Source organism: Punica granatum, chromosome 6 (assembly GCF_007655135.1).
Source record: "Punica granatum isolate Tunisia-2019 chromosome 6, ASM765513v2, whole genome shotgun sequence".
NCBI lineage: Eukaryota > Viridiplantae > Streptophyta > Magnoliopsida > Myrtales > Lythraceae > Punica > Punica granatum.
In genome coordinates, this window is record NC_045132.1 from 15,847,377 (window position 1) to 15,983,135 (window position 135,759).

Genomic DNA, 135,759 nt, shown 5'->3' on the forward strand with positions numbered 1-135,759 from the left:
TTTCTGCCATTTGGAGGTCATTCGGGAAACTAAAAGAGATATTGCAGTCTGATTTGCCCAATTGCGTATGTCCGCTGTAGTTTTTGGGGCAATACATGACTAACTTGGCTTGCCGATGCTCTGTCAAACCAGTCTCCAGATAATTTTTCGTTGAAAGGTATATTTGTTCTGCCGCTCGGGAGCCATTCGAGAAGTCTGTGTGACTTTCGAGAGACGATTCGAAGCAATGCTCATGCTCTGTGTAATTGTTGGATGTGACTGCATCTGACAGCGGGCATTAACTTTTCTCTGGTGAATTGACGTTTTTGAACTCCCACGGAAAAGTTATCTGTATGCAGAAAGTTGTTATGTATAGAGCAGATGATCTGCGAAATGTGTTCAGAGACACTTTTCATCTATTTGGTGCAGTGAGGGATTTTTGGAGTCCAATATTGGATATTTTCTGATGATCGAGCGAATCAGCAGAAAATAACACTGTCGGCGATGTATTCTGAAAACACCGGTTTGGATACCTTTTAGGCTCCCTGTTTGCTCTGTATGTTGTTAGAATATTCTGTATACTCTTCTGTCGTATGCTTGAATCATCTGCCTGTTTTTGTTGACTTGAGGATGAAGAGCAATTTGCTGCTCTATCGAACGCTTTTCTGCATCAATGCTCAAGTCAGGGCCTGAATCATTGCTCATATGCATTGCTTGAATTGGTGAGCTAAAATGAGGTGCTAACAGGAGGCCACCATCTGCACCATGCTTCAATCCTTCCAAAGAGGTTCCATTGCCATCGTATACGCATTTAATGGAATCAACCACATCTCCGTACCTGATAATGATTTGCCTTAAACCGATATGCTGCCCATCATCCCAAGGGCTTCCACCGTTACCTCCGAAAGGTCCGACAGTTCTCATAGGATGTTTGTGAGAAACTGGTTCAAGATACGCTCCAATGGAATCAAGATGGCCATTGCAGCTTCCGTAGAATCCCACAATCTTGCCACCGGTTGAAGGACCACTGAATGGTATCCCAACCTCTCGACCAAATGGTCCATACTTTCTCGTGTTACTGTTGAATGAGATTGACTGTAGAATGAGTTTGCCAAGATGTTCTCTCAGGTAGCCCGAGATCAATCTTAAGTACTCATACGGATAGGCCAACCTAACCTAGGAAAAGCATGAAACATACATCTAAGTCATTTACGTCACATTATTCCTTATTATTAGCAGTTTATAAGCGCAAATCAACATTAGTATACAGATGGAAAAGTGAGCAGCTCATCTAATATGCACTAAGACAACATACCGAGTAGAATTTGCCTCCACCATTTTCACCGTGTGCGAAGGGAATTGTGTGGTGACCATGATTGTCGTAAATGATGCTGATAGACTCAACTTCTGTATCAAAGACCACATCGATCTGCCTTATGTCTGGATGCTTTCCGTCGTCCCAAGAATTTCGATCCCGGTTACCAAATGGACCTATGGTTTTGAATGGGTGTGGAAGTGAAATTGGCCCAATATATGCTCCGATAGAATTGACATAGGAGCCACACTTCTCGAAGAATCCGAGTATCTTTCCGTCCTTAATTTGTTTATCACGAAAAGAGAAAGGATTCCCATTTTCATGGCCAAATATTACGGGATATGCCATGATTTCCGAGATATTTCCACATATATGATTTCCGAGATATTTCCACATATTCTCCGAGATTTGTTACATTAGAATCTTCTTGTATTCTTAGGATATTCTAGGATATTCTTAGGATATTCTTTGTATAGTTTATACAGTATCCTTTTTGATTTACTTACCGTAGGTATCAATGAGTTATTTTGTATATATACGGTTGTCACATCAATAAAGATTATCACCTTCAATTCAATCGATTCTCCTCTTTTCACATGGTATCAGAGATTCAAAGCCTTGAAACCGATCAAATCCTTGTTGATATTCGTTTCTTATTCTCCAATTATCCCATGGAAGCAAACACTGGAGTAGGAATGGGATCCATCATCGCTGTTTCACCTTATACTGTCACCTCATCCGATGCGCTAGGAATCAAGATCATCGCCTGCACTTTGAATGGTGAGAATTATCTCACTTGGTCCAGGCTAATGACTAATGCACTTCGAGCAAAGAATAAGCTTGGGTTCATCGATGGCTCAGTACAAAAACCAGCTGAGGGAGATGCCAATGAATTGCAATGGATCATGTGCAATTCGATGGTCGTGGCGTGGATAACCAATACTCTCGATCAAGATTTGCAATCGAGTGTCGCATGTATCGAAAATGCGAAGACTCTCTGGGATGACCTCAAAGAGAGGTTTTCGGAAGGTAACGAAGCAAGGATATATGAATTGAAATCTCGTTTATGTCTGATGAGACAGGAAGGTGAAACCGTCGCAAAGTATTATTCCAATCTCAAAGTCTTGTGGGATGAGCTAGAGAATTTTCTCACGGCTCCTACTTGTACTTGTGCGGCGGCAGCATTCGTGACTTCACATCGCGAGAAAGAAAAAGCATATCAATTTCTCATGGGGCTCAACCCGGAGTTCGGTATGGTGCGCTCCAATATCCTGAGTCTTGATACACTTCCTTCTCTTAACAAAATTTATTACATGGTGATTCATGAGGAGCGACAAAAGATTGTGGCTCGTGGACATGAGTCGGGACCAGAGGCAGCAGTTTATTATGTCAAGGAGGGAGCTGGAACAAATCAACCCAACGCACGATCGGGAGGACGACCTTACTGTGATCACTGTGACCGAATGGGCCACACTCGCAGCACATGCTGGAAACTTCACGGAAAGCCCACGGATTGGGAGCCCAGGAGCAAAGGCAAAGGCGGGTCCAAGCAGCAAAAGAAACATGGGCCGAGTTATGCAGCGACTGGGCAGAGTAATCTGCAGGCCCGTTCAAATGCAGTCCAGGCCGCCAGCTCTGGTCCGAAGCCCAGCAAAATTTCAGAGCTGTCCACAGCCCAGTTCGAGAAGCTTCTTGACATAGTCGGAAGAGATAATCACTCAGCTGAGCCTCTTGTCGGTAATAAATTAATTTCCATTAATCCAGATGATCAATGGATTATTGACACGGGTGCTTCGCGCCACATGACAGGAAGGGTTGACTTATTTAATTCTAGTCGACTTATTGAGAATTTCAGGGTTCGATTTCCTAATGGCAATTCTATTCTTGCCACTAAGGAAGGAAACATTCATATCGCTGGGGATCTCAATTTATCGAATGTCATACTAGTTCCATCTTTTGAGTGCAATTTAATATCAGTTGCTCAATTATCCACTGATTCTAATTGTCGGGTGATTTTTCATGGTGACATGTGCTTATTACAGGACCTCACCACGAGGAAGACGTTTGGAGTGGGTGAAATGGTCGGGGGGGTCTACTATTTACGGCGTGTGTCATCATCGTCAGTCATAGCTTCCGCAGTCACATTTGAAAATAATGAGCTTTGGCACAACCGTTTGGGGCACCCGTCACGTCGTCTTATTTTTAAGGGTATTACATCTAATTCCAGTTGTCATAAGGACTGTGATGTTTGCTATAGGTCAAAGCAAACTCGTTCTCCATTTCCAATAAGTCTCAATAAAGCGAGCTATTTATTCCAATTAGTTCATTGTGATTTATGGGGGCCATACAAAATTAAATCACTTTCTGGGGCTTATTACTTCATGACGATTGTTGATGATTATAGTCGAGCTATTTGGATATACCCTTTACGTGATAAAGCCGAGGCCAGATATAACCTAATTGGATTCCTCAATCTGGTACAAAATCAGTTTGAAAGATCAGTGAAAATTCTTCGGACTGATAATGGGTCGGAATTTCTCTCCAAAGAAATACAAAATTTCTTCTCACAACGTGGCATCATACATCAGACTTCCTGTTCCTATACTCCACAACAGAATGGGCGAGTAGAAAGGAAACATCGCCACATATTAAACGTGGCACGGGCACTCTTATTTCAGGCAAGTCTTCCAACACGATTTTGGGGAGAATGTGTAACCACTGCTGCATACCTCATCAATATAACGCCATCATCGATTTTATCGGGTAAAACTCCGTTTGAGATGTTATTCAATAAACCACCTGATTATTCTCACCTACGAGTATTTGGTTGTCTTTGCTACGCACATAATAGGTCAAGCGTAACAGACAAATTTGGAGAAAGATCACGTAAGTGTATTTTCGTGGGATACCCATACGGTAAGAAGGGTTGGCGCTTATATGATTTGAAAACACGAGAAATATTTGTCTCTAGGGATGTGAAATTTTTTGAGGACACATTTCCTTTTTCTCAAGAGAGGTTGGACAATAGAATTATTGACAAGAATGACACACCCTTGTTCTTGGATTTTGTGCCCGGTTCAGATTATGGAAGCAAGGGGGAGAATTATGAGCTAGAAAATAAATTCATATCAGTTCAGCCCAATGATGAATCAGGACATGCCCAGCCCGAAGTTAATTCAGCAGTCCAGCCCGTTTCTTCTGATCATCGGCCCGCAGAACTGGAGAATATTCCAGCTCGGCCTGCAGTCCAGCTCCCTTCCTCTGAGGCCCAATTCTCTTCCTCCGAGGCCCGGATCACTTCCTCCGAGGCCCAGCTTCTTCCTTCTGCGGCCCAGCTTCCTTTCTCTGTACACAGTCCACTGATTCAGCCCATGGATTTTGGGCCTCTTTCTCCTACCCATGCTGATAGTACTCCAGCTAATCAGAATATTCAGTTACGAAGATCAGACAGAAATCGACATCCTCCCAGTTGGCACAAGGATTTTCTTTGCCATACAGTTGAAATTCAGCCCCCCCTCTCCAATTCGAGCACACCCACTTCATCGACTTTCTCGGGTAAGTCTTATTCAATTGAGCCATGTCTATCATATTCGAAATTTACTGATTATCATTTTGCATATACTGCGGCATTGGACCATGAGGTTGAACCTCGATCCTACCAAGAAGCAGTACAAGATTCTCGATGGCGTAATGCTATGCAGGCTGAAATACGAGCTTTGGAATCTAACAATACTTGGCGAATAGAACCAGTTCCCGAAGGCAAGAAACCCATTGGTTGCAAATGGGTTTTCAAAATTAAACGTCATGCGGATGGCAGCATTGAACGTTTCAAGGCTCGTCTTGTAGCAAAAGGATTCACACAAATAGAGGGTGTGGATTTTCATGAAACTTTTGCACCCGTCGCCAAGCTCGTTACGGTACGTGTTCTGCTTTCTCTCGCAGTAACTAATAATTGGGAAATGCATCAACTAGATGTCCATAATGCATTTCTTCATGGGGAACTTGAAGAGGAAGTATATATGAAGTTACCCCCGGGATTTTCTCATCGACGCCCAGGTTATGCGTGTCGTCTTCAGAAATCTCTTTATGGTCTTCGCCAAGCGTCTCGCAATTGGTTCTCTAAGTTTACGAGTGCCCTACGCAATTATGGTTTCTCTCAGTCTGAAGCCGATCATTCTCTCTTTACACTACAGCGGGATAAGAAATTTCTTGCGGTACTAGTCTATGTGGATGATATGATTGTCGTTGGGAATAGTTCTGAAGACTGTACATCTCTTAAGAGATATCTTGATACTCATTTTCGCATTAAAGACCTGGGGTCTTTAAGATACTTTCTCGGGATAGAAGTAACCCGCATGGAGAAGGGCTTATTTCTTAATCAAAGGAAATATGCACTCGACATCATCAATGAGTGCGGCTTACTTGGATCGAAGCCCTCCTACTTTCCTATGGAACAACGTCATGGTCTATCATCGGACTCGGGCTCTCCAATATCAGAACCGACTAGATACCGTCGTCTGATCGGTCGTCTAATTTATTTGACCATAACTCGTCCTGAGTTGTCTTACTCGGTTCACATCCTCTCCCAGTTCATGCAGGACCCACGAAAGGATCACTGGGATGCAGCATTAAGGATCATTCGTTACCTCAAATGCTCACCGGGACAGGGAATATTCTTACGACCTGCTTCCATGGATTTAGTAGCATATTGTGATTCCGATTGGGCTAGCTGTCCAATGACTAGACGATCAGTCACCGGATATTTTATCACACTTGGTGGTAGTCCAGTATCATGGAAAACAAAGAAGCAAACCACAGTCTCCAGATCATATGCAGAAGCTGAGTACCGAGCTATGGCAGCAACTGTTAGTGAGGTCATATGGTTACGTAGTCTTTTATCTTCTTTGGGCGTCACAATACCTGGACCTACACTCTTGTATTGCGATAATCAAGCCGCTCTACATATTGCGGCAAATCCTGTATTCCATGAACGAACCAAGCATATTGAGATCGATTGCCATTTTATCCGGGATCATATACTGTCAGGCATTATTTCTACAGCTTATTTATCGACACATTCACAGTTGGCAGATTTGTTCACTAAAGCTCTCGGTCGAGATCGCTTTCATTTACTCCTTCGCAAGTTGGGAATTCGGGATCCTCATTCTCCAACTTGAGGGGGAGTATTACGGGATATGCCATGATTTCCGAGATATTTCCACATATATGATTTCCGAGATATTTCCACATATTCTCCGAGATTTGTTACATTAGAATCTTCTTGTATTCTTAGGATATTCTAGGATATTCTTAGGATATTCTTTGTATAGTTTATACAGTATCCTTTTTGATTTACTTACCGTAGGTATCAATGAGTTATTTTGTATATATACGGTTGTCACATCAATAAAGATTATCACCTTCAATTCAATCGATTCTCCTCTTTTCACACCAAATGGTCCATATTTCCTCCGGTTACTATGGATCGAGAGTGACTAAATAATGCTGATATCAGTGTTTGTACAGCCGGAGATTGAAGTCAAATATTCGTCTGGGTAATCTAGTGTAACCTGCAAGAAGTTCCCATACGTTCATCAATATCATCAGCTCCCGGCTCGCTCGAGAGCGCAGCATGATAACAGAGTCTCATCTCGTGTATTAGAAAAATTGACAAGTAGCAAAGTAAAAAAATTCGCCTGAATCTATTGATTCAGATTTAGATCGCATGAAGTCACGAAGATGAACCGATTCTAAAATGCTGGATAAAGATAACAACACAATCAATCCAAATATTAAAGAGAAAAGAATGAATAATAATAAAGAAATAATGGTTTACCCTTACCCCAAAAAAAAAAAATAGAAATAATGGTTTACCTTAAACTTCCAATTCATTCTTCTCATAAGATATTGTTGATCTCGGATTGATCTATTTCAAAAATTAGATTTTGACATATTTCCTTAGGATTTCCATCTCTCGATCATTTAGTTAATCCTAGGTTGAATCGGATAGTAAGTGCAATGTATTATTGGTATCTACTGAAATCGACTAAGATAAAGCCCTAATGGTCAGTGCAAGTAAATGGGATGTGTGTGTGGATAGTCCATGAGGCCATAGGCTCCAATCCCATTTGCCCGCATAGCCCTTGGCCCGCCACTTATCAAAGAAAAAAAGATGAGGGGAATAAAATAGCTCTGAGACGATCGAAAATAAAAGGATTCAAAGATGTCAAATTTTTTTTCTTTAAGTAAAGCGATGCCGAGGCCAATGTCAAAAGTTGTTATAGGGACCAATTTTACCAAATGGAAAAGTGGTGTCTAAACTATGACTAAAATTCCAGTGTTCTATATTAGAAATTCTGAAATTTCAGGAATCCTTCAAAAATAAAAAAGACAAAATACTTTGAAAGATATTCTTTTTTCCAAATTATAAGGGAGATTTAGAAGCTAGGAGAGGAAAATGTACGTAAAAGAGTATAAATAGTTCTACTGGCAAGAATTTAACATGAAACCTCTTGATTTTAGGCAAGCAATACCACTCTTCTCAAACGATATTTCTCATTTGTCATGGTCTTTATAGACGTGTTTTCAATGTTCGGACATATTATATTGGGACTTTTATACCCTACATTGCCTGCAAATATCGACTTTCCACTGGCGGGATGATCTCTAATCAGGACAAGTATCTCCGTTAAACCTCAATGCTATCTTGGGTATTTCCAATTTCAAACTTTAGCCACGTAGTCAAAATTGTAGAAGTTGCGTTAAAAATAACATTAGTTTCCTAAACCAATTATATAGTCCACAGGACGTATATGATATAAAAATCCGGAATGAATTATATAACCTACCGAATATATAGATAGATAGACACATGTTTCTATCAACTCCCACTGCCTTGAGTAAAGGAATTAACAATGCCAGAGTATCTAATGAACTAACCGTAGAAGTTTGGCCCTCATGGGATTCACCCTGCCTGCATGAACGTACGAGACATCCGTTATGATCATAGCCGATGCGGATAGATCCAACAACCGGCCTGAGCACGGCAATCTCCATCTGCCTTATGCCACTATAAGCTTTATTGTCGAAGGAAGACCCACCATGCTTTCCACATGGCCCAACCACGGATTCAGAAGGATGGAGAAATGAGTCCACATTTTCTAAACATTCTCCGGTATAGTCTAAAATAGGATTTCGTTCTAACCGCTGCAACAACTTGTTCCATTGATCTTTCTTCATCTCGAAAAGCCAAGTGCCGAGAGTTATAATGGCTGATGGGAGCCCTCCTGCATAGTGAACAAGATTCCTGGACAATTTTTCACAACCTTCTTGGTCACCATCTTCGTCGTCGAACGGATAATGACCGAAGAGCTGGAGTGATTCTGTTTCGCCGAGTCCTGAGACCATGCACTTGCAGTCCACTTTAAGATCATCCAGCAACGACTCATCTTTTGTGGTCATTAAGATTCAACTTCCATGAGCAAGCAATCCTCCTCATCCACCCGCAAGTAATGTCACTATATTCTTCTCGTTCACGTCATCCAGTACAAGAAGTACCTTCCTGTTGCACAACTTATCCCTCATCAGACCAAGGTTGCGGTTCGAATATTGCTCGTCCAATGCCAAGTGTTTTACCTTCAAGACATCATTGAGGAGCCTCTACTGGAACTTAATAATATCTCCTTTTTTTGCATCTCCGATGTTTTCCAGGAAACTCACACCTTCAAATTTGCTGTAAACACGGCTGCATACAAGTCTTACCAAGGTTGTCTTGCCTATCCCTTTGGTCCCATATAAACCGATGACGCGCACATCGTGAGATGAGCTGATGTCTAACAAGGAAATCACAGCGGTCGCATTGTCATCTATTCCGACTTTGTCTTTTATGAACTAAGGTGAATTCCTAAAGGCAGACTTGCTAAAGATTTGCCCCACAATTTTCTCAATGAGCAATGATTCATCCCTGATGATGTTGATGCGACAAAAGGATTAGCTGATAGTTGCACAGTAGAAATATTCATACTACTAAATGCGTGGCTGTATCATAGCATATATCATGTGCACAAGAAATAGGAATTAGTGCACTCAAGGATGAAATTGGAAAGACAATAAAAGCTCAATGACCAAATCCAGATCTTATAAATTAATAATAAGCCCCCTTTTTTTTTTTACAAATGCCTGTTTTGTTTTTTTTAGTTCGGGGGTATCAACAAACTACACTAACTTTATTCGGGTGGAGATATTTTAGTGTGACCCTAAGCCACTTTTGGGGCAGATTAGGAAAACTACTTTGATTTTCAACCTTACGATTTTTTTCACTTTCGCCGTACATAAACTCTTCCATTAAAAAAAAGAAAAGAAAATTAATTTCACATTTTCTTCATATAAGATTTAATTTTTGGAGAGAGGGGTTGGGCAATTGGAATGGCCAGCACGACCCCTATCCGAATTCACTGGCTTTTTTCTTCCCCTAATAGAATAGTATAAGACTAAAGTAAACAAACATTGTAACATTGAGGACAAGGTTAATCGAAAATATAATCTAGGATTAAAGTAAAAAAAAACAGCCAAAGGTTGAGGAATATGAAGTGATTTGTTTTCTTCCCCGTAATTTTCAGAAGTAATGGAATTTATTAGGCCAAAAAAAAGGCCAAGAAATTTGACAGAGTGGGAATATTTGCATATTGCAATTTACCCAAAATATGAATATATACGAGTTGGAGGAGGTTAAAGGTGCCCGATCGGTTCCCTTCCTCATCGACCACAGCCCGCCAGGCAGCCGCCTTGGCCTCCCCTTGCTCGGCCGCACTGCTCTCTAACCCTCTCCCGACCTCCCCTTGCTGCCTCCGGACGTCCGTTGGCTCCACGTCAAAGAAGATCGGGACCACCATGTGGCCGTGGTCTCTATACAGCTGCCCATCACAGTTCACTATCTCGACGAGCTCGTTGAGGCACCGCCTAGAGTTGGAGTTATGGGTGGCGAAGAGAACAAGGGCAATCCTTGAGACGCGGATCGCTTCCAAGAGCATCGGCCCCACGATGCGACCACATTGGTCCCAGTCGACGTCATGGTAGCAACTGATCTCGGCATGCTCAAAGGCACGGAAGAGGTGGGACATGAAGCTCTTCCTCTTGTCCTCACCCCTGAAGCTCACGAACACATCATACTTCCATTCGGACAGGGCTGAAGCCGGCGGAGGTTGAGTAGAGGTTTCCCCGGCCATGGCTAAGGCTTAAGGATGTGTGCGTGAAGTGAATTTTGGGATTGCGATGAAATTGTACGGGGGGCTTTGAGTCCTTTGATAATGGAGGAGGACTATTCAATTGGGAGATGAAGACTGTGACAAGGACTTTTAAGGCATGAATTTATATGTGGACATCGTTTGAGAGTCCCATCTCATAAGTAGGTTGGTCTCTGGCAGAGGTTGGCGCCTTAAGTGTAAAGCCAATGATCGGATACGATTGTCTCAACTAACAGGCTGAGATTATCTATGCTATCTGCGAAAAAATTTCAATTGAATCGGTCAAGTGGTTTAGTTAGAATTTCCTATAATATTATTTAAAACCTCTATCTTATTAAATTTTCATTCGACTTATATAAACTTTGATACATTTTAACTTAAAAGATCAATCTGATAATTGATAGCACTCAAAGTCTCATATAAATCCATTGATATTCATTCATTTTTTTCCACGTAGGATTAACAGCCTCAACATATCTAACTCAAAATAACACAAAAATTTACTACGCATTCTTATTATTCTAGATCAAGGGTTTTTCTTTTAATATATCCTGATATGGGACCACTGCTCTAAATGCCCATCGTCACGTGTCAGCATGGATCGTCAAACTGGGTCTCGGATAACATGTGCCCGTATATATACCTGCTCTTACTGACTAGCTACGACGTGGGAAAACTAATTACACTCTTCCTCTTCGGATTAGCCCGCAAGGTAATTAAGCAAACAGGGGCACTCGAATGAGGCGTAATTTTGCACCGACGAATTTAGTCTGAGCATCAATGTGGTCGGTATTATCACCTCATGTTAGTCCATCTAGCTCGAAAATAATGATTGATCCAACAAATCTACATCTATATATTTTAAAAATTAAAAATTTTGATTTTTAAAGAAAAATTAAAAATTCGAGAAAATTTCATTTAACAATCCGGATGTTTTGAAACCATATGACCGAGTCCACCACAACTCCACTTTATATAATATTATAGATTTAGATATAGATATAGATATTTTGCTATAACCGGAAGACTTCTGAATTTGATAGGGGAAAAGGAATGGAAAATAGAAAATAGAGAGGTACAAAAAATCATATTACGAAGTCAACTTTAAATCTGAATCAAAATCAAAACTCTTTAAGCAAGATCATGAGTTCGAATCTCGTGAAGGGAGAAAATTCATGCTGGAAAAACTTGACCCCTCAATGAATAGATACGACTTTGGATTAGTTGGGATCCGTTATACTTTCGAATACTAAGGTAAAAAAGAAAAAAAAAACCCTTGATTACAGGGGAGCAACCTTTCACTGCATCTTAACCCCTTTTTCCTTGAATACATATTTCAGCTAACAAAAACGACTGGTTCATCCAACAATTAATGATGGGACGTGACTTCAATACAAATCATAATTATCATTGAGATCCATTTCAACTTTTGATTTTTTGGTGCAATTTGCACCCCAAATGTTGATATTTGCAATCGGCCTTCTTCTTGCTCCAAGTGATTTTGGCAAATTACCATCTATATCTGTATCTTTATTATTCCTTATGATGGTATACTTTTAAGCCATCGGGCCCCCCTTTGTTGTAAGACTCAATAAAAGCACAATTTACAAGACTGATATCTTTTAATTGAAAGCATGCTTTTTCTCTCCAGTGAACTTAATTGAAATATACTTTTATTTTATTATATCCTTACCTATTAATACAAGATTTATTTCAGGATGTTTTGCATTTGCACTTTTTTTTTTTATCCTCATGTAGGATATTAGCTCTATGGTGACGCAAAATTGGAGTCGGAAAAAAGATCACCAGCTAGCTTTATGGTCTTATAGCTAAAATACCAAATGGAAGCATATACAAAAGAAATTGTGACAGAATTTAATAGAAAAACATGAAAAAGGAATTAGTAGCAGGAAATATAATATACAAATATATATTGATTAAAAACATGTATAGTCTCTTTAAAACTAAACGGAGTTAGTCTAGAACAATAACTTGCTAAAGGAGGCTAATTGTAAATTTTAGGAGAAAATGAGTAATTTGGTGGCGCACGCTCTCGAAGAGATAAGTTGCCTAATAATTAAGGATAAATTGCAACTAGGGATACGTTGCTAAAATTTAAAGGGGAAAATAAACACGGAAGTCCTAAAACTATGCGAAAAGTTAAACTTAAGTCATAAATGTATAGATTTGGCTCAAGAAGTCCTAAACCTTTAGTCCGTTGGATACTTTAAATTTTCGGTTATGATTTAGGACTGAAAGTATCCAATAAATTAAAGGTTTAGGACTTCTTGAGCCAAATTGATACATTTAAGACTTAAGTTTAACTTTTCACATAGTTTTAGGACTTTTTGAGCCAAATTTATAGATTTAGAATTTAAATTTAACTTTTCGCATAGTTTTAAGGCTTCCGTGTTCATATAGCCTTCATATAGCCAATTTGAAAGTCTGGGGAGCCGTTGCACATGATTTAAAGTAAATGGGGACATTTCCAACTTCCTTTCATTCTCTGAATCACCAAAAAGGAAAGCAGAAGTTTTATTTTTCCCTTTTAGCTCGGTAAAAGGGAGTCATGTTGATGCTGAAACTTTGTGGTTAATACTTAATAGAACTATATTCCTCTAATTAGAACTGTAATGATTTATTTCATTTACTAAAAAAGTCACTTTTATTTTTCACTTTTGTTCTAAACTTTTTTCTTTTAATATTACGCGATTTATCCGTCGGTTAACTTCCCCATTCACGAAATTGATATGACATTTTATTTATATAGAAGGTAAAAATTTAATAATTTATAAATGAAAAATCGAAAATGGAAGAGGGAAAAGAGGGAAAGGGCACGCCAATGGCCACCCCGACCCCATGCGATGCCTTTGCTACGATGGTAGTGGGGCCTAATGGCTGTTATCATGCCCCGCTGCTTCCTTCTGCTCTACTTATACTCTCAGCTCCAGTTATCCCCTTTCTCTTTTTTTCCTTTCTCAGTTTTTAACTTAGACAAAGCAAAGACGGTGGGCTATCAAGACTGTACAAAAGGTAGGATGGGGCAGTTGGTAATTTTATTATTGTTTCCAAACTAAAAATATGCTTTTCACAGAAAATGTGATAGTAGCTAGGAATAGAGAGGACAAAACGCATAACATTGACTATATTAAGCCAAAAAAAAAAGACAAAGAACAATTTGTAAGAATATAAACATGGAAAAACAAACATTTAGTCCTACAACTTTAATTGCTTTTCTGTTTTGATCCAAAAATCTTTTATTACATTTTCAGATGATAAACTTTCAACTCCAAAAGATTATGACCGAGTAGTTCAGGCTGAAATCCCTCCGCATGCAAAGAATACTCAGCTTCATTGTGATGTTCTTAAGCATATGATTCATGGACCATGTGATGGCTACAATCACGCAACTCCATGAATGAAAGATGGTCACTGCAAACATGGCTTTCCAAAGCCATTTGTTGAGGGTACGGTGCGGGGATATGCCTCCTATGCCATCTATCGAAGAAGAGACTACGGTTGTCGATTTAATTCATGTGTAATTATCTTTGTCCATATCGCAGTTTTGTGTCAGCTTGTTAACAAAATCTAAATGCTAATTTTCCTTCTCATATACTAATAACAACCTATTAACTTGCAGCCATAAAGTGATTGGGTAATTTCCTCATAAACTGATAATAAGTTAATAATCGGTTGTCAGCAGCACAAATTATTTGTTCTCATGAACTGACAACTTGTTAATAACCTGTCATCAGTGGCCAGAATATACGTATGTATGCCAAGCCTGAGACCGCCCTTGAAAAGGGAGGCAAAGACAAGGCTTTGTCGACTCAAAGTTTGGGTTGGCCAAACCGTGGCTTTGCCAACCCAAATGTAGGTTGGCCCAAGTACGCCTTGGCCAACCTATTTTTTCCCGACCCTTCATTATAGGTAGCCTTAGGTCGAGCTTAAGGCGACCCTTTTCGGAAAGAGTCACCAGGTCTATCCTAACCTGACCTAGGGCGGCGACCACAAAAAAGGGTCGCCCCATGTTGTTTTTTAGGTTGCCCCAGATTCCTTCTATTGTAGTGTATCGATTAAGTGGATTTACCATGTAAATTTGAGATCGATCTTCTCTTTTCTCTCTTTTTCTTGTCTATTGAGTCATTTTCCTACAAATCTAGCAGGAAATTGCACCAGCTTGTCATTGAAAATTGCAGAATGTGCCTCTTCTTAGTCTACTTTGTCCGGAAAATGGAAGAGTCCGTTCACATCGTTGTCCGTTGTCAACCGTGTGAATTTCTAAGAGCACGTATATATTTTATGTGATCACAAGTATATCGAGTCAGTCAATTTTTGTATCAGAACGTTGATGAGCAAAATTTGGATAAACAAAATAATCTGGCTCTCATGTTATAATGTATTAATCTTTTGGATTGCACATAACAAACTTATTTCCATGCTGAGCAGAAGTTTTACATAATTCAGTAAGGATTGTTGCATGTTGGATGGTGTGAAATTTGGATCAATCCAACTTATTATTCATTATGTCGATCAACCAATAAATAGCCCGATTGATATTACAAGAAAAAGAAACCAAGAAATATTCTAGGCCTAATATATGTGACTACCTAAAATATCGAATAGCAATTATACAAGATTCCTAATATATACGTATACAATCTGAAATATCTGTAATACTCCCCCTCAAGTTGGAGCATGAAGATTGTGAATGCCCAACTTGGAAAGGATGAAACGGAAGCGATCTCGACCCAATGCCTTTGTGAAGATATCTGCTAGTTGAAGTCTTGTAGGCACATAGTCTGTAGTCATGACGCCTGACTTGAGATGTTCACGAACGAAGTGACATTCTATCTCAATGTGCTTTGTCCGTTCATGAAATACAGGATTGGCTGCAATATGCAACGCTGCTTAATTGTCGCAGAATAACCGAGTTGGTGAGGTCATACGTACTCCAAGAGAAGAAAGAAGACTCCGTAACCAAATGACTTCACTAACAGTTGCCGCCATAGCTCGATACTCTGCTTCAGCGGATGAGCGTGAAACTGTGGTTTGCTTCTTCATTTTCCATGAGACTGGGCAGCCTCCAAGCATAATGAAATAACCCGTAATTGAGCGATAGGTCAAAAGACAACTTGCTCAATCTGAATCACAAAAAACTTCAAGCTCCAGTGAAGTAGGCCACAGAAAAATTCCCTGACCAGGAGATTGTTTCAAGTATCGAAAAACCCAAATAGCAACATCCCAATGGTCTTGGCGCGGTTCCTGCATATATTGTTCCAAAATATGGAGAGAATAACTAATTTCTGGCCTTGTGATAGTCAGATAAATAAGTCTCACAATCAGACGTCTGTATTTGGCGGGATCTGACAATAAGTCACTCGAACTCGTGGATAGTCGATGATGCTGCTCCATAGGAAAATGTGATGGACGCGATGCCAACATACCACATTCATTCAAAATATCAAGAACATATTTCCGTTGACTTAGAAAAAGTCTTGAGTTCATTTTGGTGACTTCAATGCCAAGAAAATATTTCAAGGGCCCCAAGTCTTTTATACGAAAGCACTTATCCAGATAGCCCTTGAATGTATCACAGTGGCTAGAACTGTTGCCTACTATGATTAAATCATCCACATAAACTAGTACGCCAAGAAAGATGGTACCTCTAGTAAAAGTGAAAAGTGAATGATCCGCACCAAACTGAATGAACCCATAATGTCGGAGTGCATCAGCAAACTTCGAGAACCAAATCCTTGATGCTTGACGTAGCCCATATAAAGATTTGCGAAGCCTACAGACATTTTCGCTCCTTGACGTGGAAAAACCCGGAGGTAATTCCATGTAAACTTCTTCATCTAGTTCTCCTTTTTGTTCTCCATGTAAAAAGGCATTATTAATGTCCATCTGATGGATTTGCCACCCCCTTGCCGCTGCAACCGTCAATAAGCATCGCACGGTCGCCAGCTTGGCCACTGGTGCAAATGTCTCATGATAGTCTACTCCTTCCACCTGTGTAAAGCCCTTCGCAACTAATCGAGCCTTATAGCGTTCTACGCTTCCATCAGTTCAGCGCTTCACCTTATACACCCACTCGCACCCGATAGGACGTTTACCGTGTGGAAGTTGTTCGATTGTCCATGTCTTATTTAATTCTAGCGCGCGGATTTCATCCGCCATTGCCATTCTCCATCTTTGATCTTTGATGGCCTCTTGGTATGACGCGGGCTCTATGTTAGAATCAATTGCAGCTAGAAATACTTTGTGTTGGTCAGAGACACCCGAATAATTAATATACTTCTCAATGGGATAGGACATACCTGAGGAGCTCTTGGAGATGAGTAAATCGGGGGAGGGGGGGTTCATGGCGAGCAGTATGAACGATGAAATCTTTGAATCGTTTGGGGAGTCTAGAAGTTCGCTCAGATCGCCGCAAATTTACTTCTGGCACGACATCCTTCTTATCCATACTCAAAGCTTGCTTTTCCTCGTCACTACTCTCTTGATTCAAATTTGAATTTTCCAAAAAAGAATCCATTTTAAGTGATTCTTCCAATATTGGCCGACTCCCCTTTTCCTCCAAATTTCGACCCAATATTTCTGCTGAGCCACTCCCCCTTATTTCCAGCGAACGGCCCAAAGTCTTCTATGTTCGGCCTGTCTCTGAAATCTTGTGATCTGGACTGGCCCCATTTTTGGGCCTTGGACTCTTTCTTCCTTTATGGTGGCCCGTATGTGCCCCAGTCCGCCCAATTTCAAAAGACTCTTGGACTGAACTCGGTCCACTTCCATCATTGGGCCTTCCTTCCTTTTCCAGGCTTGTCTGCTTCTGCCCATTATCATTTGGGTTGCTCTGCCAACTATTTTTTGTGGGCTTGCCGTGATTGGGCCTTTCAACTTTCTCCAAGGGTTGCTGCCCTTCTAGAGAGCTATTTGAGCTGCTCTGCAGCCCATCATTTCCGAGCTTGTTGAGCTGCCATAGCCCGAGTTCGGGCCCTTCATATGTGTTGGTTGGCAAGGCCTCACTTAGGAACAATGGCCCACCTTGTCTCCCCTGCTTCGGTTCTGCATTTTCCGTGGCAAAGGGAAAATTGGTCTCGCAAAAATGAACATCTCTCGACACAAACGTTTGTCGATTCTTTAAGTCATAAAGCCGCCAACCCTTCTTTTCATGTGGATACCCAATAAAAATGCATTTTCGAGACCTCGGTTCGAATTTATCCTTGGTCCGTGTGTGAGCATAACACAATGATCCAAAAACTCGTAAATTCGAGTAGTTAGGTGGTTTACCGAATAATACCTCGTGTGGACTTTTATTACCAAGCAATGATGATGGGGTGACATTTATTAAGTGAACAGCAGTCGAGACATATTCACCCCAGAACCTTGTTGGCAATAAGGCTTGAAACATGAGTATCCGAGAAACATTGAGGATGTGGTGATGCTTCCTTTCAACCCTGCCATTCTGCTGCGGCGTATCTGTACAAGACGTTTGATGCACAATGCCATGTGCAGAGAAAAAGTCTCGTAGTTCCTTTGACAAAAACTCCATCCCATTGTCACTTCTTAGGATCTTAATTGTGCGACCAAATTGATTTTTAATTAAATTATAAAAATCAATAATAAACCGCCGAGCTTCAATTTTTTCTCGTAACAGATATAACCACACTCCTCGACTAAAATCATCAACAATTGTTAAGAAGTAATTGGCTTCACAACTAGCCTTAATTTTATATGGCCCCCATAAATCACAGTGTATCAACTGAAACGAATACTCGGCTTTATTCATACTCAAGTGAAATTGTGAGCGTGTCTACTTCGCTCTAAGGCATACATCACACTCCTTATTACTTCTTTCACTAAAATCCAAATTAATACCATTTAATTTCATCGTGCGAGATGGATGACCGAGCCTCCAATGCCATATCTCCGTAGATCCTTCTATGACTGTCTGACATACTTGCGGTGCAGTGGCCACTCGCCTCAGATGATAGACCCCTCCTCAAAGTTCACCCACTCCAAGCGTCCTCCTCAAGATGCGGTCCTAAATAACACATAAATTGCAGCAGAATGTCACGAGGCAGTTCATCTCTTTTGATAATTGTGCAATAGAAATTAAATTGCAATTGAAAGTGGGCACATAGAGCATGTCAGTAATTTCCATCAAGTTTGCAATCATCACATTTCCCATTCGGGTGGCTTGTACTATGCCCCCGTTCGGTATAAATACTGGTGCTCCGCCCTTTAGTGGAACTGATTTCGTGAAATTCTCAAGACACCCCGTCATGTGTCTCGAAGCTCTTGTGTCCAAAATCCATTCATCCTGCAAGTCTGCAAAAATAAATTCATTACCAACAAGCCGGTTCGGATCCATATTGTCTTGTGAAAGCATGGACGGCAATCGTTGAAATTGCTCATCGGGAAGGGCCTCTAAACGTTCAGCCCGCGAGCCATTTCCTAGGCCCATCTGGACTGCATTTGCCTGGTCTGGGCCCCGCTGGAATTGGGCTCTCCCTCGCGGCCCACCGCTCTACTTTGTCTGTCCTGTCCAGGCCCTTTCCTTCCATTGGGCTTGGATTTTGAGTGCCAAGATGGGTATCCAATGAGGGCCCAGCAAGAATTCCTCATGTGGCCCACTTTTCCACAGTTGCTGCAAATCGTCTTCTCCCCTGAAAAACCCTGCAACTCTCTGCTAGTTCCTCCTCGCCTCCGTTCCAGGTCTTCTTTGGCGAGAAATGCAGCCGATTCAGGAGTCGACTCTCGTGCACGCGAGACCAGCTTATGCCATTCTTTGTTCACCACCATTTTATACACCTTGTTCAAGTTCAGCATCGACTCAATACTGAGGATGGTGGATCGAATCGTGCTAAAATCCGAGGTGAGTCCCATCAGAAACTGAAAACATTTTTCCGTATCTCGTTGCGCAGCAATCACGGCACCCGCTCCACTTCTATAACCCGGGTGTTCTAAATAGAACTCTAACTCATCCCACAACAACTTCAATTTACCATAGTAATCCCGAACACTCAGCCCGTCATGCTTGAGAAGACAAATTTCGATTTTGATTTGGAAAACTCTAGATTGATTTCCCTCGGAATATCTCTCCTTGAGATCATCCCGTAAGCTTTTAGCATCCACGGCGTATGCAACGGTGGCCTGAACACTGCCTTCCATGGTGTTAAACATCCACGCCAAGATCGTGGAGTTACACCGTTCCCATCTTTCTCTGAGGGGACTGTCATCTCCCGGTTGCTCGAGAGACTCGTCTATGAAGGGCAGTTTGTTCCTTACCCGTAACGCGATCAACATGGCCCGTGACCATGTCAAATAGTTGTCGGCGTTGAGGGTGCACTCGATTATTTAGGCTCCCGTGCTATCTGACGACGTAAGGCGATATACCGGCGGGACCTCAACACTCCTCATTGAGCCATCCCCTGCCTCTCTGCCCTTTGATGAGTTAGAATCCATTCTCGGACTCTTCTCATCATCACTAACATAAGACATATTGAAGTCGAAAAATTTCAATCGGTTCAGGAGCGTAGGCGCTCTGATACCATGTGAAATTTGGATTAATCCAACTTATTATTCATTATGTTGATCAACCAATAAATAGCCCAACTGATATTACAAGAAAAGGAAACCAAGAAATATTCTAGGCCTAATATCTGTGACTACCTAAAATATCGAATAGCAATTATACAAGATTCCTAATATATACGTATACAATCTGAAATATCTGTAATGGATGGCATCCGAGTATTTATATATATTGTTCATGTCAAATTCGGATTGAGTCTAAGGTTCTCGTCATAAAAATAAAATGGGTACATTGGACTCAAAGGGAAGTTTAGATTATGTTGATTAGGTGAGATTTTTCATATACAACGTACAATATAGTCATAAAATGTATCATGGGAACATATATATAAGACTTATTAATCAAAATTAGGTTTCACGTAATTGAAAACCCACTGAAAGCATCTCATTGTTAAGACTAAGTCGATCCCCGAATGGAATTAATCTCAACTGATAGGCGAAAATTACTCATGGTTTCATCGAAAAAAAAATTAGGTTTCCTCATTTGATTGTTCACTATGATTACTAACAGATGCATCCAAAGGTGTGCAAAGAAATGGAAATTGCACCTTCATGAAAAAACCATTCCATACTGAATTGATAAGACCAAATAAAAAAAATGAATATTTTTCCGGGATGATTTTACTATTTCGATTTGGTCTTTATAATGATAATGGTTTTGCAAAATTTTAATCTAGAAAATTAAGAACGGTTAGGTTCAAGCTCAAAATTGTTTCGTCGCATTTCATGTCCACCCCAGATGCGTCTATCACTGGATGGGACCTCTGTGGCTCTCATAAACAAATACGGGAGACATCCTTATCTCAAAAATGTCATTAATTTCAACCAATTGACGACTATTCTGGCGAGTTAACAAAAGAATAACAAAGAATTTTTGAAAATTTGTCTATATAAAAATGGGTGATTGTGGTGGCCCATATTCTTAGTTAAAAATAGAAAATATTGAATTCAATTATGCGAATAGAGTTTTCTATGCTTGTTCATATAATTATTCCCCTTCTTAAGTTCTCTTTCTCCCCTTTTTTGCCCCCTTAATCTTGTATTGATACTTCAAAGCGCATTGGAGACGGCGCCATTTAAAAACTCTTAGCTCATCATTGATTGTCTCTTCGCCTCGAGAATAATCAAAACGATTTGTGTATCCATCGAGCGATCAGATATTTTCCCTTTCTAAGTAGATTGCATGTCTTTATTTTCAAGTTTCCCGCCTTTCATGTTCTTCCCGTACAAGACGCTGGCTTCTTTGCATAGACACCCAAGCATTCATGCATTGCGCAGCTATACAGCACCCAATCTTTGCTTTGTTTCCACCTTTTCCTTATCTCTGCAGCTCCTCTTATCCCCAAAACACCCAACGTTTAGTGTGTTCAGTACCACAACATCAAAGCTTCGGCCTGCTTCGTCCCTTCACCAGTTCCGCCGTTCAATCCATTTCCAAAGTTCATAATCAGCAAAATTGTTGTCTTCTTCACCTATTGCAAGGTAAAACTTTCGTTGCTCCTTCTCCCACAAACTTGGCCATTCAATCAGGTTTCTTTAGTTCATTATAATCAAATTTGTTGTCTTCTTCTCTTATTAGCAGGACAAGCTTTCATAAACTCGCTTTGTCCTCCTCTATCCTTCACGAATTCAGCCATTTAATCCATTTCCATAGCTCAAAATCATCAGCTCTGCATGGTTCTTTAGTTATTTTTGCAGGTAAATTTTTGTTGTTAGCCATGTATGTGGTTTATGGTTAACGCTTAACCAGATAGACATGATCGTTGAACCTACTGCTGAATTCGTAGAGGAAGGAAGCTCAAGTTGGATGATGAAATTTGTGTGTGCTAATATTGTAATTTCTTCTCTTATATTATCTGCCACAACCCCTGCCCCTCTCCATCTCTCCGCTGTATCTTTGAAATCTATGCATCTATGCTTGTGTTGGTCTGTTTTCTTGCACCCTATTCGATTATTCCCCTAGTGTCTTTGATTTAATGGTTTTTTTTTCATTTCAGAGTTTTCAAAACAGAGAGTACCAAAATCTTTCATCAAGACAAAAAGATAGACCACAAAAGACTCAACCTTCTATACTGCACATCATTTCCATTTCAAAATAAATACTCCTCTCTAAGAATTTTATGACTTACTTATCATAACCATTATTAGGAAAATATTCTTTTATTTTTTGGGTAAACAATCATTCATGGATGCTGTAGAGGATTGAAGAAAGGCCTCAACTGACCTTTTACTAGATTTGTTGTTTCTTACGCAGCCTCCTCACAGCTTAGCACCTCTTTTTTGTATACGCAGACCAGAATTCTGGAACCGTATCATGCAATTTCACTTCAATTCGCACATGTCAATAAACTTTGTTTAAGAATTTAAGATAACTTAAGGGCCCGTTTGAAACGTAAGAGTGATTTTAGAATCGCGATTCTGATTTTAACTCAACACACTATACAACAAAAATACACGTTTTCCAAGTTAAATTTATAATACTATCTCATTTGTCTTTTTCCACAATCAAAATCAAAATCAAAATAAAAAATTAAAATCATGATTCTAAAATCACACTAACAATTCAAACGCAACCTTATTATCCTACACTTCTGCCCAAAGTGCGAGACAACATCTAGTTTTAATCAAATCTTCAGATCGACCCTCTCTCTCTCTCTCCCCCCATGTTTCTTTCAATCTACTCTGTTCACGGGTTTCTTAGCCCCTTCTCCCCACCTCCCTTTCCCCTCATTGGCGACCTCGGGTCTTCGACATCGTGTGGGTGTCCGAAGCCTAAGATGAGCCTACTCAATACACACCTCACGCCTCACTCAGCCCACTCGCCCCACCTCCCTACCTGCAGTTTGATATTTCCAAGAATTCAAGTCAATATTAATTTATATTAGAAGTTGGAGAGGATCCATTACAGTGGATTGAATTGTAAATCATTCCACACATTGCATTGGGGATGAGGGATAGAGCTCTGACGACCTGTTCTGAATGAGATATGTTATGCTCAAGCGGTTAGAGCAATCCTCGAATAAATATGGAGTTGATTGCAATGACCTACTCATCGCATTGGCTTGTACACCCTCAGTAGCTTCTCTCTTATGACTCAGTAATTCGTGTAACGAATATTGTTCTTAATTGTACAATACATTCGAGAAATGGTTGTGGCTAACTATGCGGGGCTAGTCCTATTGATCGATTATAGGTAAGAAATGCTGTCTCAGGGCTTCCACAATAGACCAATTTTTGAAGAATGAGCCTCAATCCGCTCCACCTCAACTAGGAACATGATCCACTTGGCTCAGAGTATGTGGCTTACGGCTTTGGCACTAGTCGAATACTCTGTCTTTTATTTTCAAATAATTGAATCTATGTAATTTCTTGTCTCGGTGATGAATCTTTGTTTTGATTGGGAGGGTCCGGAGAATGGCCAAGTACAATTATGGGAGCTTGGGCTTCACCGTGATGCATTAGAGGGTGGCAGTGCCCTTGGCCTATAACTTGTCCAACAATCCCTCAGGACCTGCTGATTTTCATCGGGTATATGGCGAAAGGGATGCGCTCTTCAACACGCGTGATGTGCAGACATATCTCGATAGCCTCAAGCTTTAATGATGTGGGCAGGCACTCCGTGCAGTGCATCAAGAGCTATTTTTATGCCAACTTCATCATGGGCGTAAATGCCAAGGATGTTGTGTATGGTTAAGTCCTCTCTTTCACCAATTTGCTTTAATGAGGAATTTGGTCCAATGTCAGTTTACGATCCATAGCATTTTCTAAGCACCAGTTGAAATGCAAACAGCAAACAACAAAGAACCTGATCGATCACCAGAAAAATAGAGGCACAATATACATGGTTCGACCCCTCTGGCCTTACTCAACAAGCTGTGAAATAGAATCTGTGAGTCCACTAATGTTATTGCAACATTTAGAGAATTTTTGGTCAGCCAATTCATATTGAAAGTTGGGGCCATTCGGATCTACTGAGTCTTGCTGAAGAAACAAGCCCACTCAACCCTGTATTTTGATGTGAGTTACCCGGGTTCTTAGCATTTCAAAGATCTAAGTTTGAGCTCGTTATCATACGTAATAATCAAGTAAGATATGTGATTTCGAAAAGATATGTGAATCACTGAATACAAAAATATAGGATCACTTCGGCAAATTCAAAAATAAGAGTTGGTCGATTGGATCAAGAGAAGTAAAAAAGATATTTAATGGGATACTGGGGATTGGATCTTCTCCCTCATCTTCCATTCTAGCATCCTTGAGATGACGATCCGCATTAGTTGGTTTTGATGGTCGAGGCTTCTTGACAGACACAAATGCCACCATTTTCTGTTTCTATCTTCGGGTCATTAAGCAAAGCAGGAGAATCATCTTTTGCCTCTTGAAATCTTTAACATGCTCACCATTCGAGAAGTCTGACAACGATCGATCTTGTCTTCAGCCATCAACACGTTTGGTGTTAATCAGGTTGCTCATCTGCAGCGACGCGATTACATGACTACCTTTTTCGAATGAAAAACAGTCTGCTAGGATGTCAAAGAACAAAGAAACAGAACCACTATGTGTGATAAATATGCAGTGAGTGGCCCTATCTTCCAGGAAAGCCTCGATGCTTTCATAGCACGGGGATACATCTCGTCCAAAGAATCATCCCAGTCATGGTCTTGAACTCGACTTGTAATATCACTCGTATGAAAACTCAAGATGACAAAAAGAGAGAACAACATTGCAATTTCGCCCGTAGAATTCAATCACGTGAATGAACGTGACTGGACCACACACGCATAGGAGAATTCTTCAAAAGATTCCGTCAAGACATCATCAGACATTGGCATGCATAAATATTTAACTCACTGAGGATTGATAATTCAATTCAAAACAAAAATTGTTCCACATAATCATAAAATGATCAAGGCCCAGAAATATACGGTAATTTTATCTAGAATTTCGAAATTGCAATTGTTTTTGCACAATACCTTCCAGCCACGAATGAAGAATACCGCCTATTTTCCCTAATAACATCTTCCTAGTAATTTAGAAGAGAATTATTTCATATAAAATATTCTCTTCTAAATTCTGAAGAGATTGTGAGAAAAATTAGGCGATTTTCATCACTCGGGTTGGTGGAATTACGCAGAAGATGTTGCAAATTCAAAATATAGTAGTCATCTATTGCTTTCTTTTTTATTATTATTATTATTAATTATTCCCAGTCAATTATTTCCTTCATACACTTGAAGAAGAATGAGTTTGTTTTATTGTATTCGCCGAAAGTTCGAGAAAGTTTCACATGATAATCGGTCCATATCTGCAGGGGGGAACGCAGCATGACATTAGGCAAATAGAAAGATAATAGAAAAGAGCCAAGAGAGCATACTTCACAGAGAGAGTAGACAATGGATGCATACATGTATCTTCTTCTCACCGGAAATTCAACACCATATTGCAGAGCGTCGTTCCGATATTTCGAAACTGTGTGCCTTCATCGATGAACCCATCAGGTCGGTGGCAGAGGATGATAACCCGCTTAATAATTCCCAGCTTAATTAGCTATTACATAGCTAGCCCGTGGCGGTGGGAACCAATATAGAAAAATAATAAAATCCAATATATTTTCCTCTTTTGGGTGAAAAAATCCAATATATATTCTTATGTATCTAAGACCTGAACAACTATATCTCTTTGCAATTTGAATAATAATGAGTCATTCATGGAAGATATTTATATTTATATCCTTTTGCTTTGCGTGATCTCTTGGTCCTTAATTCGCTATTTTAAGTTCAAAATTTCAATAGTTTTCTATAATATTTAACTCTGTTTTTATACAATCTCGATTTTTGATTTTATGAACATTATGATTTAATTTGTGGATATTTGGTAACTATAATTAATTAAGTAAAGTTGTTATTTTTTTCACAAAAATAGGAGAATAAGTAGGAGCAGAGTTTTATAATAAGATCAGATTATAGAAAAATAAAAATGGTTATGAGGTCTCTTTCTTAAATAATAATATAAGATTAGATAAGATGAATAAAGTTAGTGATTTTCATTGATGGAGATTCTACGGTTGTTGTATCCTATATTTTCTACCCTTCATGCCTTTATTTCAGCTTGGTCTCAGTAGGCTTTTGCTATTCACAGAGTTACCCCATCTTTATTTGATTTGTGTACTTAATTAGGTCCCTTTTCTTCCCTTTTCTTCTTTGTTCTGTTTTTCTTTCAGTTCATTTATGATGAGATGCTTTGTATATCTCCCGTGTACTTTGTTCTTCACTCATAAATTATCATCCATCACCAAAAAAAAAAAAGACTCATATATTCTTTGTCCCGCACTGCGCGAGCGTTTCTTCCAATTGACTGATATATAAAACAAGAACACTACAACTCTCCTTGGCATTCTGAAAAGATAGAAAGCGTATGATGCTCAACTAATAAAAAGGATAACGTTTGTTGAACAATAATCCTCCATGATCCGCAATCCAAATAAGCTAGAGGATGGTTGAAGTGGAAAGTGAGGGAGCAAGACGCGAAAAGATCACAAAACAAATAGACATACAAACTTTTGCCGCCTCGTATTCAGTTTCCTGGCTATTCACCAAAAAGGAAAACAAATTCAAAAGAAATTGAAGAGAAATGTTGGGAAGAAAATAACTGAACAAGAGAAGCCTTCTGGAAGCCAATTTTTTTTGGAAGGTTACTGGCCTTAGAAGTGATCAACATGCGCTCCAATTGAATTAATGTATCTGCCACTTAGTCCATAAAATCCAACTAGTTTCCCGGTACTAGTTGTGAACGAAAAAGGTGTTCCTCCACCGTGGCCGAATGGCCCATGCGTCTTTTTATTGCTCTGAAATGTGAGCGATCTGACGACTGTATTACCTCGGAAGTTTCCAGTATATCCTGAGATTGATGTCAAGTATTCATTTGGGCAGTCCAGCTCAATCTACAACGTCATGATACCAAATAACCGTGTTAGTACTGTGTTGGACAATAAACCGAAGATCAATAAAGAATATGTGTCAATATTGTACTGCAAAATTTGTGCTTATATATGCGTGTAAACGTAAAAGCTATGCAACAAGATCAATTTGTACTTTGCTTGTTTCCTCATGCAACACTGGAAAATTAGAATGTTTTGAATGAAGAATGAAGTTGCTTTACACTTTCCATATATACCATCAATTTTTTCGACCAATATTCTTCATAATTATTTGTCAACCAATTCGATGAAGACCTAGAAATGTCATACATACCGTATATGAACATCCACCTCTATCGCCATGGTGTGCTGATTTCTTGCCTTTGTCGTAAACACAACATATGCCATCAATGATTACTCCGTAAGAAAGAAAGATTTGTTGCACATCTGTATGTTTTCCATCGTCCCAGGGATCTCCACTTCCACCTCCAAATGGTCCAACAGTGTTGGCTGGGTTCAGATGATCAAAAACTGGTGCAAAATATGCCCCAATGCAATCGAGATGTGAGTCAGATCTTCCATACAATCCAACTATCTTTCCGATATTTGGCGGGGATGAAAAGTATGAGCCTTTCTCTTGACCATATGGACCATACACTCTTTTGTTGCTTCGGAATGTCAATGAGTGAACAAGATACATTTCACGCAATTGACCAAGATAGCCGGAAATGGAAGTTATATACTCATTTGCACAATCCAATTCAATCTGTCAAACAAGATAACACGATGATATACAACATCAGACCTATATATATGTAGAATTGTAGACACAATGAATTAAATATCATGTCCACAGTTTAATATAAACCAACCGATACAAGTGCGAAAATTTTTATGGTACTAACCGTATGCGAATACGGGCCGCGACCTGCACCATGTTTCGATCCATCCGAAGAGGTTCCATTGTCATCGTATACGCATTTAATGGAATCCATCACGGTTCCACACCTGATAATGATTTGCCTTAAACCGGTATGTCTTCCTTCATCCCAAGGGCCTCCACCATTACCTCCGAAAGGTCCAACAATTCTCACATGATGTCTGTGAGAAACTGGTTCAAGATATGCTCCAATTGATTCGAGATGGCGATTGCAGCTTCCATAGAATCCCACGATCTTGCCACCAGTTGAAGGACCACTGAATGGTATCCCAACCTCTCGACCAAATGGTCCATACTTTCTCCTGTTACTGTTGAATGAGATTGACTGTAGAATGAGTCTGCCGAGATGTTCTCTCAGGTAGCCCGAGATCGATCTTAAGTACTCGTACGGATAGGCCAGCCTAACCTAGGAAAAGCATGAAACATACATCTAAGTCATTTAAGTCACATTATTCTTTATTTTTTTCGGTCATAACATCACAGTATTCTTTATTATTAGTAGTTTATCAGCGCAAATCAGTATATATATGGAAAAGCGAGAAGCTCATCTATTATGTGCATTAAGAGAAAATACCGAGTAGAATTTGCCGCCTCCTTTTTCACCGTGGGTGATGGGAATTGTGCCGTGACCGTCATTGTCGTAAATGATGCTGATAGACTCAACTTCTGAATCAAAGACCACATCGATCTGCCATATGTCTGCATGCTTTCCATCGTTCCAAGAATTTCCATCCTGGTTACCAAACGGGCCTATGGTTCTGAATGGATAAGGATGTGAAATTGGCCCGATATATGCTCCAATAGAATTTACATAGGGGTCACACTTCCCGAAGAATCCGAGTATCTTTTTACCCTTAATTTGTTTATCATGAAAAGAGAAACGTTTCCCATTTTCATCGCCAAATGGTCCATACGTCCTCCGATTACTGTGGATCGAGAGGGACTGGATAATGCTGAGATCTGTATTTGTACAACCTGAGATTGAAGTCAAAAATTCATCCGGGTAATCTAGTGTAACCTGCAAGAAGCTCTCGAAGTGTTGGTTCATCATTAGGTCTTGGCTAGCTCAAGAGGGCAATGATAGATAACAGAGTCTCGTGCATTAGAAAAATTGACAAGTAAGAAAAACAAAATTGTGAATCACGAGAATATAGGTTCAGATTTAGACGACATATCAAGATGACTAAGAGACATGTCTACGGAGTCATGCTGATGAACCAATTATGATTAGGAATCCAATGTTCAATAGTATGTTTGGATCAACACCCATTGCTTGAGAAAAAGGATGAAATAACAACGTCAGAGAATCTAATGAACTAACCGTAATAGTTTTGCCTTCGTGGGATCCACCATGCCTAGCTGAACGTACAAGAGACCCACCATGATCGTAGTCACTGCGGATAGAACCAATGACTGGCCCGAACACAACAATTTCCATCTGCCTTATACCCTTATAGGCTTTATCGTCATAAGGAGTCCCGCCACTTTCTCCGCATGGCTCAACCACGGATTCATGAGGTTGGAGAAATGAGTCCGTATTTTCTGAATATGCCTCAATCCAATCTAGAATAGGATTTCGTTCTAACTGCTCCAACAACTTGCCCCATTGATCTTTCTTTCTCCCGAAAAGGCAAGTGCCGAGAGTTTTAATGGCTGATGGAAGCCCTCCTGCATAGTGAACGAGATTCTTGAACAATTCTTCACAATCACAACCTTCTTCCAGGTCATCTCCTCCATCGTGGACCGCGTAACGACCAAAGAGCTGCAATGATTCTGTTGGACCAAGTCCTGAGACTATGAACTTGTGGTGTACTTTAAGACCATCCAGCAGCGACTCATCTTTCGTGGTTATTAAGATTCGACTACCGCGACCAAGCAGTCCTCCTCGTCCACCCGCAAGTAATGTAACCTGATTCTTTTGTTTCACGTCATCCAGTACGAGAAGTACCTTCTTATTGCGCAACTTATCCCTCATCAGACTAGCGTTGTGGTACCAATGATGCTCGTCCAATGCCAAGTGATTTATTTTCAAGACATCGTTGAGGAGCGTCTTCTGGAACTTAATAATTTCTTGATGTTTTGTATCTCCAATGTTTTCCAAGAAACTCACGCCTTCAAATTTGTTGTAAATGCGGCTGCATACAAGTCTTGCCAAGGTTGTCTTTCCTATCCCTTTCATCCCATATAAACCAATGACACGCACATCATCAGATGGCCCGGCATCTAACAAGGAAATCACAGCGCGTGCACTTTCATCTATTCCGACTGCATCTTTTATGAAGTAGTGTGAATTCGCGAAGGCAGTCAGGCTAGAGATTTGCCCCACAATTTTCTCAATGAGCATTGATTCATCCCTAATGATGTTGATGTGATAAAAACGATATTCAATTAATTATTTTGTAGCACATCATCAACCTATTTGAGAACCAAAATTAAGAACTTTAATTGAAATAGGATTAACAAAAGATAAACCATAGCTAAATATCAAATCTCTTATAACCAACTCTGTTAATGTAAATCATGGACGAATCTTTGTTATTCGTGAACATTTTATATAATCTATAAGTTTATGCTATAAGTGATCAGTCATCTTTTCAATACTAGTACTCGGGCCCTACATCTAGTTTTAATAATTACGCCATAGAATTTTGTGATTATAGAGAGAGCTCAGAAAGAGGTGGTAGATATCATGATATATACAAGAAAAAAATATAAAATCAAATAAGCAAATAATATCATTTCAATAGAGTAACGACAAAAAAAAGGGGAAAGTACAAAACCTCCAATGTGGTATGAACTTGAGACAAATTGAACAATGTAATTTTTTATGAACAAATAACATATTGTGATTCAATTCGCGAGACATAATGGTCCTCACTGTTAATTTTTCATCGCTTTTGGTCTTCAAAATTTTCTTTTTGTCATTATTACCCTCAAACTTTTAATTTTTTTTGCAATTTGATCCTAAAATTAGTAAAAAAAAATGGTTTGGGCCGCCGATTGGTGATCCCAACCCCACTACCGAGGTTGTCGACACCTGCAAAGGACATCGAGAATCTTGAGGATGGAGTCGAGGTCGCCGATTGGTGGCCCCAACCCCCGAACTGACCGAGATGTCAAACTTGATATCCTAATCCATTTGGGGGCAGGGCCGCAAGATAGGATCAGGGTTGCCGATTGATGGCCGTAGTCCCTGAACCGACCGGGATCTCAAACTCAAGATCTTGGTTTATTTGGGAGCGGAGGCCGCCAATCTGCGGCCCTGACCCTACCTACATGGTCGTTAGAAACCTTTATGGGTGTAAGTGACCTCGATGACATGGGGTCAGTGTTGTCAACTGGCGGCCCCAGCCCCTTTTCCTTTTTGTTTTTTGAATTTTAGAACCAAATTGAAAAAATAAAGTTGAAAGTTTGAGGGTAATAATGGCAAAAGAAAAAGTTTGAGGACCCTAAGTGATGAAAAAACTAACGGTGAGATTCATTATGTCTTACTAAGTAAACTATAATGTGTTATTTGTTCCTCAAAAAGCCACATAGTTCAATTTATCCCAAACTCAAATCACAAAAGGATATTTTTACTTTTTCCAAAGACAATTGAGGCAAATTCGAGTATTGTATATGGAAAAAAAATCACGATAAAAAGAATTTTAACCCTTAGAGGGCCAATCTGACTTGATTTGGATTTATCGGAACACATTGAACTTTTGGATATTATGATACAAACCCGAGAAAAAATGTAATAAAAATAATATTTTAATAGATAATTTTTTTAAAAAAAATGATCATGAAAAATACGGCTCGACTCGCCAGAGGAGATGGACCAGTTTCGATTGCCTTATTAGAATAAAATAAATAAATATATAGCTATACTATTGTAAAGGGAGTACTTCCGTACTTCATCTCACTTTCACTTTTCAAATTCGGCCAAGATAGATGCGCTTTAATTAACAAGAGCCATCAATTTTAGGTTAAAATGATAAAATTATCCAAACAATCACCCATTACTCAGTCTCATTCCCTATTTTTTCTCTCCTCTCCCTCTCTAGTCTCTCCTCTCTCCTCTCTCCTTATGTCTGTATGCTTCTTTCCAAAAATTCTAATTGACACCATTGTTTATTTTAAAAAAAAATTCAATTTAATAATAATTTTATTGTTTAAATAATTGTTATTTTTAAGTTAAATTACTATTACTTCCTATATTCTACCTTTTTATTTTTTATGTTACCACTCTAGAGCGGGTGAGTTTCCTCCAGTATATATGAAAAAGAAAAGGGTGGTGTTGTACCCATTGGGCTCATCCTGTAAATGCCATCTTAATCAGTTCCTTGCCTAATAGAGCGCAGCCCGATCCCTATCGGAGGTCACTGGCTCCCCCCCCCCCCCCCCCCCCCCCCCCCCCCCCCCCAACAATAGAAAGGTATAAGACTAGAGTAAACAAACATTGTAACATTGAGGACAAGGTTGAGGAATATGAAGTGATTTGTTTTCTTCCGTAAATTATTACGTGACCCAGTAGCTCATCGGGCTCAAGAGAGGAAGAATTTCAGGGGGCATTTCAGAAGTAAAGGAGTTTGTTTGGCCAAAAAAAAGCCAAGAAATTTGACAGAGTGGGAATGTTTGCATATTGCAATTTACCAACATATGAATATATACAAGTTGGAGGAGGTTAAAGGTGGATTTGTACCCGTTGGTGTCATTCTGTAAATGCCATCCCGATCGGTTCCCTGCCTCATCGAGGGCAGCCCGCCAGGCAGCCGCCTTGGCCTCCCCTTGCTCGGCCGCACTGCTCTCTAACCCTCTCCCGAACTCCCCTTTCTGCCTCCGGACGTCCGTTGGCTCCACGTCAAAGAAGATTGGGACCACCATGTGGCCATGGTCTCTATACACCTGCCCGTCACAGTTCATTATCTCGACAAGCTCGTCAAGGCACCACCTAGAGTTGGAGTAGTGGGTGGTGAAGAGAACAAAGGCAATCCTCGAGCCGCGGATCGCTTCCAAGAGCATCGGTCCCACGATGCGGCCGCGTTGGTCCCAGTCGACGTCGTGGTAGCAGCTGATCTCGGCACGCTCAAAGGCACGGAAGAGGTGGGACATGAAGCTCTTCCTCGCATCTTCACCCCTGAAGCTCACGAACACATCATACTTCCATTCGGGCAGGGCTGAAGCCGGCGGAGGTTGGGTCGAGGTTTCCCCGGCCATGGCTAAGGCTTAAGGATGTGTGTATGAAGTGAATTTTGGGAATGTGATGAAATTGTACAGGGGGTTTTGAGTCCTTTGAAAATGGGGGAAAGCTGTCGCAAGGACTTTTAATGCATTACTTTATACGGGGACATCGTTTGGGTGTCCCCCCTCACAAGTAGGTTGGGCCATAAGGGTACTTATGTCAAGTCCAAAAGTAATTACGAAAATGTAATTCAATTACAAATTGACAACTAATAGATTTAATCTATAATTAAATGGTTCAAAGTTCACATAATAGACCTCGTGAATAGAGTTAAAGCCAATGATTGGATAGGATTATCTCAACTAATAGGTTTAGATTATCTGTGATATTAACAAAAAAAAAATTAATGGATTCGCTCAAGTGATTTATTTAAGAATTTATGTGATATCATTTAAAGTATAATTCGACTTATACGGATTTTAGTAATTTTGCGCAGTCGAATTTAGGCGGCGCATCAATGTGGTCAATGTCATCACCTCAGTTAGTCAAAAATGTCACCGAAGAATTTTCAGCCGACCACCATTCTCGTGAGTGGAACTAAAAACCAAAGGCTAGTTCTTGGAATTTTCATTGGTCAGAACTGTTAGATCTACTTCTCGAAGTGATAATGGAACAGTTCATTGCAAATAGAGATAAAAGTCCACTTGTTGTTCTCCCGAGATTTCCATGGTCGGAATCTGGAAAAATCTGAGAGCTTTCTTTTGCAAATTGACTATAATTTTTTATCGGAGGCAGACAAAAGAAGAGAGAGAGAGAGAGAGAGAATCAAGAAAAAAGAAAGAAATTATGTAAAGAGTAAATTAAAAAGGCAGAAAGTAATTAAAAATTCACATGATTCTGCCAATTTTTTAAAGGGAGGCTAAAAGAAGGGTTTTTAAGCTGTCGAGGATTGGGTCGACGTAAAGAATTAGTTGAGATAAGAATTAATATAATATCAATCTTTGGAAGGGCAGTTTGTTAATTTACTCTTGTTTAAATGCCATCCTTACCGGTTCACTGCCTCACCGATCGTAGCCTGTCAGACGGCCATGTTAGCCTCCCCATGCATGGTTGCGTAGCTCTCCATCTCTCTCCCGAACTCTCCTTCCTGCTTTCGGACTTCTGATGGCTCCACATCATAGAAGATCGGAATTACCATGTGATCGTGGTCTCTTTAAACTGGCATGTCACACTTCATTATCTCGACAAGCTCGTTGAGGCACCAACTAGAGTTGGAGTAGTGGTTGGTCAAGAGAACAAGTGTGATCCTTGAGTAGCGAATTGCTTCCAAGAGCATCGGCCTCACAATGAGTCCACGTTAGTCCCAATCGATGTCGCGGTAGCAACTGATATCGACTAGCTCAAAGGCACAGAAGAGGTGGGATATGAAGCCCTTCCTTGCGTCTTCACCCCTGAAGCTCACGAACACATCGTACTTCCACTTTGGCGAGGCCAAAGCTAGCAATGGTTGGGTTGAGGTTTTGCCCATGGTTAAGAAGCTTAAGGCCTATTTGGTTTCAGAATTTGATTTTAAAATCATGATTTTTATTTTAACTCTACCCACTACACAACAAAAACACACGTTTCCCAAGTCAAATTTATAATACCATCTCATTTATCATTTTTCACGATCAAGATCAAAATCAAAATCAAAATCAAAATCAAAGTTACTTTAACTCTGAAACCAAACGCACTATAAGGATGTTTGGAATATGATGAAGACCATGGCAAGGGACATCTAAGGCCACGATTATATGTGGAAGTATATAATAGAACTCTAATAAAACCTCTCGTTCCACGCATCGCGTGTCGATCGAGTTTTGGAGTCTCCGACGTCAATATATATATATAATTTTTTAAGATTATGTAATAATAAATTTGCATTTAATTAAATGCTTACTAGTAATGCAGAACCTCCACCAAGAAATACTAAATTTTCTTTACCGAAAAGAAAAGCAAGCTAAAATATTAAACATGCATATATTGTGGATTAATTTTTTTTTTAGAAAAAAGAGTTCAACCTAAAAATCTCATAAAGAAAATATTATGTCCTTGGAATATTTTAGTACGCGCAAATTTTTGTTTCACCCCTCTAATTCTCAATCTACATAAAATATAGCTATTTTTTTACCTTATATTTAAGCAATGCACTATTATATATAGATTGGTATAAACCAGTACATTGCGGGGAAGTATAACTCGACATTTATATGAGTGTGTAATTCAACATTCTTCGAGAACACTTTGTAGAATATTCCACAAAAAGTTATATGTTTAAAGAAATTTTTTTTTTTTGCGATTTTCGATCAGTAATTATAAATTGTACTTCTTATTTTTAAGTAAATATTTGCATTTATGGGCTATGTGCAGTGTGACTATTAATGTCGCAGTTCTGATAAAACTATAATAATAAGAAACAAGGAAAATTTTTAGAATTGGGATTATTAATGGAGTTTTTATTTTATATATCTCCTAATTTTATCATTTTATCAAATTTATCTCATGTTTTAAAAATTACTCAAAAAAACTTATGATTTATTTTATGTTCCAAATCTATCACGTCGTCGATTTGTCTGTCAATGAAACGTAAGTGGCAAGACTGGGTCTACTTACGTTCCGCGTCGACATCACTGATAAATGTTAATAGAGAAATTAACGTAATGATAAATTTAGAATCATATATAAATCATGGGGCTTGCTAAGTAATTTTTAAATCATAAGATAAATTTAAAAGATGGCTGATAATATGAAATATTTGATGTAATTAGTCATTATTAATTTATTAAAGGGGAGTATGCTCGCCTCCTTCAGCTGCAAGGTATCACATGGCCTGCCAAAAAAAAATGAAAAGACAGTTTCGTGGAATTGACACCTTTGACTGGCATTGAACGACAAGAAAGCAGTCAAAGAAAGTTGACAAATAATAATAATAATAATAATAATCCACAGCATCCGACAGGTGGACCTCGGCGATAGTCCAGCACATCGTCAGAATTCTCCATGTGCGGAATAATTAGAATTTTTGATACGGTAATAAAAAAAATTTAGGGCAAATTATAAAATAAAAAAAACCTAAATTTTGTAAAAAAACTCAATTTTATCCTCAATTTTACTTTGTAACAAAAAAATCATATGTTTTGAAAATTATTTCAGATTTGACTTCCATTACTATTCTGTTAAGATTTTCGTTTATTTGCCTACGTGGATTTTATGGAATCCACCAAATTTGCACATCATTTAATCTTCTCTTTTCTTTACAAAATTAACCTAAGTTTTAATAAAAGTCTCAGTTTTATTCTATATTTTGATTTGTAATTTTAAAAAAATACATGTCAGCATTTCGTTTTGGTCCACTAGCTCTAGGAGAGAACATCAATGACATTCCTGACTACAACCCGAAAACTATTACAAAAGAAGACCTAGCAAATTCTGGGTTACTATACATAGCCGGGTCAACCATGTCAACCGAACGGTCCCAGAAATGATACATGGAGGATCGCAGCATGAGAAAAATTCGAAATCGACAACCTAGCATGATCACAAGGAGGGGTAAAATCATCATTTTTGTCATCCATCGATGGGAAGTAATCCGATTGACTCGGCTGTGAATAGTAACTCTGGATTTACTTGGTCTTCTTTTATAATGATTTTTGGATTGTAGTCAGGAATGCTATTGATGTTCTCTCCTGGAGTCGGTGGACCAAAACAGGATGTTGACATGAATTTTTAAAAAAATTACAAATCAAAATCTAAAACAAAACTGAAACTTTTATGAAAACTTAGGTTATTTTTGTAAAGAAGAAAGAAGATGATCAAATAATATGCAAATTTGGTGAGTCCCATAAAGTTCGGGTATGCAAATAGACGAAAATTTTAATAGGATAGTAACGGAGGCCGAATCTGAGACGATTATCATAATGTGTGATTTTTTTTGTTACGAAGTAGAACTTATGACAAAACTAATACTTTTTACAAAATTTAGGATTTTGTTTGTAATTTGCCCAAAATGTTAACAAACAAAATTGTAAGATAATGACTATTACATGAAAATATGGAGATTTGACCAAACAAATAAAATAAGAAAGTACTAAAAGAAACACCTAAAGTACCAAAAATTTGGTAAGTTTAGTACTTACTTTTAAAAAAAAAACATTTTCTGACTTGGGGTGTCCGTGTTTAGCTCGACTAATTCATAGCGCTCCTTAAATCCCTTGCAGCGTATGTATCGGGCAAACAAATAAAATATGAAATTCAAGAAATACTTGATTAAAATTCATTGCAACTCATTAAATACTGACCACATTGTGAAGGAAACTTTTTTACATAAAGTACTAAAAGAGCTAACTTAAATACATTCGGAAAGTTTAGTACTTTCGTTTTTTTTTTTTTTACTTTTTCTCATCCGAGGATGTCCGTCCTTAGCTTGACTAATCTCCAAGATTCCGTGAATCCCCAGCACCGTATGTACCGAGTAAACAAATAAAATAAGAAATTTGAGAAATACCCAATTAAAATTTTATTACAACTCATTAAATTACTTACCACATTGTGCATGAAACTTTTTAACAAAAAATACTAAAAAAATCGCCTAAAACACCAAATATTTAGTAAGCTTAGTACTTTTTTAAAAAAAAAACTTTTTTGAGCTGGGGTGTTAGTGCTTAGCTCCAATAATCCCTGGGTCCATGAATCCCCGACAGCATACGTACTGGACAGATATGCTCAAGAAGTGCAGGGACGTAAGAAAATTTTAGAGAGATGCTTCCCTCGTTTTTTGGAAAAGGAAAAAAATAATATATTCGAATAGCTACTAAAATTTTCTTTTCCTTTTTTCCAGTTTTTACCAAAATTTTATTTGAATAGCTAAATTTTGCTGGTCTTACCATATGATATCTACTGACCCCACAAACACAAGACAGGAAGGAAAACTTTGTCAACCAGACCATGAACAAATTCAGCATAAACTTGCCAAAAACATAGCAATGAACTATATTTTTCTCTCTCTAAAACACGAAAATAAATTCTTATAGAGTCAATATTGGTCCAAAAAATTATATAGACAGATTCCTCATATTGTAGAAAGTTACATTACTTTACGACTTATAATTTCGTTGCACGGTTTGAGAGATATCACTCTCCCAAGTTTTATGCATTATGAGTGAAAACCGAATTTCAACGAATTTTTTTAGCTTTTTTCTTCATTTTTTGTCTCGAATCTCGATCATAAGCAGTAGTTCTATGTATAAATTTTTTTATAGCCACCATAAACACGGGAATCGAAGGTCCGAGTAATGTGAACGAATGCGGCAAATTCGCCTAGAAGACGAGAGTAGTAAAACAAAGGGAGATACCAAATGGACTTTTTTGATGTCAAGAATTGATGTTGACAAGGACTAAAATGATGTGACCAAGCAATGACTGAATTGATGTGATCAAGCGGAGAAACTAAATTGATGTGATCAATGACCAAATTGACATGACCAATGACCAAATTAATGTGATCAATGACGAAATTGAAATGCTCAAGGACTAAATTAATGTGGTCATAGACGAAATTAACATGACTAGGGACGAAATTGATGTGACTTGAAACTAAATTGATGTGACATTTTTCTTGGAGATCCAATTGATGCAACTTGCATAAGTTAGAGACGAAATTGATCGTCTACTCAAATTTTAATAGATAGGATAATCATAAATTCAAGTTTAGTATCAATGAAAAAATTTACAAAGATAATGATTAAATGATGATCATGACATTATTAATATATCTAGAAAGATATATCTAGAAGCTATATATATTTGAACGAGTCATGTAAAAAGAATACATTTAAATATTTTATATATATATAATTATTAGGGGTGATCGGTTTTGGATACCATATATTTTTCACGATACCCGGACCCTATCCTATAAAGGACATGTTCCAAGATTTTGGAACCTAACCCTACTTTGTTGAATTCTGAAATCGAAACCTACCCGGAACCTATATCATACCACAGGTTATGGGTATCCTGTTGAAACCTGTAAATTTTTTTTCTCTCACTAAATAAAACCGAAAATGTCACATACATAATCAGTAATCACGTCAAATAGAATATCAATAAAATTTAGATTAATCCACAACAACAAAAAATAATATATCTCATCAATCCATCTACAAAATTAAACATTCATAATACGATCTCACACAACAAAGTGTTTTTGCTATGATTCATTAGAAGAGGCAATAACTTTACTCTTTCCTCCTTTTTTTTAAATAAACAACCGGTTCCGGGTACCCTATAGGCAGGAACCAGAATTGGAATCGATTTTCACTGGTTCCTGATTTTAATACCTGGAACCTATCATATTTTCAATACGAGTTACCCGGGTATACCCGGAACCGTGCACACCCCTAATAATTATGCGTCTTTGCATTGGAATATACAAAAAGTAAAACATAGATTGTCTCGATATGATGATTAGATTTCGTAAAAAATATACCTGCAACGAAGTGCGGGTTATCATATTCAAAATAATATCACTAGATCATATTTTTTTCGGTTGTTTTCTATATGTGATTGTTTCAAATATTTGAATTTCTATAATAAAATCAATTATAGATAATAATGATAGTTATTTTATAATGAGTTTATAATTCATGGACTTTTTTATAAATATAATTTATGGATTTATGAGTACTCTAATCACATTTTTTAAAATATTATCATTATTAATAAGTGAGTTTAAGAAATAATAATTTCTTCATAGTACATGTGTGTAATAATTATATGAGATAGTTTTTGGACCGGAGGCGAAGTGCGGTATTTTTTTTTCCTAATATTAATTCTATGAAAAGACTCAGCGATTAGTCAAATCGCAATATTATTAGCCATCTTTAGAACAAATATCATTTTTTTAAAGTGAGGAGTATGAAGGAAAACTCATTTTGAATTGTTAATGACCTCAATGCTTGGAACTTCTTCTTTTTCTTCTTCTTCTTTTCCCTCTCTCTCTGTTAATCATTAACTCACTGAAAATTGTATTAAAAAAAATCATATTGGAGCAATTATACACTATTTGAAATATACTATAACATACGATATATAGTGGGAAAGTTGGAGCTAATTGATAAACTTTAAAGAGCACTTTTGGCTGTTGTTTGATCACTGAAAGAATTCTGGAAAGTTGAAACAAATATAATCTCCAAGCATTTGAATATTATCATCAAGTAAGACATATTTATTTCAACAAATCAATGAATGAAATACTTGAAACATACTTTCCAAGTGATACCTACGTTCTGCTTAAGCATTATTATGATCAACTAGTACGTGCACTTTCTCATTTGCGGATGAAATGTTAGATCATAATAGATGAAATAACACAAGAGAGGAAGCTTTTTCATTCAAATCAAAAGATCCCTTAAAAACATTTTAAGTTTTAAGGATTTATTTGAGTAGATCATCAATTTTAGCGCTCTATTTTAAATGACACTCTGATTCGATCCAATTTGGAGAAGCAACGAATGAATTTTGGCTTTTCAGAAATTAAGAAAAAAAAAAAGAATTGAGTCAAAATATGGAAATTTCGGAAATTTAAAAAATGAGATCTCCGGTTTAGACTTTTTCGAAAATAGAAAATATTTTGGGTTCCAAATTGGACAAGTTGCACATTCGTCCGCCCGTTTGCATACCACTTCAAGAAAGTTTAAACTTTGGTAGCTGGAAAAAAAAAAAGATTTCATGAATTAGATTTTTTTCGGAAATAGAAAATATTTTGGGTTCCAAATTGGACAAGTTGCACATTCTTCCGTTTGTTTGCATGCCACTTCAAGATATTTTAAAACATTGGTAACTGGAAAAAAAAATTAAAAATTAGATTACATGAATTAGACTTTTTCGGAAATAGAAAATATTTTGGGTTCCAAATTGACCAAGTTGCACATTCTTCCGTCCGTTTGCATACCACTTCAAGAAAGTTTAAAACATTGGTAACTGGAAAAAAATTAAAAATTAGATTTCATGAATTAAACTTTTTTGGAAATAGAAAATATTTTGGGTTCCAAATTGGACAAGTTGCACAGTCTTCCGTCCGTTTGCAAACCACTTCAAGAAATTTTAAAACATTGGTAACTGAAAAAAACATTAAAAATTAGATTTCATGAATTAGATTTTTTTCGGAAATAGAAAATATTTTGGATTCCAAATTGGACAAGTTGCACATTCTTCCGTCCGTTTGCCTACCACTTCAAGAAATTCTAAAACTTTGGTAACTGAAAAACAAATTATAAATTAGATTTCATAAATTAGACTTTTTCAGAAATAGAAAATATTTTGGGTTCCAAATTGGACAAGTTGCACATTCTTCCATCCGTTTGGATACCACTTCAAGAAATTTTAGAACTTTAGTAACTGAAAAAAAATTTAAAATTAGATTTCTTAAATTTTTACAAAATATTTCTCATCTTACACGCAACAGGTTGTGAGAGAAAGAGAGAGAGAGAGAGAGACTCTCATTTTGATCTAGGTACCCTAGGAAATCCCATATAATTGAAAGGTGAGAATCCAAACAAACCCAAAGATTTTTTACGTGCGACATAAGTCTTTGAACCAATAAAACTAAATGGACTACTGACGTCTGCACAAGAGGAACTCAGATTACAATATTTGATGACACGACAAATTGTTGCACAAGAAAATGCATTACAATTATTTGAATCGAATACGAGAAACACGGTTGAATAGTAGAGAACAAATACACGGATCCAATATGGACAGAGGAAGATTCCACCCTCAGCAATTATAAAGAATCAATCATAAAATCGACAGAATTGGTAGCTTCTGCAAGACATGTTTACGGCGAACTGTCTTGGGACTTTTTGATCGATATGGTCCAAAGCAGATCAGAATCAGAATGCACAGTGACAGTCTCCCCCTTTGCAATGTTTGATGTACTAACTAACCCTCCAAACTTCATCTCTGTATCGCCTGTGATAATCAGCAAATGGACATAGGTCAGGTACACACCAAATCAGAGCTCACCCTGTGTCCATACAATTACACGAATAATACTCATTAGTCTACAACCTACTTGAATTCGATATTTACAAACAAAATTTCTTGTGGGAATGCCATGCATTTAAGCATCGAATGCAGCTGCTCCAAGGATACCCAATTGGAGAAAAGCAGTAGAAAATAGTTATAGACTACAAGAAAAGCCGTAATACTGCAATGATACTTATTAACATCCATCTCCTTCATGGTCTTGACTCATTATATCTGCAATTTGTTTATGAACTTGAGGGTTGGCATCCCCTGGGTGTGTAATTAAATTTCGATATGCATAGTCAGAAAGAAAAGGAACTCACTGAGATCCCACTGGAGACCGGTTGTTGTAGTACTTCTAGATGGCATCCCAATTGGAATAAGTCCGCAGTGTGGACCCACAACAGATGACAAAACATGGATCTCATGATTCTGGGCTTTTGGAAGCAGATGTATCAGGCAATCATCAGATATAAGGATTATTCTTGTATCCTTGAAGCGGCATAGAACATTGATATTTCCAACCTCATGGTCAAATCGTCCACCTAGTGCTCCCGCAACTAAGATACATAACTGCCAATAGTTCACAACGAATTAAGTTTAAAAATAAAGATAAGAGGTTCAAGCATCAGGAAGGTAAGGAGTTCCAATAATGAAACTCACCTTAGATTTTTCTAGGTCGGGAGTGAAATCACAGATGAAGGACACACATTTGTGCAAATCAGTGGTGTCCTGATCATGAGATGCATCTACAACTTTAGTTCCCTGCACCAATTAGCAAGAATAAAAGTGCTCAGCCTGAAGTTGGAATTGCATTAATATTGATATAGAAGAAAGAGTGATAGCACCAAAATAAATTTCGAGGCAATATTCTTGTTAAGACAGATATATTAGCTTGAAAATTTTCAAGCTATCTCAGAAAACACATAGAAGGAGCAAGATGCAGGGGGAAAGATCAGCACCGAGTTTCAAATAGGTTATAAATGAACGTCATCCCATCACTCAAGATCGTCAACAGGAAGGAAAAATACCAGTTTGATGTAAAAATCCACCACATCTGTTCTAACAGAATCCATGTCACCTTTGATAACATCTGGTTTGTACCTGAAAGAAATCTGAAAGTTAATTCAACAAACTTTACTCCCACTTTCTTTAGATACAAAGCCCCATTGAAAAAGGTGTTCTTAGACTATTTTCAGAAACTTCTAACAGTCAAATTGCATATTATGTATAATATATAACCGCAACCAGTCAAATATGATTTACTAGGCTTCAAGCCAGAAAAATGATAACATAGAGTGTTCATGTCCATAGAACCCAGAAACTGCGAGCATGGTGCAAGGCTACCTAATGTGATCTTCAGTGTCGCTGATGATGTAATAATATTAGTTAACAACTCACCATCCTCGTGAAAGGAACGTATAATCCAGATCAATTAGGGCAACGAACAAAGATAGCTCTACTAAAAACAAAACACAGGCGGGAACAGAGCGAATCAATTCCCACTCTCGAGAAAAATTAAAAAAGGAGTCAATTTGATCCGAAGATTTCGGTATGTTATGTTTTTTAAGTGGATTACTCCTAAGTAACAGAAGAAAAAAAGTATCTTCACATTTGTATTCATATTATCTCGAGCTCCTTCACAACTTCATCGCCGATTTGTTCTTGGAAGATCATACCAGAAAGCACCATGCAATCTTCCCAAATTTTGACCTAGAGCTAAAATTAGAAGGATTCAATCCCAAATTCGTCCATTAACACGGAACGAACCCACAAACGATTCACAGAGCACTCTTACGGGAGCTGAAAGTGAGCATGAGCTTGCCCGTATTCACAAAGTAAACGTCCAGGGAACAAAGGCAAAAAGCAACTCACCGGTTTCGGACGGCAACAGCGTCTTCGTGAGGGAACAAGCCGGGCATTTCGTCAAACACCCGGTTGGCGCCTCCATCAGCGCAGAGCCGCAGCTGTGCTGCTCTAAACAACAACAAAGGCAACACACGACAGTCACACACCGGCCAGCACATAACCCCGCCCGAATCTAGCGATCAGACGGAGGACGAGAAGAAGGGTGGAGGCAGGAGGAAGAAGGGAAGCAAAAAGCGTTACCGTGCTGCCAGAGGAGGGGAGTGAAGCGGGGGAGGCGCTGGTTGAGGACGATGAGGGCGTAGTTGAGGGACGGACGGTGGTCGGGGGCGACCGAGGGGAGGAGGAAGGCGGAGGAGTGGTGGACGACTTCCATGATTTAGTCGCCTCGCCCGTCGGGGATGAGAGAGAGAGAGAGAGAGAGAGAGTGGAGATCTTCAGTGGTTAGTTAAGTAAGAGAAGGGGAGGGAAAGAAACGCAAAAAGACTAAATCAATAATAATAGGATTTAACTTCCCTGCAGAGGCTCTTTTAAGTGTTTACTGTGACCAATCGGGACATGTCAGTTGAATATAGTCGATCGTAAAATAAATATTATTGAGTGTAATAAAGTGCAATTAATCATGTTACATTTTTAATCGATTATGTTTAATTAGATCGGTTATGTTCGGGAACTGAATAAAATTCCCAATAATAATGGTGGGGGGTTTTAATGGTCAAAGCGGAGAATCAGTCGGCAAGAAGGCAACGGAAGAATCCCTTCCCACTAGATTCGCGACCATTTACAGCCATTCAAGCAAACTGTATACACAATTCATTTAAATTTCTATTATTTGACATGCTAATAATATAGGGGATTATTTCTCTCTCTCTCTGTCTCTCTCTCTCTTTTTTTTTTTCTCCTCAAGGATTTTCAGATGGTGCTCCAAGCTAAATTAGGGCACCATTAAGAGAGTGACGCAAATTAACCTCAGCCATCCAATTCTAATAATTGGGTTGACATTGCGCCAAGTGCTTTTCGATATGGATTGCACTTTTCATGCCAGTGGGCCTCCCCCCAGGCGACTACCGGCTCCATAGTGGCTGCCGCAGCCCTCTGACATCAGCAACGACCTTCCCAATGGGTGTGGTCCCAGGTAAAAATGCTGGTACTAAATTTTTTTTTTGACAAAATTGACAATTTAGTCTCCTAAAAGGTACACCTCACTGCAAGTTGATCCCTTACGCATATTGTGTGTACAAGTTGGTCCGAACATTGCAAATGTTTGTACCATGTAGTCCTTCCGTTCGAAAAATGGGAGGTCCCTGTCGGGAAGTGCTCAGACGACCGTTAATTGGCAAAATTGGTCGTCCTTAAAGTCAAACCCTGCAAAACGAAAAACAAAATCATATTATCCCCAAATCGGTGCTTCCCGCGATGTCCCTGAAACCCTAATTGAACCACCTGATTCGACTCAAATCATCAAATTCGACCAAACGCCTCAATATTTCTGTAATTGAGAGTGTCGACTGTGATCTTCCGGAGTTTCATTCGTGATTGTGGTCGTTTCCTGGTGAGAAGCACCTGGGATTATTGTTGCGGGAGTTGGCAGAAAGGCTGTTGATTTGGGTGCCACATGGGGACCAGGTCAGTACATTTATCTTAATTTTTTTCAACTGCTGTGTTGATGAAAGTGATTAAGGCATTGTTTTTTATGAATGTCATCCCAAAAAGGGTCGATTTTGTCTGTGGATGGAAGAGTGCTGAATGGGATTGGTTTGAGTGTTGTAACAAATTTTATATTTGTCTGCATGAGTGTGGAATGAGCAATTCAGATCATATGTTCTATGTGCATTGGAGGAAGCAAAGTGTTCTATATGAGAGGGGAACAGAGTTTTCTGTTTTAGCTAATTCTCTTTCTGCTTCAGTTTATTGCCTGGTTATTGATGGTTATTGATGCTGTTTCTCTGTGTGGATCGATACATGCCCATATCTTTTTACCGTGGTTCAGGTTGGATATGTATGTATATATATTTCTTTAAAAATGCTTGAGACTTTTCTCCTCTAACTATATTTTTTCATGGTTTATTCTGTAACTGATGAATCTAAACTTTATTAGAGGATTGTGCTATACTGTAATGTGCAGAATTTTTCCTGTGATTGGGATGGCTAGAAACAATTGTAGAAGGATCTGAATGACTATTGTTCGTTCATTTCAAATTTTCAAACTATAAAAATATTTGAACTTTGCTCCCCACTGATTTGATTTGTTGGATCAACCAGTTATATCTTCACTGATTTGTCTTCACTGTTGCAAGCTGAATTATTAGGTTTGTACTTATTGTATTGTTTGGTTTTCTGTTAATGTTGTTGTTCTGCAGTTGGGTGCTTTGTTAATGTTGTTGTTCTGTAGTTGGGGGTTCTCGGGTCTGGTGATGCAGATGGCTTGAAGCTGCTGGGGGTTCTCTTGTTCTTGTTCTGCAGCTAAGGTCTGTTTCTTTTCTGTTTTTGCTGGGGGTTTCTGCATGTTTCTATTGTACTGGGGGTTCTGTTGTTGTTTTGCAGCTGGGGGCTCTCGGGTTTGGTGATGCCGATGGCTTGAAGCTGCTGGGGATTCTCTTGTTCTTTTTTTTGTATATGGGGTCTGTTTCTTTTCTGTTTCTGCTGGGAGATTTGTGTGTGTTCCTGCTGTTTTGGGGTTCTCGGGTTTATGTTTCTGTTGTGCTGGGGGTTGTTGGCTTTGTTGTTCTGCAGATGGGGAATACCGATTTTGGTTATCTGAAGGTTGTAGTTGAAGATCAAGCTAAGGATGTCTGTTTTTTCTGTTTCTGCTGGAGGTTCTGCATGTTTCTGTTGTGTTGGGGGTTCTCGGGTTTGGCTTTTTTGGGGTGAAATGTGTTCTTCGAGTCCAATGTGGGGGATTTGTTTTAGGGTTTTCTGTTCAAATCAGGGAAAGGAAGGAAAGAAGGAAGGAGTAAAATCAAATGTGTTTTGGGGTTTTCTCTTTGCATTTATGTTCTTCTGTCGTATAGCCAGTGAAGGAATTCAAGAGGAGGAGGTCACAGTGCCAATTAACGGCCGTCTGAGCACTTCCCGTCAGGGACTTCCCATTTTTCGAACGGAAGGACTAAATGGTACAAACGTTTGCAACATTCGGACCAATTTGTACACACAATATGCGTAAGGGATCAATTTGCAGTGAGGTGTATCTTTCAGGGACCAAATTGTCAATTTTGTCAAATTTTTTTGGGATGTTACAGTTCAATACAATTTTTTTTATAACAATTGAGTACAAAACTTCCTAAATTATTGTAAATAACTACATTTCATCAGTTATCCACCGACACCATTTGCAATTTCTGAAGTGGCAGATGAAATATTATGAGTGCGTTTGACGTGAAAAAATAATATAAGAAAAGTTATTTTAATAATTTAATAATAATAATAATTATTATTATAAACAATAAAATGAAATTAAAAGAAAAAACCTCTCACACACACACTCTCTCTTCCCCCCTCTTTCTTCTCATCTCTATCCAGACTTCCAATGCCCACTCTCATCGGAGCCCTTGTAGGAGCCATCGAGGGAGCATTCCCCTCCGTTCACTGTCTCTATCTGTTCTCTCTTTTCATCTCTGCTCTCTCCTATCTCTTCTCTCTCTTCATATCTATCTCTCCCCTCTCTCTCTTCTCTCTCTCGCTTCATCTCTGTCTTGATTGGGAGACAAAGAGGAAGGCTCCAATATGTTTGAGACCCTCATCGGCGCCGCCCTCTCCTCCGACCCTCGTTGGACCCTCTCTCTCCTTCTCCCTCTTATGTTTTTGTTTTTCCTTTTACTTTACTTGTTGTATCAAGGTGAGGGTGCCGCCCGCGAACTCTAGCTCCGTCGGGGTAGGGTCGCCGGTGATACGCTCCCACCCAGACCGAGAGTTATGTGATTTTTCCCATAACTCCAGATCGGGAGTTTCGAGGAAAAACCCAAAACTCGAGAGTTCTGGGGAAAAGCCAAGAACTTTCGATTTGGGAAGAAACCCAGATCCCTGTCGATTAGGGTGTTCATGGTGCAATTCGATTCAAAAGCCGAACCGAATCTTTTTGAACTGCAAGATGGTTCGTTGGGCTACTTGATTATCGAAGGAACCATTTGATAGTCAAAGAATTGAACCGTTTCGACCAGTTATTTGGGTTTGGTTCGAAGTGGTTTGGTTCGATGTGATTCTTTTTTAACAACCTTAATGTCACGTGTGAGTCAAAGAGAAGATAAGAAGAATAATTCTTTTTAAAGAGTTAAATGGTTTGGAAACTAATCGAACCATTCATGCCTTGCTGAATCGAATCGAAAAAGAACCAGATCAAATGGTTTGGTTCGGTTCTATGGTTCAATTATGTTTTTGGTTCATTTTGAATAGCCCTAACACCAGCGACTTGGATCGGTGAAGAAATATAAAAAAAATTTAGATTAAAAAAGCAAGAAAGGGAATGAGAGATGAAGAGGAACAACAACTCCCATGGAGGGAGAAGGGACAATAGCATCGGTGATCTCATGCCCTGCTTGCTGGAGCTCTTCCTGTGGGTGGCTTAAGGAGGGGGAAGGATGAGAGAGATAAGAGAGAGATGAGAGACAACGTGAGATAATTTTTTATTTTTAATGTTTTATTTGATTTTATAATTGATTCAAATTTAAAGAAATAAATTTTTTTATAGTATTATTTGCTGCGTTAGAAATCACTAACGACGTGAGTGAACAACTAGTTGATTGCAACATTTTAGAATGTTATTGTTAAAATAAAAAATAAAAATTTTCGTACCAAACTGTATTATCAATAAAAGGTTTTACACCACCCAACCTTTTTACCACCACCACTCTTCTTCTCCAATGTCGGAATGGAAAGCCGACGTGCATCCTAAGCGTAACGTATATCATCAAATTCCCTCTCTCTGTTTTTCTTTAATATTCTTCAGGGGTCAATTTTTGAATAGGCATAAAACTGGTGCTTATATATAAATTGAAACAAATACAGTGTTGATGATGTGGCTTTCTCTCCGCGGCTCATTTCTGTACCCGGGGTACCCAAGAAGATCCTTCTTTTTCCGTTATTATAGGTAAATAGACAATTTTTTTTTGCTTGGAAAGTAATTAGGTAAATAGGCAGTTTGATCACATATGTCATGTTTAGGATGCATGCTTGCTCCATATATTAGAACAAAATTCCTGAAACCCTAGAATCACACATGTCGAAAATGTCCATCGTAGAATCGAAAGATACTCTTTTAGTATCTACACATTAATTTTCATATTTTACTGAAATATCGTTAAGGTCCATTATCAAAACTTTAATAGATCACTTAATCGGGCTTATAAATGGAATAACATATAATACATAACGTTTAAAACATATATATCGAGCCACATCGTTGAATAAAATTTAACACCATATATTGTATGTACATATTTCAGGGCGTAAAAAACTTACCATGTATAAGTTTAGTTCCTATATTTTGTAATCCGACCTCATCAATGGAAACCGAACCGTATACAGATCATGAATTATACCACAAGTTTCTAATAACTCTGTGAACCCACGGATGAGGTTAAGTTGTACCTCCTTTAGTAAAAGTTTCCCTATTTTCCTTAATCTCCTCGACCGGCCAAACATTCCAATTAAAAAAAAATGCCTTTTTTTTTTTCCTTGTTATGGTTAATATCATTCAGGGCCCGTTTGGTTGGGCTGATTCGGGATTTATTCCGGCCCAATTCTATCAGAATCCTATCATTAGAATCTCAATTATATTCCCCTAAGATTTCATTCTCTTACAATTTTAACCCTTCTCGATTCCATTATTGTGAATCAAACGCCACGTCAGTGTTAGCCAATAATTTGGGAATGGAGTTAAATTTCATTTCAATTCATTCCACTCCATTTTTTTTTCAAATAACAAAGTAATTATTACTTATTTTGTTATTTTTTATTATTTAATAATAAATTTTCATACATATTTTATTATTATTATTATATAATTAATTTTTTAATAATATATTCTCTTTTTTCATAGAATGTTTGTATCAATTTAATAATATAATTATTACTTTTTTTCTTATTTAATAATAAATTTTTATACATAATTTTTTATAATCATCATTATTATTTCATTCAAATAAATAAATATATTTATATTTGGAATGGAGTTGAGTTGGACTCTAACTCATTACTAATCGCAATCCAATCTTATGCATCCTATTCCGATGAGACAATCCCCATTTCACGAACAACACAGCTGCCCGGCTCGGAAAAACGAAGAATTTCCCAAATTTCAGTCAAAACTGACACAGAAAAGCCAAAAGAGTGACATTCAGGAAAAAAACGACGGGGTCTGCTCACCACAAATTTAAAAGGAAATAATAATAATAATAATACGTGAAAAAGAATAAAAAATAAAAACCCACAAAATCAGGATTTTTCAAGTAAAATATTGGAAATTGGGCATTGCCAATTGCCAGTTTATCAGTTCCGTGCTCTGCTCTGCTCAGTTCTCTCCTATGGCTGTCGCTAACCTTTCACTGAACCACCAAGTCCTCTGCTTCAGAGCCTCATATTCAAGAACAGAGCCATGGCTTCCCAGCGCGGGAGCAACCCTCTTCAAGTTCCCGAAGAATGCCCGCTTCTCCTCCGCAGTCACTTGCTCTTCTTCCACTTCCCAGCCCCAAGAAGCCAACACCCAGACCGCGGAGTCTTGCGTCAACACGGGCCTCCAACTCTTCTCGAAAGGCCGGGTGAGCTCATCGATGTCTTGTGCCAATTCTCTGAATTGCATGACTCGTTGTAATTTCCTCTCTAGTGGGTGCCAGCATCTGGAATTCTGCATTTGCAAGCGTAGCTGTTGTATAAGTTTCCCTGCTGTTGGATTACATGAGTTGGTGTGATGCTACTACTTGTCTCTGCCCGGCACATTTTCAAATCATTGGATGTATTAGATATCAAAATGGTCGGCAGAAAAGTCCCTAGGACATGGTGGTGTGATCGCTGCCTTTGCAGCCACGGCCGTTCTAAATTTGAACTAAATGCTATAATGTGAGAATTCTATGGCCAGGATCACTTCAGGTTTATCCGTGTTGTGGCCCTGTAAGGGAATGATTAATTCATGTAGCCGCTGAAGTGCCCATATGATTGTGTAGCTGGGACATTTTATTCGATTTCATTTTTCGTACTGGATAACAGTCCCATCGGGTTGGCCAAACAACAAAAAAGGAAAAGGAACCCGACCTGGATTGTGCAACTTGTTTATCTTAGATAGTACTTTCGCACTGGTCATAAGAGAGGGTCAGTAATATCATTGCACCCACTAGCATTTTAAGAAATTGACCGGGATTTTTTCAAGTAGCCATTGAACCGACCGTATGACTGTCTAGCCAGGGCATTTTTTCAGTTATCATTCTCTTGCTGAATAAGACTCCAATCCGGTGGCTAAACAACAAAAAAGGAAAAAGAATGTGACCGGGATTGTGCAACTTGTATGTCTTAGTCGGTACCTTCATACTGATCAGAAGAGAGAGTCTGTAATTTCATTGCATGAAATAGCATTGTGAAAGTTGCATTGTGCCCTATCACTGAAACTTTGATGTGATACAACTTCAAATTTGCTTGGATGTGAATTCGTCTTTTACACGCTCGTCATAGATATCAATTTATCCATTCTCAGAATTCTGTAAGATGTTCTTTCTTATACGGCCCTTCATTGGATGTAATATCACAACATGAAAAATGGCAATTTTATAAATGATAGTCGTTTTTCACCAAAAAAATAAATGATAATTGTTATCTTCAAAGCCAAAAGTTCAAATCAATAAGGTTTTACCATATGGTCCCTTTCAAAAGACGTGTTCCAGAGTGGTTTTACACTTTGCACTTTATAAGGATATCATGCTATAGAGTTATATCCTTTCATTACCCAAAATAAGTTTTATCTAATATCAAGTTTTTCAATTTCCAGGTTAAAGAAGCTCTGAACCAGTTTGAAACGGCTCTCACATTGAATCCTAATTCCGTGGAGGCACAGGCGGCACTATATAACAAAGCTTGCTGCCATGCCTACAGGTAATACTTCGTTGTGACCAGCAAACTCAAATCTATGTTCTGTTTCTAGACTACTTCATCTGGTGAGATGATTTGAAATGAAACAGTTGAAGTGTCTTCATTCATTCATGAATAGAGTCCATCGTAACATAAGCAGAATGCTGTTGATAGTTTTTCTTGTGTTATCCTTCCATCGCGCGGCCTCCAGCCCCATCCTGTTGTTAAAATTAAACAGTATGATTTGAATTGAACTTTTGGGGAATTATGCCTTTCCTTATCAAACACAAATGTGTAGATTCTCCCAATATCCATCAGTTTTAATACAAGTGATTTTCTTCGAGCTTTCACCAATGCGTCTGTCCAGTTGATACAGGAAATTAGAGCCTTCAACAGAAATTTATTGGTTATTGATATTTTTGAGAGTTTTGTGAAGGTAGATATGAATACTGTCTAGTGCCAAGGTAATATTTGCAGCAGAGCAGAGTTTTCTGTGGAGATGTTATCATACCAATCCTGTCGAATTATTTACTTCACATGTCTTACCTGCAAGTCTGAAAGAACATGGCTGCAAAATTTACTTTGGGATTTTTGATGATATAAATAAGTAAATAAATTTATGCATGTGTTTTATGTCAATTTGGACGGTACGTAGACATTTTGTTCCAGCTCATTGATGATTGCTTCTGACATGTTGAAACTTTTTCACTTGAGATAGAGGGGAAGGAAAGAAAGCAGCGGATTGCTTACGTTTAGCTCTAAGGGAGTACAACCTTAAGTTTGGCACTATTCTCAATGACCCAGACTTGGCATCCTTCAGAGCACTGCCTGAATTCAAGGAACTTCAGGAAGAGGTTGTTAGCTAACTCCATTCCGCCCCATTTGATCAAACTTACCATATATTAGGTGTCCAAAAGTTAGTAGCTGTAAGTTGAGAAGGAAAAGGGGTGAACTAATATCACTTGTTGTATGAAGACTGGTCGATGCATGCATCTTATTACTTTATCTTAAAATCTACAGGCTAGATTAGGTGGAGAAGATATAGGCTACAGTTTCCGAAGAGATCTGAAGCTCATCAGTGAAGTCCAAGCACCATTCCGTGGGGTTCGAAGATTCTTTTCTGTTGCACTCTCTGCAGCTGCTGGGATTTCATTGTTTTTCACTGTACCAAGGCTAATTCGCGCAATTCAAGGTGGAGAAGGTGCTCCCGACCTCATAGAAACTGCTCAAAATGTTGCCATAAACATCGGAGGTAATAACTATGCCATTCATTCAGCTTGAATCTGATCTAAAGTGGACTTTCCATTTAATATTACATGGATTGCCTTGGCAAATGAGAGTATAGGTCCTTTTTAGGGGTGAAAGTCACTATAGAGAATTTAATGTCATCTAAAAATCATCATTCAATTTGGTAAGAGTCTATCGAAGCATGATATCTGGTTCAGGGTTCTTTGCAAGCCCTCATTCCTGTTTACCTTACACTATCATTCCTGAAGTGTTATTCCAATTCTTTCCAAATGTAGCCGAGGCTCTGCTTGGGCATAAGGGGCAGTTTTAAACCACCTTTGAGATAGCTTAAAACTTTTTGGAAAAAGTGGTTGTTAGTGTTTTGCCAAGAGATAGCTTAAACCTTTGAGATAACCGTTGTTTGATTCCAAAAAATTGTTGTTGGATCAACCTTTTTCGAAATTTCATTTTATAATATGATCAGTCGGTTAGTATGAAGAAGTTGCCTCTTAGAAATGACTAAATTTTTTGAATCAGTGACCAAACAGGTATAATTGTTCTTGTTGCGATATTTCTCTGGGACAACAAAAAGGAGGAAGAGCAGCTCGCACAAATATCCCGAGATGAGACTTTGTCGAGGTTGCCTCTGCGCCTCTCAACTAATCGAGTGGTTGAACTCGTGCAGCTCAGAGATACAGTTAGACCAGTAAGCAATAGAGCACTTCTCATCTTCTTATTTGAATTTCTCCATTTTGGTATATTCTCCTTTTCTCTTTGATTACAAAGCTTGCTTCCCTAATGCTGTAAATTAATATGCCTTTTATATCCCCAATTCAAGAATTCTCTCGGATACAATTTCTTCCTGATTTGACCAAGAAAATTAACTTTAACTGGTATATCTTCATTGTTTATTTTCCTCATCATTTGAATGTCATAAATCAAACCTAAACCTGTGGGAAATGCAGTTACTCACTTAATATTCTTTTCCTGGTTAATTGCTTTATTTTCTATGTTTGTCTAGTCTGGTCAATTTTGGCTCAGGGGTAGTCTGTTTAAGGTTATTTTGGCAGGAAAAAAAGAAACGATTGCCTTGGCAATTCAGAAAGCTGAAAAATTTCGAACTGAGCTCGTTAGACGAGGTGTTCTTCTAATTCCAGTTATATGGGGCGAAGGAAGAGAACCACAAGTCGAGAAAAAGGGCTTTGGTGCCTCTCCCATGGCAGCTACTGCTCTGCCTTCTATTGGGGTAATAATTAGCAATGCAATTTGAATTTCTTTAAAAGCTGTCAAGTGTCAAGAAATTCATTCTTACAGCAAATTCTCTTGTGCTTAATGCTGCTCTTAGTGTTTCTCTTCTCTTCTACTCAAATTTGACACCTTGGCAGGAAGATTTCGAAAAACGGGCTCAATCCATAACTGCAAAATCAAGATTGAAAGCCGAAGTAAGACTTAAGGCGGAGGTTGTGTCACCGGCCGAATGGGAAAGGTACTGCTGAACATCTTTTCTTTGTTATGTCTCTCTCTCTCTCTCTCTCTCTCTCTCTCTCTCTCTCTCTCTCTCTAAGTATGCATGAGCTTGACTTCTACAATTTTGCTTTTTTTCTTATTCTATAGTCCTCGGCAGTTTTCCTTTTTTCAGGTTTAGATTCATCTTAAACATTGCTATACAATGCTTTTTTATTTAATCTCATTCTTTATTTAATCTTAGTGATCTGTTTCACTCTGACTCTAAATATATGTAATTTTTTCCCTGAATGTATTTAATAAGGTGGATAAGAGATCAGCAAAAATCCGAAGGAGTGACTCCTGGTGAGGATGTTTACATTATACTGCGACTTGATGGCCGTGTACGGAGATCAGGCAAAGTGAGTAAAATGCATAACCCTTGTTACCTGCTCCTATGCTCTGATGGTCAATTCATGTTCAACATCGGCATCCTTTTTTGGTACTTTCAACTTCAATATGTTATGTAAAACTTTAACCGTGGAGACTTCTTGTTGCAAAGAGAGGAGACTTTGAGAATAGTTGAGAGTGATGCCATTGCCAGTCATTTGTTTGTGAATTACTGTTTTCAGTCTGAATTATTTGAGGTATCAATTTCATTTTTTTGCTTCCCCGAGTTTTCTCACTATGGGCAAACTCTCAAATAGACGATCTCGTTTTTCTCTTCTAAGATTTCAAACTCGTCTGCAGTTAAGACAGCAGAGGTCAAAAAAACCTTAGTAGAACTGGACGGAAAACATAGCTGCTTCTGCTAGTAGGCCTTTCTTCCAGTCTTCTAACAAAACTTTGACAACCCTTGTCTATTCAAAGAATTTTTTTTCTGTCCAAGTGAAAGGGAAGATTGATATATGTGAACTTTCATAACATTTGGCAACAAATTGTGAAGGAGCTGATCTGCTGAATATATTTCACGATAACTTCTTCTCCTCTACGCTAATAGGGCATGCCTGATTGGCAACAAATCGTGAAGGAGCTGCCGCCGATGGAAGCATTACTAAGCAAGCTCGAAAGGTAGACAGGTATATTTCTGCGGCCATTGTTGCTGCTGTTTAATGTAACTGATTATTATACCAAAGAAATTTTTGACGAATACATAAAGCGATTCGTGTCTTTTTAAGTCTGTCAGTGTTTTCATTCACTAAATTCATACATAGGTTGGACCTTCTGTACTAATGTTTAACCACCAGAAGAAGCTGCATGACCTGTAGAATTGCTAATGACTGGGCATTGTTTTAAAATCCTTCTATTCAATTTGCAAACAATCGGAACACATCTTGCTTTTCACTTAGCTTGGTAGACGGTTATCGGGGTTTTACTTGTTTTGGAATCCTTCCCTTTGTCATATCATCAGACGATAAATGCCGGTTAGCAAACTCTATTTCATCTTTCTTAAAAGGGAGAACCTGGCACCGATGTCTTTAGTTTGCCAGTGATTCGAGTTAGAACCATCCTCTAAATATTATCTGTTGATTCTACATGTCGTGGTTAAAAACAAGTCACCTCCATAATCTCCTTTTCTATCGGTAAGATTAGCATCTATTATTGTGAAGACTAATCTTTGTATCGATGTAGGTTTGATCTAGCTACAAGATATTTCGAGTACAAGAAGTAATTTTGCTGGTAGAATAGCTAGCCATGAAAAATTAGATTTTTACAGCAAAAGATCAATGCCAGTAAACCCATATAATACTCCAAAATAATTGCAGTGAAGAAGCGTGCCTAATATAAAAGGCTTACGATGAGTAAAGAATGAAAATTAGTCTTCCATCAGCACGGTACAAATAAAGGTCAAAAGTATAATTTAGTGAACAAATGTGTCACTAAAGTTCGTTGGATCGATGAGTCAAAAGACAAGGGGAAAATATTACCGTATAATACGGTTTTTTGCCATTTTTCACTCTGCAGCATAGGTTGAAATAATTTCATCATACAGCACGAATTTTTTTCCTACCGACATAGCACGCCATCGTATTCCATCAAAAAATGAAAAAATGCCGTCGTGGCAGCTTTTCTCAGGATTATTTTGCACAAATGACAACTTTGGGAGATAAAACAAATTAAATAAAAAGTATCATAAAATTAAAAAGAAAAAAGAAAAAAAAAAGAAAAGGTAAAATCAGGCTGGGATAGGAGAAAGTGGTGGGGGCGGTTCCGAGGGGTCCGAGGCTTCCGGGTAGTGAGAGAGTGGGGATTTGCCGAATTCCCATATGGTCGAGTGTGAGTCTTTCTCTGTTTGTCTCTCACTATGTACTTGTGAGTGTGAGTGGCATAGAAGTGATGTTAATCATCTCCATCATACAATTACATTTATTTTCATCCATCTTTTCTAGTTTTAAAAAGATTTGATGAACAATCTTTTTAGTGAAAAAAAAAATGACAAAAACAAACTCCATGGAATATCAAATATGGCATCGAATATGTACTATATGTGGCAAGAAATATAATTTCAAACTTATTTGACTCTTCAATAAAAAGCTAAGTAAGAAGGAATATGTCAATTGCTATGCAAGAAGGAATATGTCAATCGCTATGCAAGAGGACAAGGCCTGAATACCAATTATGGGAAGAGAGTAGGGAAAGGAAAAAACATTAGAAAGAGGGGAGAGAAAATTAATGCTTTTTTAATTCGAGGGTATTCTTGTGTAATCCTTATTAAATTGGGTGCATTAGCCATTAAGGGTGTGGAAATAGCCCCACCTTAACATATTTGTGGTCAAATACCGAATGTAAATTAATCTAATATTTTCGACTTTCCTAATCTAACAAATGTTGTAATACATTTGAAACAAGATACGAGCCACATGAAAGTATTCAGATGGGGGTCGATGTTTCCATGTGCGGAGCAAGATCATATTACACAAAGTCTAGGAGTGCATAACATGTTCATGTTTTATAATATAAAACAAATAATATCAAATAAGTATAAATAAAATAAAATGTAAACAATATCTATTGCTCTATAATGTCCAAACACAACACACGAATTAAAATTTTCTTTTTTAGAGGTGCTTCAAAAATAATATTGAAATTACACGTGTTCATTTATTACGTGACATAGTTTGATTTGTGCGAATTAAGTTCTGATGCAAATTTTGATACATTAATGCGATATTAAGTAATAAAGGAATGCAAAAGTCACGCCGAATAACTAATACAAACATATAAGGCAGGTGAATTTCCTTACCTTAGTAGAGATCATCCAACTTCCTAGCACTATAAAAGGCCCCCACCATCACACTAAATTTATTTACTCAATCTATCAAGCAAACTTCGTCCTCTCTTCACCCTCTCACAAAGCTCTCTTACTATCTTTTACTACATTAGCATTTCCCCTTATAGTCCTATTTTAATGGATGCTTGAAGCACCCAAAACTATATCCATTGTCCAAGACCTTCGGCTCCCTTTTGGAGCCGAGAGGTCATTGTAGGAGTCATGCTCTTCCCATCCTAGATGCAGCTTCTTAAGAAGTATCTTGCTAAGAAAAACAAGAACTAGAGAGTTGATATTGAGAATCCTATATATATATATATATATATATATATCTTTGCAAGATGTCGACGACATCTTAACATAGGCCGTCGGGGCAAACTGTCCTCTTGAATTGCTCAATGGAGCATGTTTCCATTTATGCCAAGGGAAAGCAGTAACCACTTCTACTTCTCTTTGCATGCCAAACCCGAGCGCACATGAACGCGGACTGGATTACGTGTTGAACGATGAGGAAGGACAAATTCGGATTTCGGATAAGCAAGCCTTCGATGATAATAACCACTAAAAGAGGAAGATAGTCCATTGGAACGATGACCGGTTTATTTATTTATTTTGTGGTAAAGAAATCATACTCTTTTAGGACATAGATAAAGTAGGTCCTCCTGCCAAGTGCCATTCTTCCTCTTCTAGTGGTTATTGCCATTGGAACCTTGACTTGTATCCAAAACCCAAATTTGGCCCTCCTAACTGTGCACTACTTCAGCTTCTCCGCATTAGTGTGCATCTGGCTCAACATGCATATAGAAGTACTAGTTGTTGCTACTTCCCCTTTGGCTATTAAGGAAACATGTTCCCTCGAGCATGTTTAGAGGATAGTGATCCCCAACGGTCAACTCCATCAAGATGCCATTGATGTCTTGCGGGTCTATAGGGTTCTCAAGATCACCTCTTCAGTTCTTGCTCTTCTCAAGATTCTTCCTGAGAAGCTGCTTCTCAGGTAGGAAGAATTTGAGTTCTCGAACGACCTCATGGCTTGCAAACGGAAGCCAAAAGCGTTGGATTAATTGATCAAGTGTAGGTACATGATACTTAGGGCAGTACTACATGCACATATTAATTCGTAAGTTCTGCTATAAAGAAAAACTTAATCCTTACTACTAAGATTTTTTTTTTATTTGGCTCATTAATGAGTGCGTGTGATAATGTGTGTAAGCTGAATTCGTGTTGTGTAGGATATTTAGGAGGGCAAGCTTTTTGACTAATTGGCCAATAACCCTAGCTGGTCGAACAAATATCGCCGAACAATATTTATGAGGAGCGACTGATAGTTCCATGCTCGAATTCACAAGAATAAGATTTGAATAATATATAATCTTTCTTTTACCTACCCAAGATAAAAACAAATGTGTAAATAATCATATGAGCCTCTGTCAACCATCAGCAAAGTTATCGAAATTCATTAGGAAATCGATCAGAACTAAGCAGTCAATCAACCTCAATAAACTCTAATCATAATCATCATTCGTATATCTATCGATTAATATGTTAATCTTTGTTCTTTCTCCTCTTAAGCAAGATATTGGCAAGTCCTCCAAATATGGTTTGACGGTGATCTTGGGAATAAGGTGGAGGATCAACTTACTATAAATCTTGACCTTTAAAACTCCCCGGTTGGTCTTGACCAAAAACATCGATTGAATGATCTTGTATAATTTTATTTCCAATAACAAAGCAAGTATATTTTGTCAATAATCCTATCTGTCAAATTTTGTCTAATCTTATCATCTAGTGTATGTTCTTTTTCTTAGGTCAAATCTAGTACATATTATAAAGCAAACATACAAAATATCCGGTGTATGTTCGGCCTATTAATATTCTTGTGAATCCTCAATTTCACATTTTGTGCTTGTACTGATGAATTACGATGTTGGCGCTATGTGTGGAGGCAGATGTTAAAGATTGGTGCCGTATTATCGAATGTGTATGGAAAACATTAAGCAAGTAAGGACTGGCTGGAAACATTTCTCAATACGGCTCCTGGGCCGGATATACATATTATAGACCTCAACTACCCCTTAAAATTAAAGAAAATGGGATGGTTGGTGGTGTGTCACGGGCAAAGCATTCATCATGGAGATAGGCACACAAGACTGAGAGGCATGAATCATGTTATAGTAATTAAACAATATAAGGTAAATATTTTTTTTTTTACAAGTTCTAACACAAAAAACAAAAATTGACAAAGAGATACGAGAAGTCTCGCCCACAAGTATCGAACTGAAAATCTTTTATTATTAAGTGAAAACGTGTGTCACTGTTCTACGCCTCTTTTATCAAATAACTCTTTTATTTTCGTGGGACTTTCATATAAGTAGCACTTTTCTCTCTTTTGTGCATATATAAATAATATTATATCGTGTTTTTATTATTTTTGCGTATGGAAAACAGAAGGTAATACCTTCTCAAACCCATTTTTATTAATCCAAAACATATATGTGCTTAAATGACATGGGTGGGTGAAACCGTAACAAGCAAATGCTTTGTGCATGCAAGTTTTTCATAATACTAAGCAAAAGAAGTATTTCATACGATGATGAAATTCATTCATATACAATCGTGAATGTCTGAGTAGGAAAATCTCGTAACGATGCAAAAATGATGAATTGAGCGCAAAATCGAACAAGGACAAAGCCTGTAATATATTGTAACTTAAGGGTAGCTTCAACCTTAGCTAATATCTCTCTTTATATACACATAATATAATTGCCTAAATAGGTAAGAGGGTTTGGAGATTGAAATTGCTTGTGGCTAGTCAAATTACGAATGAGTAGAAATGTCAATCCTCGTGATCTCTTGTCCTTTTGTGATGAATAAATGTAACTTTGGTTAGGTAATGAAGAAAGTAAGTCACATTTACAGTCTCCCTCTTTTTTTCTTTTAACTTTCCCCACGGCAATCCAACTTCCTTTGAATTTCCAAAGCGGTCATTGAACTGGTGACAGGGGGAGGTTCACTGGAAGAAATTGAAGCCCCGAGTCTCTCTCTCTCTCTCTTGTCCATTACAAAGCTAGTAAAAAGATGTAAAAAAATAAAAATAAAATTGTACGAGAAATTTTACTGTTGATAATTTAATATAAAATCTCTAAGAGTATTAATATTACTGCGCTATTCTCTCCATTAGAGCCATGCCATTACGAAGAAATTGAAGCCCGAGCCTCTCTCTCTCTTTTTCTTTTTCTTTTTTTCGTTACAAATCTAGTAAAAAGATGTAAAAAAATAAAAATAAAATTGTACGAGAATTTTACTGTTGAAAATTTAATATAAAATCTCTAAATATTAAAAGAGTGTTAATATTACTGCGCTACACCGCTTTCTCTCCATTAGATCCATGCCATTACGAGGAGATAATTTTTTTTTCTTTTTCTAAATTTCCTTTCATCTCCTTGATCTTATGGATTTGACAATTCGCACCGTTCCATGGATTGTGTTTCCTTAGAAGGGAATTGCCGGCAAGAGACGAGAGAGAATATGTCGTAAATTAGTCTAGTGAAATTCTCCTTAAAAGAAAAAAATTTGTGACACAGTAGTACACGTCCTCTTCTAGTAATCAAGAGGTTCTAAACTCGATTCTCTATGAGACTATCTTTATTTATTTATTTAAATATTAAAATTTTATTTAATTATATTATGCTCACGGGCCTATCCTGGAGCAGTAAATTCTCTTTCTTAAAACCCTCCACTTCCAGCATAATTACATAACTACCGAGTGGCTTTGGTTTATCGTATCCACATTCCTCCAAGACATTAAACTAAACTTGGAAAACTTCTCTTGCATTAATCGAGTCAAGCCGAGCAGACGGACTTCTTAGATACATGCAAACTACAACCACCCATGATCCCTAATTTGGACGCAGAGAATTGCACTCATCATGTTTAAGATCGACTGATCAATTCTCACTTAACTTTATTGCGATAAAATTGAGCTTTTAGATTGAATCTTGTAATGATCAAATTATTGAGCCTTCAAAAAACCGTGACAATCTGTATAATCTATGCATGCCCTATTTGTCAAAATGTTATCAAAGTCACAATTTTTTTCCGGTGGGGGTGATACCTTGCTCTCCTATACACGGACTTTGATATAGCCTACTATTATCGAGTGAACAAATGAGGTAATTAAAACACCTTACTATGTCATAACCTTTCGCGGTGAATATAACCTGAGACCTGCATGCTCACGATGGTATGATGTCAAGTGGCATTTTAGTTAATTAGGGGAAATTCAATGTCATATCATATGAACTAAAATGCTTAAACTGAATTATAAGAAGTGCCTCATCAATATATAAATACCCCAACTGTCAACCAGAAATAAACCAAAGAGACCACTCTCGCTTCCACCTCCAAAAACATTGCTTCAACAAGAAACATGGCAACATTTTCATCTTTCCTCGTATCCCTTGTCCTTCTCCTCCTCACAGCCCTAACCATCTCAATATCGGATGCAGGCAACGCCCCGTTTGCAGGCAGGTGGGTCCCAACCACGAAGGGCCAGAATGCAAGCTCGGTCGAGGAGTGCCTGGCAGAGAATGAGTTTGGAATCATGGACTCTAAGATTAGCCGACGGATCCTCGCAACTTCCCAGTTCATCAGCTACCAAGCCCTGAGAAGCAACTCGGTCCCATGCTCCCGGAGGGGAGCCTCATACTACAACTGCCGGCCTGGGGCCGAAGCCAATCCCTACATACACGCATGCACAACCCTGTCCCAATGTCGAAGCTAAGATGATAAGCAAAGGTTGTACGTATTCTGCTTGTATTTGGGTAAACTATTTGCACGGGCGTATATATTGTATCGATCCAATGTGAGTGTGAACCAGCCGTAACAAAATGCTCAGACATTACGTGGAGTCTCATTTTCTTCAACTTGAAATACTATTTTGGCACTTCTTCTAAATGGAGGGATCCAGGGAGAGAGTGATTCGGATTGAAATGCCTCTGGAAGGGAATAGACTATAATTTGTATCTATTCCATTCCATTCCCGTGTCATCTTGTCGAAATAATCAGAGGAAAGCATAATATCTCAAACAGGAGAGAGATCTCAAGTTCAAATCTTAATTCTGTGAAAACAAAAATTCCTAGAGATTGCCTCTAATCAAACTGAAAATATGCAGAACTAGCGGATAATACACCTCACTCAGTACCTACATTTTTTACATAATCTTTTTTCTGGTTTCTCCTAATTCGATGAGAAAACCTACAACTGAAACACCAAGCACAAAAGGTATTCCCCTGAACTAAAGCCTAGAACACAACATAAGAGGAACCGCTCAGATTGAATAGGAAATCAAGTCTGATTTGTTAATTCTATTAAAAGAAAGAAAGAGGACCTAAAAAACAAGCAGCGAACTCAGATTCCGCATTCTTTTCTCTGGTCCTGATCTGCCATACATATGTTATGGACTACATGGAATAAAGGAAAACTACGACACATGATGAAGATCAAAGAGTAGCAAAATCAAACCAGTTCATTCATCTTTGTCTTGCATTGATGATTTGTCGTCCGCATAAGGATATTCTGGTGGGGCATGCCAAATGCCCCACAACAAAAGCAAGTGGAGACCAAGAAGCACGAGGGACGAGTAGAAGTTTGATGGGTAGATGTTCCAGCACAGCTCCACCCCGAAGAACAATATTATACTGCAATACGCAAGAAAGGCAAGGGCTTATCTCCTGACTTGGTTTTACACGAATGCAGCACAAACTAGTGATCCCGAGAGAAGCATAATTACTGATGCATACCGTAATAATGTCGGAAAAGGTGCTCTCCATAGCAAATAAGGAAGACTATAAAAGTACCTGTGCCAGATCAAATGTTTATCATGCGACTGAGTCAAGATATACACCATAAGAAATCTTCTGCAGATGTACTTCAACTGGTAAAGGTATACCACAAAGAGAGCTTAATTACCATGAGTAAAACTGGTAATGCAGTGACCGAGCACATAGAATACCAATAAAGTTTCCAGCAAACATAGTTGACACGATATCTGACATGTATCATATGTGAGGATCAGTATCTAGTCAAAAGAGAATATAGAGCAAAAGACGAAAGAGAGCAGTTGGAGAGAGGATATATAAATGAGAGATTTTATGATCAGTTTCAGGCATTACATTCTTTCTTGAGTATCTTGGAGCTGCCACCATGAGATTTGGGAAAAGAGTGTGAGCTTGTAAGTGCAAATCTGAGTTTTAGAGATTCAAATATCGAGAGCACGAAATTCAGAAGTCCTCCTTCATGCCTGCAAGCAACAAGAACGGCCTTCATAAATCCAAGTACAAGAAGCCAAATCGTTTTTTTCGTGCTGTATGCTTTCCTCCATTGTACACCTTCCACTTAGAAACGCATGACTCCATCTTGCTAACACTTATTCCATGTGACCGCCTCTGTGCAGGGTAGGTAATTATCATATGACTGTGTTGAGGTCTAATTACCTTTTCAGCAGCGAAATGGGACTATCTCTCATCTTGATAAAAAAATGTTCATGAATGAGCAAAAAGAAGAGAACACATGCTTCCATAACTTACTTGCACCATCGATAATGAGCAAAGGCAGTAAGTAACACCAGATGAGCGAGCAGCAAAGAAAGTGCAAATCCTTTTGACACAAAAACTGGCTCAGGAACAAATTTGAAGTTAACAGACCTAGAAGATAAAAGCAGAAATTAATCTTTGAAGAGATCCAAAAAAATGGAGAATACCAAACAAATGAATTTCATAAAATATCTTTTCCTATATAAGAACCCGCTGCAAAAGCATCCAGTCAACGCAACAAACTAAACAGGAAAAGTCACTGAAATTTCATGCAACAATTGTGCATAGCATAAACTCATAATTCTTTGATTTTTCTATTTCTCCTTTTGTTTTTCTTTGGAATCATCCTTTGGCCAAACATCATATTACAGGAGGTCCCGTGCTCATAGTTTAAGATACTTGCCAGAGAGATTTTATTTTTTTTGGCCAAATCTTCCCAAAGAGATTATTTTGATCTAAATTATATTCTAGAAACATCGTCAAAATTATGAAAAAAAAAAGAAAAAAGAAAAAGAATCTCTTTCCAGATTAAATAAACGAATAAAGAACATTCTAATACGAGACAGCTAAGAAATCATAGACACTAACCCTAGACAGTAACCCATTTTTCTCATTACATTCAGATCCAAACATTTCATTGGAAGGTATACAAAAGAGGCCTGAATGTCAGTCCAGCCCTTTCGTTAAGGGGCTTATATGATTAATTGTGCTCTTTAAAGAAGGAACTAAAGAGTCTCGAGCGCTCAAAAAGCTGCAGAGTTATAGACAAGGCCATGAAATATTGCAAGCACTAGTCAATATGCCATAATTTCCCCCACTTTTACTCTCACGAAAGATATAGTTTCCATGGATGCAGATCTGAACCAAAAAGATGGATTTTTATAACAGAGAACCATCAAACAGTGAAATTCAAGAGATAAATACCAAAAGTGGATGAAGATTCGCCCAAGATTGAAGGCCCTTGATATATATGCTATGGGATAGGATAATAGGAAAGGAAGTCCCAGCAAAATCTGTAAAATCATTTACCAGAATGTAGAACCAATAAGCATATCGATCAGAAAGGCTCTGTGTGGGAACATTCAAAGCTGGCTTTCAACTGACCTAGGGACATTTGAAGGAATCACATATTATTGACATGGCCAACTCTCAAGATAAAGAAGCTCACTCTCTACATGGAACTTATCAATTTAATAAAGATTCAAGCTGAATACTGATATCTAACTGCATCAAAAGACTTACTCCGTTTGGTTTCGCAATCGGATTTTAAGATTTTAACTCTAACTTTAACTCTACTCATTACACAACAAAAATTAACTCTTCAAAGTAAAAAAGGTGGGCCCCATAAATAAATCAACATATAACTCCATTATGCTCAATTCAATTTTTAATACTAAATTCTCTCAACTATTCATTACTTTTTCACACTTTTTCTCATAATTCAATAACATAATCATTACAACCCAATTAAAATCAAAACTCAACTCTAAAACCAAACACACTAAATAAATTCTGGAATAAAAGACTTGTCAATCACCTGTACTAGTGCTGCACAAGCTAAAGCCGATACTACCCCAAATATATCCATAGCCTGTATAAGATACATATCGGAGACAATGAATGTTTACTTGATTATCATAGTTCAGCACGTGAAGCAATGCAGGGCAGTGGCAAATAGAAAATTGTACCTTTAACATAAGAAGTAACAAAGGCGGAGCAAAGAGTAGAACATTCATCTTTATAGAAACAGCGCCGCTGCAGAAAGAAAACGAATAATGAAACCAAGTATATGGGCAGCTAAAAGGAAGTAGCACAGAATCATAATTGAATTTATTACTACCTGAAGATAACCAACCCAAGATGCCACTTTTGGCAAAGCAATGCAGCTATTGCAGCATGAAGAAGTGTCATAGCAAAACAGTCATTAAAAAGGCGGAGCACAAATATTGAGTGCACTCTCTTTGACAGACAGAGCAGACTAAGTGCCCACCAAGGAAGCTGGCAGAATTTTATGAACGTGAAATGAGCGAGAGATTAAAAAAAAAAGAAAAGAAAAGAAAAGAAAACAACAATAAGAAGAAACCAATACATTACATAGAATGATGGTGAATTAAGAATGAAATAAAGCAGTGACTTAATCACAATGGAACAGAGAATTTTCTCTCACCGCGTCAGTCTTGACATAGATGAATAGTATGATCCCCAGATTTATGATGTACAAAATGCCAAACAAAATCTGCAGGACAAAGAATAAGGAGAGAGTAAAATATACCATCCACAAGGGCATGAATGAGAGAATACAGCAGAGAATGGCATGTTAGACTGTTACAGCACATCAAGAAAAAAGTCAGTTAATCCCATAGGCAAGACAATACGTGCCATTTAGGAAGGCAGTTTTAGAGCGAAAATTCACCAGTCAAAATAAAATCAAGTCCAGCATCATGTGTACACCCAAAAACGTACACTTCTGATCCACCTCTATATCCATCAAAAGGCCAAGCAATTTTAAATGTTTATTAGCTAGATTAAAAGCATTCATTCTTAGTGATTAATGATAAAGGCAAACAAACCTGAGCTGGATAGACATCCCCTCCGGTAACATATTGAAGGAAGGAATAAACATACAGAAAACCGGCCGGATAGACTAGAGGACCCGTGTCGCCTTTCAAGTTCCCGTAGTCCCTTTCCCCTCCAAGAAATCCAGTAATCTGCCATTCAATCAAATCCGGATGATAACTACCTCCACATAGCGCAATTCACAGAGCAAAATATCAGAAGCAGCACATGAACTATCTGAAGAAAACAACACATGAAAATGCAGAGCACTGTCTGCTGGCAGCAACGAGTAAATGAAGATGAAAATTGAAACTTTCTGCTTCTAGTCAAGCTCAAATTCTCTTACCTGCGACATGTAGGCGTCCCAGTCGATTTTTGTATCTGAAACCAAAATCACATAAGAGAACCATTTAAACATCCACATGTAATAGTCAAGAACAGAGAGGGGAAAGAGAGAGAGTGAGAGATAGATTACAGGGGACGTAGGCAATGATGAGGGAGACGAGGACGGCGTCCGCTGCCAGCAGAGCAAGAGCGAATGCCGCTTTGGGGTTGTTGAACCCGAAAGCTCCAAGAGGGTCAGTTCTTGAAGGGTGTTTCGATCTGCGCGGAGGACGGAGCTCAGGCGGAGATGGGGACGCCATTGCTGAATTCTTCATCTTCCTCTTGGCTCTGTTGCGACGGAGGTCGCCGGATGGGAAGAAAGCCCCTCCGACCGATCGTCGAAAAAGAAGCGTCTTCTTGGGGAAATTCTATTTCGCACCCCACAAGTTCTTTTTATGACAACTTTGCTCCCTAAACTTCTTCAACTGTCAATTTACACCCTGTCATGTTAGAGCAATTTGGACATTGCAATTTGAACCACTAAATATCCTGCATAGCACGATTTCAGCCTACGTACCTTGCCACGTACTCATCGATGAGAAAAAAATATATATTTTAGTAGTGATAATTAAAATTTTTTAAAGCAAAACTGTTGTACTGACCAAAATATCATGTACTTAGACCTCATTAATTATCCAAGACTTTAGGCTTCCTTCGAAGAGCCATGAGATCGTTCAAGGACAAAAGGTCCTTCTCGTCAGAGAAGCGACTCCTTAGGAAGTATCTTGAGAAGAAGAAAAAGAACTCAAGAGGCGATCTTGAGTACCCTATAAACTCGTAAGACATCAATGACAACTATTACTTCATTGTGCATGTTGAACCAAGCACATATAAATGCAGAGCAAATGAAGTAGCTGACAGTGAGAAGGGCCGAACTTGAATTTTGGATATAAGTCAGTGACAATAACAATTAGAAGAGGAAGGGAAGCTCTCAGAATGGGGACCTACTTTGCCTACGTCCTAGAAGAGTATACTTTTTACCACAAAATAGACAAAAACCTATCTCGTTTTAAGGGTGTCTCATCCTCTTAAAATGGTTATTGTCACCGGAGGCTTGCTTATTCAAAATTCAAATTTGGCCTTCCTCACTGTCCCCTCATAATTTGGCCTACTTTAATTGGTGCCCGATCAGCATGCAAAGAGAAGTAAAAGTGGCTATTTTTTTTTCCCCTAGCATGATCGAAACATGCTCCTCGAGCATATTGAGAGAACAGTGATCCCCAAGGGCGAGCTTTGTCAAGATTCATTAACATCTCACGAGTCTATAGGATTATCAAGATCAACTCCCCCTAGCAAGATACTTATTGCGAAGTTACATCTCAGATGGGAAGAACCTGAGTCCCATAATAACCTCATGGCTACAAAAGGAAGCCAGAGTCTTGGATATAGTGGTAGGTGTTTCAACCATCCATTTCACTAGGACCCTAAGGGAAAAATGCTAGTGTATGTAAAGATTATAGGAGAGCTTCGTGAGAGGGAAAGAGAGGATGAAGATTGGTTGATGGTTTGAATGAAGAAATTTAGTGGGTGGTGGGGGGGCTTTTATAGTGATAGGAAGGAGTTGGATGATATATCTGTAGTAAGTGAAAGGAAGTTCACCAGCCTTATATGTCTTGCATTCATTAGTCCGCATGACTTTTTCATTTCGTTGTTATTTATAAGATCGCATTACCAGATTGAAACTCACCTTGTACAAATTAAATTATATCACTCAATAAATGAACACACGTGAATCTTTTTATGTTTTTGAGCCGGTATTAAGAAATAGAATTTTCACTCGTGCATCGAGTTAGGATTTTATCTCTAGCCTTAATAAATGAACACACATAATTTCAATATTCATAATTCTTTATATTTTTGAAGCACTAAGAAAGAAAAATTTACCTCGTGTATTGAGTTAGGACTTTATGCTCTAGCCTCAGTAAAATGATAGCTCTCTGTTACATCTTATTTTATCTATATTTGTTTATTTGATTCAAGAACAGTACTTTTGCGAGATTATCTATGGTAACACGTAGATGTCGACAGTTAAATCCTATTCGCCATTAATTTTAGAGTTTTAATTTATATTTTTTAATCCTTCAATTTTTTTATTAGATTTTCCTAGTAAAGTATAACCGAAATTAAAAATTAGCTATTATACATGAATCAATAATTCAGTACGTAATTGAACTATGACCATGCGATTAAACCAGATGAAGTAACTGCCTTAAGAAAGAATAACATTGTACATCCCAAAATTCGGTTATTTTCTCAATTTTATCTCATTATTTAAAAACCTTCAGAGGCATCTTAACGTTTTACTTTTATTCCAAATCTATCTTACCATCAATTTTTTGTCCAAAATTTACAAAAAACCTGATGTGGCACCATTTATGGAAGGCACATTACTATATTTCTCAATTTTTTGTCTTGGAAGCACCCGAATGCGTTGTCCATCGTGGGAGCTCCAATTGTTAATCCTTGGATCGTTGTTAAGTGTTTTCTCGATTATTCAGATAATTGGTGTGTTTGGCCTTTTTGAGTTGAGATTTTAACTCAACTTAACTCAATTTTGGGAATAAGAAAATATAAAAAATAATTATTATAAATGTTGAAAAATATGTGGATGTGTAAGAATATATATATGTATGTATGTTTATATAAATATAAAGTAGATACAAAATTCATTATTAAAAAATTGATTATAAAAATGGTTAAAAAAATATGATTAAGATATTACAATTAAAAGAAAGAAAAAGACAAAATAGTAATAGCTGTAATGTTGAATTTGTGGAAGAATATAGTTGAGTTGGATAGAGGAAAATTTTTATTTTAAAACCAAACAAGTCATAATTTCTTTGAAAAACAATCCAAGTATTTCAATATTTCAATTTTTTAATACAATCATAACAATTAATTTTATATTACAAATCACAAAAAAGTATTAAAAGTCTTCTATAAGACTACTTTTTATTTCCCAATAAATATTAATTTTTTTTAATATATCTCGATCTCAAGAATCTATTTATCTATATGGGTAAATTGCACCGGTGGTCCAAAATGTTGCATGAATGTTTCAAATTGGTCCAAAATATTTTTTTGGTAACTTGTTGGTACAAAAAGTTTCAAAACTGTTTTAATATAGTACATTCCGTCAAATTCCCTTGACGCCTTTAACATTTTGTTGACGTGGCGAGTCATATGTGTCACTTTTGACACGTGGAACCAATCACAGTGCGCCACGTCATTTAAGAGAAAATAAAATTTGAAAAAGTCTAATAAAAATACAAAAAATAATTTAAAATAGTAAAATTTAGAAAAAATTAAAAAATTATTTTAAAATTTTAAAAATAATTTTAAATTTTAAAAACTTTTAAAAATAATTTTAAACTTTTAATTTTAAATTAAAATTTAAAATAATTTTTATTATTTTAAATTTAAAATTATTTTTAAAAACATTTAAAAATAAAAAAATAATTTAAAATTTTTAAAAATAATTTTAGAAATAATTAAATTTTTTTTAAAATAATTTAAATTTTTTTAAAATAATTTAAATGTTTTTTATTTTTAAAAAATTTTAAAATAATTTTTTATTTTTTTTTTTTACTATTTTTTGTATTATTTTTATTGGATTTTTTGAAATTTTATTTTCTCTTAAATGACGTAGCGCATTGTGATTATGTTTCACGTGTCAAAAGTGACACATAGGACGCGCCACGTCAGCAAAATGTTAACCGCGTCAGGGGAAATTGACGGAATGTACTATATTGAAACAGTTTTAAAACTTTTTGTACCAACAAGTTACCAAAAAAATATTTTGGACTAACTTGAAACATTTATGAAACCTTTTGGACCACTGGTGCAATTTACACTTATCTATATATATATAAAAGCGAAAAATTGCTTCCAAGACACTTCGTTCACGAGACCTGTGGTTATTTATCTCTTCACATGTTCAGAACATTATATCAATCCATCTCCTCTAATTTTCCCTTTCAAGTACATTGTATTTTGGGCCGATGTTTCCAAAGTCTCAACTCATGGTTATTTGCCTCTACGCAAGTTCGAAACTTTGTATCGATCCATCTTCACCAATTAATTTCCCTTTCAAGTATATTGTATTCCCGTCACTTAATTTCCCCTTTCTTTTCTTCCCCTCAACTTTCCAATTTTATTAAATTTTTACACACCCGAGCAACGGGCAAATCTAAACCTAGCAATATATAAACCTCCATTTACTAACCTCCAGCTTGTGATTGAGTGTAGTTCGAGTCGTGATTTAAATTAATTTTTTCGAAAAAACTATTCACATATTTCAAATTTTCAATTTTAATGCAATCATAATAATTAATTTTATATTAAAATCATAAATAAATATTACAAGTCTTTTACAAAACTTTTTTTTATTTTCCTAAATATTAAAATTTTTACTGTAACTCAATCTTTAAATAATTTCTCTTTATATATTAAATAATTATATTTTATTAATTTTTCTAATTAGCCGCGCAACGTCATAGTTGTACTTATTTTCTCATAAATTGTTTAAGGCATCTTTCTCTGGCCCAACCCTATCTCGACAAGCACACAATACGTCGGCCGAGACAAATTGACAATGAAACATCATCTAATAATTACAAACTGATCCAAACAAATCTCTATCCTTTTTTTCTTTTGCTTTTTCACTGTGTGAATTGGTACTCGGCAATCTAATGAGCTTTGATCAATTCAATTCAAGCTAAGTTAGTTGACTATAAAAGAAAACTTTTCCAATTAAAATTTTTCTTCATTCATAATTATAAAAATCGAATATCAGACCTTATTTAAGGATAATAGCGAATTAACTTTATTTTCTTTTTCTTTTTCTTTTTGAAGGCTTCAAGCTTTCATTTTCTCCACCTCCGAGTGGTGGTGGCAATGGCCGCCTCCCACGTGTACGGCCTCCTGTCCACTCCCCGCCGTCCCCGCCGCCCACGCGTCCTTCCTCCTCCACCGGATTGAGCCGACATCTCCGCCACTCTCTATTTATCTCTGCCTCCCTCTCTTTCCACTTTTATCAAACCCCGTTTGGCCATTTCGTTCAGTAAAATAGAGAGAGAGTAGCTTTCCATTTTCAACCTCGTTTCCCATAGCTCCTTCTTTCAGCTTCATTCCCTTCTTTGATTGATAGCAATGGCCTCTCAAGACCTCAAACAGCGCATCAGAGACGAACCCGATGCCACCGCCACAGCCGCCGCCGCCGCCGATATTAATGACAAGGCCTCCCACAGGCCGGGCAGGAAGAAGGCCATGGCCAAACGCGGCCTCCGGTCTCTCGCCGTAGCCGTCGCCCTCCCACTGGCGCTCACCGCCCTCGACATCTCCTTCTTCGGCTCCGACCCTGCCTCCCGGAAGCACCTCCGGTTCCCTCCCCTGTGGGCGCTGCACGCCACGTGCCTCGTCTCGAGCATGCTCCTGGGACTCTCTGCGTGGCTTGTCTGGGCCGAGGGTGGCTTCCATAGGAAGCCCGAGGCCTTAGCCCTCTATGCAGCCGTCCTCGGCCTCGGTCTGGGTTGGGACCCGATAGTGTTTGGGGCGGGCGCCAGCAAGCTCGGACTTGTGGTGGCACTGGCTTTGTTCGGGAGCTTGTTCGGGTGCTACAAGAAGTTCAAGGAGGTGAGCACGATAGCCGGGGACCTGGTGAAGCTGTGCTTCGCGTGGGCCGGCTTCGTGTGTATTGTGAATCTCAAGCTTGTTGCTATGTGATGACACATATATGAGTAAAGAGCGGATGGGTACGTCTTTGCGCATGTTGCTACCTTAGGAAAAGGTCTTGTAAGTATATAAAGCGAGGACGCGATGTATTTAGGGTGTATCACTTCATACACGTACATACATAAATTTAGAATATGTTAGTTGCTTGTTTTGTTTATATAAGGTTTCGTGTTTTCCTCTGGCAGTTGAGCTAGATAGTCAGATCTTTGAGAAATATGTGAACGCTTTCATGTTCGAATATATTTCGAATCAATGGATGTTCGAGAATTATGTGATCAAAGCTCGACGGACAAAGTTTTAGGATTCAGCATTTATACAGCAGTTCTTCTCTGACTTGCCTTGAACTCAAAGATTCTTGGAAAAAAGGAATTGGTGATTGATCCACAAAGAATGCAGTTGTTTGATAAAAAGAAAAAGTGAAGCAAGGCCACAAGTCATTCTAACGTTTCTCTTTTCCCAAACAAGACATTGATCCACTGGATTTCGATATTACTCTATAACATATGAACCAAATATCGCCTCAACACATGATTTTATCAGGATATTGGGTCGTGCATCTTTCTTCGATTGACTAAGGATTAATGTCTACTCGACTCGAGCCAACTTCCTTAAGGTTAGGGAGATTCTTCTCTTCTGCTCAAGTTCCTGCCCATCCCAAACCTGAAACCCGGGTTTGCGGTTTATTTCGTGCTTCCAACCGTACCGAGCTTCTCCTGACATTATGACTAATGAACCCGGACTTAAATATACGGGCACCTTTGATGGCACGGGATGAACATGGTATTCTTCTTCTGCTTCTTGAATGTCAGAGGTAGCTAGACTGAAGTGCATCACGCACGGGGACTCAAGGGAGATTATAGCAATCCCATCATCAAATCGCATCAAGTCAACATGCGCACAAATGCCCTGCAAGTGTCGAGAACAGATTTCCATTCATTCTGATAGCATTTCACTGATTGTGGTAAAAACCAAGGTTAATCAGACAGCATTTCATTAATTGTGGCGTTAACTAAGATCGACCGCAGAGCAACCCGCACCTGACCTTTGTGGTATAGGTTCACAATCAGCTGATCAAAGAGTGGCTCCCGTCCCAGCAGCTCCGGGGGCAATATTGGGAACAGACATCCAGCCCCATGTTCATCAGCCGCGACAATATCATGTTCCGAAAGATTATCACCTATAAGCACTGCCTCTCGGATTGAATAACAAAGCTCATTTAGCCACGGCGGAAAATCCCCGAACCTCATTGCCTGCACGCACAGAAGATGAACATGAGCATCAGATGGCAGCACTAGACGTAATCTTTGATTCGACGGAGCTCCCCTCGCCCGCTCCTGTTTGACATCCTAAATATTTAAGTCCCAACTCTGAACTCCGAACTTGAACACGAAGAACCCCAAATTGAATCACTAATCCATTTCCTAATGAGCTCAACTACATCATTCAAATTGAAACTTTAGTTCTTCTACTAGCCATTTTCCACTTTGTGCTGCAGTTCTTTTGAGTTAGCTGAAAATTACGTCATCTATCGTATCTCTAAGCCGCAAACTCTTCTTGTTCTTCCCCCAAACCAGCTCATGATCAGATTCTTTAGGCAATTTCCCCCAAAATCTAAAATTGTCTGAGCATTTCTACCGGGAAAACAGCCGATCGATTCCTGACGAAAAGGAGTAAACAACTCTCTCTTTAAAATAGTCCAGACCTTGCAGAGAATCCCAATTCAACGCAATGGAATGAAGAACAAAAAATCAGCGAAAACCTGGTCATAGTTACAAATTGAAAAGCTTGTTCGACAAAGTAAGACCTCTAGTAATTAATCAATCAATCCAATCAACCCAAGCTCGCCGCCGACTTAACCGAAGGTGTGCGCAATCGAAGCTCTCAAGTACCTGATTAAGCGAGCTTTCAGCGAACCATCCCTCTGCAAAACACATCCCCAAGCAAACAGCACAATCATCAATCATCACAATGAACAGGTCTACTGGCTATCTATCCATTCATATCGATTCCTCCTAACTCCATATCCAATGCAAGTAGTGCCGAAAAGGGAGGAACAGGAAAGCAAGCAACGCACCGCTCCGAATCGAGGAGAGAAGGGAGAGCTGCTGCTCGGGAGAGAGGAAGTCCCTGCAAATCCACAGCCCGCTGATTTCCTTCACTCTCTCCCACCTCGGGTTACCGCTCGCCGCTAAATCAGTGCGATGGTCGGTGACGAGGTAGGTTTCGGCTTCTGATCGGTTGCCCTCTCCGTAATTGTAGTCTTCGTCGTCCGATGAGTCTCCAAAGACCTGCCGGAGAAGGGCGGCTTCATCCTCCATCTTCTCCGCGCAGGTTTGGTCTGACCGGCGGGGAGAGATATGTATGCTTGCAGCAGCATATTTGATTTCAGTGATCAGAAAATGTGTTAATTTCAGGTTACCCCCTAAACTTTTCACCTTACCCCATTTCTTGCTATACGTTTATCCTTTTTTTTAAAAAATTTCGTACTACATACATGACGAATACATATAAAATCGTAAACTACAGAAAAATTTTAGCTTCAATGATCGGTACAATATAGTAAAATTAAAACTAAACTTATCTTGAAAAATAAAGAACCCATTGAAAAAAGAAACACTGCGATGAAATGCAAAAAATGAACATTCTTACCATCCGTTTAAATATGAAGTACGCATCGATATTTCTACTCTCACGACAACATCCAAAAATTTAGTCAGGTACATATATGACATACGATACATTTGTATATATAATTTTATACACAAAGTAATTTATTGATTTTTGTTTGTTTGAATTTAAAAATAAGTGTTGAAATTTAATATTTTAAATTTAAGTACTTAAATGAGAATAGTAGACAATTCTCTATTGTTAGATTTCGATTGAGAAATCTTGTCCGTACACGTAATCATATTTGCATAAGATAATTTCCTACTCATTCTTGAGGAGGGACGAAGCATATTTATAGAGATGCAAACAAATGCGATGATCACTTCCCTGGTTTAGGGACTTCACGATAGTCATCTCTACTTCTTCTTCCCCTTCTATGAGGCAGCTCCTCGCTTATGATGTTTCAGGGGTCCCTCTTTTTTTTTTTTAATGGATAATACGAATTTCATTCATAAATTATGGCGAACATATCCGGAGGAGGATAACCATCGATCATAAAATATGAATCAAAATCCGATCTAAAACTGAGTTACCCTAGATCATGGGCATGGCAGTTACCCTCACAGGGAATCCACGTACATTTCCAATCCATAAAAGAGGAAATAAGCTTACTAATATCCAAAATTAATGTCCTAATTTCCCAAAGGCAACTAGCATGACGGTGGATAGCATCAACAACCAAAAGAGAGTCGGACTCAATCCACGCCCGGCTCCATCCGTTGTCATTAGCTGTGGATATGGCAAGCAGGATTGCGCCCGCTTTCGGGGTCCTTCGTATCCTAGATTTGTTGTAAATGCCTCTGGCGTGACCAGTTAATTAATCTCGTTTAATGAATCTCTCTATGTAGATGGGTGAAATACCCGTTTTCACAAACCCATTATTGTCACCCCTAGACGCGTAGAACCCACGGGTGCGAATGGATTAGTAATACATATAGATGTATTGGTTATGTCTTTTATTTTGAAATTCATGATTTGTCTAGTAATGAATCAAATGAGTGCTTTTAAATGAACATCTACGTATTATTTTGCCGCAATTGAGAGTAGTAGCACGAGGCATATGAGAACAAATAAAATTGAGATGAATGCTTTTAAGTGAACATCCATGACCAATTTTAACTTACAGTGTGTTTGGATAGAAGAAAAATGGAGGAAAAGAGAGGGGATAGGAAGAAAAGTTGTATGGAATTTGTAAAAACTCCCATACAAAATCCCGTCCCCTCCCTTTCCTTTCCCTTCGGTTCCCTCCATTCATAGGGAGGTTTAGTTTTCATAAGATTTGTATCGTTGATGATAAACTAAATTTATTATGTTAGATTTTTGGGTGATGTTTTATTTTTTTGGATGACACCACAAGGTGTCCGCAATTTATCGATTAAGAGTAATTTTCGTTCCGACGTCACTTTGACTCTCAAGAGAGAATGATGCTTAATATCAAACATTTGTTGTTGGAAGTGAGAAATTTGGTGGCATGTAAACTTCATGGTGCAAACTTGATCATAAAACTGGAAGGGCAGGATGCTACATGGTATGAACTATTATCCAAAAATTATGCCGAGAGGTGGCCCTGGTGAAGGTACCTAATGAAATTTAGAAATACCGACACGTTTGGTAGTAATTAGCAACGGAGTTGATATAATTCATAAAGAAATGAATTGATAAGCAATATATGCGATAAGGAATGAAGGCTGAAGCAATTTTACTTATATAAAAAAAATTATAGTTTGGTAGTGTTGAATAGGGGTGTAAACGACCCGAGACATTCGCGAATGGTTCGGACTTGACTCGATGAAAGCTTGAATTCGGTTCACTCTTATAAAGCTTGAGCCCGGCTAGGCTTGAGCTCGCCAATTAAACAAGCTAAGTCGAGCTCTGTTGGCGTGGCGAGCTTATAGGAGCAGAACCAGGCTGAGCCTTCGCTAAATACAATGAGCCGTGAGCCCAAGCTGGAAGAGTTAGGCTCGCGCGAGCTTGAGCTTGAGCCCGAACTAATAAATGAGCCCAGCTCAATCATTTACACCCCTAATGTGGAATAGGTGACCGGAATAAGCGGGGAATGAATATTATTTTTATTTTTATTATCAAAATTTGATTTGTGACTTCTTATGCATGAGGAAGTTAATTTTACTTTTATTTTTTTGATTTGCGATTTCGGTTAAGTTTTTTTATTTATCTTGTGAGGTCGAGGGTATTTACAGAATAGAGTATTTGATATACATTTTTGCGCCTCTCAATAATGAGAGATCCCTTGTCCATAGGATAGAATATGTTTTATATTGTTATAGTAAAGATAATGAAAGCGTATGCTCACAAGCTACGAATTTATCTTTTATATAAATATATAAATATATATACAAAATACTCTTTAACTTCTCTAACTAGAGAGATTTTTTTAGTTTTATGACTAAAGTAGGCGAGATTATAAGATGCCATTTTTTGTGCTATTGATGGTCGAAATTTCTTCGAGTACGAGATATTTATGTCCAACATGACATCATCTGGTAAGTTGTTTTGGCTTTTATAATTTATATAGATATAATACGGCATAAATTTTACATATTTTATATTGGTCATAATCGATAAATATATATCTTAGACAAAGAACTCGATAAAAGAACTCTGATGAAAAATGTCACTTCTCTCAAATGATGAATTAGCATAAAATATATTCACTATTACTAATATAATATCGCACATGTAATGTTTGTAGCATAAAAGTTGTTCTTTTATGATATTAATAATGTAATATCACGTACGTATCAATCTCAGTATAAATATATACCTTTTAAAGAACATGACAGAAAAATTAAATAAAGAATTTGTCAATTTAGTCTATTGGTATTAGTTGGTTTCTTTCTCCGTCTTTGTTTTTCACCATGCCTCCTCATCTTTTCGCATTGAGAGCAAGACTTTCACCATGGCAAAGGAAACACGGGATCTCCCCACTTCTCAGAGTCACTCAATCGAAGGGAGAGAGCAGCTTCTCCATGTATTTTGGACTTGAAGCATAGGAATGGCTTTCAAGGCTGTGGGAGAGTTCTGGTTCGAGAAGGGGGAGCCTACATGCGTGCGTACGAAGACGAAGGGAGGTCGTCCGGCTCTTTTTTCCTCAAGCTTTCCAGAAATACGAGATGATGCTTTCTCTGCCTTACGGACCTCATTGGAAGAGTAGACAGACGATGATAGTACCGAAGGGGAGGATGGCCGAGGTATGGTGGTTGTTCATGAAGACAGTGTCGGCCTTGACACCTTTAGTAGCAAAAGAGGGAGGGTTAGTTATGAAGTCGAAATCTACGGTGACAAGAAAAGAGGGGTTGAGGCTGGTGGGGGAGTGTCCTTGTTGTAGGGTTAACATGGAGTTTCCACTGTCATTTTAATGCTATTCTGTTTTTGTAAAATTGATACGAAAATATCGTAATTTCATATTCCTTTTTGTAGGTTTAACAATAAGAACATGAGAAGTTATTAGGTCTCGTACTTTTCTTTTTCTATTATTCTTTTGAAAAATTAAAACTTATTGTTGTACATTATTAATGTTTCAATTGTAATAATCCTAATTTTTCCCCTCCTTTTCTAAGGTTAAAGCTTCGAAAGGATAACTAATTAGAAATTCTTCTTTGTAAATAGAAGAATTCGATTGAAGAGAGAACAATATATGCAACGGAGAAGAAATTTTGGAAAATATGTTGACACATCTTTTAATATTCATCCAAAAAAATTCTAATAAAACTTTATATTTATATCAGAAAACTTAAAATATGAAAAATATTGTAAGTTAATTATAGATTTGTAGTGTAATTGAAAAAGTTATTACACTATCTTTTTAAATCTACATATATATTTAAAGAAAAATTATTTCTGTATAAATTAATAATTAAAAGAATTTCCAGAAATGCAATGAGTTAAAGTAGTTGATATTTGAGACGGAAAAGATAAATCTATTTAAAGATTTTCAAAAGTTTTAATCTTTATTAATATCATAGAATAGGAACTTATGATGTTTCTCTTATTAGACCTCCAAATTGATATAATCAAATGAATATTAATATGTTCTTTTATCAAACGCAGTAACTATTATAATTCTAGCGGCACAATAAATATTCAGGAAGTAAATTTTTTTTAGTAATATGTTTTCCTTTGTTAGAATTCATTAATGCACGAAGCATTTTGATTAAAGAACAATTATTTAGTGAAAGTGTCAATTATGATATTTTTCTACCGGATTGTCAATTCAATTATGATATTAAATTAATGAAAATATCGCAAAAATTAAATACACTAACTAAAAGTTTGTGCATCACACGATTCCAAAAACCTAGTTAAAATTATATTATTTCCCAGTATGTACTAAATGCATATCTCCAATTAACGTGGACAGTTACAAATGCATGGGAAGGCTCTATTTTGCAAAATGGGCATAGGTGGTGACGTTTGGTGATTGCGTATTACATATAGATTCGGACCAATTTCAAATTAATTATCGTTATGACTTAAAAAATTTTAAAACTTCTAGCAATAAATTATACATAAATATAATCTACCAATTGATATTAGTCCAACATAAATTTTACTGTCAATGCAGTTAACAAATAGAATAATTAATGTTGAAACAAGCAAAATGAATGGTATCATTATGATCATTAAATTTTAAATTATTTTAATTACAGGAAAATCTATGCATAAGTTGAATTTGGAGCTCATGTGCTCATTGATCATGGGCAGGTTGGGAGGCTATTTAGTAACAACTCTTTAAAACGTATAATTTCTCCCACGGTGAAGTCTGATTATGCATACTCTTATCATTTTTTGAACTGTACTAGAATTTTTCTTTTTTTTCAGAGTTTCTTACTGAAAGCATCTAAATAATATAGATTTATTTACGATACAAGATTAACGAATAATTTTCTTCCGTATATATTATATTTACTTTTCCTGTCTTTCGTATAAATGATCTGTTGTCAATAGTTTGAAATGTACAACATTATTATTGAATTTAATTTCTAATTTTATAAAAGCATATTTAAAGTTTTACAAATTATGAATTTTTATTTGTAAAATCCGTGCAGCGCACGGTGCTAGAAACCTAGTATGTTATAATTTTTGTTTTGAAATATTTATATATTTTACGGTGCTACTTGCTATCAAAAATAACAAACAATCAACCCGCTATTCATTCATAATTGAAGGAAAAAGAGAACACGATCATATCATGCAATTGGACATCATAACTTCATAAACTGAAATTACTCTTAAGTTTACCAAAGTTCGACGGGACAATACTTTTGTACACCTTCAATATATAATTGATCCATTTTATATCACTCACCTCTCATAACACCAAATATACCTATATGCTTGTTCAGAAAAAAAAGAAAATAAAAAAAAAGAACTCAACTTTTGTTTCGATGGTTTTCATCTCAATAGCACTTGAAGTTGTTCCGTAAAATCACGAAATCAATCCACAAAATTCACAAGTAATTCAATATGAATACCTCTCTTAAATATATTTCCTTTCCCTCTAAAATAAACCACAGGAATGTTGAATGAGCATTGACTCTCAAATGACTCAAAATCAAAGAACGACAAGCTTTGATAATGTTTTTGAAGACCACATAATTACTGCAATGTATACCCCCATATGTTGAGATATATATTATGGGGATATCGTTTGAAATGTGAACAATATACGAAATAAAGGAAATTATTATAATATTAATCACAAACACAAGAGATCAAATTTGTATAACACATCAAAATAAGTGACCATATTCAATAGATAACTCAAAGAATTGGAAAACATAAAAACGATATACTGGGTAAGCTATTTCAAGAACGATCTTGACTGTAATTTTAAGAGTGATTTGTCATATTTTAGGAAAATATGTATGATCTCAGTTGCACAGGTATGTAAAGAAATTTTTAGTGATTTGTAATTTATTCAACAAAGTTAAATGACATAGCTAGAATATGTGAAATTTTATAGTTATAATTATATATATAGCTAACTGGTAAACTGCTGAATCCATTCATAGCATGATCAACGCGATATCACCGGAACAATAGATTCGTATCAAATTTTCCAATCCTTGAGGTCCTCCACCACATATCCTCAGTTCAAATTCATCGCTATGAATGTGTCACAAAATGAAGCAGAAACCTCAATTCTTCCAATGAATTTAACGCGGCGAAAAAGTGGACTAGCACCGAGTTAAATTCCCGAGTTACATAGACAATGACATTATTATTCTAATTCCCTTATGAATAATCCATCTCATCATCGACGGAGTTCCTCAAGTAGTAGATGACAATACTAATAACAGGAGGGAATATAACAGCAACATGGAGTTCAAAAATTCAGAAAGGACATGTGATGTAACAACAATTCAAAATGATGAGCAGCAAAAATCATGCCTGAGAGAGATCATCTGAGCTTTCAAAATTATAATCTTTCACCAGTTCCATGGAACTAGTAGATCGGGTAGTTGTCACTAACCCCGGGCCACAGGTTCCTGTAAATGGCGGTTGCAATGGGTATGATCCCCGCGAGTGCGAGCTGAAGCTGCTCTGAGCTGCTGGTCCGAACCGAGATCTGCCCGCTCATCTTGTTGTTCAACCCTGCACGGATTCCAATCTTTGAACTACGACCAATGGAGAACTGGGACTGGAAGTTGGCGCCAAGGGCCAGGTCCCCTCTCCACCGCACGAGGGACAACCCCAGAGAAGACTGGTCCTGTCCAATTGGGAAATCCGCTTCCCTAAGCCTCATTTCCAAATTCGCCCCGTACACTGAGTCTCCCTGAGATCTCACCGTCCCAGCGCTCCCCACGAACACTAGTCGCTTCCCGAGGGCAATTTGATCCTCGACCTTGAGTCCTGTGGCCACGTTCTCTCCCAAGAAAGTGACAGAGAACCCTGCGGCTGTCCTGTTCTTCCTAAAGCTCTTGAACTTGGTCTCTCCCCTCAGGATGTATGCAAGCTGCTTCCCAATGTTCTGAATGTCAAAGCCTGCCATGGTAGACCCACTCTCGCCATACTTAGCTGCGACTGACGAGTCCAAGTGGATGTTGAACTCCTTCTTGTCCTTTGTGATCTGAACCGCGACAGCAGTTGGGAATTTACTGGCAATCGCAAGGCTGTGCTCGAGGTTTACTCCATCATAACCGCAGTCATGGTCCCACCCATGAGTGTCCAGAACAGGCCTTGCTATGAACTGCGATGTCGGCTCCAGGAAACGGTACCTGTAATTAGGGCAAACAGTTACATCTCTTCATTAGGAACATGCAAGACTAAAGGTGAATACATAATAGGACTGGATCTATTTTACATTGTGATTTCATCAAAAAAACGTAAGAGGTGACAACATAATAGGAGTTGGATTGTATTTTACAAGATGTTCTCCAACAGTCAAAACTTTGCTTTTCACTAAAAAATTATGTATTAATACACGACATGTCTTAGCAAAAATTTAGGAGGAATATTTCTCCCAGTATAGTTTTCCCTACCTGTATGCCGGATTGTCGCTATCGAAGGAGGGAGGGAGAACCATATCATGCAAAGGTACTGGAACAGCAGCAGGGCTTCCATTATCAGCATCAGCATCTTCTCCCACATATGCATACTCATCAGTTGTCACCTTTCCTTTCTTCTTCATCTCTCTCATTCTCTTCAATTCCTCCCTCCACTGCTTCCTCTGCAGCAGTTTCACCCGGTAGTCATACTCCTCCAAATATGCACGCCTCTGATCTTTGCTGAGCTTAGCTAGTTGGGCTTTCCTGAGAGGCTTGAAGGGTGGGAGCTGGTCATACTCGTCCTCTTCGTCTTCTTCATCAGACTCAGACAAATCAGCAAGATCTACATCAGAGTCACCATTCTCAATGCCCTGATCGGAGGGGAGTTTTGGATGAGTACGAGACTGCAACAGCCATGATAGCAGGTACGGAAGAGGTGGTGAGCGCATGCGAAACCCGAAAAGCTTCTTGTGATCAAATGGGTCCTGAGGCTTTGAGAGAGAGCTTGCTTCTGATAAGATCTTCATTGAGAAGGACAACAGCAATAGCTGTGGTCTCCAAGCTTGACCGTTTGGTAGAATCTTCTCGCCCTCTCTGTTCTTACGACAGGATGGGTGATTCTCCACAAGGGAAACAGGATTCATCAGGCTCGGATTCATGAGCCTCAAATCACCAACAGCTTGCCCAATTGACTGCTGAACAACATGGGACCGCTGAGTAACAAAAGCGTCATAGTTCAGCGGAGAGCCTGATGGGCCATCAGGTGGGGCTGAAGCAGCATGAGTGAGAGTGACCACAGCACTTCTCCAGATCGATGAGCCAAGAGAGCCCGAGATTGTCTTCAGCAATGGGAGATCATTGAGATCCCGGGTTTGTGTATCCAGTCGATCCACATACAGGACAATATCTGGGGGACATTTCTTTGTGAACTTCTTTATATTAGATAAGATCTTGCGATTTGTGTTTTGCTCCATAATAGAAGGCCTTAGAGCTGGAGTATCGAAAAACCTGATTTTAACCCCATGAACAGTTCCAACTATCTCTTTCACCTCAGTCGTGGCAGTTTCAAATGCATGTATCTGGGCCTTATTCTCACCAAGGATAGAATTGATCGTGGCACTTTTACCAACCCCGGCTTTCCCGAGGACCAATACGTTCAGGCAGAAGCCAAGGTCATCTTTTCCCTCTGACTCGAGCTCAGTAGCACTTCGCTTTGCAGACTCAAGGCTGAATATTTGACTAGTTTGCCTACCTGCAACAAGCGCCAAACGGTACAGCACTTGTGCTGCCAATGAATCTTCTGGGGAATAGCCCAATCTTTGAACAAGCCTCAAGAATTTTACCCTTAACTCCTGAATCTTCTCTAGTTTCTTCTTTTCTTCTTCAGTCAGATTGTTCTCAGACTCTCCTGAAGGAGTGACATTCGAAGAGAAGAGACTTGGGCGATTTGATCTTGGGCCAGGTCTGACGGACCTGAGAGAAGATCCCAACCCAGCAGGACGCTCAACAGAGAATAGCCTTGACCCATCTTGAGAAGTGATGGTAATGCCTCCTCCACCATCATCAGCACCGGTTGCAGCTTTCAAGAGAGCTGCAAGAGCTGCTGAGTCGAATAACTCCTTCCCCTCCCCTTCTTCATCGGTGTCAGCTTCCTCGTCGGATTCGGTGACAACCTGACCATCAATGCGTTGCGAGTTGCCCTGCGAACTCTCAGCACCAGACTGAGAACCAGCACCCAACCCTCTCTCCAGCTCATCCAAGAACTGTTTGGCAGCTTCAGAGTCTTCAAAGAGCACATCCTCCTTTTCTCCATCTGTTTCCGAGCCTTCTTCAGCCCCAGCGTCTTCATCTGGCTTAAGCTTTTGATTGTCCTCGGAGTCAACACACAGTTCTCGCTGGTGTGACTCTATTCCACTTGGGATACCATCTTCCGCAGCATGCTCTTGAGCTTCTACAATTGTGCCATTACTCTCCGGTGCAGCCCTAGAATCTGCTTCAAGCTCCCCTTCAGTTCCTTGTTTCCCCTCAGCAATCACGGGCATAGCAGCTCCACTTGCACCATCAGTTAAATCAACATTTGTTCCATTTTTGGAGCTTTCTTCCGCTCCTTTTCCCACCACATCACCATCATCTTTCTGCAAAATACTAGTCACTTCCACCGATTCATCAACACTCTCCCCATTCGTACTTACAGCAGTGTTCAAAGCAATGGGTTCGACAGCTTTGCTGCTAATTGGCTCAAACTCATTGTCCAAACTTACTTTTCCCTCAACCGGGATATCCCTCTCCACAATTCCGGAATCCTTCCCTCCAGCTACATCCCCAACAACAGCAGCCCCGGAGTTCAAAACATCGACTTGTATGGTTTCCACAACAGCGTCTCCTCCAGCAGTAAAATTCACCCCTTCTAGCTCATTAAGCTTCTCATCTACACGTTCAGCAACCTCAGGGCCGACCCGTCTCTCCTCATCCTTCAGCTTATCCACTCCAGTCTTGGCCACAGACATCGCCCCAACTTCGGAGCTCAAACTCATATCAGGAGCCTCCACAGTTCCAGTCACAGGTCCCTTTCCACTCACCAAGTTCTTATCAACACTGCCACCAGCTTCCAACAAGTCACTCAACTCCCTCAGCTTCTTATCCACAAACACCCCCTTCGCCCCATCTAAATCCTCCACAAAAACCTTAGCTTTCGAATCACCCGCACCACCGCCGCCATATCCTTCCACATCCTCCTCATCGTCATCATCATCATCATTCGACACCTTCGCCACGGGCCTAAATACCCCACGAGCCTCCATCTCGCGGCCCATTTCGGCCGAAATTGGAGCGTCGGGGGCAGTCTCGAACTCCTCCTGGCCGCTCGCGAAACCCCCGTTATCGGACTCGCCCTCGCTGTCGCCGCCCAATTTCACGTCCCCGATGGTAACGGAATTGGCGGCGACGGCCTCGTCATCGGAATCGTCAGAGGAGGCAGAGGAGGAGGAAGAAGAAGGAGAGGGGGAAGAACCTGAGGAGTAGTTCTCCATCGCCTTGGCCTGCGCCGCGTTCGACTCCTCAGGCATAATTGGTTTGAACTCCATTGAAGGTCGGGGGTAAGAGGGAGAGAGGGGGTGGGTGGGATTAGGGTTTAAGGGAAGGGGAAGGAGAAGGGATAATGTTGGGGGGGATTGCGGTGGGGATGAAGAAGAAGATAAGGTGAAAGGGCTGCTTGCTTGCTTTTCCTCAGAGCCCTCTGAGGTGAGACTGACGGCTTCTCTTCCGTTCGAAGCCGCTGATGGGTAAAAAGGATAAGAGGGAGAGAGGAAGAGGACGACTCCCTCTGGCTTTGCTTGGCTTTGGGTTTTTCGGATTGATATCGATAAGTAAAATTAAATAAAAATAAATAAATAAATGCATAAAACAAATTAGTAGATAAATAAATACAAAAAGAAAATTCCCTTTTTCTTTTCTTAAAGCTTTTTTGAGTCTTTTTACCAAAAAAAAAAATCTCAGTGTTGGTTGTTGATATTTTTGCTGGGCTATAAGTGCAAATTAAATAGACTTTTTGGGTTTGGGTGCAATGGCCCCCTTAAAGTTATATATAATCAATTAACCCGTCAAAGTTTAGGACAAGTTGCAAAAAGTGAGAAATGACCGCAGGTTAAGTTGAGGAAGGGTTCTCTAGGTAGGCTTTATGAGCTCAAACTTGTAAGCATCTCGTTCCGACCTGAGTTAGGTCAATCATTTAGGGAGCACATCGAATCAGAGGGCAGATGAAAATACACATCACACATCAGAAGATGGACTTTCAAGATTAAACAGATAAGTCATCGATCGCTAAATACTTAACTTATATTTTAAGTGCCTATTTTCAAAAACAATATGGGATAATTGGCAAGATTTCCTTTTTCGGGGAACTGCGTGTAAAACGAGTTTTGAAACATGACGCCCACTTATTGGAGACTTTTTTTTAAAACCCAATTGCTTGTATTTTTATCGAAAAATGGCACATTAATATTCTATGATTAATAAACTATTTGATTCATATAATTTATTCAGTAAAAAAGGGTTCGAGATGGAAAAATCGATGCTCTCACGTAGCGAGAAATGCTCATGTTGGGGTGTTTTCTAGGCAAAAACTATTTTTTAGAATCGAAGATATTTTTCGATAATTTTTCTTCACTCAAATGCGCTTTAAAATCCTGAAAAAGGTAAAATGAAATTTTCTAACAAGTTTGAGGGTAAATGAGCTATTACCAAACCAATTCAGTTAAAACTGGTTGGAACCAGTTCCTTTCGAGGAAGAAATTTAAAATGGGACCGCGGTTTTTGTATGAAGGCACGGTTAGTAATCGCGCCCAGCCCCTTAGGTGCGGTTGCTACTAGCTATCCAAATTTGTAGGTTTGGACAATTGAACCCATTCGGAACTCTCAAAATTTGAAATAACTTTTATTTTCATTCATGAGCTTTCGTTATTTGTAAAACGGTCATCGACTCTCCTTTACCTATAAATAGAGGGTCATTTGCTGAAGAAAAAACTTTTGGCCAACTTCATGTGCTGAAGTTCTGCCAAAATAACCCAAAAATCTCATAATTACACTAATACCTACTTAATCTAGTAAGGAAGCATCCATTTTCGAGCTTGGGGTATGAATTGAAGGTTGCTTTTCCCAAGCAAGCAAGCAAAGATATAGTATGGGCGACTTCTCACCGCTGTCCAGAACCGAGATAGAGCTCTTTAGCACCCATCTTGGTTGTTATGTGCTCATTTAATGTATTTATGTGTAGACTAGATGAATAGGTGAGTAATTTAAGTGTATTAGAACCTAATATGATTAATCAAGTAGTATAATGTTTAATTAGGATATTACTCGGCTAAGCTAAACTTGATTGCCAACGTGAAAAGACTAATTGCATGTCAATTGGACTTGATTTGGTGTTAATTGAGTTAATTTGTGTATAATTAGATGTAATTAGCCCTAATTGACTTGTACATGTGTAAATAAGTTCACGAAATGGCTTAATCATGGCTAATTGAGGGTGAAATTGGTAGATTAGCATTCTGTAATTCTCAGTAAATTAGGCCTAGTAGATGAGTCAATTTGATGATTTGTGGCTCGATTAGGCTTAATTAGCTTCCTATTGCTTGAGATTAGGCTTAATTAGGTTCAAATGGCCTTAATTAGCTCAAAATTAATCCGTTAAGCATGCTGGAAAAATTTTGTTGAATTGATCCGATAGTCAGTTGGGTGATTTAGGGGTAAATTAGGCTTAATTATATTGTGCTGGTTAGTCAGTATCTTTGTGTAATAGGGCCTAATCGCGGCCAATTCCTATTTTTTGCTTCAATTGATGAATGGAGCTTTGATTGTGTTGAAGACAATGTGGCCGAGTGGGTATAGTGTCCAATTAGGCTCGATTCTGCTCATTAGAGTCTAATTATGATTAATTAGATCAATTTAGGTGAAATTGACCTAATTAGTCTTTCGACCTTAGGAATTAGAGTCTAATTGAGTCTAATTGAATGTCTTTAGGCTTGATTAGTGTGAATAACCACTCTCGTGTGTATATGTGTATATTTGTGTGTGAATAATCAAGTCAAAATCGGTCAAACCATGAAATTGATGTAATAATTGGTAATAATCATGCACACTTTGCTTAATCCCATCGGACTAAGGGTAAGTAGATACTACTTATAGTGTCTTAGGCCTTTAGGAAGGTCTTAATGACCTTGAGGGTGGGTAATTAGGACCCGAGATCCCTTAAACTGGTTAAAGTAAATCATTCGACTTAGCCTAGGATTAATTGAATAAAAAATTCAAATTAGTGTAAATTGCCTAAATTTAATTAATCATATATATTTACATGAATCATGGGGATTAAGGGTAATAAACCCACTAATTGAATCATAGGATCCAAATTGAATGTCAAATTAACCATGAGGGAATTAGGATCATTTTCATTGATTTTTGGGGATTAGATGGCTAAGTCATGTAAATATGACCTTGATAATAAAATTAAAATAAAACTACATAATCTGTGAATAAAAGGTTTAGACATAGGAAAATTAACTTAGATCTTTCTAGGTTATGAGCCTTAGGCTCATTTTCCTCTTTTTGAGTCCTAAGCTCATTTAGGTCCGCTCGGCCCATTGTGTGAGTGTCGACCTGAATGTATGGCCCATGAATGTCTCGGCCTGAATGTATGGTCCATTTACTTCTTGGTTTGAAGGTATAGCCTATTCTTATCTCTCGACTCAAATGTGTGGCCATGTTTCCGAGTCGGCATGTACAATTTGCATATAAACACGTGGTTACATGCAGAATCTGTAATTTATAATTTATTTATTTATACATTCTCGAGTGATGCCTAGACCTTAGTATAAATAATCAGTCTTCCAAAATAGAAAGTGTCAGAATCAATAGGAGTTTAGGAGGGTATCGAAAGGGCGAGTCATTGGCATATGGGCCTCTATTCTCGTAACAAAGCCTTCGAACTCATTTCTTTGGTTTGAAGACTGAGTTAAACTTAAATCGTTAGGCAGTTAGTATCTTGACCCCTTAGGTGATCTAGGTGGTCACCGGCCAAATAAACGATGTAGTGGCTACTAAAATTCAATTGGGTTCCAGGTGACATGGACTAACAAAAATTCAAGTCGGGGCGGAGGCTTAAAAATCACGCTTGAGTGACAATAGTCTAGCTTGATTTTTCTTCGGATTAAGAAGATCTTAAATGATTATACCTCACAATGGCATTGTGAGAAAGGATCAATAATGATGTTTCGATTAGAAAAAATTATGAAAATTACTTGAGCTATTTAATACTCGTTCATTTGTTCATTGTAATTTACTTGGTGATTTCTCACGAACTTATTGAGATAAACACTTATATCGGGCTTGGCACATTTATAAAAGTCATTCGTAATGAGATTGAATAAGTCAATGTTGGGTTGTTTACTTTTAGCTTTTTAGTTTAGATTAGCAATGGTGGCGATAAACTCCCGAAAATGATATAAAGTTCAGTAAAAAGTATTTTCTTTAAAGAAAATTAAATTGCGTAATACATGTAAAAACTCAAGTAAGAAATGATAGCAACAATTAGTTTATTATAGGAGCATATAATATACATTTTGAAATGTATTAAATCATTTTTGCCACAAATTAAAATTTTGTTTTGCTGAATACAAATTAAAATGATTGAAATATGAGAAAATTCAATAAACCTACCTAAGAGAATTAGGATCTCAGTTTAGCTTTTACTTTTAACTGTAAAATATTTGCTAGAAAATTAAATTCTCTAGAAATGGATCAGAACTTATTAATAAGTGACTATCTCAAAAATAACTAAATTGCATAAACTATAAAAATTATATATATATATATATATATATATATATATTAATAAACCACTTTTTATTTTAGTAAAACTATATCGAATTACTTTATAAAAAATAGACTGTCAAATTAAGTACAATTTGAGGATTTGTCGAAAGCTCAATCCTTATGAAATTCTTCGATCTAACCTTACAAAAACAAGTGAGACTTAAGGTTTAACTGGCATTGGATCTGCTGTGAATTGTTTTGGGCCGATTAGTCATTGGATCATTTAACTCCATAGTACCTATTAAATTTCCATTGAGCTTATACGGGCTCGGACCCATATCCACTTAAAAGCTCAAGCTGATAAGTGGTGGTACCCAAGCCATATATTAACCCATGGATTTTCCTTTTCTTTTGCGATGTGGGATTTATCCCATTTTACTCCTCAACACCCGCCCTCACGTGCAATGTGTGGTCTATTTCTGCCTATACGTTGTCACGTGCCCTTAAATACCCGCCCTCAACAATTGACCTCGAGCCGGGCTCATCTTTCGTGCTCGGGCGAGGGGGGACACTAACACGAGGCGCACTCTTGGCTGCACTCGGACATATTGAGCTTGGTGTGGTGTGAGTCCATGCGCATACGCGCGTAGGCATGCGGAAGCATAACCCTCTCTGATACCATATTAAATTTCCATTGAGCTTATACGGGCTCGGGCCCATATCCACTTAAAAGCTCAAACTGATAAGTGGTGGTACCCAAGCCATATATTAACCCATGGATTTTCCTTTTCTTTTGCGATGTGGGATTTATCCCATTTTACTCCTCAACAGTACCAATAATATTACGTTGATTTAGAGATAGCTGATTCGATATCTAGTGAAAATATATGTGCCATTTTACTAGTTATTTAATATTTCTTTTTCATTATACTATGATTTGGACCTCCTTTATAACTGAAAAGTTACATATCAAATAAATCTTGCATTCTGAATTTTGGTAATTTTGTTATGAATGAGAAAGGATCTTCTATATGGTTGATATTTTTTTTTTGATAAGATCTATAGCCGACGTTATCTCCATATAAATCTCTTCTCAGATTCTTCCTCTTTATGAGAAAGAAATAACCGATAGTAATTTTCATTTTAAATATATAGTTTAGAAATAATTTTTTTAATATCGAATTTTTTATTTACATAAATGCGACTTACAGTTTAATGGTTCGGAATAATTAGGGATTGATCTCGGGAATTTTGACATAACTTTCAATAACATGGGGCACTTTGGGACTATACACAAATTACGGGGGGCAAATAAAAATATACCCACATTTTTTTGTCTTTGCAGGCTAAAGGTGGCAGTATCTTCTGGATTTTATTATGTTCCTTCCTGTTGTTCTCCCCGATTTTTTTTTTGTTTTTGGGTAGAAGAAACTAGAAAGTTACTAGTGTATAATATCGCTTAACTAGCGTGAATTGCTCTCCAACTCTGAAGATGACGTGGATCGGGAAATGGGTACCCGATATTGTTGGGAATGACTCCATGCTCCAATAGCCTACAAGAAAGAAAATATCGGGAGAGAATTCATATTTCCTTCTCTGATACTTAAATGAGTAACCAAGTAGAAATAATAAATTGTCAAGAAAGTTACATACATGTAGAACATTTTTAACGTTTTCTATCCTTTTGCAGCTACCTGAAAAGAGATTTGAATTTGAATTATGTTAACTGTTACCGCTATTAGATTGTGAACCTCAATATCGGACTTTATGAGCTCTATTTCTAAATGGACTTTTAGGAGCCCATATTTCACGACCCATCATTTGCCCCTAGCATCTTTCCTCGCAAGGTGGGAGAAGACGCATCACTCATACGTATGGTTGGCTACATGTCTCTTCCATTTTGTTGACTGTCTCACTAGACTAATCAATGTGACTAATTCAAATTCCTCTTTATGCCAAGCATTATTGTGGATGTTTTGTAGGGCATCATAATTGCCCCTCAGTGTTATAAGCCTGTAGTTGTTCATAGAAGGTAGCAAGTCTAGGACTTTGCTAATCTTTTCGTTCTCTGCTTCACTTCACTTTTCATGTTTTGTTTCGCTTGAGTTCTATTTGTTGCGTTGTTCTTCCAAGTTGCTTTCGCGTTGTTCTTCCAAGTCTCTTTGTGCCTCGATGGGCCAGATCTGGTGTTGCATGCTTGTTGATATATTTGTTGCCACTGGCTTCGAGTTTTGCTTCATGTTTGTTTTGCTTCACTTATTTCTCAACACAACATTCAGTTGATACATTTACGACATGTGAAGCCCCTTCGTAGTTCTCGTTTTCTAAAATGAAACGTTGTGGGTTTTCCTCAAATCTGCTTTGTTACCTTGGAGCTACTTTGACGCAGGGCCTTTCCTGACGCTACGTCGATCTCTCAAAGTTGTCTTGGTCATATCGCTTTCTCAAAGCTGTTACTTCAATTTCTCGAAACAGTTGACTACTTCGATTTTTCAAAACTGCTTTGACCATTTTGATTTCTCAAAGCTGCTTTATCCACTTTAATTTCTCCAAATTGTTTTGACCACTTCGATTTCTAGAAATTGCTTTAATTAATTCGATCTTTTGAATCTGCTTTGACCACTTCGATTTCTCGAAACTTCTTTGACACTTCGATTTCTCAAAGCCACTTTGACGCATATTTGACGTATATATATATATATATCCTTTTGATAAACTTTGTCGTAGACTTAGGCCCAAGTCGGGAGTTCACCTCGACGTGGGGTGTACTGCAAGACTTCCTCATCGAGCTTGTCCTTGTCACCCCTATGTCTAGGCTTCACTCGTTTAGCCTGTAAATGCACTGTGCCTGCATCCAACTTTTTTGTTTCGGTGCACCTATAAGTCACATTCTAGTAATGTTGGGCTTTTTCACTAACCACGTTTTTAGATTAGTCATGTCAATGTCGCAACATACTATTTAAGGAGGGTGATTCTTATGATGTCATCTAAACGGGTGAACTCCTAATGCCTAGTAAACATTATCAACTTACGGGATTTACCGGGAACTTTCGTTGGCTTCGACAGCTTGTAGGCTTCGACAACCTCATGGTTTCGACAGCCTTGTGACTTTAGTAGGTAACATTTCTTCCTTTCATATCTTCTTGACACTCATAATTGATGTTGCTCTTGGTGTTGGCTGAGGCCTCTTCATTTGTAGTTGGTCCAACAATTCATTCTTGATACCATGTAGAACTGCAAGAGGTCTTCAATATATTGTTGATTTCATGAGGAGACGTTGCTCGGGTAATGTACTCCATTTCCGATTTCCCTCAATAATACTTAAATGAGTAACCAAGTATAAATAAATGAATTATCCAGAAAGTTACATACATGTAGAACATTTTTTAACGTTTTCTATCCTTTTGCGGTTACCTAAAAAGAGATTTGAATTTGAATTCTGTTAACTGTTACCGTTATTAGATTGTGAACCTCAATATCGGACTTTATGGGCTCCATTTCTAAATGCACTTTTAGGAGCCCGTATTTCACGACCCATCATTTGCCCCCCCTAGCATCTTTCCTCGCTAGGTGGGAGAAGACGCATCACTCACACGTATGGTTGGCTACATGTCTCTTCCATTTTGTCGACTGTCTCACTAGACTAATCAATGTGACTAATTCAAATTCCTCTTTATGCTGAGCGTTCTTGTGGATGTTTTGTAGGCCATCATAATTGCCCCTCAGTGTAATAAGCCTGTAGTTGTTCGTAGAAGGTAGCAAGTCTAGGACTTTGCTAATCTTTTTGTTCTCTACTTCACTTCACTTTTCATGTTTTGTTTTGCTTGAGTTCTATTTGTTGCGTTGTTCTTCCAAGTTGCTTTTGTTGGGAATTGATGTATGCCCTAAAGGCAATCTATAATCAGTTTTGTAATATGATATTTATTTCATTATAAAACGAGGCATTTCTGTTATTGTGTAGATTGCGCTAAATATGATTTTACACAATAATGTCCTTGGAATAGTAGGTTCAATAGGCATCAAGTGTGACTTGATTGTGAGATCCTATAATTACTGAACATTATTCTTAAATGTCCCTAGTCAAAGTATTATCGTTAATTAGGACAACGATAATACGGTTAGACTAGTGTGGGTGTTGATTGATGACTAAATCTCATAGGTCATGGATATGGAGATATCAAATCACACCACATGTATACATTAAGAGTAATGTATATTGGACTGACCCGCCATGAGATTGCTACATGGGTTGTTACGTGACTGTCATTAGCGTATCTCAAAGTGACTATAGTGTAATGATCCTTTGACTTGAGGTCACCATGAATTCCTACATGTAATGTCATATACTTTGATACTGTCAAACGCTACCGTAACAGGATGGTTATAAAGACAGTTATTGGGTATACCACAGAGCATGGAGAGGAATGTGAGTGATCAAGATAGAATTTGTCCCTCCTACATAACGGGAGTGATATCTCACGGCCACTTGGTGGTTAAGTCTAAAAGTGTATGCATACCCAAATGAGTCGATATAGCGATATCGAATTCATTTGTTCTGATAGACTTACCCGGTAAACCAAGAAAGAGAGATATTGAGCCATACAAGGATGTCATCGACCATGCCTTGGGCTCAATAGAGATATAGAGGACAAATGGATTATATTACACGGTAATATAGGTCACAAGGTTCGTTGAGAAATTAACTTTCCGATTACTTGAGTAATAGTGATGCATTGCTAGATGCCGCTCGCTGTTTGTAATATTAAAAATAGAGATTTCGATATTACTATCAACGTAATTGGGAACCTACAGGGTCACACACTACGACTAAATTGACGAGATATTTTGAAACAAATAAAATCGTCTAATAGAGATTAGATGATTTAGGTGCGACCAATTAATCGGATATTTAATGAGATTAAATTTACCGATTAATTAGACCCGATTTATTTGATTTAATGGTGTGCTAAGTGGCTATTTTTTATTGAACCACTTGGAGTCTATTATATGGTAACACATGGGCCAATTGTATAATGACACTTAGCCATGCACTTGGCTCTTGAAATTCTTAATTTCTCTTATCCCACATCGGTGGGACAAGCAAATTGCCCCATTCTCAAGCCTATATATATGTGTATATATATGGCAGTAAGTATGGGTAACAGGGTATGCATATATATGTGATATATATGTATGCATAAGTATATATATAGATATATATAAAACGCACTCATATAAGTGCTTATATATATATATATATAAAACGCACTCATATAAGTGCTCAGATATATATAGTGCGTGCATATGTGTATGTATATAATAATTTGGGTTGAATTGTTCAATCCAAATTAGGTCCATTAGTCTGAAAAATTTCGGGTGTCGCATTAGTGTTTTCTTTCGAGTGTTGGTCGCTAGCACCGCCGATCTCGAAGACTCGTCGACAAAGTCGGTGTGGATTCCAGTAGAGGCGTCACGCGTGGGACGCTCGGTCGACAACTTTAAATATTCCAGGTACGTTTTTATTTACTCTTATTCTTCTAGTAGGTCTTGGAATTAGTTTCACGGGTAGGAAATTTTGAATTTCTGTTCCTTTTTCGCTTCCGCTGCGCCCCGTGGAACTAGCAATTGGTATCAGAGCCTAGCTAGTTAGAATCTGAGTAGATAATAGCATAAAATATGATTTTATGCTTGGTACTAGTATGATTATGTTTGATATTTGCGGTGCATGACTGTTAGACATGGACTATGTCCTAGTTGTGTTAGTATAATAGTTATACGTGTGGACTATTATGTAATAGTTACATAATAGTGTATAGTGAGATCGATTAAATGTTAATCAAATCCCTCAAAATATTAAGTCCATATCCTTCCACCGTGTAACGCTCGTCAAGACCAAGATTGATGAGTGTGTAGACCTTGCCTTCGCAGGATGCCCTTATCTATCCTAGTAAGACGTTGTGTTTACCAGTGGGTCGGACTTAACTGAGCAAGCCTAATAGGATTAGGAGTTCAGAGGCATGTAGTTGGGCAACGATCTATAAGATAGATTTGAATAAGGAGTTATTCACTCAACTAATCAAGAGTTGCATGTGATGCAATTGGGAAAGTGAGTTCCCTACCTAAATAGCCAGTTCTGGGTGAATCAGCCCTCGCTGACTCAGAGCTTGGTGAGATATGGATCTTGAGCTACTATGAGAATGATATTCTCTGAATCAATGTTGAGGGTCATTGATTTGATATAAATAGTGGGAGCAATATTTATAAAGTCCTCATTAAATATTGTTGTGTCATAATACTTATTTTGTATATTTCTATGGTAGTTACCATGGCAGGGAGCACTTCTAGTACTTTCTGTTTGCGATCCGTCCTTGATAAGGACAAACTGTCAGGGAATAATTTCCTTGGTTGGTATCGAAACTTGAGAATTGTTCTCACCCAAGAAAAGAAGCTATATGTCTTAGAGCAACCTCTTCTTGCGCCACCGCCTGACGATGCCCCCCAAGCTGAGAAAGATGCTTATAGTAAGCATCATGATGATGCCGTAAACGTCGGATGTCTCATGTTAGTCACCATGGACTCGGAGCTTCAGAAGCAACACGAGAACATGAAGGCGTACGATATGATCGTGCATCTCAGGCAGCTCTATCAAGAGCAGGCCCGACATGAGAGATTCGAGATCTCTAAAGCACTTTTTCAAGCAAGGTTGACTGAGGGTAGCCCGGTGGGTCTTCATGTACTCAAGATGATTGGGTACGTTGAGACTCTGGGAAGACTGGGATTTCCTCTTGGTCAAGAGTTGGCCACAGATTTAGTCCTACAGTCGCTGCCCAGCAGTTATAGTCAGTTCATTATGAGCTATAATATGAATGACTACAATAAACCATTGCCTGAACTGCTTAGCATGTTGAGAACAGCTGAGCATGATATCAGCAAGGGGACGTCCGTTCTAATGGTCCAAGGGACCAAAAGAAAGGGCAAGAGCAAGAGTAAAGGCAAGAAGGCTAAAGGTGCATCCAATTTTGACTTGGGTGCGTTGAAGCCTAAAGCCAAAGTGGCGAAGAATGATTACTGCTTCCATTGTGGAAACACTGGACATTGGAAGCGGAATTGTAAGATATACCTGGAAGAGTTGAAGAAGAAGAAGGGAAGTGAGACTTCCACTTCAGGTATCCATGTTATAGAGATTAATGTATCTACTACTTCTACATCTTGGGTATTAGATACCGGATGTGGTGCTCATATTTGTGGAAATATGCAGGACCTAAAGGACAGTAGATCGTTGACAAAGGGCGAGGTGGACCTACGAGTTGGAAATGGAGCAAGAGTTGCTACATTAACTGTAGGGACTTATCACCTAGTTTTACCTACTGGGCTTGTATTAGATCTTAACGACTGTTATTATGTACCTGCTATTAGTAGAAACATAATATATGTTTCTTGTTTGGACAAGAAGGGATTTTGTTTCACTATAAAGAACAAGTGTTGTTCTATGTACATGAATGATGTATATTATGGCAGTGCACATTTAAGTAATGGTCTGTATGTTCTTGATCTAGATACGCCTATTTATAATGTGGAAACCAAACGGCTCAAATCTAATGATTCGAACCCGACTTACCTCTGGCATTGTCGTTTAGGCCATATTAGCGAGAATCGCATCTCTAGACTCCATAAAGATGGATTACTGGACTCGTTTGATTTAGAATCGATCGAGACATGCGAACCTTGCTTAATGGGGAAAATGACTAAGGCCCCTTTTACTGGAAAAGGTGAGCGAGCTAGTGATCATCTGGCTCTCATACATACTGATGTATGTGGACCAGTGAACAAGCTTGCTAGAGGTGGGTATTTCTACTTCATTACATTTACTGATGATTTCAGTAGATTTGGATATGTGTATTTGATGAAACACAAATCTGAATCCTTTGAAAAGTTCAAAGAATTTAAGAATGAAGTGGAGAATCAGTTGGGTAAGAGCATTAAAGTTCTTCGATCAGATCGAGGAGGTGAATATTTGAGCTATGAGTTCGCTGACTGTCTTAAACAGTGTGGGATTTTATCTCAACTGACTCCACCTGGAACACCACAATGGAATGGTGTAGCTGAGAGGAGGAATCGAACTTTATTAGATATGGTTCGATCTTTGATGAGTCATGCAAACTTACCTGACTCCTTCTGGGGATATGCTCTACAGACAGCTGCTCTCATATTAAACAATGCTCCGTCGAAATCAGTTGAAAGGACACCATATGAGATGTGGTATGGGAAGCGTCCCAAGATGTCTTTTCTAAAGATATGGGGTTGCGAAGCTTATGTGAAGAGATTATCTTCGGATAAGCTTGGCCCTAAATCGGACAAATGTTACTTTGTGGGGTATCCTAAGGAAACTCGAGGATACTATTTCTATAATCCCATCGAGGGCAAAGTGTTTGTCGCTCGAACTGCGGTATTCCTTGAGAAAGAGTTTCTCTTCAAAGGAACTAGTGGGAGGAAATTAGAACTTGGGGAAGTTCTACCACAAAATGACATTGACCAATCGACGGGCAATGTTGCAGAACAAGTATCACAAGTTGTTGTGGCACAATCTTCTACACAGGTGACACAGGAGCCTCGTAGGTCTAGTAGGATACGTCATGAGCCCGAGAGATATGGATTTCTCGTGACTCAAGACAATGACGTATTGCTCATAGATAATGATGAGCCTACAACCTATGCGGAAGCCGTAATAGGCCCTGACTCTGAGAAATGGCTGGAGGCCATGAGATCTGAGATGGAGTCCATGTACACTAACCAAGTATGGACTTTGGTTGATCCACCTGAATGGGCAAAACCCATTGGGTGTAAGTGGGTCTTCAAGAAGAAGACTGATATGGACGGTAATGTGATTACCTTTAAGGGCCGACTTGTGGCAAAAGGTTTCAAACAAGTTCATGGTGTTGACTATGACGAAACTTTTTCCCCGGTGGCTATGCTTAAATCCATAAGGATCTTGCTTGCAATTGCAGCTTATTATGATTATGAGATCTGGCAAATGGATGTCAAAACTGCTTTCCTGAACGGGAAGCTCCTCGAGGATGTGTATATGACACAACCTGAGGGTTTTGTCAATCCACATAGTGCCGGAAAGGTTTGTAAGCTACAACGGTCTATTTATGGGCTGAAGCAAGCTTCTAGGAGCTGGAATCTTCGTTTTGATGATGCAATCAAAGAGTTTGGTTTCATTAAGAATGAAGATGAACCCTGTGTTTACAAGAAGGTTAGTGGGAGCGTAGTGATCTTCCTGGTGTTGTATGTAGACGACATACTTCTGATCGGAAATGACATTCCTTCCTTACAGTCTGTGAAGACTTGGTTGGGAAGGTGTTTCTCTATGAAGGACTTAGGCGAAGCTACCTATGTGCTAGGTATCAAGATCTATAGAGATAGATTCAGGAGACTGCTTGGCCTAAGTCAGAGTGCATACATAGATAAAGTGCTTCGGCGTTTTAGCATGCATGATTCTAAGAAAGGGTCGCTGCCTATGTTACATGGCATAAGCCTTTCGAAGGCTCAGAGTCCTTCTACTCGAGAGGAGAGGGACCGCATGAATAGGATTCCATATGCGTCAGCTATTGGATCCATCATGTATGCCATGTTATGCACTCGATCCGATGTCTCGTATGCTTTGAGTATGACGAGTCGATACCAATCAGATCCAGGTGAAAGACACTGGATTGCAGTAAAGAACATCCTTAAGTACTTACGAAGGACTAAGGAGATGTTTTTGGTATATGGAGGCGAAGAAGAGCTCGTTGTAAGAGGTTACACCGATGCTAGCTTCCAGACCGATAAGGACGACAGTAGATCGCAGTCAGGGTATATGTTCTGCCTGAATGGAGGTGTTGTGAGTTGGAAGAGTTCCAAACAGGAGACAGTAGCCGATTCTACCACAGAGGCCGAGTATATTGCTGCCTCTAACGCTGCAAAAGAGGCCGTTTGGATCAAGAAGTTCGTGACAGAACTTGTTGTGGTTCCTAGCATCACAGACCCAGTGGATCTCTATTGTGACAACAATGGAGCCATTGCGCAAGCTAAGGAACCCAGGTCTCACCAGCGATCCAAACATATACTCAGGCGCTTCCATCTCATTCGCGAGATCATCGACAGAGGAGATGTGAAGATATGCAGAATACCAACAGATGAGAATCTCGCAGATCCACTTACGAAGCCTCTTGTGCAGCGCAAGCACGAGGCTCACACTAGATCTATTGGCATTAGACAGATGCCAGATTGGCTCTAGTGCAAGTGGGAGATTGTTGGGAATTGATGTATGCCCTAGAGGCAATCTATAATCAGTTTTGTAATATGATATTTATTTCATTATAAAACGAGGCATTTCTGTTATTGTGTAGATTGCGCTAAATATGATTTTACACAATAATGTCCTTGGAATAGTAGGTTCAATAGGCATCAAGTGTGACTTGATTGTGAGATCCTATAATTACTGAACATTATTCTTAAATGTCCCTAGTCAAAGTATTATCGTTAATTAGGACAACGATAATACGGTTAGACTAGTGTGGGTGTTGATTGATGACTAAATCTCATAGGTCATGGATATGGAGATATCAAATCACACCACATGTATACATTAAGAGTAATGTATATTGGACTGACCCGCCATGAGATTGCTACATGGGTTGTTACGTGACTGTCATTAGCGTATCTCAAAGTGACTATAGTGTAATGATCCTTTGACTTGAGGTCACCATGAATTCCTACATGTAATGTCATATACTTTGATACTGTCAAACGCTACCGTAACAGGATGGTTATAAAGACAGTTATTGGGTATACCACAGAGCATGGAGAGGAATGTGAGTGATCAAGATAGAATTTGTCCCTCCTACATAACGGGAGTGATATCTCACGGCCACTTGGTGGTTAAGTCTAAAAGTGTATGCATACCCAAATGAGTCGATATAGCGATATCGAATTCATTTGTTCTGATAGACTTACCCGGTAAACCAAGAAAGAGAGATATTGAGCCATACAAGGATGTCATCGACCATGCCTTGGGCTCAATAGAGATATAGAGGACAAATGGATTATATTACACGGTAATATAGGTCACAAGGTTCGTTGAGAAATTAACTTTCCGATTACTTGAGTAATAGTGATGCATTGCTAGATGCCGCTCGCTGTTTGTAATATTAAAAATAGAGATTTCGATATTACTATCAACGTAATTGGGAACCTACAGGGTCACACACTACGACTAAATTGACGAGATATTTTGAAACAAATAAAATCGTCTAATAGAGATTAGATGATTTAGGTGCGACCAATTAATCGGATATTTAATGAGATTAAATTTACCGATTAATTAGACCCGATTTATTTGATATAATGGTGTGCTAAGTGGCTATTTTTTATTGAACCACTTGGAGTCTATTATATGGTAACACATGGGCCAATTGTATAATGACACTTAGCCATGCACTTGGCTCTTGAAATTCTTAATTTCTCTTATCCCACATCGGTGGGACAAGCAAATTGCCCCATTCTCAAGCCTATATATATGTGTATATATATGGCAGTAAGTATGGGTAATAGGGTATGCATATATATGTGATATATATGTATGCATAAGTATATATATAGATATATATAAAACGCACTCATATAAGTGCTTATATATATATATATATAAAACGCACTCATATAAGTGCTCAGATATATATAGTGCGTGCATATGTGTATGTATATAATAATTTGGGTTGAATTGTTCAATCCAAATTAGGTCCATTAGTCTGAAAAATTTCGGGTGTCGCATTAGTGTTTTCTTTCGAGTGTTGGTCGCTAGCACCGCCGATCTCGAAGACTCGTCGACAAAGTCGGTGTGAATTCCAGTAGAGGCGTCACGCGTGGGACGCTCGGTCGACAACTTTAAATATTCCAGGTACGTTTTTATTTACTCTTATTCTTCTAGTAGGTCTTGGAATTAGTTTCACGGGTAGGAAATTTTGAATTTCTGTTCCTTTTTCGCTTCCGCTGCGCCCCGTGGAACTAGCAGCTTTCGCGTTGTTCTTCCAAGTCTCTTTGTGCCTCGACGGGCCAGATATGGTGTTGCATGCTTGTTGATGTATTTGTTGCCACTGGCTTTGAGTTTTGCTTCATGTTTGTTTTGCTTCACTTATTTCTTAGCACGACATTCAGTTGATACATTTACGACATGTGAAGCCCCTTCGTAGTTCTCGTTTTCTGAAATGAAACGTAGTGGGTTTTCCTCAAATCTGCTTTGGTACCTTGGAGCTGCTTTGACACAAGGCTTTTCTTGACGCTATGTCGATCTCTCAAAGTTGTCTTGGTCATATTGCTTTCTCAAAGCTGTTACTTCAATTTCTCGGAACTGTTGACTACTTCGATTTCTCAAAACTACTTTGACCACTTCGATTTCTCAAAACTGCTTTGACACTTCAATTCTCGAAGCCACTTTGATGCATATTTGACGTATATATATGTGTGTGTATATATATATATATATTTCCTTTTGATAAATTTTGTTGTAGACTTAGGTCCAGGTCGGGAGTTCACCTTGATATGGGGTGTACTGCAAGACTTCCTCATCGAGCTTGTCCTTGTCACCCCTATGTCTAGGCTTCACTCATTTAGCCCGTAAATGCATCGTGCCTGCATCCAACTTTTCGTTTCGGCGCACCTATAAATCGCGTTCTAGTAATGTTGGGCTTTTTCACTAACCACCTTTTTAGATTGGTCATATCAATATCGCAACATACTATTTAAGGAGGGTGATTCTTATGGTGTCATCTAAATGGGTGACCTCCTAACGCCTGCTAAACATTATCAACTTATGACATTTACCGTGAACTTTCGTTGGCTTCGACAGCCTCATTGCTTTGACAGCTTGTAGGCTTCGACAACCTCATGACTTCGACAGTCTTATGACTTTAGTAGGTAACATTTCTTCCTTTCATATCTTATTTCACACTCATAATTGATGTTGCTCTTGGCGTTGGCTGAGGCCTCTTCATTTGTAGTTGGTCCAACAATTCATTCTTGATACCATGTAGAACTGCAATAGGTCTTCAATATATTGTTGATTTCATGAGGAGACGTTGCTCGGGTAATGCTCTCCATTTCCGTTGTACTCCATCGTCTCCGGTGGTGGGATTTGCTTTGTCCATGTGATCCCGCAAATTGTTACAAATCGTTGATCCCATAGATCTTTTTCTCCATTATTCTATTGTTGCTATCATGAAGCTTCAAAACTGATATTATTAAACTGCTAAGATGCTTATCCTCACACAAGCTTCAGCAAAAGAGAAACAAACATATGTATATAGGTTTGGTGAATCTCATAATATATATGTGTTACATATATATCTTTTAATGTAAAACAAAATTAGCAGATTGACATGATTATATATAACAAATAATAATATACCAACTAAAAAATCTGAAATTCTTCAAAAAGCTCAGCGATTTAAAACTTATCTGAATGAAACGAGGAATTGCTCATATGAGGAGGAGCTGTTGATTTGAATATCTGCTGCTTACTTGCCCGATTATGAGGCATGAGATGTCTTCCCTGGAAACCAGTGCTGCACCATTGAAATCGTAGCAACTTTTCGGCCTTCCTGACATGTGGATTTCTCCAAAGGAGATGATTCAATTTACGCATCCGTTGATCAACCACTAAACAGAAAGAGGCCGATAGATTGCGTCGCTTTATCCCTCGATCTCGATAGTCTTGCCTTCGTCTGGTGCACTACCAATTACTCCAACAAAAACCATTGAAGATTGTTTCTCCGCATGTAGTGATTTGTCGGATATTCCACCGGATAAAAGAGAAGGAAAACAACGTTGACAGAAGCGAGGAAGCATCCAGGGGAGATGACGCCCCCTAATCATTTCGCAAGTTTCCCCACGGAAACACTTGCCGATTCCAAGAATGAACAGGATCGCAGACATCAATGATGGCAGAGCCGGAATCATTGCCGCTTTGTCACAGTTTCCCACGGAGGGCGCCAATGATGTGGATTGAAAAACGGGGTACCTGATATCGTTGGGAAGGACTCCATGCTCCGATAACTTGCAAGAAGGGGAATATCGGGAGAAACTTCCGTTTTCTCTCTCCGATGTTTAAATGAGTAATCGAAAGTAAAAATAATGAATTGTCCAGAAAATTACATATCTATAGAATATTTGTAAAGGTTTTCTATCCTTTAGCGATTACCTGGAAAGATATTCGAATTTGAACTCTAGTAACCATTACCGCCATTAGATTGTGGCCCTCAATATTGGACTTTATGGGCTCCATCTCTGAATGAACTTTTAAGAGCCCGTATTTTACGACCTATCAAAATAATCTTTTTAACACGCTCACATGTGGATTAATTAGGAAGAGGATGAAAAAATTAGTGGTAAGAATATTAAAAGTAAGAATTGGAGATAGAATTTGAAAGAAAAACAAAAGTATCTGATAAAATGTGAGATTGGGAGATTGAGAGGAAAGAACAAAATAAGAAAAGTTGACACGTGGGAGGTAGAGAGGAAAAAATTTATGTTAAACAGATAATATTATCATTTAACTCTTCTCTAGAGATAGCCACAACGAACAATGCATTCGGCTCGGGTTTATTGGTTATTGGTTCGGTTCCACGACCTAATTGAAATTCTCCATATAGTTCGGTTCAGTCTCGGGTTCTAATTGAAATCCTCTTTCAGCTGACGACATCGTGCTGAGGCTCTCCCTGTCGCGATCTCACTTCGACAGTCGTCTCCCGCTTGTGGCGCTGGCCTCATGAGTCGCCTCTCCCTATCCACTCCGACTCTCTAGTGAAGATCGAAAAACTGATCGTCCTCTCTCTCGTGTTGTCGCATGGCTGAGTCCTAATTAGATGACGACGATGAGGACATTAAAGGCTGAAGCTTTAGATTTCTACGTTCAATGGGGTGACTTTGTTAATTCACTTGATCTGTAAAAACAAGGTGTTAAGTGATTAATTCAATAGTAGCAGATCAATAATGGTGCGAATTGTAACTTCACTGAGGCTGAGGAATCTAGATTTTGGGATTTCGCTGATTTGAATTGATGCTTTTTTTTCCTTTCCTGATGACTAAAATTTTGGTTTTAACTAAACCGAATCAAATCGAACCAAAATATTTCTGTTTGGTTCGATTTGTAAGCTTGTTCAGTCTGGTTCGATTTGCAAAATATAGAGTCTCTCAGTTCAGGTTGGTTCGGTTCATATTGGTCTAACTGGACAGCCCTATCCTCTGTTTTATTTTAAATTATATCATATTTTAACTAAGAATAAGAAATACCTTCAACATCTTATTTATGAGACAGTAATAATAACAAAAATGAACATTTGCTTAAAACTATATAAGATAAGATATATCAGAAGTATAAGAAATATAAGATAAGATATTTTCTGGTTCAAAATTTTATATCTATTTTTTAGAGAAAACTATATGCGATGAAAAAACAAAGAAAATATAAAATCGACGATAATGAAATATATATGTGCACACAATCAATAGGCATTATCTGGAAATAGAAAATGAAGTAATTAAGAGAATGAGTTGACCAATCTGATATAACATAAACTAAAAGTGATGTAGCAGGAGGTACTTCGCAATTAGGGTGACATCAATTTGGTTCTCGGTTCCTTATATTTGTCTTATCTTTCTTTTTTCCAGCTCATTTTACAGATACCTTCATCTTCACCTTTCTCTCCTCTTTTGAAACGCGACCCATGTTCTAGTGTTCCTCTCCATCTACATTGTGCGAATTGATCAAGAAGAGAAGCATGGAAGCAATATGGATGATGATCAGGGCAACCCTAAGTTTGTCTGCATACCTAGGTACTGCTCTATGTCTCCCTGAAATCTCAAGTCAATAGACTCATGAAAAAGTTGACATTTTTTGGGGTTTTCATCATGTACCATATCTTTGTCTCTGTTGTGGTCGTTTTTTGGTTTTGATGATGGCATTTTCAAAAAGCCGAGTTCTTTAAGGTTTACAGAACTAGTATGTTGATGCTTGCAGTGTGCATTTGTAGAAGACAGTTTATGTCCATCTTCACATGGTGGACAGTTTGTTGGGAGGTTTAGGGTGAGTTATGAGGGTAGTGATATATTTACTTTTAAGAAAATATATTTTGATACCCTCACAGTTGTTGAAATATGCGAGTTGTTGTCTAACGAGTATGATGGTACTCCCATGGCCTGCCATTACAGTGACCCCACTTTTAAGACCTTTGATTTTGCCATAAACCCCTTTGAGAATGACTTGGATGCTAGATACTTGATAGATGCATTGCAATAGTTTTATTTTCATACTAATAGAAATTAAGGGAACTTTTGAAAGGGAAAATATTTTTTGGGAAGTTGGAAGGACTTATATGAAGATAAAAATAATATGGGGAAGATTTTGAAAAACAAAAGAAGGAAAATTGAATTAACCAATAACTGATGAACATGTGTCAAGTAAAAGAGAGTTCAGTTTCAGAAACTCTCCTTTAGCTTATAAGTATAGACTTGGAAAAAGCATGCGCTTCGCCGTGGATAGATTTCCTGAAATAATGATACCTCATTCAGAATATCTTAAATTTGAAGTTAGTGTAACTTTTGCCTCTTATTTTATTTGTAATATAATTTCATCATATAATATATTTCTAATTATATTCATAGTATACGAAAATTGCTATCTGATGATACTGATGTTGAAAAAAATGAAGAAAATATAATTTTCATGAAAATTGCATTATTATATGTAATATATATTAATTTAAACATCTTCAAATATATATTCTTTGCAATAACTTCTTCATTAATATTTGGGATAATTACCCAAAAAAGCATAAATTTTCGACGTTTCGTTAAATTCTAGCACGAACTTTTTTTCTTGACCTAAAAATACATAAACTATCAAATTGATGTAAATATTAGCACGACGTCAAATTTTTTGATCGGTGAGGCCTTCTGGCATTCACCGCCCCTCAATCGAGGTCGTCTGTGACGACATATGTTGCCACCGACCCCAATTATGGGGTGGTGGCCGTCGATGAGGCTCCCGACCCGATCCATCTTCCTTCCATTCTCGACTCTTTTTTTTTTATAATTTAGGCAATAAGGGCCTCACCGGAGGTCACCACCACTCTTGTAGAGTTGTCGGCAACTACTAAGATTGTGGCTGCCCCAATCAGGGATGGACATATCCCATTTAAATGAACGAAAAATTTGGCTTGTACTAATATTGGTATCAAATTTGTAGTTTTTATATTTTTAGGTCAAGAAAAAAGCCTATGCTAAAATTGATAAAACGTGAAAAGTTTGAGAATTTTTAGGTAACTAGTCATATTGCCTCGTGCGCGCACGTGGTGTGTCTTCATAAATTTTCCCTATTTCTAGTCCTAATTTTGAAAAAGAGGAATGCCAATTATGATTTCACAAGTGAATGTGAAAAAACAACTATAACAATTTTTCTCTAAAGAAGGTAGAAGTGCATTTTTCCCTGCATAATTTTTGAGTGTGTGTCTGATAACGGCAAAGAGCACCATGGATGGCATGGACTGATTTCATTAATGAAAGAAAAAATTGTTTAATACTCAACCGAAGAGAAATAACTTCATCAAGAGTGCAACTTCTAAATTAGCACACATTTGTGAAAAAATAATGAACCAACCAAAGTCAGGGCTTGTCCCAGCGGCCCCTACCCCTACAATTTAGCCCGAGACTTTGATCCAAGTCCAGACTAAATTGCAAGGATGGGGGCCTCACCGGTTATAATACGGTTACTTATAATAATTTTATTTGTTCTTCCTCACTCATCATATGTCATTCCGAATCAAAATAATTCAAAAATTCAAAGTCCATTGAAACATCCATATCAATATTGCATTTCATTAAGGCATAAATCCAAATTGAAATACGAAAAAGAAATTGTGGAATTATGAGAAGGTGGACACTGATCAGATCATCTTCTAGGGAAGCATCAGTTCATTAGTAGTTACAATTCATGCAAAAATTATAGGAGTTCGTCGAATTTCATATGTAAGAATTACATTGTCCCTCTATTTTTATAATTATTTTTTTCCGGTGAGCGTCTACCCTTCCTTTATCCCCAGATTCACTACAGACTTTGCTTCAGGAGGAAAACGAAGAACAACAAAAAGAAGGAAAAAAGAAAAAAGAAAAAATGGAATGAAGAATATACCCTCACACGTCATGCCTACTGATCCTGACTCAACAGTTATGGTTCCTCGCAGTCTTTATTTAAAAAGAGAAGGCAATTATTCGTGCAACGATCTGAATCTACCCCCATGCACCCGCACCAATCCCACCGGAAATTGTAGGCGGATGTCCTGAGCATGACCAACGTTAGCGGCCAGTCCCTTCGAGTCAACAGGATAGGTCAGAGAGAGATGTATCTCGACTCATGCATGAAAAACGAGACGAAAAGGAGGAAATGATTGTAAAATGTTTGTTTAGTGAGGAGTGGTGCAGAAGAAAAGGAACCGATCAAGGTGGGAAGAAGAATGGTAGTGTGTACAGGGGGACGAGAGAGGAGCACGAACCGGGAGAAGGGCAGTGAGAGGGGGCGCTCCAATTTTTATGTCGCGTTCTAAAGACTTTAGTGGAGATTCTCGAAATCCTATGCCTGAAAATGTCCATTTTGGACGGTGGGAAAACGCCTTTGTCTAGGGGAGATAACCAAGCAACGGGATGAAGGCGTTAACAACCACGTGCAAAACTCCCATGACAGAGCCGCTATATGTGGAGAGTGGTAGAAAAGAAAGGCGGACGCATGATGGAGGCGGCGGTGACCAAATCAGTCTGTTGGGGCTCGGGCAGGGTCAGGAGAGGGTGGGATGTTGGGGTAGTTGGGGGTCTTTGGCGGCTGGGATCTCCCAAATTAGGCGGGTGGAGACCTAAAACAAAAAAAATTATAAAACTAAAAAGAACGACGGAGGCATTGGGGGGTGGGGTTGGTCACCCTGGCCAATCACCCACCCTCGATTGCGGTCGCTGGCAAGCTCAGATCACGCTGATGACCTTGATCGGGGAGTGGATGGCCTGCGAGGGCGCCCCCATTCCCTTCTCCGATGCTTCCTTAATTTTTTTAATTTTATATTATTTTATTTCGATTTATTTATTTTAGGTCACTTAAGTTTCTATTCATGCAAAACGGTCCAAAAAAGTCCACCGTCAAGAAACGGTGTTGTATGGTGAGAAAACCAGACGGACTGTTATGCGGTGAAAAATGAATTTTCATCAAATGGTGAAATTATTTCATTTTATACTGTATTGTGAAAAAATTAAAAAAAAATTATAATGTACGGTGTTATTTAAAAAGAAAAAGAAAAAGAATAGTTTCTTACGAAGAGGCAGGATTGAATTACTCTTCGAGAAAATTTGGGAAAGGACATAAAGAAGCTCACGCTATACTTCCCATAGCGCACAGACGAGCCTGTTTTTTCATTAATATACTCAGATCTAGGAGAAAATTTGTCTGGAAGTCATAATTAATAATCATGACTTTTCTGATCACTCTTCCTTTCCTCATAGGGAAATAAAACAGCTTTTTAGTACTGTTCGAGGAAAGGATCGATCATCCATTTGTCTCAATCTTAGTCATTTGCCGCCGTACTTCAGAAAAATATGTTCTAATGTTCAATGATACTCCTAAACCTAGATCGATGAAAAATAAAATATTCAGGAAGTAATGAAAATCATTGTGAGGGGACTAACTGCGCATGAAGTGAAATATCCCTTAAAATTTTGTTTGATATAACATCAAAACACAATCGGAAAATCACATAGAAAGCTAATCTCTTCATAAATATAATATTAATGGGCACATAATCAATATTATACGTGACAAACAAAAAGAAAAGTATTGAATAATCTGATATGTAGAGTAACGATGTTTAACGCACCTCCATTTGTTTGGAAAATCATGGGCCTCTAATTTAATCATCATAATTTGTAATTATTAAAATATAGAGAAAAACACTAGGACCCGTTTGGTTTCAGAAAAGATTATAGGGTGAAGGAGAAGATTATTAAAGAAATAAAGAAACATGAGAAGAAGAGAAAAGAAAAGGTCTAGAATGATAATGTAATGAGATCTCGCCTCATCGTGGAACAAATTACAAATACAATATAAAGAAAGAAAGAATTCACACTTGCGTCCAAAGAAAAAGCATGAATCAATGTCTCTATCATAAAAAGAATTCACACTTGCGTCCAAAGAAAAAGCATGAATCAATGTCTCTATCATAAAAAAAATATTCTAGCATTCTTATAAAGTGCTATAAATAGATTTGATAGATATAGATAGTAAAAATACTTTTCTCCAAGACTTGGAACTCAAGAAAGAATGAGAATAAAAAGTAATACAATAAAAATAAAAATAGGAGTAGAGAAGAGGATTATATGGGATTGTGTTGGTGGTAAGAGGTAAAATGGAAAACTATATCTATTGGTAGTATGGATAGATCAGAGGGCCATTTTTAAAACTCATTATATACTTTGTATTTTTTTTTATCTTTGACAAAATAATATAAAAAATTAAAATAAATTATTTAGATTTCTATTCCCATTCATTATCTAAATATAATATAATTTGAAACTAAAAGGTAATCTTTTTACATCCTCATAGTTGATGTGGTTAGTTTAAAAGAACTCTTTAAAATTCTTTCTAGTAAGTATAAGTATAGATAGATAGATATAGATACAGATAACCTATATTAATTTGAATACCCAATTATATATCTTCTCTACAATAGCTTATTTAATTTGCATTATCTTCGAGTCAAAAAAAAAGAAGATTTACATTATCCGTAAAAATTTATTTTAGTATTTTCATAAAATTTTATAAAATCTTATAGCTTTCCTTTTTACCTCTTATGACCAGCTCGATCCCAAGAAATCCTCTAATACTCATTTCATTTCAATCATATTTACTTTAGCACTTATTTCTTGGTTCCAAGTGTGGAAGAAAAAAAAATATTTTTTTCTTTTGTAGATTTTAAGGAGACTTGCTCCTCACTTCTCCCTTTATTTTAAAAAAAATTATAAAAAAAAATTATGATCTATTTTAGCTTATAAAACTTCCCGTGCTTCGCGGAGGGAATAATTTCTTTTTATTATATACAATATCAACTCCTCAATGGTGACCAAAAAAGTTACCAATGACACATAAATATAATTTAATATGTTAGTCGATGATTAAATCAACAAATAGTTAACAAATTTGTAGAGAAATTAATATAATTTGAAGTATCACATTATTTAGAAAATTTTCTTTGAATTATTGTTTTAAATATCTTATTTTAGAAATTGGAAAAAAATTCTAAATTACATACATTTTTATATATTAAAAAGGTTATTAGATTAGATCCCTTAATAACTTTTTTTGGTGGACTCCTGAGTATTTTTTTAACTTGGTTAAATTTGTCAAAAATAAAACATAACTATATTTATTGTCCAAAATGAAATTCTCCTTATTGATATTTTAGAAAGTGTCATTAATTAAAAAAGTAACTTATTTGAAAATTTAAAAATTTTTGACACATAGGTCTTCAAGTACAAACGTATTACCATTTTAAAATATTAAATTACTAAAATCCCACCACCTAATCTTTATTTTTTAATATGTCACCTTAACGCAATTTGGTAATTTCAATTAAAGCATTTAGTACTTTAGTTTTAGTGTTTAGTATTTTTAGTAATCGTGATTAGTACAAGTGTGTTTTACTTTTACTTTCAATTTAAGTGTTTAGTATTACGGTTGAAGTGTCTAGTATTTTGTATAATCCATCACAAATAACAAAAATACTAAACATTTGAACTGAAGTAGTAAATCTTTGAACTAAAATAACAAGTGTGTCACCGTAACTCAATGTCATGTTAGAATTTCCCTTTTAACATATATGAGATTTCTTTTTTCAAATAAATAAAAAGAATATATTTCTTTCATCTTATGAATTGCATTTGGAGGAATAAGAGAGCTCCCTTATTACTCTCATTTAGCCTCATATTCAGATGGTTGATCATACCCTTTACATTATGTTCCAATATTCATGCCTAGCAAACATGCAGTGGGGCAAAATAAGGCATAGTGGGTGCGTCCCAGATTTCCATCTCTCGATATCTATAATTATCCTCCTTCCTATATCTTGATTCGACTTATGCTTATCTATCTTAATTAATTAAGTTGTTTCATCAATTCTAATTTCCCCAAGTTTAGACCTATTAAAATATGAAAATTGATAAGACAGAAAAGAAACAAAACTTTATTATGATTAAAGGCTGAGGCTGTCTCGTTCTCGTATCCTCGCGACTCGCGGGCATCTTCTAGGATTTTTTTTAACTGTAGAAAGGACAAAAAAGAAACTACTTTTGCTTGTATCTCAAAATATCTGAAAGATAATTTTTGGATTTTGGTGTCATGGGCGCTTTTGTTTGGCTTTGCATGTATATAGACTTACATATATGCAAGAACCTTTTGTTGTTACTTGGGCTTTTGGACGTGTTCCCATTAGCTGCCTTATATTCCTCATCTCCAGCGGATGGCCCAGAAATTTTCCGATTTCCACATATCCTAACCGATTAATGGAACACATAATCTCGCACTGCAGGTATATGGCGCAACAGGAAAATAAGCTTTACGGTGTAATCTAACTGTCACTCAAATTCACGGCGGAATATATATGAGATTAGACTAGAAGTGATAGAATTATGTAGCATATGCTTTGTCAGAATGCTAAGTCCTTCTGTCTGCAGAAAGATCGAACGATTGAAGACCAATATATATATATATATATGTATATATGTAAATGTCAGTTTCAATATAGGTCGAACCAACTGATTGAAGTTTATCTGTGAAATGGTATACTCGTTACAGGCATAATATATATCCTTCGGTCCAATCCATATCTATACTAATATATAAAGCCAGAACTTCCCTATTTCGGCTCACTTTTTAGTTCCTAAAAGTACCTATATCATACATTGTTCAATTAATAAGGACTCTTGGATCCAGGTTTAAAAAGTAAATCTCAAAAGCTAACTACTGCCTCTCCATCCCTATTAACTTTACATAAAAATCCACTAACAAAATAGAGGAACAAAAAAAAAATAACTCTTTTGAATAATAATAATATATAACATATATCCATCTTGTAGATAATCGTTCTTGAAGCTTGATAGTATCAATATGATCATAGGTTGTTCTGGCAAAATCTTTGCATATGCACTCAGTATTACCTCCTCTCGTGCCCCGTTACAAAAAAAAAGTTTCGTAGTCGTGGGGAGAATTATGATCCAATTAATAAAACAAACATAAGCTTCCATCTCCCTAATGCGTGGCTTTGAAATAACAATATAACTAAATATGGTGCAAGAAGAAGCATGATAGAGAATTAGCTATTATGAATATTGGAAGCTTTGACCCAATTTTGGTCAGTATGTTGTATATATTCACATATTCATACATGGAAGTGTCCCGATACATAGTATATACACATGGTAAGAATATTATCTATGGAAAACAATGAATGCTGGCAATGAATACCGAAATATATTCTATTACATCCTCTTAATTTGTTGGGGGCGGCATATACTGACAGATTGCGACAATGTGACTAAAAAAGGATACCAACAAATTCTTGGTCAGTATGTCGGCCAGCTGGTTGGATGGCGGGACATATCGCACCAGTAGGTTACCACGCTAAAGACGCTCTTACATGAAGTGACAATCAATAGCTATATGCTTGGACCTCTGATGTTGTACCGGATTTGCAGCAAGATACGTAGCGCTCATAATGTCACAGCACACTATAATTGGACTCAGTGTAGAGCAGCCAATGTCAATGATGAGTTGTCGGATCCATATTCATTCTTCAATCTGATATTTGAAGTCCAGAGTACCTGAATATGTAAGCCCAACTAAGACCATTAACTACACTATTTGAAACTAAAAAGTAGCTGGAAATATTGACCACCTACCAAAATCCAAATTTGCACTTCTAATATCATAATTAAAGAGACAACTACTTCACTTGCTTAATTAATAAAATTTGACTTCTCCTACCCATCAATATCATCGTCATAGTTGCTTTCTGCTTCGAATCAGACGTCTTTGACCCGGGCCTATAGAGTTTGCGCTTCTCATAATCCAGTGTCTCCATAAATGTTTCGAAGACATTATCGAGACAACTCATCATTCCTTTCCATCTCATGAGAACCTTGAGCTTGATATATCCATATTTGAGCGAGTACACTTATTTGGGGGTGGGCTTCTTGAAGCCCATATGGTCCAAAATTACACCGCATCATTCTCCCGCACTTGCGAAAAGCTCGTCCTCGAGCTGATGTGATAATTTTGGGGTTGTACTCAGCATGAGGTTGACTAGCTCGAATGAAATTTGACTCTGATAGATCTGCAACAATATCTTCAGGTTCCTAGGTGGAGAATTTGAAACTTGCGCCTTCGGCTCATTGTCTTCAAAAGATAAATCTTTCAAGATTAAAACTTGAGTTTCTTGCAAATTCTGCATTGCCTCTTTCTTAGACTCCACTTCTGCATCCTCTCTTGATTTTTCGTCCTTCACGGAAACTTCTTCTCCCTCATCGGTTATGTCGTTGTTCTTGGTGATTTCTTCTTGCATTTCTACTTTGTCTTCCTTCATGCAGATTTCTTCTTCGACGTTTAATCTATAGCCGCTCTTGGAGACTTCCATCTTAAATTGCAATTTTGCTTCCTCCATCACTGCAGGCAATCATCAAATCACTGAGCCTTGCATTTTCACTTTGAACAAAATGATCGATCTCTGCAAAACCATATGGAGATTCAAAGAGGTGATCCTCATACTCCAAAGGAAGGAATCTGAGCTTCAGCAACCGTTTCATGCATCTCCATGTGAATATCGGATCCTTGCCATCTTGAAGATGCTCTTTCTGCACCCTTTTCCCACCAAATAGAAGCTTTGCCTCTCAAGCGATAAACTTGATCAAGTCGGCTTCCATGATCAGGAATGCTGTAGTAGTCGAAGAATTCATCCACATCAGAAATCCACTCCAAGAACTTCTCAATACTCGTGCTTCCATTGAAAATCAGGATTCTACTTGGACGGTAATCATTCAGCTCATATAGATATCCTCTTCTTCCACGAGAATTGCTAATCAGATGATGTCCTATATCTTCATCCTCATCATCGAAATGGAACCCATAAGGCACACGTCGAACGAAAGCTAACCTACGAGGAACAACTCGTTGTATCAAGGTCCTGCCTTCCTCGTCCTGGTTGCTGCCATTCCTGAAAGCATCAAGCCTGCAAAACACCCTCCGTTCTTCGATAAGAGGATGGTTGTGACCCGCCTCGTTCGCCGGGTTCAAATTTAGATGAATTTCTGCTCTGATACCAACCGACGCAGTGGGGATCATGAACGACACGCCTAAATCTGTGTTTAGACGATAAAGATAACAATCACAAACAAAGTTCGTATGTGAGAGACTCCGATAAGGGGAGAGAATTTCATATATTCATTCTTCGATCTGATTTTTGAAGTCCAGAGTACATGAATATATATAGACACGACCAAGTAAACCCCACATTAGCTTCTACTCCCAAGCCCAACAAAGACCATTAACTTCACTATTGGAAACTAAAAAGTAGCTGGAAATATTGACCACCTCCCAAAATCCGAATTTGCACTTCCGCTTATCCGAATTTGCACTTCCGCTATCATAATTAAAGAGTTAATAACTACTTCACCTGTTTAATTAATAAAACCTGACTTCCCATACCCATCAATATCAGAATCATAGTTGTGCCTTTGCTGCTTCGAATCAGACGTCTTCAACCCGGGCCTATAGGGTTTGGGCTTCTCACAATCCAGTGTCTCCATAAATGCTTCTAAGACATCATCGAGACACCTCATCATTCCTTTCCATCTCACAGACACCGAGCTTGATATATCCATATATGAGCAAGTAAACTTATTTGGGCGTGGGCTTCTTGAAGCCCATATGGTCCGAAATTGCTTTGCATCAGCTGTATTACCAAAAAATATATTACAATGGGTGATCTTCAAGAGTAGACTCTGCACATACATCACAAGAAAGAAATTATCAGGATAAGTAGAGACAACCAGTGAACACATTGTGAAAATTCTTAAACCATGAATCCAGAAAGCTCTCCCCACCAAATTTCTGCTGCACTCCAATTGTCTCCATGAGTAGCCCATAGAACAAGAAATGTTGATTGACAAAGGATAACCAGTAGGGAGAAGATAATAGTTGACCCCAGCAATAAAGAACGCCTACAGTAGTGAAACCCTGCTAAAAACCAACAGGACATAATCAAGAATGCAGACAACTAAGGAAGCCGCAAAAACTTAAGTGTAAAAACAGAGGAAATGACCCAGCAGATCATCAAACAGTTGAGCGCAATCATATTATCAAATCCAAGACGCACCACTAATAGGGATTGCACAAAGAACTTGAACAAATTCAAATGGGGAATTCCTAAGCAAAAGCATTTCTCGTTCTAATCATTATCTTTCTGGTATTGGTCGAGGCAGTTAGATGACAGGGGCTTGCACCTTGATAAAATGGTTTTTTCGCCATAGCTCGCTGAGACTTTAACCCAACTTGATCGTCGCAGTCCCACAAACACACTAGTGAATTAAGTCCAAGGTCCACTGGATCAAGCATTATGGGTCGGCCATCGTTATCCCATAATACACCTACATAGTGACGAGCTCTACGTCCTCAGTGAGGTTTGAAAGTGGAGCGCTTGATACTTAACCACTAGACCACCGTGCTGGTGTTACCATTGTGGTGGTGTTACCTTGATAAAATGGATTGTATTACCGGAAACAACTTCTTGATAGTTGATATGATTGTTAAACTTTTTACATTTACCACAAATATTTTCCAAATTTAGATTGACGAATTTCCAATTTGCGCTTCCTCTTGTTTCAATTAGGAGGGTCCACCCGAGATTGCTTAAGCTTTGGACTTTGAGGGTGTAAAAAAAAAAAAAAGACACATTTACAAAGACCTAAGTAAGAACAGCCCAACAGAATTTGCAGTCTGCTTATTAACATAACTAGAGCTATCAAAAACTGTTTGACAAACTGTCGAGAATTCGGATAACCAGAATGCTTGAAGCCTTTTACATGCACATCAGCGAACATACATGGATATCAACAAGGTGAGTTATCAAATATCATCTTTTTTTTTTTTTAAATCAGCTCCAATCCACTGAGTTTAACTTGGATAAATTTTATGTAGCATCTTTCGAACATACGATTCCCACTGGAAGCAGGGTACGTACCTACTCATCCCCTAGCACAAGCACGCCAGAAAGAAGCTTGAAATTCTAAACAAATAATCACTCAATCAACACACACACACACACATATATAACAGTGAATTTACACGAGGATTGCACGTAAAACCTTCTTTAACAAAGTTAAAATACATAATACTCGAACTACAAAATATATAAGAAAACTCTTTTAAAAAAGAGATGTAAATTATAAGTAAATTAATAGTATCTTCTTTTGAATGGATTTATGACCACTTCTAGCTAGAAATCTATTTTTACTTTAATTTATAAATAAATAAAATAAAAAATAATTGATAATATCAATGTAGTGTTTATAAAAAAAAGCAAAAATTTGACCTTTTTATTATTTCTAGCACGGAATTTTTTAATTGAAAAATTTACAAATTATGAATTTCTTATCATGACTAGCGCGCCATCACTTTTCTGTCAATTTTAATGGATTTTTCTAACATGGCACTAACATTGTAGAAATGACACATGAAAATCTACCAAGTGGACCCATGGGTATTTAAATATTAAATTTAAAAAAATTAAAGAAACTAATAATATTCACAAAAAATATTTCATTTAATTTTATAATAGAATAAATAAATAATATTAAATTCAATGGAAACATATATATGTATATATATTAATAATAGTATTTACATAAGTGTAACATAAAAAAGTACATACAAAATTAACATACTAATGACAAATCACTATTTCTAAGTATATGTGTCAATTTTAGTACAATTTTACGAAATTATCCCAATTATTTTTTACTCTATTGAAGAAAAATAAAATTGAAGGCAAGAATAAAACTATAAAATTGCTTAAATTTTATACTCGTGTATCTTATCTCGCTCCTCCATCAATTCACGCGTAGTCATCTTCCACTCTACTTTTTACTTATCTCTCTTCAACCCCCACTCCATCTCTATCTCAACTTAACTTATTTTTCTTTTCTCTTTCTAAAAAATTTATTATTATTTTTTACAATTTTCATCACAATTTTTTTTTAATTTTTTAATAATAGCACAATTATGTAGAATTACAAATGGTATATAATGATGAAAATAGATACGCAACATTTTAAACTATGTTTTTTTCGCACTGTATGGTGTGGAATCTAGTTTATGAATAATGAAAATTTGATAAGTACGATTAAAATATTGGAAATGATTTAAAAAACTGCAATTAATGCAATTTAAAAGGGCAAATTACCCAAGATATCCCATGGTTTCATCTTTCTTTTAAATTTATGATATGCTTTTAAAAGGGCAAATTACAAAAAAAATACCTAAATTTTGTAAAACGTCTTAAATTTGTCTTAAATTTTACTTTATAACCAAAAAAATAACATGTTTTGATAATCGTCTCAAATTTGATCTCCGTTACTATTCCGTTAAGGTTTCCATCTATTTGCCTACGTGAACTTTATGGGACCCATCAAATTTGCACATCATTTGATCATCTTCTCTTTTCTTTATAAAAATAACCTAAGTTTTCATAAAAGTCTCAATTTTGTTCTAAATTTTGATTTGTAATTTTTTAAAAAATACGTGTCAGCACTCCGTTTTGGTCAATCGGCTCCAAGAGAGAACATCAATAGCATTCCTGACTACAACCCGGAAACTATTACATAAGAAGACCCAACAAGCCTCAAGTTACTATTCACAGTCGGGTCAGCCATGTCAACTGAACGGCCTCGGGAGCGATGCAAGAACGAGGAAAATTCGAAATCAACAGCCTAGCATGATCACAAGAAGGAGGGGCAAAATCGTCATTTCTATCATCCATCGGTGGGAAGTAACCTTGCCGATCCGGTTGTGAATAGTAACCCGGGGTTTGTTGGGTCTTCTTCTGTAATAGTTTCCGGGTTGTAGTCAGGAATGTTGTTGATGTTCTTTTCTGGAGTTGGTGAACCAAAACATGGTGCTGACATGTATTTTTTTAAAATTACAAATCAAAATCTAGAACAAAACTGAGACTTTTATAAAAATTTAGGTTATTTTTGTAAGGAAAAGAGAAGGTCAAATGATGTGCAAATTTAGTAAATCCCATAAAGTCCACGTAGGCAAATGATGAAAATCTTAATGGAATAGTAACGGATGCCAAATCTGAGATGATTATTAAAATAAGTATTTTTTTGTTACAAAGCAAAATTTATGATAAAACTGAGACGTTTTACAAAATTTATTTTTTTGTAATTTACTCGCTTTTAAAATGATATAAAATATCACATCGTTTACATTTTTTTCCAAATTTATCTCGCCGTTATCTCCCTCAAAATTTAACGATCTTGCCACTGTGGCCCTTTTATACTGGATGTATTTGAGAAAAAATTAAAACCATAGGATAGATTTGAGGAAAAATTAAAACCATGGGATAGATTTGGAGCCTACTTATGTTTCATTAACGGAAAATATAATATCGGAATAGATTTGGAAAAAATATAAACCATGGGATATTTTAGATCATTTTAAAAGCATATGATAGATTTGCAAAAAATGTGAAATCATGGAATATATGGGGTAAAAATCCCATTTAAAAATAACTTATTTCAAGAAATGTTTTCCAGTTGATATATTTTTTTGGCTTGATCTTTCATTTCAATAGAATATCCTAAAAAAATAGAGAGATGAATTTAAATTTTTAATAAAAGTTTACAAAATAATTAATAGAAATATTATTTTCACAAATAGTCTTGCAATGACATCCATAACTTGAAAATTCAGAAAAATCCATCCCAAATCGACCGAAAATTTTCAAAAATTAAAGACCTTAAGGGTCGGGTTTATGTTTTAAAGAAAGAAAATTGGAATGAAGTTGATCAGACCCGATTTTATGTATATATTAATTTTATTTTAGTAATTCATATTGTATATTATAATTTATACTTAACAAATAAAATAAAATAAACAAACAATATACTTTAGATCCCACGTAAGGAACAAGAGTAAATTTAATTTCAGTTGCAAACTGATAAGTTGTATTGATAATCGATATTAGATTTACATTGGAAGTAACTTATCTCTCCCTTTTGTACACACGTACCCTTAAGGAGCAAGAACGAAAACGTACCTAGAGCTCATGAATGAGGATATTGATAGCATGAAGACTTTAAGATTGTGCAACATTGTTAGCAAATATGATTGCAGGCACTGCAGTAGTAATGGATAAAACGGTAGCCGATGCCTGTAGATAGAAGAAAATGAAGAGAATAAAAATAGGAAGAGAAGAAGAAACTTGAGATAAGATAAAATACAATTAAATAAAAAAAGAAATTAATGATATCGTATCTCTTTTCTCTAAAACTCTTCTTCTCTTTCTTTATTTTTTATTCTCCCAAATGTGTACTTTGTATCCATAGAATCCCATAAAAAATCTAATTGGGACTTTGAAAAAAATTACTGATAGCGTATTGTCTTAAATAATTTTTTGAATAAATTAATATATATTTTGGAAAATTTATCAAAAAATAATTTTTTTAATCATAGGATATTTGTCAATAATTCATCATAAAATACTTATCTATAAAATAATTTTAAAAATTTTAATATAAAATTGAAAATCCATTGGTGTAAAATAGGAAATAGGAGAGAGAAAACGTGAGTGTTGAATGGAAAAGTTATTTCATATTTGATACATTCGTCAGAGTGAATAATTATGTGAAAGAACATGTTAGGTAGTTTTTATAGTGAAAAAGTATGAAATGATGCCTCAAAATTGAAATGTAATGAGAAAGAATAGGTATAAATTGATTTTTGAAACTTGAAAAAAATAAAAGGATTATGGTCAAAGAAAGAGAATACGAGAAATTTTTTTCTAACGATTAGCAAAGTCAAAGAATAGGAATAATTATAAGGAGAAGTAATTAAAAATTGAAAAATTATAGAAAAAATATAAATGTAAATATGAAAGGGGAGAGAGGAACTGAGAGCGTTGAATGGAGAGGTTATTCATGTTGATGCGTTTGTCAGAGTGAATAATTATGAGAAAGAATATGGTAGGTAGTGTTTATAGTGAAGAGGTATGAAAGGTGCATTGAAGTCGAAATGTCATGAAAAAGAACATGTAAAAGTTAGTTTTTCTATTAAACTAAATGAAAGGATGAGGTTATTGAAAAGATTGATGTTTAGTAGCAATCTTATTATCTGAATAAATGGTAAAATAGTAATATTATTAATTTACCAAGGACAAAAAGGAAAAGAAGTTGGAGAAACACTTTAGGAATGGTTGTACTTTACAATAGATGTACAAAATTTAACTCGGTTGAGGAAATATATGATAAAACATGTGAGGCAATGAATGTTGAGAATGAGCGATGAATAGAGAGTTGAAAGTGTGTGAAAAAAAGTTGTACTAACAGAACACATCAAAATTGTGGAAGTAAAATGTTTGAAAATAAAGGTAGAGATTTACGAAGGATATATGTATTGTTTAGAACAAAAATTAAGAAAATGGGAAATGTTGAAAAAACCACGTGATTCATAGCGATTAGACAAAGAATGTATGAATATGTTAGGACAACAGATGTTTAAAACGAACATATAGTGCAACTAAGTTTTGAAACTATAAATTGTTATGAAATAATAATAATAGAACAAACATACATGTGATGAATGGTTAACTCGGTCAAAAGAGATGTGAGGCAATAAAGTATCGAAAATAAGCAATGAATAGAAAGAGCCGATTTATATATATAGTGAAAATGTGCGATTAAAAGTTATGAGCCGAAAAAATACTGGGGAAGTCACTAGGTATGAGAGCATTTTTGGAATATTGAAATTGGAGTAATTTGTCATACTTTTAAATATAGTATTAAATATAGTATCGATATATAATATGGCTAGCTTGGTAGTGAAATACAAAGGTCCCTCAGACATAATTGTAGCCTTGATGATTATGGAAAGTCGACACATTATTTTATGCTAGAAAAGGCCAGAAAAATGCCTTGGCTAAGAAATCGTTCTACATATTTTAGAGTAAATAGGAAATTTTGTCCATGACTTTCGCAGTTTACATCAATTTCGCCCCTAACCTTTTAGTTACATCAATTTGGTCCTCGACTTTTAAAATGCTATATCAATTTGGTACCCGTTATATCAATTTAGTCCCTGACTTGTGCACCACAAGTCCCTGATCCTGAGCATACTTGTGCAAGAAGGATCGAGAGCAAGCTAGTTGTGCGCACCTGAATTTCGTCTCGTCAAGGCACGCATGCGCGCGCCTATGCAACGCGGCTCGGGAGTGTCCACCTTCCTGGGGACGCGCGACGGACGCACGTGAGAAGGAGTCGCCACTTGCCATTTTACGACCCGAAGGTCGAGGGCCGGCAAGTTACCCAGGTCTAGGGGTACGGGGTACACCTAAAATGTTAAGGCAATGGTCTGTACGGAACCGAAAATTCCGAATTCAAGGGTTCTATTACGTGTGGGCCTATATCCCACACGCCCTTTCGGTACTCTAGCTTGTCTAGGCTTGCCATTTTAATTTAATTACCGCTTATCTTATGCGTATTGACACTGTAAATTCGAAGAAACACTCTGACCATCCACTCTCCGACCGGAATTTTACATGAATATATGTATAATATAAAACCTTACATTGTTCTCTCAAATAAATAAAAGACAAGCTACAATGACTAAATCCCGGTCGGTTCGCATTCGGCCATGATTTCACTCATGCTCATCGTATAGTTTTGGAAAAGACCGAAAATTAAATTAAATGCGCACTCGGTGTATGAGGGTATTGGACCCCGTGGTCGACGGTTATGGGCGTTGGACCCAGTGTGAATCGAGTCCTAAAGGATCGGGCTCGATCTGCATAACAATCAAGTGCAAAAGATGTAACAAGCAAGCTCAAATAAACAATCAATGGGGTTTTGTTATCGCCGAATTTACGTGAATTAACTGATTATTAACCGAGGTATCTTGACATATAAATCCTACCTTAAAACAAACAAAAGGGGTGATGGATAGGGTATGTAGCATTCAGCATTATTTTGACGGACCCAACAAACGTGATGTCCATAGTCAAGTCTCGAATGTGTGGGTTGTTTTTAGATTATTCTGTATCGTGACAATATGGCTTTTACAAATTAAGAGTATTTTCACCTAAAACCCAAAAACCTAACCCTCATTTGACTATTGCCCATGTTTGATTTAAGCTGAATTTGAGATTAATCTGTTTTTTTTTTCATGTTTTAACCCGTTCTAAACACAAACCTATACTAGAGTGACGGCAGGACAAAAACCGATAGTCATCCCCCTTGAATCGAAAAATATGTGTGTGTATGAAAAATCAAGATTACGTGACACGTATCTCAATGCTTTTGAAATTGTGAATTTAAAAAAGGAGTGACTAACCGTTCTTGAACTGTCGACGCGATTACAGATTATTAATCGGTTCGTACAATTCATTTAAAAGAGTCAACTAATTTAATTTAGCCAAATTTAACGTCCCGATTATCCGTATGTAGAATTTTAGGTTAATTAGAAATTTACCGAATGCTTTAATTTACGGGTTTCGAGTCGTCGAGATTATTAATCGGTTCGTACAATTTATTTAAAAGAGTCAAGTAATTTAATTTAGCCAAATTTAACGTCCCGATTATCCCGTATGTAGAATTTTAGGTTAATTAGAAATTTGCCGAATGTTTTAATTTACGGGTTTCGAGTCGTCGAGATAGCCATTAGTTGACCGCCCGATAAACTCTAATTTCCGACATTATCACATTGTATACATATAATTACAAAAATAAAATATTTAAATGGGGCACATACATTGTCGGTGGGTGATCCAAGTAGGAAAGGGTCAGATATTTTTAGAAAATGTCCAGGGGACTGAATTGAAAGATTTCAAAAGAGCAGGGACTGATTTGAAAATTCTAAAAAATTGGGGACTGATTTGAAAATTATAAAAAATGGGAACTGTGTAAAAAATTATTGAAACTGCCCTAGGACTTATTTGAAATGAATTTGAAAATCTGGACTAATCTGAAAAACAAAAAAAGGCCCCTGGACTAAACTGAAACAACTTGGAAAGTTCTTTGGGATTCTTGAAAAATTATGGGAATTCCAGGACTGATTGGAAAATAGTAAAATGATTGGGATTTGATTTGAAAAGAATTTTTGAAGTTCGGGGCAGATCTGAAAAGGGTGAAAATGGTCCCGGGACTAAACTGAAACAATTTGAAAAGTTCTTTGGAATTCTTGAAAATATTCTGAAAAATCCAAGGACTGATTGGAAAATGGTAAAATGACCAGGACTTGATTGAAAATAATTTTGAAATTCGGGGCAGATCTTAAAAAAATAAAATGAGTCCTCTGGACTGAAATGGGACAAAACAGAAAGTTCGTAAAATCGAATTCGGGACAAATCCGATCACTCACGCGACCCAAGAATACTCATTTCACATTATATCCATCAAGCAAGCAATAATATTCAGGAAAGGAGCCCTAATCATGCCACTAAGTCGAGAATTTACCTAATCCGAAAAGTTGAGGGGCGTCTCTGTAAATAAAAAAAATCGCCGGACAATCGGGTCGGATCGGATCGGGCTAGCCCGCCCGAAGGAGAAATCACCTGGAAGAGCGCTGGGCCGGACTGGGGATGTTGGGCCGGAATGGGCCGAACGTCTGGGTTGGACCTGCGAAGAAAAAAGAACTGAGCCGAGGCCCGTTAGCCAAGGGCGGTCGGGATCGGGGGGCAGCGGCGGCGATGGCGCTGCGGGCGACGGTTCTCACCCCTAGACGCCGCGATGAGGGCCGGAATGGATTCGGGAGATGGCTCTGGACACCGCCGGCACTTCGTCGTGGTCGATCTGGGCCTCACCGGAGTTTAAGCGGTCGAAATCGGGGGAGTTTTTGCGGTTTTCCGACGAAAGTCTCCGAGTTCTCCGATCTCCAAATTCCCCGAAACGAGAGCCAATTTTTCGATTTCTCTTAATGGGTCTTGTTCCTTCTGATCCGAATTTCATTTCTGTTTATTTAATTGCAATTTCTTCCCCTTTTCCGTTAAGATTTCGGCCGATTTGGGGGTAGTTCCGGGCCGGCGGGGATCGCGGGCAGCCAGCGAGCGCTGCCTGGCCTTGCCCGGCTTGCCCGAAATTTTTTTTCTTCTTCTTATTTATTTATTATTTATTATTATTATTAATTAATTAATTAATTTTAATTTTTAGAAAAGGTAATAAATTGAAAAAAAATGTCAATTTTGCCCCCCCCATAGTCGATGGACCGAAATTGGGTGCTGACACTAGTAACAAAGAAGTGGGTTGTAGAGAAGTTAATTTCCAAGTTAAGGACCCAGCCAGACATGTCTGTACAGCCAGACATGTCTGTACAGTAGGTGTTTGACTTCTTCATACATGCTTACCAAGTAAAGTTGCATGATGCAATGGTTTTTAGGGCCACCAGTTGGCCGAAAAGTGTGAAGGTGAAGAAAAGGAGTAGTATGCAAGGCTGAGAGATTATGCACATGAGCTGTTAAGATCCAACCCTGGTTCGAGTGTATTCTTACAAATCCAACCAGAAAAACATGAGTTTGAGAGGCTATATATTTGCTTAGAAGCATGTAAGAGAGGCTTTCTAGAAGGGTGTAGACCCATCACTAGGATAGATGAATGCTTCTTAAAGGGTTATTATGGTGGACAACTTCTTTCTGCAGTAGGTTAAGATGGAAACAATTCCTTCTTTATCATTGCATATGCTGTAGTTGAAGTGAAATACACAAAAAGCTGGAAATTGTTTCTTGAGAACCTTATAGCAGATTTGGGAGATCCTATAGAGAAGAAATATACTTTCATCTCTGACATGCAAAAGGTTAGTTCACTGATTGTGTATTACATTGTTGCATCACTTAGATCCTTTAAAATAGTCATGAAATAAGTATTTTTTGTACATTGTAGGCCATGGAAGAATTATATGATGGTGCACCCCACAGATTTTGCAGTTGGCATATCTGGTTAAACTCGAGCAAGAATGCTAAGTGTAATGGTGGTGAACTGCGGAGAGCATTCTAGAATTGTGCCAAAGCAACAACCCCACAAATGTTCAAGTTATGCATGACTGTTCTTCGAAGGATCAACCCAACAGCTGCAGAGCATCTAGGGAAAATCGATCCAAGCAAATGGACAAGGTCAGCTTTTGATACTAACTATAAGAATGATGCATTAACCAGCAATATGTGTAAGCAATTAAACAAAGAACTATTGAAAGTGAGGGATAAACCTATATTGAGCTTGGTTGAAGAGGTGAGAGAATACATCACGAGGAAGAAGATAAGATGCCAAACTCTATTGGCCAGATACAATGGATTTCTTTGTCCCAAAGTTCAGGCAAGATTGAAAGAACACATGAAGAAATCTAATGGCTGGGCTCCATTGTGGTCAAGAGATCTTTACATTTTACAGTTTAAGGTAACATGCACACCTTACTCTAAGTGTGTTGTTGATATGAAGGGTATACTTATTCTTGTCGAGTGTGGGACTTAACTGGCATACCATGCAAGCATTCTATTACTGCCATGATGTACAATAGCCAGAGGCCAGAGGAGTTTGTCAATCTTCTCTTAAGGAAATAGGTGACACATAAAGCTTATGAACTCTTCATACATCCTACCAGTGGCCAAGATTACTGGGAGAGGACTCCTTATGACCCTGTCTTGCCTCCAAAGATTAATAAACAACTAGGAAGACCCAAGTAACAGAGGAAGAAGGCTCCAGAGGATAAGGCTACCCCTTACAAGTTAAAGAGGAAGTTGAATGATCCAAGATGTGGCAGGTGTAGGGAAATGGGGCACACCAAGAGAAGATGTACTGGACAACCAGCAGCTAAGGGGAAAAAGGAAAGGCATGGTGCTTCTACTTCAGGTTGTGCTCCGAGTGGTTCTGGGCTAGCTAAAGCAGAGAATGTGAATGTTCAAGTGGAAAGGAATAAGAGTATGGAAGCTACACTAGAAGAAATGAATATATAACAAGAATCTGCTCCACCCTAACATCACAGCCATCTCAGTTTGGTCTATCTGCAGCATAGCAATTACATTTATTTTACTTTCATTTGTACATTTGAATTTGTCTAAATGTTGCTATGAACTCTCCTTAATATCGTGTATAGGTTCCTCAGATGGGCACATTTGCTGGCTGCTCCTTTTTCCAACCAATGACAGCCCTTCTAATGAGGCCCCCTTATAGTCCCAACACAGCACACACCATGGAAGTTGCAAGTTCTGTAATTGCTGCTAGGTTTGCAGCATATTTCCAACTAAGGGAACCTCCTCCTAAGTGAACTGCAAATTGCAGAAACTCATGTACCACATTTTGGGAACAATCAGTGGAAACAAAGCTTGGTTTGTTTCAAAATGATACTGACTGGCACCATTTTGGATTGGATACATATTAGATTGCCAAAGATATTGTCTCAGATATTGCCTATGTCTGTATCTTTTGTGTAGCTACTTTGGCAAAGTAACATGTACAATCTCTTATAAAAAACTTGTCTATAATATTAATATAGTCATTTTTGTAATTCCATTTTATTTTGATAATTTTTTTCATTCATTTAACTTCATGCTTCAATCCATCTTTAATACATATGCTTCAATTCCTCTAGTAGACCAAGATGGCTTTGTTCAATAGGGGAAAGAGGAAGGAAGGTGAGAGTTCAGTTCAGTTTGTTAAAAATGGTGCATGGACTAAATTGATGTAGCAAATGTAAGGCTGGAGTTCAGTTCAATTTGTTTAAAAATAGAGTAGGGACTAAGTTGATGTAGCAAGAGGACCAAATTGATCTAACAATTTAAAGCATTTAACACCGTCAGCATTCATACTTAACGACATGACCAAATTGATGTGTCAGGGAACCAAATTGATGTCGCATTGGGACTTGATCGATGCACCTACACCACACAAGGACCAAATTGATGCAACTGTAGCACTAATTGATGTAACTGCATAAGTCAAAGACTAAATTGAATGACGACCAAATTGATATAGCAGTTCAATAGTCGGGGACCAAATTGATGTAACCAAAAGGTCAGAGACGAAATTGATGTAAACTGCGAAAGTCATAAACGAAATTGCCTATTTACTCTATATTTTATAGCCCCTAATAGAAAATCAAGAGTTGAGTCTATCTATCTATCTATACATATATATATATATATATATATATATAAACATCAAAGATATAGAACTGTATGAGCATAATTAAACTACAATTAGACGGTGAGGAGTTTCCCATACTTTAAAAGTTGCTTCTCACACATGCAAACAGTTGCCCCTCATGATAATGGATTGATTTGGTTTCTCCGACATCCATTGAATCCCTGCCAAAAGCGGAAGCTGGTTGTGATCCAGTGCTGAAAGCGGAAGCTGCCTATGATTAAGGAAGCACACATTCATAACCTCATCCATCAAACAAATCTTGTTCCTAGTCTCATCTGCCACCGCATCTGCGAACTTTAGCCTCTTATCCAGTAGCTTGCACGATGTATAGTATATGTTGCCAGCGGTAGCTTTCTTTGCCCTATGGTCTAGAAAGTCGAAGCGCAACTTCCCCTTATTACGAGATATGACCTGATTTCCATGATATTTTCATTTATTTCTCGAGATTTGTTACATTAGAATCTTTTTGTATATTAGGATACTATAGAATATTCCTTTGTATAGTTTATACAGTATCCTTTTATTCATACTTATCATAGAAGTCAATGAGCATTATGTATATGTATACGGTTAACAGATCATGTTCCATTCATTTAATTCTCATATTTTCTTATGGTATCAGAGCCACACAGACTTGAAGTTGATCAAATCCTTGTTGATATTCGTTTCTTATTTTCCTATTATCCCATGGATGCTACCACTAGAGTCGCAAATGGATCCATCATCGCACTTCACCTTATGTTGTCACCTCTTCAGATGGGCTAAGAATCAAGATTATCGCCTACACTCTGAACGGTGAGAATTATCTCACTTGGTCAAGGTTGATGACTAATGCACTTTGAGCAAAAAGCAAGCTTGGGTTCATCGATAGCTCTATACGAAAGCCATATGAGGGAGATGCCAACGAATTGAAGTGGATCATGTGCAATTCGATGGTCATGGCTTGGATAACCAAGACCCTTGATCAAGATTTGCAGTCAAGTGTTGCTTGTATCGAGAATGCGAAAACTCTCTGGGATGCTCACAAAGAGAGGTTTTTGGAAGGTAACGAAGCAATGATATATGAATTGAAATCTCGTTTGTGTTTGAAATCGCTGAGTATTATTCCAATCTCAAGGTGTTATGGGATGAGCTCTAGAATTTTCTTGAGGCACCTACTTGTACTTGTGCGGCGGCAACATCCATGACTTCACAGCGCGAGAAGGAGAAAGCATATCAATTTCTCATGGGGCTTAATCCGGAGTTTGTTATGGTGCACTCCAATATCCTGAGTATTTACACTTCCTTCCGTCAACAAAATTTATTATATGGTGATTCATGAGGAGCGACAAAAGATTGTGGCTCGTGGACATGTGTCGAGACCAGAGGTAGCGATCTATTATGTCAAGGAAGGACATGGAAATCAACCCGACACGCGCTCGGGAGGTAGGCCGTATTGTGATCATTGTGATTGAATGGGCCGCAGTCGAAACACATGTTGGAAGCTTCATGGGAAGCCCGCTGACTGGGAGCCCAGAAACAAAGGAAAAAGTGGCCTAAAGCAACAAAAGAAGCATTGGAGCATCTGGGTCGAGCAACTTGCAGGGCCACACCAACGTAGTACATGCCAGCTTTGGACTGAAGCCCAGCAAAGTTTCAGAGCTGTCCACTGCGCAGTTCGAGAAACTTCTCGACATAGTCGAAAAAGATGATCACCCAACTGAGCCTCTTGTTGGTAATAAATTAATTTCTATTAATCTAGATATTCAATGGATTATTGACACGGGTGCTTCATGTCACATGACAGAAAGGGTTGACTTCTTTAATTCTAGTCGATCTATTGAGCATTTCAGGGTTCGTTTTCCTAATGGCAATTATATTCTAGCCACTAAGGAAGGGAGTATACACATTGCTGGAAATCTCAATTTATCAAATGTCATACTGGTTCCATCTTTTGAGTGCAATTTAATATCGGTTGGTCAATTATCCACTGATTCTAATTGTCGAGTGACATTTTATGGTGACATGTGCTTATTATAGGACCTTACCATGAGGAAGACGTTTAGAGTGGGCGAAATGCTAAGGGGGGTCTATTATCTATGACGTGTGTCATCATAGTCCTTTATAGTTTCTGTAGTCACATATGAAGATAGTGAGCTTTAGCACAAACGTTTGGGGCACCCATCACGTAGTCTTGTCTTTAAGGGTATTCCATCTAATTCGAGTTGTCGTGATAATAAGGACTGTGATGTTTGCTATAGATCAAAGCAATAAATTTCAATAAAGTGAACTATTTATTCCAAATAATTCATTGTGATTTATGGGGGGCATACAAAATTAAATCACTTTCTGGAGCTTATTATTTCATGATGGTTGTTGACGATTATAGTCGAGCTATTTGGATAATACCCATTATGTAATAAAGCCGAGGCTAAATATAACCTGATTGGATTCATCAACCTAGTACATAATCAGTCTGAAAGATCAATGAAAATTCTTCAAACTGATAATGGGTTGGAATTTCTTTCCAAAGAGATACAGGCTTTCTTCTCTCAATGTAGCATCATACACCAAACTTCTTGTCCTCATACTCAGCAACAAAATGGGCGAGTAGAAAGGAAACATCGCCACATATTAAACGTGGTACGGTTATTCTTATTTCAAGCAAGTCTTCCAACAAGATTTTAGGGAGAATGTGTGACCATTGCTGCACATCTCATCAATATAACGCCATCATTGATTTTATCGGGTAAAACTCCTTTTGAGATGTTATTCAATAAGCCTCCCGGTTATTCTCACTTGCGGGTGTTCGGTTGTCTTTGCTATGCGCATCATAGGTCTAGCATGAAATACAAATTTGGAGAGTGATGACATAAGTGTATTTTCGTGGGATACCCATATGGTAAGAAGGGTGGCGTTTATAAGACTTAAAGACACGGGAAATGTTTGTTTCTAAGGATGTGAAATTTTGTGAAGGCACATTTCTTTTTTTTGAAAATAAATCGGACAGTTGTGTTGTAGACAAGAATGACACACCGCTGTTTTTGAATTTCTTGCTTGGTTCGGATTATGGAAGTAAGGGGGATAATTTAAATGAGTCAGACATCAATTCAGCTCTAGTTCAGCCCACTGTTGCATCAGGGCATGTTTAGCCCGAGGCCACCTCGATAGCCCAGCTCGCCTCTTCTGTCTGTTGGCCCGTGAAACCGGAACAAAGCCCAACTCAGTTCACTTTCTCTGCGGCCCAGCTCTCTCCTTTTGACTGTCGGCCCGTGGAACTAGAAGAAAGCCTAGCTCAGTTCACTCCCTCTGCGCCCCAATTCTTTCCTTCTGAATGTCGGCTCGTAATACTAGACCGAAGTATAACTAATCAGCCCATGGACTTTGAGCCTACTTCTTCTGCTCGGGAGGTTTCTGGATCTTCTTCTACCGATAAAACTGAGCAAACCCAGGAATTTTCTCCAGACCTGACCGACTCACGTCCTTTCTCTCACAAAGAATTGAGAAAAGATATTGAGAATGACCAAAATGTTTAAATAAGAAGATCAGAAAGAGGTTGACATCCTCCAAATTGGCTCAAAGATTTTATTTGTCATACAGTGGAACTTCAACCCCCCTTTCCAATTCAAGCACACCCACTTCATTGACTTTCTCATGTAAGCCTTATTCAATTGAGCCATGTCTATCATATTCAAAGTTTACTAATTATCATTTTGCATATATTGCGGCACTGGACCATGAGGTTGAACCTCGATCCTACCAAGAAGAAGTGCAGGATACTCGATGGCGTGATGCTATGCAGGTCAAAATACAAGCTTTGAAATCTAATAACACATGGCAAATATAATCGATTCCCAAAGGAAAGAAACCACCCATTGATTGCAAATGGGTTTTCAAAAATTAAACGTCATGCATATGGCAGCATTGAACGTTTCAAGGCCTGTCTTGTAGCAAAGGGGTTCACCCAAATAGAAGGTGTGGATTTTCATGAAACTTTTGCGTCCATTGCCAAGCTCATTAGGGTATATTTTTTGCTTTCTCTTGCAGTGACTAATAATTAGGAAATGCATCAACTAGATGTCCATAACGTATTTCTTCATGGGGAACTTGAGGAAGAAGGATATATGAAGTTGCCCCTGGGATTTTCTCATCGTCGCCCTGGTTATGCTTGCCGTCTTCAGAAATCTCTTTATGGCCTTCATCAAGCGTCTCGCAATTGGTTCTCTAAGTTTGCAAGTGCACTATGCAATGGTGGTTTCTCTCAATCTGGAGCGGATCATTCTTTCTTTATCATGCAGCAGGATAAGAAATTTCTTGCAATATTGGTCTATGTCGATGATATGATTATCGTTGGGAATAATTCTGAGGAATATGCATCTCTAAAAAGATATCTTGACATTGATTTTCGCATTAAAGACCTGGGGTCTTTAAGATACTTTCTTGGGATAGAGGTCACTCGAATGGAGCAAGGATTATTTCTCAACCAAAGGAAATATGCACTTGACATCATCAGTGAGTGTGGCTTGCTTGGCTTGAAGCAGTCTTATTTTCCTATGGAGCAACGTCACGGTTTATCATCAGACTCGGGTTCACCTATATCAGACCCGACTAGATATTGTTGCATCATTGGCCGTCTAATTTATTTGACCATTACTCGTCCTGAGTTGTCTTACTCGGCCCACATCCTCTCCTAGTTCATGTAGGATCCACGAAAGGATCATTGAAGTGCAACATTCATGATCATTCATTACTTCAGACGATCACTAGTACAAGGAATATTCTTACGTCCTGCTTCCATGGATTTAGTAGCATACTGATTCCGATTGGGCAAGTTGTCCAATGACTAGACAATCAGTTACCAGATACTTTATCACACTTGGAGGGAGTCCAATATCGTGGAAGACAAAGAAACAAACCAAAGTCTCAAGATCTTCTGCAGAAGCTGAGTATCGGGCTATGACAGCAACTGTCAGTGAGGTCATATGGTTACGAAGTCTTCTATCTTCATTGGGTGTCACAACACCTTGGCCTACACTTTTGTATTGTGACAACCAAGCAGCTCTACATATTGTGGCAAATCCGGTATTCCATGAACGGACTAAGCATATTGAGATCGATTGTCATTTTATCCGGGACCACATATTATCAGGCACTATTTCCACAACTCATATATCAACACATTCACAGTTGGTAGATCTGTTCACCAAAGCCCTCGGTCGTGATCATTTTCATTTACTCCCACGCAAATTGGGAATTCGGGATCCTCATTCTCCAACTTGAGGGGGAGTATTACAAGATATATTTCCGGGATATTCCCATTTATTTCCCGAGATTTGTTACATTAGAATCTTCTTGTATATTAAGATACTCTAGGATATTCCTTTGTATAGTTTATACAGTATCCTTTTATTCATACTTACCATAGAAGTCAATAAGCATTTTGTATATGTATACGGTTAACAGATCAATGAGAATATTCGTTCAATTCTCATCTTTTCTCACCCCTTGATATTGAAGACACCTAACAAAGAGTTGATGCCGCTTAGCCATTGTAGCTTTCTTACAATTCCAAGCTCCTTAGCTCTTCCTAGACTTCTTTTCAGCTCGCCAGTTACTAGATCCCACACCTCGATTTCTGTATCCATTCCAGTGTATTTCGATGCACAGCTTGACCTCATTGTATGAGTTCATACATAGAGCCTTAAAGTAGACAGGCCAATCAGACGGGATTTTCCCTGAAAGCCAGTGGCTTAGTTCCCCCGTCATTGAGTTGAGCAGCCCAATGTGTTTCAATGTTGATATGACGATATCTCATGAATCAAGCCAAAGAATATCATAAACGTGGTTTTTGTTGAGATGTATTGGAGGATGTTGCTGCTCCATATTCCAGTCATTCTAGGTACACACCGTGTCACCATGGGTGATGCAGAAGCCTCCAGTTGGGCTTGCACGAATCACTGGTCCCTCTTTTAAGGCGGCGCGTCACTGGATGCGAAAACCGCAGCAAATCACCCTTCCAAAATCGAGCTTCTTTGTAGAGCAAGTCCTTCAATATGCATTTGGGCATGTGAAATCTCCAGTATGAAGTAGATACAAGAGGACTCTAGAGTACTCACCGGTCAATGAATATCTCATCAGTACCAGTGTTATGCTTATGGAAGTTACTCCTATCTGCGAGCAAAGTGTACGGGATGGATCCGGCACAGGCCAGCATGGTCATGGTCGTCTCGAATGTCCGGCCACCTACATTGAATTTTGCTCGATCTTGTGCTGTTCCCATGGCTCGAAGAAGTTTCTGAAATATTTAATATAACAGATGCGTCAATTTCTAAGATGATTACGTGTATGTGTGTGTGTATATATATATATATATATATTAATTTATAGTGTAAACCGTCTGTATTGTATCCACTTTTCTCTCTCTAATATAAT

General features: G+C 37.9%; 11 protein-coding genes across 14 annotated transcripts; 3 read left to right on the forward strand and 8 right to left on the reverse strand.

Annotated features, from left to right (window-relative positions):
• Positions 1-248: 248 nt before the first annotated feature.
• Positions 249-1,642, reverse strand: LOC116212196 (jacalin-related lectin 3-like). Its single transcript, XM_031546765.1, has 2 exons — positions 1,295-1,642; positions 249-1,155 (listed from the first exon to the last, which is right to left on the reverse strand). The coding sequence occupies exons 1-2, from the start codon at positions 1,640-1,642 to the stop codon at positions 544-546; spliced, it is 960 nt and encodes a 319-aa protein (XP_031402625.1). The 3' UTR covers positions 249-543.
• A 5,078-nt stretch (positions 1,643-6,720) lies between these two features.
• Positions 6,721-10,643, reverse strand: LOC116211522 (disease resistance protein TAO1-like). Of its 2 annotated transcripts, XR_004157683.1 has the most exons (3): positions 9,990-10,643; positions 8,234-9,257; positions 6,721-6,864 (listed from the first exon to the last, which is right to left on the reverse strand). XR_004157683.1 is itself a non-coding variant. In XM_031545956.1 (2 exons), the coding sequence occupies exons 1-2, from the start codon at positions 10,516-10,518 to the stop codon at positions 9,178-9,180; spliced, it is 609 nt and encodes a 202-aa protein (XP_031401816.1). In that variant the 5' UTR covers positions 10,519-10,643; the 3' UTR covers positions 7,989-9,177. The 2 variants fall into 2 exon arrangements, 1 of the variants encoding a protein (XP_031401816.1); XM_031545956.1 differs by lacking the exon at positions 6,721-6,864 and having other exon boundaries at positions 7,989-9,257.
• A 15,919-nt stretch (positions 10,644-26,562) lies between these two features.
• Positions 26,563-33,323, reverse strand: LOC116211521 (jacalin-related lectin 4-like). Its single transcript, XM_031545955.1, has 6 exons — positions 32,674-33,323; positions 29,311-30,343; positions 28,564-29,007; positions 27,955-28,395; positions 27,384-27,815; positions 26,563-27,073 (listed from the first exon to the last, which is right to left on the reverse strand). Exons 1-6 carry the CDS (start codon positions 33,186-33,188, stop codon positions 26,834-26,836), a joined length of 3,105 nt encoding a protein of 1,034 aa, XP_031401815.1. The 5' UTR covers positions 33,189-33,323; the 3' UTR covers positions 26,563-26,833.
• Positions 33,324-34,231: 908 nt separating this feature from the next.
• LOC116212197 (disease resistance protein RLM3-like) lies at positions 34,232-34,681 on the reverse strand. The gene is made up of 2 exons (XM_031546766.1): positions 34,540-34,681; positions 34,232-34,362 (listed from the first exon to the last, which is right to left on the reverse strand). Exons 1-2 carry the CDS (start codon positions 34,679-34,681, stop codon positions 34,232-34,234), a joined length of 273 nt encoding a protein of 90 aa, XP_031402626.1.
• Positions 34,682-41,814: 7,133 nt separating this feature from the next.
• LOC116210031 (thiamine pyrophosphokinase 1-like) lies at positions 41,815-44,549 on the reverse strand. 2 transcript variants are annotated; one of them, XM_031543821.1, is made up of 6 exons: positions 44,332-44,549; positions 44,098-44,194; positions 43,254-43,326; positions 42,886-42,987; positions 42,546-42,795; positions 41,815-42,165 (listed from the first exon to the last, which is right to left on the reverse strand). In XM_031543821.1, exons 1-6 carry the CDS (start codon positions 44,462-44,464, stop codon positions 42,032-42,034), a joined length of 789 nt encoding a protein of 262 aa, XP_031399681.1. In that variant the 5' UTR covers positions 44,465-44,549; the 3' UTR covers positions 41,815-42,031. The 2 variants fall into 2 exon arrangements, with proteins under 2 accessions (XP_031399681.1, XP_031399683.1); XM_031543823.1 differs by having other exon boundaries at positions 44,098-44,199; positions 44,332-44,466.
• A 6,002-nt stretch (positions 44,550-50,551) lies between these two features.
• Positions 50,552-56,155, forward strand: LOC116210041 (protein LOW PSII ACCUMULATION 1, chloroplastic-like). The gene is made up of 9 exons (XM_031543835.1): positions 50,552-50,840; positions 52,058-52,161; positions 52,856-52,991; positions 53,158-53,389; positions 53,913-54,070; positions 54,422-54,610; positions 54,750-54,850; positions 55,133-55,229; positions 55,808-56,155. The coding sequence occupies exons 1-9, from the start codon at positions 50,607-50,609 to the stop codon at positions 55,880-55,882; spliced, it is 1,326 nt and encodes a 441-aa protein (XP_031399695.1). The 5' UTR covers positions 50,552-50,606; the 3' UTR covers positions 55,883-56,155.
• Positions 56,156-62,507: 6,352 nt separating this feature from the next.
• Positions 62,508-62,861, forward strand: LOC116212198 (rapid alkalinization factor-like). The gene has a single exon (XM_031546767.1). It carries the CDS (start codon positions 62,508-62,510, stop codon positions 62,859-62,861), a length of 354 nt encoding a protein of 117 aa, XP_031402627.1.
• A 522-nt stretch (positions 62,862-63,383) lies between these two features.
• Positions 63,384-67,965, reverse strand: LOC116212064 (dol-P-Man:Man(5)GlcNAc(2)-PP-Dol alpha-1,3-mannosyltransferase-like). 2 transcript variants are annotated; one of them, XM_031546654.1, is made up of 13 exons: positions 67,704-67,960; positions 67,575-67,609; positions 67,243-67,380; positions 66,840-66,908; positions 66,513-66,670; positions 66,361-66,427; positions 66,210-66,263; positions 65,597-65,685; positions 64,667-64,783; positions 64,253-64,380; positions 64,050-64,128; positions 63,881-63,937; positions 63,384-63,778 (listed from the first exon to the last, which is right to left on the reverse strand). In XM_031546654.1, the coding sequence occupies exons 1-13, from the start codon at positions 67,885-67,887 to the stop codon at positions 63,607-63,609; spliced, it is 1,347 nt and encodes a 448-aa protein (XP_031402514.1). In that variant the 5' UTR covers positions 67,888-67,960; the 3' UTR covers positions 63,384-63,606. The 2 variants fall into 2 exon arrangements, with proteins under 2 accessions (XP_031402514.1, XP_031402515.1); XM_031546655.1 differs by lacking the exon at positions 64,667-64,783 and having other exon boundaries at positions 67,704-67,965.
• A 4,498-nt stretch (positions 67,966-72,463) lies between these two features.
• On the forward strand, positions 72,464-73,625 carry LOC116211311 (translocator protein homolog). The gene has a single exon (XM_031545632.1). It carries the CDS (start codon positions 72,764-72,766, stop codon positions 73,334-73,336), a length of 573 nt encoding a protein of 190 aa, XP_031401492.1. The 5' UTR covers positions 72,464-72,763; the 3' UTR covers positions 73,337-73,625.
• A 96-nt stretch (positions 73,626-73,721) lies between these two features.
• Positions 73,722-75,706, reverse strand: LOC116211310 (alkylated DNA repair protein ALKBH8 homolog). Its single transcript, XM_031545631.1, has 4 exons — positions 75,420-75,706; positions 75,235-75,266; positions 74,383-74,595; positions 73,722-74,251 (listed from the first exon to the last, which is right to left on the reverse strand). Exons 1-4 carry the CDS (start codon positions 75,661-75,663, stop codon positions 73,931-73,933), a joined length of 810 nt encoding a protein of 269 aa, XP_031401491.1. The 5' UTR covers positions 75,664-75,706; the 3' UTR covers positions 73,722-73,930.
• Positions 75,707-82,087: 6,381 nt separating this feature from the next.
• LOC116210140 (translocase of chloroplast 159, chloroplastic-like) lies at positions 82,088-86,853 on the reverse strand. The gene is made up of 2 exons (XM_031543958.1): positions 83,515-86,853; positions 82,088-83,250 (listed from the first exon to the last, which is right to left on the reverse strand). Exons 1-2 carry the CDS (start codon positions 86,601-86,603, stop codon positions 82,479-82,481), a joined length of 3,861 nt encoding a protein of 1,286 aa, XP_031399818.1. The 5' UTR covers positions 86,604-86,853; the 3' UTR covers positions 82,088-82,478.
• Between the last annotated feature and the right edge of the window lie 48,906 nt (positions 86,854-135,759).

What these genes read in the sequence shown, in the direction of transcription:
- LOC116212197 (XM_031546766.1), bottom strand. Translation starts at nt 34,681, where the DNA reads ATGGGCAAAACCTCAACCCAACCATTGCTAGCTTTGGCCTCGCCAAAG. An exon ending in CTTTGAGCTAGTCGATATCA is followed by an intron (nt 34,363 to 34,539) that starts GTTGCTACCGCG and finishes CAGTTTAAAGAG; the next exon opens with ACCACGATCACATGGTAATT.
- LOC116210031 (XM_031543821.1), bottom strand. Translation starts at nt 44,464, where the DNA reads ATGGAAGTCGTCCACCACTCCTCCGCCTTCCTCCTCCCCTCGGTCGCC. An exon ending in TGGATTTTTACATCAAACTG is followed by an intron (nt 42,988 to 43,253) that starts GTATTTTTCCTT and finishes TAATTGGTGCAG; the next exon opens with GGAACTAAAGTTGTAGATGC. An exon ending in CGGTCTCCAGTGGGATCTCA is followed by an intron (nt 42,166 to 42,545) that starts GTGAGTTCCTTT and finishes TGATTATCACAG; the next exon opens with GCGATACAGAGATGAAGTTT.
- LOC116211522 (XM_031545956.1), bottom strand. Translation starts at nt 10,518, where the DNA reads ATGGCCGGGGAAACCTCTACTCAACCTCCGCCGGCTTCAGCCCTGTCC. An exon ending in CGTATATATTCATATTTTGG is followed by an intron (nt 9,258 to 9,989) that starts GTAAATTGCAAT and finishes CAACATCATCAG; the next exon opens with GGATGAATCATTGCTCATTG.
- LOC116212198 (XM_031546767.1), top strand. Translation starts at nt 62,508, where the DNA reads ATGGCAACATTTTCATCTTTCCTCGTATCCCTTGTCCTTCTCCTCCTC.
- LOC116211310 (XM_031545631.1), bottom strand. Translation starts at nt 75,663, where the DNA reads ATGGAGGATGAAGCCGCCCTTCTCCGGCAGGTCTTTGGAGACTCATCG. An exon ending in TCTCTCCTCGATTCGGAGCG is followed by an intron (nt 75,267 to 75,419) that starts GTGCGTTGCTTG and finishes TGTGTTTTGCAG; the next exon opens with AGGGATGGTTCGCTGAAAGC. An exon ending in CTGAAAGCTCGCTTAATCAG is followed by an intron (nt 74,596 to 75,234) that starts GTACTTGAGAGC and finishes CTGTGCGTGCAG; the next exon opens with GCAATGAGGTTCGGGGATTT.
- LOC116212196 (XM_031546765.1), bottom strand. Translation starts at nt 1,642, where the DNA reads ATGGCATATCCCGTAATATTTGGCCATGAAAATGGGAATCCTTTCTCT. An exon ending in GTGGAGGCAAATTCTACTCG is followed by an intron (nt 1,156 to 1,294) that starts GTATGTTGTCTT and finishes TGCTTTTCCTAG; the next exon opens with GTTAGGTTGGCCTATCCGTA.
- LOC116210140 (XM_031543958.1), bottom strand. Translation starts at nt 86,603, where the DNA reads ATGGAGTTCAAACCAATTATGCCTGAGGAGTCGAACGCGGCGCAGGCC. An exon ending in AGCGACAATCCGGCATACAG is followed by an intron (nt 83,251 to 83,514) that starts GTAGGGAAAACT and finishes CCCTAATTACAG; the next exon opens with GTACCGTTTCCTGGAGCCGA.
- LOC116210041 (XM_031543835.1), top strand. Translation starts at nt 50,607, where the DNA reads ATGGCTGTCGCTAACCTTTCACTGAACCACCAAGTCCTCTGCTTCAGA. An exon ending in TCAAGGAACTTCAGGAAGAG is followed by an intron (nt 52,992 to 53,157) that starts GTTGTTAGCTAA and finishes TAAAATCTACAG; the next exon opens with GCTAGATTAGGTGGAGAAGA. An exon ending in TGTTGCCATAAACATCGGAG is followed by an intron (nt 53,390 to 53,912) that starts GTAATAACTATG and finishes GTGACCAAACAG; the next exon opens with GTATAATTGTTCTTGTTGCG.
- LOC116212064 (XM_031546654.1), bottom strand. Translation starts at nt 67,887, where the DNA reads ATGAAGAATTCAGCAATGGCGTCCCCATCTCCGCCTGAGCTCCGTCCT. An exon ending in GGGACGCCTACATGTCGCAG is followed by an intron (nt 67,381 to 67,574) that starts GTAAGAGAATTT and finishes ATTGAATGGCAG; the next exon opens with ATTACTGGATTTCTTGGAGG. An exon ending in CCTTTTCCGACATTATTACG is followed by an intron (nt 63,779 to 63,880) that starts GTATGCATCAGT and finishes TGCGTATTGCAG; the next exon opens with TATAATATTGTTCTTCGGGG.
- LOC116211521 (XM_031545955.1), bottom strand. Translation starts at nt 33,188, where the DNA reads ATGGCCGGGGAAACCTCGACCCAACCTCCGCCGGCTTCAGCCCTGCCC. An exon ending in GAGGCGGCAAATTCTACTCG is followed by an intron (nt 28,396 to 28,563) that starts GTATTTTCTCTT and finishes TGCTTTTCCTAG; the next exon opens with GTTAGGCTGGCCTATCCGTA. An exon ending in GAGGTGGATGTTCATATACG is followed by an intron (nt 27,074 to 27,383) that starts GTATGTATGACA and finishes ATGACGTTGTAG; the next exon opens with ATTGAGCTGGACTGCCCAAA.
- LOC116211311 (XM_031545632.1), top strand. Translation starts at nt 72,764, where the DNA reads ATGGCCTCTCAAGACCTCAAACAGCGCATCAGAGACGAACCCGATGCC.